This window comes from Misgurnus anguillicaudatus, chromosome 17, assembly GCF_027580225.2.
Source record: "Misgurnus anguillicaudatus chromosome 17, ASM2758022v2, whole genome shotgun sequence".
In the NCBI taxonomy this organism is placed as follows: domain Eukaryota; kingdom Metazoa; phylum Chordata; class Actinopteri; order Cypriniformes; family Cobitidae; genus Misgurnus; species Misgurnus anguillicaudatus.
This window is the reverse complement of record NC_073353.2, coordinates 55,294-199,472: the sequence shown is the minus strand read 5'-3', so window position 1 is coordinate 199,472 and position 144,179 is coordinate 55,294. Positions and strand designations below refer to the sequence as shown.

The window sequence follows — 144,179 nt, the reverse complement described above, 5'->3', positions numbered from 1 at the left end:
TTCGAGATATCAAAAATCCCTTCGCAATTTAGCAAGTCCAATGTCTCAACATCATGTTCACCACTTTTGGTGTCAATCGCATGATTCCTCTAGGAGGAGTATTCAAAAGTTCAACGCATGCATTTTTTAAACGATCCAAAATAGCTGACTTCCTGTTGGGCGGAGCTTAAATGTTAGAGGGCGAAAGTTGTTCGGGTCGATGAGATCTATATGCGTACCAACTCTCGTACATGTGCGTACATGTTTGCACGATCTGTGCATCAATGGTTTTTTTTGCATTACAGGGGGCGCTACAGAGCCCCCGTGCCACGCCCGTGTTCCAGCCTTTGGATTTCTGCGATGACGGACGACTCTGACGTCTGTGCCAAATTTCAAGAGTTTTCGAGTATGTTAAGGCACCCAAAAAGTCCAAAAGTGTTAAAAAAAATAAAAAAAAATAAAAATAAATATAGCTGCAAGCAGCAATGGCGGGCCCTCGCACGTTTTTTTACCGCTACACGGTGCGTCCGAGAAAACGATGCACGGTGGGCAAGGGCATCAAGTGGGTAAATATCAGTGGGCTATTTAATGTTGCTACTGAGCCATTTGGGGACTGTAGGTAAAAGAAACCCCATATTTTAGACAAACGGGGGCGCTAGTGAGCCACTTAAGAGACACGCCTATGTCTGACCTGTTTGTGCACACTTAACAGCCGACAACTCTGATGTGTGTGCCGACTTTTAGGTTAATCTAAGCACGCCAAGAGCCCTAAATATGCCTGAAATAAAAGTCAAGTTTGGGGCGTTGCCATGGGAACAGCGTTCGAGATTTCAAAAATCCCATCGCAATTTAGCGTCTACAATGTCTCTGCATCATGTTGACAACTTCTGGTGTGAATCGCATTATTTCCCTAGAAGGAGTATTTAAAAGAACATTGCATGCAACTGTCAGGCTTAAATAAGCCTTTAAAATGAAAGTAAAAAGTTTGACGCGTTGCCATGGTAACAATGTTCGAGATATCAAAAATCCCTTCGCAATTTATCATCTACAATGTCTTAGCATCATGTTGACCACTTTTGGTGTCAATCGCATGAATATCCTAGAAGGAGTATTTAAAAGAACATCGGATGGAACAGTCAAAAAAATCCACCTTTGTGACTGACACACTTCCTGGCGCCTGGTGGTGGCGCTATACCCGAGACTCACAATAAGCACATCGATGCGATCGGAATCTTCAGGCAAACAAACACCCCGCTTGGCATCACAATAAGAACTTTTTTGCCTTAGATATTAGACACTTCCTGTTTCTCTGATTTTGCCACAACTTTGTCGACTCGCCACGGCGGCACCGTTCGAGATATCAAAAATCCCTTCGCAATTTAGCAAGTACAATGTCTCAACATCATGATCACCACGTTTGGTGTCAATTCCATGAATCCTCTAGGAGGAGTATTTAAAAGTTCACCACATGCATTTTTGAAACAATCCAAAATAGCCGACTTCCTGTTGGGCGGAGCTTAAATGTTAGAGTGCGAAAGTTGTTCGGGTCGATGAGATCTATATGCGTACCAACTCTCGTACATGTGCGTACATTTTTGCCCGATCTGTGCCCCAATGTTTGTTTTTGCATTACAGGGGGCGCTACAGAGCTCCCTTGCCACGCCCGTGGTCCAGCCTTTGCCCAAACCTGATGGCCAACGACTCTGACGTCTGTGCAAAATTTCAAGAGTTTTTGAGTATGTTAAAGCCCCCAAATTGCCCCGAAACGTAAAAAAAAAATAATAAAAAAAAAATAATAAAAATAATAATCCGAGCAAAAACAATAGGGCTTCGCACCTACGGTGCAGGCCATTCTGGCCTGCTCCTCGGTGCTCGGGCCCTAATAATCCGAGCAAAAACAATAGGGCTTCGCACCTTTCGGTGCAGGCCATTCTGGCCTGCTCCTCGGTGCTCGGGCCCGAATAAATATAGCTGCAAGCAGCGATGGCGGGCCCTCGCACGTTTATTTACCGCTACACGGTGCCTCCGAGAAAACGATGCACGGTGGGCATGTGCATCAAGTGGGTAAATATCAGTGGAATATTTCATGTTGCTACTGATCCATTTAGGTACTGTAGGTAAAAGAAACCCCACATTTTAGACAAATGGAGGTGCTAGTGAGACACTAAATAGACACGCCTTTATCTGACGTTTTTGTCAACACTTAACAGCCGACAACTCTGATGTGTTTGCCAAATTTAAATTTAATCTAAGCACGCCAAGAGCCTTAAATATGCCTGAAATAATAGTAAACTTTGATGCATTGCCATGGGAACAGCGTTCGAGATGTCAAAAATTCCTTCGCATTTTAGCATCTACAATGGCTCAGCATCATGTTGACCACTTCTGGTGTCAATAACATTATTTACCTAGAAGGAGTATTTAAAAGAACATCGCATGCAATTGTAATGCTTAAATAAGCCTTTAAAATGAAAGTAAAATTTGTCGCGTTGCCATAGGAACAACATTCGAGATATCAAAAATCCCTTCGCAATTTATCATCTACAATGTCTCAGCATCATGTTGACCACTTTTGGTGTCAATCGCATGAATATCCTAGAAGGAGTATTTAAAAGTTCACTGCATGAAACTGTAAGGTTTAAATATGCCTTTAAAATGAAAGTAAAGTTTGACACGTTGCCATGGGAACAGCGTTCGAGATATCAAAAATCCCTTCGCAATTTATCATCTACAATGTCTCGTCATCATGTTGACCACTTTTGGTGTCAATTGCATGATTTTTCTAGAAGGAGTATTTAAAAGAACATTGCATGGAACTGTCAAAAAAATCCAGCTTTGTAACTGACACACTTCCTGCCGCCTGGTGGTGGCGCTATACCCGGGAGTCACAATAGGCGCATCGATGCGATCGGAATCTTCAGATGAACAAACACCCCGCTTGTCATTACAATAAGACATTTTTTGCCATAGATATTAGACACTTCCTGTTTCTCTGATTTCGCCATGACTTTGCCGCTTCGCCATGGCAACACCGTTCGAGATATCAAAAATCCCTTCGCAATTTAGCAAGTCCAATGTCTTGACATCATGATCACCACTTTTGGTGTCATTTGCATGAATCCCCTAGGAGGAGTATTCAAAAGTTCACCGCATGCATTTTTTAAACAATCCAAAATGGCGCACTTCCTGTTGGGCGGAGCTAAAATGTTAGAGGGCGAAAGTTGTTCGGGTCGATGAGATCTATATGCGTACCAACTTTCGTACATGTGCGTACATGCTTGCCCAATCTGTGCACCAATGTTTGTTTTTGCATTACAGGGGGCGCTACAGAGCCCCTGTGCCACGCCCGTGTTTCAGCCTTTGCATGAGCCTAGTGGTACGGGACTCTGACATGTGTGCCAAATTTCAAGAGTTTTCGAGTATGTTAAGGGACCCAAATTAGGTCAAGTGTTGAAAAAAAAAAAAAATAAATAAATAAAAAATATAGCTGCAAGCAGCAATGGCGGGCCCTCGCACGTTTTTTTACCGCTACACGGTGCGTCCGAGAAAACGATGCACGGTGGGCAAGGGCATCAAGTGGGTAAATATCAGTGGGCTATTTAATGTTGCTACTGAGCCATTTGGGGACTGTAGGTAAAAGAAACCCCATATTTTAGACAAACGGGGGCGCTAGTGAGCCACTTAAGAGACACGCCTATGTGCGACCTGTTTGTGCACACTTAACAGCCGACAACTCTGATGTGTGTGCCGACTTTTAGGTTAATCTAAGCAGGCCAAGAGCCCTAAATATGCCTGAAATAAATGTAAAGTTTGGGGCGTTGCCATGGGAACAGCGTTCGAGATATCAAAAATCCCATCGCAATTTAGCGTCTACAATGTCTCAGCATCATGTTGACAACTTCTGGTGTGAATCGCATTATTTCCCTAGAAGGAGTATTTAAAAGAACATTACATGCAACTGTCAGGCTTAAATAAGCCTTTAAAATGAAAGTAAAAAGTTTGACGCGTTGCCATGGGAACAGCGTTTGAGATATCAAAAATCCCTTCGCAATTTATCATCTACAATGTCTTAGCATCATGTTGACCACTTTTGGTGTCAATCGCATGAATATCCTAGAAGGAGTATTTAAAAGAACATCGGATGGAACAGTCAAAAAAATCCACCTTTGTGACTGACACACTTCCTGGCACCTGGTGGTGGCGCTATACCCGAGACTCACAATAAGCACATCGATGCGATCGGAATCTTCAGGCGAACAAACACCCCGCTTGGCATCACAATAAGAACTTTTTTGCCTTAGATATTAGACACTTCCTGTTTCTCTGATTTTGCCACAACTTTGTTGACTCGCCACGGCGGCACCGTTCGAGATATCAAAAATCCCTTCGCAATTTAGCAAGTACAATGTCTCGACATCATGATCACCACGTTTGGTGTCAATCCCATGAATCCTCTAGGAGGAGTATTTAAAAGTTCACCACATGCATTTTTGAAACAATCCAAAATAGCCGACTTCCTGTTGGGCGGAGCTTAAATGTTAGGGTGCAAAAGTTGTTCGGGTGGATGAGATCTATATGCGTACCAACTCTCGTACATGTGCGTACATTTTTGCCCGATCTGTGCCCCAATGTTTGTTTTTGCATTACAGGGGGCGCTACAGAGCTCCCTTGCCACGCCCGTGGTCCAGCCTTTGCCCAAACCTGATGGCCAACGACTCTGACGTCTGTGCAAAATTTCAAGAGTTTTTGAGTATGTTAAGGCCCCCAAATTGCCCCGAAACGTAAAAAAAAAAAAAAAAAAAAAAAAAAAAAAAATATAGCTGCAAGCAGCGATGGCGGGCCCTCGCACGTTTGTTTACCGCTACACGGTGCCTTCGAGAAAACGATGCACGGTGGGCAAGTGCATCAAGTGGGTAAATATCATGCTGCTACTGACCCATTTAGGTACTGTAGGTAAAAGAAACCCCATATTTTAGACAAACGGGGGCGCTAGTGAGCCACTAAATAGACACGCCTTTATCTGACGTTTTTGTCAACACTTAACAGCCGACAAATCTGATGTGTGTGCCAAATTTAAAGTCAATCTAAGCACACCAAGAGCCTTAAATATGCCTGACATAAAAGTAAAGTTTGACACGTTGCCATGGGAACAGCGTTAGAGATGTCAAAAATTCCTTCGCAATTTAGCGTCTACAATGTCTCAGCATCATGTTGACAACTTCTGGTGTGAATTGCATTATTTCCCTAGAAGGAGTATTAAAAAGAACATTGCATGCGACTGTCAGGCTTAAATAAGCCTTTAAAATGAAAGTAAAAAGTTTGACGCGTTGCCATGGGAACAGCGTTTGAGATATCAAAAATCCCTTCACTATTTATCATCTCCAATGTCTCGGCATCATGTTGACCACGTTTGGTGTCAATCGCATGAATATCCTAGAAGGAGTATTGAAAAGTTCACTGAATGCAACCGAAGGGCTTAAATATGCCTTTAAAATGAAAGTAAAGTTTGACGCGTTGTCATGGGAACAACGTTTGAGATATCAAAAATCCCTTCGCAATTTATCATCTACTATGTCTTGGCATCATGTTGACCACTTTTGGTGTCAATCGCATAAACATTCTAGGAGGAGTATTTAAAAGGACATCACATGGAACTGTCAAAAAAATCAACCTTTGTGACTGCAACACTTCCTGGCGCCTGGTGGTGGCGCTATACCCGAGACTTACAATAGGCACATCGATGCGATCGGAATCTTCAGACGAACAAACACCCCACGTGTCATCACTATAAGACATTTTTTGCCTTAGATATTAGACACTTCCTGTTTCTCTGATTTCGCCATGACTTTGCCGCTTCGCCATGGCAACACCGTTCGAGATATCAAAAATCCCTTCGCAATTTAGCAAGTCCAATGTCTTGACATCATCATCACCACATTTGGTGTCAATCCCATTAATCCACTAGGAGGAGTATTTAAAAGTTCACCGCATGCATTTTTTAAACAATCCAAAATGGCCGACTTCCTGTTGGGCGGAGAGTACGAAAGTTGTTCGGGTCGATGAGATCTATATGCGTACCAACTTTCGTACATGTGCGTACATGTTTGTCCGATCTGTGCACCAATGTTTTTTGTTTCATTACAGGGGGCGCTACAGAGCCCCCCTGCCACGCCCGTGTTCCAGCCTTTGGTTTTCTGCGATGACGGACGACTCTGACGTCTGTGCCAAATTTCAAGAGTTTTCGAGTATGTTAAGGCACTCAAAATTCCCAAAAGTGTTGAAAAAAATAATAATAAAAAAAAAATAATAATAAATATAGCTGCAAGCAGCAATGGCGGGCCCTCGCACGTTTTTTTACCGCTACACGGTGCGTCCGAGAAAACGATGCATGGTGGGCAAGGGCATCAAGTGGGTAAAATATCAGTGGGCTATTTAATGTTGTTTCTGAGCCATTTGGGGACTGTAGGAAAAAGAAACCCCACATTTTAGACAAACAGGTGCACTAGTGAGCCACTTAAGAGACACGCCTATGTCTGACCTTTTTGTCAACACTTAACAGCCGAAAACTCTGATGTGTGCAGAGATGTATAGTAACGAAGTAGAACTACTTCACTACTGTACTTAAGTACTAAAAGGCAGAATCTGTACTCTACTGAAGTATTATTTTTTTCTCCTACTTCCACTTTTACTTCAGTACATATTTTCGATGAGTTTAATACTTTTACTCCAATACATTTTTTATGTGCTGCATAGTTACTCGTTACACTCAAATGTTACGAATCATTCCAAACCTACATTATCACTGCCGGAGCGGTGATACACATTAGAAACACACACAGATTGTGGTCTAAACCAATAGGAGATAGTGAAGAGCGGACCCCTCCCTCCCTCTCACTCACAAATATGAGCCGCTGTTGTGGACAAATGTGAAGTGAAGAGAGAACCAAAGTGCACGAGAGAGACCGATAGAGAGAGAGAATTCGCGAGAAAGGGCGAGTGTGCGCGAAAGAAGGAAACCTAAATGCATTGAAACATCTTGTACCTTTACCTATTACCATTACATCGACTAATATTTTATTAATTCTGAATTTTCTATTGCCATATTAGTTAAATTAATCTGAACATTCCTGTCCTTGTACTCCTGCTACAGCCAAAGCAATTGTGAGTGTCCTTTAGCTTAAACATTTGAAATAATATAAACAATATTATATTCAAACTTTTGACTGTTTTCTTTAATAACTACATTACACAATACTTGTACTTTTACTTTTAGTACTTGAGTAGTATATTTTAAAATAAACTACTTGCAATACTTAAGTACAAAACATGTTTAATACTTCAGTACTTCCACTTAAGTGGTGTGCTCACTTTTTTGATAGAGCACTTGTACTTTTACTCAAGTCTGGGTCCCTAGTACTTTATACATCTCTGGATGTGTGTGCCAAATTTAAAGTTCAACTAAGCACGCCAAGAGCCTTAAACATGCCTGAAATTAAAGTAAAGTTTGACACGTTGCCATGGGAACAGCGTTCGAGATGTCTAAAATTCCTTCGCAATTTATCATCTACAATGTCTCGGCATCATGTTGACCACTTCTGGTGTCAATCGCATGAATCCCATACGAGGAGTATTTAAAGGTTCACAGCATGTAACTGTCAGCCTTAAATATGTGTAAAAATGAAAGTAAAGTTTGATGCATTGCCATGGGAACAGCGTTTGAGATATCAAAAATCCCTTCGCAATTTATCATCTACAATGTCTCGGCATCATGTTGACCACTTCTCGTGTCAATCGCATGGAAATCCTAGAAGGAGTATTTAAAAGTTAACTGTATGAAAGGCTTAAATATGCCTTTAAAATGAAAGTAAAGTTTGACAGGTTGCCATGGGAACAGCGTTTGAGATATCAAAAATCCCTTCGCAATTTATCATCTACAATGTCTCGGCATCATGTTGACCACTTCTCGTGTAAATCGCATGAAAATCCTAGAAGGAGTATTTAAAAGTTAACTGTATGGAACTGAAAGGCTTAAATATGCCTTTAAAATGAAAGTAAAGTTTGACGCGTTGCCATGGGAACAGCGTTTGAGATATCAAAAATCCCTTCGCAATTTATCATCTACAATGTCTCAGCATCATGTTGACCACTTTTGGTGTCAATCGCATGAAAATCCTAGAAGGAGTATTTAAAAGAACATTGCATGGAACTTTCAAAAAAATCCAGCTTTGTGACTGACACACTTCCTGGCGCCTGGTGGTGGCGCTATACCCGAGACTCACAATAGGCACATCGATGCGATCGGAATCTTCAGACGAACAAACACCCCGCGTGTCATTACAATAAGACATTTTTTGCTTTAGATATTAGACACTTCCTGTTTCTCTGATTTCGCCACAACTTTGTCGGGTCGCCATGGCAGAACCGTTCGAGATATCAAAAATCCCTTCGCAATTTAGCAAGTCCAATGTCTCGACATCATGTTCACCACTTTTGGTGTCAATCGCATGCATCCTCTAGGAGGAGTATTCAAAAGTTCAACGCATGCATTTTTTAAACAATCCAAAATAGCTGACTTCCTGTTGGGCGGAGCTTAAATGTTAGAGGGCGAAAGTTGTTCGGGTCGATGAGATCTATATGCGTACCAACTCTCGTACATGTGCGTACATGTTTGCACGATCTGTGCATCAATGTTTAATTTTGCATTACAGGGGGCGCTACAGAGCCCCCGTGCCACGCCCGTGTTCCAGCCTTTGCCCGTTTGCAATGACGGACGACTCTGACGTCTGTGCCAAATTTCAAGAGTTTTCGAGTATGTTAAGGCACCCAAAATGCCCAAAAGTGTTAAAAAAAATAAAAATAAAAAAAAAATAAAAATAATAAATTCGAGCAAAACCAATAGGGCTTCGCACCTTTCGGTGCAGGCCATTCTGGCCTGCTCCTCGGTGCTCGGGCCCTAATAATAAAAAATATAGCTGCAAGCAGCAATGGCGGGCCCTCGCACGTTTTTTTACCGCTACATGGTGCGTCCGAGAAAACGATGCACGGTGGGCAAGAGCATCAAGTGGGTAAAATATCAGTGGGCTATTTAATGTTGTTTCTGAGCCATTTGGGGACTGTAGGTAAAAGAAACCCCACATTTTAGACAAACAGGTGCACTAGTGAGCCACTTAAGAGACACGTCTATGTCTGACCTTTTTGTCAACACTTAACAGCCGAAAACTCTGATGTGTGCAGAGATGTATAGTAACGAAGTAGAACTACTTCACTACTGTACTTAAGTACTAATAGGCAGTATCTGTACTCTACTGAAGTATTATTTTTTTCTCCTACTTCCACTTTTACTTCAGTACATATTTTCGATGAGTTTAATACTTTTACTCCCATACATTTTTTATGTGCTGCATAGTTACTCGTTACACTCAAATGTTACGAATCATTCCAAACCCACATTATCACTGCCGGAGCGGTGATACACATTAGAAACACACACAGATTGTGGTCTAAACCAATAGGAGATAGTGAAGAGCGGACCCCTCCCTCCCTCTCACTCACAAATATGAGCCGCAGTTGTGGACAAATGTGAAGTGAAGAGAGAACCAAAGTGCACGAGAGAGACCGATAGAGAGAGAGAATTCGCGAGAAAGGGCGAGTGTGCGCGAAAGAAGGAAACCTAAATACATTGAAACATCTTGTACCTTTACCTATTACCATCACATCGACTAATATTTTATTAATTCTGAATTCTCTATTGCCATATTAGTTAAATTAATCTGAACATTCCTGTCCTTGTACTCCTGCTACAGCCAAAGCAATTGTGAGTGTCCTTTAGCTTAAACATTTGAAATAATATAAACAATATTATATTCAAACTTTTTACTGTTTTCTTTAATAACTACATTACACAATACTTGTACTTTTACTTTCAGTACTTGAGTAGTATATTTTAAAATAAACTACTTGCAATACTTAAGTACAAAACATGTTTAATACTTCAGTACTTCCACTTAAGTGGTGTGCTCACTTTTTTGATAGAGCACTTGTACTTTTACTCAAGTCTGGGTCCCTAGTACTTTAGTACTTATACATCTCTGGATGTGTGTGCCAAATTTAAAGTTCAACTAAGCACGCCAAGAGCCTTAAACATGCCTGAAATTAAAGTAAAGTTTGACGCATTGCCATGAGAACAGCGTTCGAGATATCAAAAATTCCTTCGCAATTTATCATCTACAATGTCTCGGCATCATGTTGACCACTTCTCGTGTCAATCGCATGAAAATCCTAGAAGGAGTATTTAAAAGTTAACTGTATGAAAGGCTCAAATATGCCTTTAAAATGAAAGTAAAGTTTGACAGGTTGCCATGGGAACAGCGTTTGAGATATCAAAAATCCCTTCGCAATTTATCATCTACAATGTCTCGGCATCATGTTGACCACTTCTTGTGTCAATCGCATGAAAATCCTAGGAGGAGTATTTAAAAGTTAACTGTATGGAACTGAAAAGCTTAAATATGCCTTTAAAATGAAAGTAAAGTTTGACGCGTTGCCATGGGAACAGCGTTTGAGATATCAAAAATCCCTTCGCAAGTTATCATCTACAATGTCTCGGCATCATGGTGACAACTTTTGCTGTCAATCGCATGAAAATCCTAGGAGGAGTATTTAAAAGAACATTGCATGGAACTTTCAAAAAAATCCAGCTTTGTGACTGACACACTTCCTGGCGCCTGGTGGTGGCGCTATACCCGAGACTCACAATAGGCACATCGATGCGATCGGAATCTTCAGATGAACAAACACCCCGCGTGTCATTACAGTAAGACATTTTTTTGCTTTAGATATTAGACACTTCCTGTTTCTCTGATTTCGCCACAACTTTGTCGGCTCGCCATGGCAGAACCGTTCGAGATATCAAAAATCCCTTCGCAATTTAGCAAGTCCAATGTCTCGACATCATGTTCACCACTTTTGGTGTCAATCGCATGCATCCTCTAGGAGGAGTATTCAAAAGTTCAACGCATGCATTTTTTAAACAATCCAAAATAGCCGACTTCCTGTTGGGCGGAGCTTAAATGTTAGAGGGCGAAAGTTGTTCGGGTCGATGAGATCTATATGTGTACCAACTTTCGTACATGTGCGTACATGTTTGCCCGATCTGCGCACTCCTGTTTGTTTTTGCATTACAGGGGGCGCTACAGAGCCCCCGTGCCACGCCCGTGTTCCAGCCTTTGGCTTTCGGCGATCACGGACGACTCTGATGTCTGTGCCAAATTTCAAGAGTTTTCGAGTATGTTAAGGCCCCCAAAATGTCCAAAAGTGTTGAAAAAAAAAAAAAAAAAAAAAAATAATAATAATAATCTGAGCAAAAACAATAGGGCTTCGCACCTTTCGGTGCAGGCCATTCTGGCCTGCTCCTCGGTGCTCGGGCCCTAATAATAATCCGAGCAAAATCAATAGGGCTTCGCACCTTTCGGTGCAGGCCATTCTGGCCTGCTCCTCGGTGCTCGGGCCCTAATAATAATCCGAGCAAAAACAATAGGGCTTCGCACCTACGGTGCAGGCCATTCTGGCCTGCTCCTCGGTGCTCGGGCCCTAATAATAATCCTAAGGAAAACAATAGGGCTTCGCACCTTTCGGTGCAGGCCATTCTGGCCTGCTCCTCGGTGCTCGGGCCCTAATAATAAATTCGAGCAAAACCAATAGGGCTTCGCACCTTTCGGTGCAGGCCATTCTGGCCTGCTCCTCGGTGCTCGGGCCCTAATAAATTCGAGCAAAAACAATAGGGCTTCGCACCTTTCGGTGCAGGCCATTCTGGCCTGCTCCTCGGTGCTCGGGCCCTAATAAATTCGAGCAAAACCAATAGGGCTTCGCACCTTTCGGTGCAGGCCATTCTGGCCTGCTCCTCGGTGCTCGGGCCCTAATAAACTACAATTAGGCTACATTCCCCTAACTTTATTCTGGAGTGAGCATCACTGTGTCTATTATACATTCCATGATATGGGCAACATGGGTTTCATGTGGCCATGGGCTTAACATGGGCAATATATATGGGTCCCATGTGGGTTGACTATGTGGGTCCCATGTGGGTTTCCCTATGTGGGCCCCATATAGGTTTGCCCATGTGGGATAGTAATGTGGGGCCCTCATGGCACCTATGTGGGCAAAAAAAAATTATGCTTGAAATATATCTTTGTACATTTACAATCTTAAAATAATAACTTTTGGTTGATTGTCACTTTTAAACAAATAGCAAATAATATAACAGATATGATTTGATCAGTATAAAACATTTTAAATAAAAATGCATTATTTTTTACATTTAATTAACATTGATATGTGGGCCCCACATGGGTCCCATATGGGCAACATGGGTTTCATGTGGCCATGGGCTTAATATGGGCAATATATATGGGTCCCATGTGGGTTGACTATGTGGGTCCCATGTGGGTTTCCCTATGTGGGCCCCATATAGGTTTGCCCATGTGGGATAATAATGTGGGGCCCTCATGGCACCTATGTGGGCAAAACATTTTATGGTTAAAATACATTTTATATACATTTAAACTCTTAAAATTATTACTTTTGGTTTATAGTCACTTTTATACAAAGAGCAAATAATATCACAGATAGGATATGATCAGTATAAAACATTTTAAATAAAAATGCATTATTGTTAACATTTATTTGTGATATTTGTAATGTTTACCTGCCAATTATTAATTTTAATTTGCACAGCTGAGCATGAGTGAAAATAAGAAATGTCAGAAAGTTCATCAGTTTGATAAGTGTGTTAATTAAAGAAATGTTTCAAACATTCTGAAAGGAGTCTGATTAGTGGAGTCAGGTGTTTCATATAAGGAGACCTCATTACGATCTGCTCACTGCAACGACACATTACGCTTGACAAAGCAGTCCTGCTTCAAATGTTTTTAATTGTGATTTTTATCACATAATAATATAATATCATATTTTAAATAATCTTTGCTAAAATAGGCAGACTTTTAAAATTACAACTATAAAGATGATAAACATTTAAACTACAAGAATTTCCGCTCAGGCGCAAGGATACGGTTTCTATCAGAGCAGCAGGAGTCTCTCACAACTGTTACACTTGTAATTTATCCTGAGTTGTGTTTTTAGAAAATGTAATACTACGGTACAAGTTCACGGAGTGCACAGGGATGAATCAAAGCAAACGTGCAAGGACATTTAATGAGTTTGGCTGTGGATGCTTTGGAAGTTCTTCATAAAATGTTTGAGCAAAGATTAATTGATGATCAGAAGACCATCTCCAGAAGAGTGAGCAATGTTTGTGTTGTTTTTGAGTTCGAAGTATTTTAAGAGTTTGACTTCTTTCAATGCTTATTTTAAGTGTTATGTTAAATTGTTAGTCATTACCTGCCTTAGCAGTTTTGAAATGTTCATGATTATTTTAGCATTGTATTGTTATAAATTGACAATAAAGTATTTTGATATATTGAACCTTTACAGTTTTTTAATTTGATTTCTCATATTGCACCTCCTTCGTGTTTTGTGATGTTACAGATAAATGAACTATTGAATATTTATGCTGAAATCTGATATTTACCGAACTGAAATGATTTGCTTTTATCGGTTTTCAATTTAAAACAAATATATTATTTAAGTAAATTACAATTAAGCATTAAAAGTATAATTATTTCATAATAAGGGACCAGTCCAGTACCCATTAAAAATCCATTCTGGGCCCTGATATGTAACGTGGGCTTCATTACGTGGGTGCAATATGGGCACCATGTGTGTTGCCCAGCTGGGCCCCACATAAGCCCCACTCAGTTTCTATATCAAATTCATGTGGGCAACCCACGTGGGGCCATAGTGGAACCCATGGACAAACCCATATAGGGCCCACATAGGAAGCCCATATGGGGCCCACATGGGCCCAACCTTGCAATGTTAGCTGGGGCGGTTCATGGCTGCGTAGCAACGGGTGACGCGACCCACGCCACGGAGCGCAACTTCCGCTCCCGAGCACTTTGGAAAGTGGAAAATGCTTTGACTCGTTTTAATGCGTTGTTAGACGCGAAATGTGAACGAACATTTTTTAAATCAAAAATCAAATGAATATAAATCAAAGGGAATAAAAATCTTTCTGCGGGCCAGATTATGTTATATTTTTGGAAAGGTGACGCGGGCCGCACAGAGGGGGAGGGCGGGCCGCAAATGGCCCGCGGGCCGGGAGTTTGAGACCACTGCTCTATGAGAATTTTAATATTTTAATTATAAAAATAAGTATAATTATTATTAAAGTATTAAAGAAAATTATCATTGGTTGTTATTATCTTAGCAGATAATTTCCTTTGGTGTTTAATGTTGTTTAATCAAAAACCATAGTACTACACTTACATTTTTATAAAGGTCTGTCCATTTAGAACAAAATGTGCATGCGTGTTTATGTAGAAGTAATTGAACACACCCCTGGATGAAGATCTAAAAAGCTGCTTTAAAAGCACAATATTTCTGTTTCAGTTCAGTTTATTTGCCAAACTCATGTCCAAAAGCTACGCAAGACAGGACAGATAAAAACAAACAAAACATACATACAATTAGAAAAAAGCAAAACAATAATTAAAATACATACAGACATTTCAACCAATGCACTCTCAGTCTGGATGTGTACCTGGAGCAACTTACTAAGGGATTTGCACCATTGTAGGCAACTTGTACCTTATGCATGCTGGATTTTTTATAAGACCACAGATGGGCAGAACAGAGTGATGTACAGTAAGCTTTGAACAGAGCCACTTTAACTTGAGTAGAACAGTAACTAAACTTACGTGCTATGGTATTTGCCTGTGCATATAACTTATAACACTGTCTGTATATGTCATCATTCATATAATCTGCAATACAATGACCAAGGTATTTAATTTTTTTGCAGACCTCATGACAATTATTGGCACAGGACAATTAACATTACCACAGGAAAATTAAGCCATTTATCCTGTTTCGTTCTGCATATTAAGACAGCACTATTTTAATAAAAGAAATATTGATGTTAAATAAGTTCTAATGTTCAGTTCCGTCTGGACGCATGTCCTTCTTTACCATCTTTATTGTTTTTTAACATGTCTTTTGTTATGTGTTAGGCATGTTCGACTTCATGCAAGCGCTGCGAGAACTGACATCATACATTGATGACATCAACGTATTGCGAGAGCGAGTCAAGAAATTACACTTAGAGGTCTAATTTCAAATCGCTCTCACGGTACATTGACATCATCATCCTGTCAGCGCTGCGTGAAGTCAAACACATTATTTGCAGGCGCGCGCCTCCTCGTGAGTTCAAACTGGATTTAACTGATGTTTACCTCAGACAACAGTTTCGTTTCTGTAGTAAATTCTAAGGTAAGTTTTAATTAATTTCCTGGTGACTTCATTAAAATAAGTTCACGGTAAACCAAACTCCAAATGGGCCCCATGACCAATAGGCTTACTTGTGATATTGTCTGACTAGCCTGGGCCCAGGTCAAGAAACAGACAGATCGGCTTACCTGTTGGTCTGTTAGCTGCCTTGACATGTCAAGATCACATACAGTATATCCCAGCACATAGAATTTATTTTACCCAAGTATAAACACATTTTGACTGTGTCTGTTCAAACATACAAATTCAGAGCACCGCTTACCTCGTCTCGTACAAATATTATTAATATAAAATTAGAAAACAATACATTAACAGATGAAACTCAAATATTAAAATTTGGCCTTCTTAATATTAGAGCGCTTGCCAATAAAGAACCTATTATCAATGAAATAATTACAGACAAAAACTTAGATGTGCTCTGCTTAACAGAAACCTGGCTTAAAGCAGACGATTACAGTAGTTTAAATGAATCCACCCCACAAGACTATTATTATAAGCACGAACCTCGCTTAAAGGGGAGACGGGGTGGTGTAGCTTCAATCTGCAATAAATTATTCAAAGTAAACCATTAATCTGAACTTAAATTACATTTATTTAAAAAATGTTATTAAATATGGAAACAAGTGATCGAAACAACAAACAGCTTTCTTTCATGCTAGCTACAATCTACAGACCTCCAGGCCACCACACAGACTTTCTTATTAAAGAAATTGCAGATGTCCTGTCTGAGCTTACAGTCACTGTAGATAAAGCTCTTATCGTTGGTGATTTTAATATCCACGTTGATAACCCAAAAGATGCATTTGGACGAGCGTTTATGGATGTTCTTAATTCTCTCGGTATTAAACAAAATGTGTCAGGGTCCACGCATACCGTAAACACACATTAGACTTAATTCTGTCACTTAATATTAATGACATCAAAATATCACCTCAGAGGGATGCTGTCTCAGACCACAGCCTTGTCTCGTACACCATACTCTTAAATAGGATCACACGGTCCACAACATGCTACCGATTAGCCAGAACAATAATTTCCACCACTAAAGATAGCTTTATTAGCGCTCTTCCGGACCTGTCCCAGATGACACATGTAGAAGAAAACTGTGAAGATCTGAATATTGTAATAGAAAACCTGAACAACACTTGTTCTAGCACGCTGGATGCCGTTGCTCCCTTTCGAAAAAAGAGAATTAAAGAAAAAAACGCCAGCTCCATGGTATGACTATCATACTGCAGCACTAAAAAAGGTAGCTAGAAAAATTGAACGAAACTACCGAAGCACAAAGTTTGAGGTATGGCATGCAGCATGGAAAGAGAGTGTTCATAATCATAATAACCCGCGTTCCTCTTTAGTACAGTTGCAAAACTAACTAGAAACAAAGAACAAACCGAAACCGCTAGCAAACTCCAACACAATAGTAATGACTTCATGAACTTCTTTACTAACAAATTTACGGTTATTAGGGAAAACATCGTAGCTATGCAAACAGCCACCACTCTACCCAATAGTACATTCAACACTAGATTACCATACGAACATCTTGAGTCATTTAAACCTACACCAATAGAGGAGCTCTCTAAATTAGTAACATCATCCAAATCATCGTCCTGTATATTAGACCCCGTTCCCAAATTACTTAAAGAGGTATTCCCTGTATTGTCAGACAAAGTATTAAATATCTTTAACTCATCGCTAGAATTAGGATATGTTCCAACAGCTTTCAAACTAGCAGTTATTAAACTGCTCATTAAAAAACCAAACCTTGACCAGGGAGATCTTAATAACTTTAGACCAATCTGAAATCTACCTTTTCTTCTAAAATATTACAAAAGGTAGTGGCAACTGGCAAGTCAGCTACGCGCATTCTTAGTGAATAATAGTACGTATGAAAAGTTCCAATCAGGATTCAGGCCCCACCATAGCACAGAGACAGCATTGCTTTTATGAACTCTAGAATTGACTATTGTAACTCGTTACTCGGGGGATGCCATGCAAATCAGGTAAACAAGCTTTAGTTCAAAACGCCGCTGCAAGAGTGCTTACTCGTTCTAAGAAGTATGATAACATAAGCCCAATTCTGGCATCTTTACACTGGCTACCAATTAAATATTGCATACAATTTAAAATATTACTAATCACCTACAAAGCCTTAAATGGCATAGCACCTTCGTATCTTAGAGAATTAATATCAGAATACAATCCATCACGTACACTGCGGTCACAAAATTCTGGTCTCTTAATTATCTCTAGAGTATCAAAAGTGTCTAAAGGTGGTAGAAACTTTTTATATATTTTTATATATATATATATATATAGCCCCTAAGCTCTGGAATGCTTGCCAACTGATGTCCGAGAATCAGACACAGTCGATCACTTTAAATCTAAACTTAAGACATTTCTCTTTAACAAAGCATTCACATAATTTTTCTAGTAAATATACTTATCTTGCAAGAGTTAGGCTGTACGGAACAAAGCATTCACATAACTCGTCTGGGTAATACTAATCCTAATGCCGCAGTAGCTAGCCTTTCTGGAACCGAGCATATATTAAAACACAACACTGTGTGACACTTGCATTACATGTGAACGGCCCCTATGCTAATAGGATTTTGTTTATCTCTCCCTGTCTCGTCCTCGAACCCGAGGACATTGAGACCTAGTTCTGGCTACCGTGGAGGTCAACACACCACTGATCGATTGGCCTTCCTTCAACATGATGCCCAGCCGATGCCTGACCAACGACCACCGGCGGAACCCGTTAAATCTCCCTATCCGTATATATACCGTTAACATCCTATATAAACTTAAAAAGTCGGGAGGTTTTTCTCCTAGGGGTTTTTTCCCAGGGGAGTCAGCCGACATTGTTAGCACCCTCTTCTATACATTACATTATTAATATGCTCACTTGTAAAGTTTATTCATAGCCACTGTATTTTGCTACTAATGTTGTCTGTCGATTTTTCTGTGTTTCCCCTGCTTCTATTAATGTATAGCTGCTGTGAAACAATTACCAATTGTGAAAAGTGCTATATAAATACAATTAAATTGAAAGAAATAAATAATAATGTTAATTCGATTATGACTAAAATATTATAAACTTTAATGCTGACTGTTGATGATAGCTGGCAGTTTGACTGAGCTTGTGACGCAGTTATTTGTCTTCACCTTATATAACAATGTGTTGAGCTCGTTCTTACATTTATTTGACATTGAAATAACTTGGGTTATAATTAACTGGACAATGTAGAGTTTGACGCGTAAATGTAAGGTTATATAACTTACAGTACAGGCACACAGTTTGCAGTAGAAGAATTTAAAAGGAAGCCATCAAATCTGCAATTAATAACTATTGTATATTTATGTTCACTTTTCTTTCAGGTTATTTTCTCTGTGTGTTTTATGTTTTCCATTGGCTGAAGAGTAAGTGTTTACTTTGTGTTTATATTTGCACCCAAAATAAATGGGTCAAAATAAGTGCCCAAGAAGTGCATAAGTAAACCAAGATATTTTTAAAGCTTTCTTCAATATATTGGATAAACAAAAATATTAACTAACACTAAAAAGTCAGAGCTCACTTTGACTGCGTTCACACTGCCATCAAAATCCGATTTTCTGCTGTTATGTGACCCATGTCTGTCTCTTTGTATGACCGTGTGAACAGCACAAACCACATGGAATCTGATCTGTTCTATTCTGATTTGAACCACTTTGGGGCTTTTTACACCTGGTCACTTCATGCGTTTTCTGTGATCGGATAGCTATCAGATCGTAAAAAGACCAGGTGTAATCTACTCGATGAAGAGCTGGTGGCCAAAATAGTAAATCCACAATGCAGACAATGTCTGAGATGAAATATAGATAATCCACAATGCTGGCAATGTCTTTGATGAAATACAGATAATCCACAATGCTGGCAAAGTCTTTGGAAAAAAATCGATTACTCCTTTAATGCTGGTGAATGCTTCAGGTTGGAAACTGGAACTTGAAAACAGCAGAGAGCATATAGAAAACTTTCTAACAAAACTAGATAACTAGACAAGACATGATGACGAGGTACGAAGACAAACTCGCAAAGAGCAGAGAACAAAGGGAGTTTAAATAGCAAACCAATTGGGCGATCAACAAGCAACAGCTGTGAGATAAGGTCAGTGAGAATCAATGGCAAAAGGAATCACCTGTGAAGACGCGCAAATGTGACCTGTCAACAAAACACAACAAACACAGGAAAAGCAGAGCACAGAAATCATGACACCTCCGAAACGTTTTTGAGACGGATTTAAATCAGATCGCTCAAACCACTTCAGGAGGTGGTCTGGGACAGATTTCAGATGAAACTGGACAAGTCTAAATGCATCTGGTTGATGAAACCACATCTTTCAGCGCATAACTCCTCCCAAACGTAAGCAGTTAGCTGTCAAAGAGGCAAACAAACAAAGACGACACGCTCGTTGCTTTATGGAGCGACGACAGTGGGTAAAAAAGCTTCCTAGAATCAATAAAAGAGTCTAATGACAAACTCAAATGATATTACACAAAGAAATAAAACTTTAAGTGACAGTTTTGTGAATGCTTTTCCATACCTGTCAAGTTTTGGATTTGAGAATAAGGGAAATTTTCCGGCACCCACCGCGAACAGTCCCACCACCAACCCAAACTAGCTCCAGTATTCCTTACATTTTAATACTGGTGAGGGCCGGTTAATATTTTTTAAACCTTAGTGCTGATAATTGTGTTAAAATTAACTAAACAAACTAGTTAATTAGCAAGAAAACTAGTGAAACACACAGCTCTGTGAAAACTACATTTCATAAGTCACACTCATACTGTACATACTATACACACAAATTTGCATCTGTACAAAACCCAATGGCCTTAGGTTGAAAAAACCTTATTTTAACTTCTTTTGCATTATACCTTAAATGCTAGATGGGGCAGTGGCCCAAACCAAAAAGGGCACTACCGGGGGTGGTATAGTATGGTTTTAATAAAGTATTATAAATAAATGATGTGTTACTATATTACTAGCATCAACTTAGACAAGTGATTACAAGTGATTATAATGGGAAAATATAATAACAAGAATTAAAGTGTGACAATAGATATTCAATATGATTTACCTGCTGGCTTGATGGAGCTTTGAATCAATGTTTGCAATGTTGAACTACCTTTGGCAGCCTCCCTTTCCGTTCTCTGTCTTTATTTTGTGAAGGCATTGGTGGTTTTTTTATTTTTTGTCTACAAAGTGTGCCAACAACAGCAAATTTAGTGTTTAGCTTAGATCTGACTGGGAACATTTAATTCATTAGACAAGCATTGTAACGATAATAATGTGGATATTTTGTTGCTGTTTGCTTGCTAACTTGTTAGCACTTTTAGAACACCGACAGCAAATCATTAACCGAAGAAATACATAAACAAACTTCCAAATTAGTAATTCTGCGGTTTAACAACTGATATAATGTAATAAATCTACCTGTTAATGCAAAAAACTTCAGATATAAACTGTCGTCTTCGCTCTCCAGGCAGAGAGTGCACAGAGATGCTGCGGAGCGGGTGGGAAAACACGAAGTGGATTAGCGGAATCAGTGGACCTTTAGCCATCTGGGATTGGGAATGTTTTTTTATTACTCCGCCCGGGCATTATTATTTTTGTAATAACGCAGGTTAAAATACAGGAGATTTACAGGAAAATACTAATACGGGAGGATGGCGGGAAAGAAGGGTAAAATACGGGACTTTCCCGGCCAAAACGGGATACTTGACAGGTATGCTTTTCCCGTCATGGACCTGCATTAAATTGTCACAGGTAGGGGTGGACCCAGATGTTAATAAGGTCACGCCCCTTTCTCCACCTCGAGGAGGTCCCCAAAGCCACCCCAATGACCAGACACACAAGGTAAGCATAATATTAAAATGCACTTTATTTAATTTACTTAAAATATTAAATAGGGGAGGGAAAAAGGGGAACTTAAAATAACGGCCTCTTCAGGCCCCTGTTCTTCCTCACAGGCTGGGTTTTCACACAGTTCATTCTCCTGGTGCTCACTCTCGTTCTCTTTCTCCACAGGCAGCAGCTGGGACACAAAGCACAGTTACTCTGACTTGGATGGCCCTCACCTCTTCGCTGTTTACAGCTCGTGGTAAGTATAGGTCTCCCACAGTTCGTTCTCTTGGTGCTCACTCTCGTTCTCTTTTTCTGTCAAACAATGGCTCATAAAGGTTAGTCTATAATTTTGTGGGGTGGCGGACTTACGAAAGTTGACGACCACGGTGTATCAGGTGGGCGACAGTTCCGATATGGCGCCGGGGGCGAACCCTCTCAGCGAGCTCGATGGTCTTGCAGAGGGGCGAAACGTCACACCGCCTCACCGGGTCGAGCGCTGCCCTCTCCTCACTGCCCGTTGGGCGATCGAACACTGGACAGGGGCGCCCCTTTGTAGAGACCTCGGGGCGGCGGAACTCTTTCGCCTCGAACTAGCGTATAATAAATAGGTCTCTCTAGGACCGTCAGCCTCTTCGTCTTCCCTTGACGAACTGGGTGAAGGCGGGGGGCATCTGACAAGACACACAGCAATCCACAGTAATATTCAGCACCACTTCAACGTGAAAAGTTTCTAAGCCCAAAGACTCACCCACCACGCTCAGGTGTACACAAAAGACGCCCGTCTTCCTCCACTTTGCTTTGGTCGAAATCGGCGGTGGATAATACGGCCTGTTCGTCCGTTTCGCTGCTGTGGTTGCTTCGATGACGGTTCCTTCGGCTCACCCACCACGCTATTTCAGGGGTAGGGCCGCCCTCCCTCTCCTGGAGGTATTCGGTAAAAAACACAAGTCAATATTAGGTTCGTTCAATAAAGGGATTTGTTACTCACAACTGTCACAGTTTTCTTCGTCCCACAGGTTTCCACTTTAGTGCACGCTGCAGATAAATAATACGTTTCCTTCTCCGATATTCATCTCCATCAATGTCGTACTCTGATCGTCTTTCAACCTATAAGGTTCACTAGATCTTCGCTGCAATCCACTTCCGTTCTAAGCACAACACTTCGTCGGGGTGCTCCTTTAAAAGATCCACAGCTATACCTTTCTTTCGCCTCCTGTGGCTCCGTCTTCTTTCCGAGCGCTTCCCAGTGCAGCCCGGATCAACAGAGCCTTCGGCTCTTCAAAAGGTGCGTGTCTTTTACTCTGCCTTTGGCAGAGGCGCTTCCCCGTGTCAATCGCTCCCTCTTCGTGCCTTTGCAGAGCTCTTTATACTTCTCATCCTTTCATAGCCTCCAATCACGCTTTACTTAGGTAATTCGTTGCACCTGTGTCTCGTAAGGTCCTGATTTTGTTGTCCTGGAAACCAGGAAGTGAGAAAGTGCGTCATCGAATGCGGCCTGGGCGGAAACCATCTTCGGGCGGAACCAATCTCTGTCGCTTTTGGTTCCGCCCTACAATAGTCACCCTGTGACAAAATCACCGCGCTGTCACTCTCCTGCTGCGCTGTACTGCGAGCTTCAGCTCATGCCGAGCAAGGACACTCGCATCCCCTGCCCAACATACAGTACAACATACAGTAAGTGCTGCCAATTGTTGCATAAACGTCATCTTAATTTTTTTAAGGCGGAGTTTAGTGTATTTGCATTTTGGGCGGGGGTAAAAGATCGGATTCATATCCGTTTTGCCAAGACGCATTTATGTGGCCAAATGTAAACTGTTTTAACAAATCAGATAGCTATCCGATCAGAGAAAACACATGAAGTGACCTGGGGCCTCGTTTATAAAGCGTGCGTACGCACAGATTTGATCATAAAGTGTGCGTAGGCAAAAATCCACGGCAAAGTCCATATTTATAAAAACTGTCTTTGACGTGGAAAAGTGCTTAGCGCCACGTCAGGGTCTGAGCAGATGTACGCACTTTTGCTTGTCTGATTGCTGCAGGTTTTTGGAAATATAAGCCATTCTTGCTGTTTGAAATTGGGTTTAAACATTGATAAGCGCACTTTTATATGTCTGACATTAATTACGAATTAAAAGCGGAGATCTGAAACTGCTCGGCTGCATGCACAAGTTCAAGTTCAGTTTCGATTTATAGATTTGAAAGGGGTACGCGCGTTTTCTGCACGTACGTTCAGTTTATGAATCACACGTACGCATTTTTGTTAAATGACCGTAAGATCAAATGTAGGATGGTTTTTACGCAGCATTTTATAAATGAGGCCCCAGGTGTAAAAAGGTCCTTACATATGTGGTTCTAAATCAGATACAGGTCGAATGTTTTGCAATGCGACATCAGTCTGAACAGTCATATCAGAACTCATGCTACTTTCATGTCATTCTAGATTGATATGCATCACAATTGCAGAAATATGCACCAACGGCATGTTTACAAAACCACTTAAAAACATTCAAGAAATTAAATATTAAGCTTCTGTTGCAAATTGCCTTATACATGAAAGCCCAGCCCTAACACGCAAATAAGTGTGGGTGACTTTCCTGGAGCGTCGTCCAGATGATGGACCTGCATGTTACCGCATCATCCGCTCCCACGGAAGCGAGATAAAAGCGCATCGACTGGCCGGTCTGCGCAGCTCCGTATGAAGTCCACAGCTGTGTCTGAAACCGTTCACTCATTCACTATTCCCTGTATGAGGAATGACAATTGAGTCCACTATATGGGGAAGAAGCAAATGAAAATGAGTGAGCGATTTCGGACACTGACATAAATATCATGCGTCAGAGAGCTGTCGCAGAGATTCATCATAACCACCTGTGTGGCTTTATTGATTGTGCTGTGAAATGGTCAAGTTTACTTTCATACTGTTTTTTACATTTGTCATGTTTATTCTATTAGTTGATAATAAAGAGAGCAAAACAACTGCTTATAAAATTTATTTACTGCTGTTTATTTATTGTTTAATAAAATGTGTAGATTTTAAATAAAAGAAAACACAATTATTTTTCATTTGTTTATTTTGAAAAAGTTGAAAATAACTGACAACAAGAAGTAACAAACTGTAAAAAATCCAACTTTAAAATGTTCATTCAACAAAGAACATTAAGTAACTTGAACAAAGATTTCTTGATGAAGGGCGTCAGTTGATTATTTTGTGTTCACTGAATGAAAAGAGCATAATCATTCAGCTAACAAATATTTTTTTGTTGACTGGACTTAGATGAAAAAGTTTTTGTCCAAATCCTTCACCCAACTTGCCAACCCTATTAATATGAAAAAGCAGTTTAAAAAAAAAACAATGGTCGGAATCGTTCCCAGCATGCATTGCGACATGTTCACTTCTTTGGTTAATATTTACTAAAAAAGATGACTGTTTTAATGTTTGCTGGATTTATTTATGTTGTTATGTTGTTAATGTTAGTTATATGTTGTATTTAGAGTAATTTTTAAAGAATTATGTTTGTTAATTGTTACCATGATTGAGAAGTGTGTGTTCAGTGTAGAGGGCAGCACAATGAGTTAGCGCGAATCATTGTTGCCACACAGCAAAAAAAGGTCTCTGTTTCAAAAAAGGACTAAGTCAGACAAAGACTTTGTTAAGGAGACCTTTCTTTGTGGAGTATGCATGTTCTCTCTGTGACATTGTGGGTTCACTCCCACAGTCCAAAACATGCAGATGCTTTTATCCAAAGCGACTTACACTGCAATAAAAGCTAGACATTTTTATCAGTACTTGTGTTCCCTGGGTTTGAACCCATGACCTTTTGCGCTGCAAACACAATGTCCTACCACTGAGCTACACAGGAACACAAGAACTGTCCTTTACCCAACTTGTATGTGTATTAACTTTATGGATAGATGCTGGAATACAGTTGTAATAGTTGAGAGGACTTAAGTCACTAGTTGAGTAAACTTAGAAATTTGCTAATAGCCTTATCAGTTTAAGTTGGTTCAACTTTTGGTGTAAGTTGTCATTGCTCAGTAAATTGAGTTAGGTGAACTACATCATCCAAAAGTTGAGTAAACTCAAAAAAGCTGTGCAGCAAGTTGCCTTGAAAATGTAAGTTAAGTCAACTTTTTATTTTTTACAGTGAGACGGGTTGCCGGTTTACAAACATTACAGGGTGCGCGTGCATATCCAGGAGGCAGAAAGCCCGCTTGGTGAGCTGATTTTTTTAATTATTGAAGCGTTCTTTATTGTTTGTATAAAAATAAAACTTGATTTTAGTTGGATCTGTCTTTATTTTTGCAGTGTTACTGTGATACATGGATGAATTATAATGTTAGGCTAGTAACGTAATAGTCGCATATACTGGTATGTTAATTCAATTCAATTCAATTTTATTTATATAGCGCTTTTCACAAAAGTTAATTGTTTCAAAGCAGCTTTACATTAATAGAAGCAGTGAACAGCACAGAAAAACGACAGATAGCACAACAAAATACACAATAGCATAAGCAGTTAAATTTGCTGCGGCTATGCCTCAACATTATAAGCGAGCGTATTACTAAAGTAACGTCTAGAAGAGGAAGCTAAGTTAAGCCCAAAAAGGCTGCCTCCCCGGGGGTGAAAAACCCCCTAGGAGAAAAAAAACCCGGGCTTTTTAGCCCAGGAAGTAAAAAAAAGTCCTAGGAGGGAAAAACCCTTGAGAGATGTAATATACACGCATATAAACGGATAAGGAGATTAAGCAAAAATTAAGCGGGTTCTGTCGGTGATTGTTGGTCAGGCATCAGCTGGGCATCACGTTGAATGACGGCCAGTAGATCAGAGGTGTGCTGACTTTCACATCTACCGGAACTGGGTCTGTTTGTCTCATTGTCCTCGGGGTCGAGGACGAGACAGGGAGAGAGAAACAAAATCATATTAGCGTAGGGGCCGTTCACATGTAATGAAGTGTCACACAGTGATGTGGTTTAAATCAGCTTAGTTCCAGACAGACTAACTATTGCAGAAATAACGGCAGAAAGAAAAAGACGTGCCTTGTGTTGTAGGCTAGTAGCGGTGTCTGTAAGTCAAAATGCCAAGGAGTTGTTGCGTGGATAATAGTACCACCAGAGCCAGTGCTGGGTGCCTGATGTTAACTTGCCAGTAGATGTGACTATTACGTTACTAGCCTAACATTATAATTCATACATGTATCACAGTAACACTGCAAAAATAAAGACAGAAAAACAGATCCAACTAAAATCAAGTTTTATTTATATACAAACAATAAAGAACGCTTCAATAATTAAGGTTGTCGCAGTAGCGGACCAGCTCACCAATCGGGCTTTCTGCCTCCTGGATGCGTGCGCACCCTTTAATGTTTGTAAACCGGCAACCCGTCTATAGTTTTAATAAAAAAATAAAAAATTCTGTCATCATTTTAGATTTTGTTGTGCTCAAGGTCAGAACACAGCTCATCCACACAAATCAAATAGTGACACGCTGGCTAAAATCCATCAGCTTTCTTATATAAAATCCTACAGATGTACTCTTAAACAAAGACAATTATAAGATCATTCTTTTGGAGCCAGTAAAACATTCAGTTTAAGCAATTAAACATACTTGAAATACTTGGTAAGAAAAACTAGTGCAGTAATACATTGTATAAATTGAAGAAGCACTTATCTTATTATTGCCACCTTAAAGCTCACATAAAACACCACACACTGTTTCTGCTAATCTCATGTTAAAGGAGTACTTCACTCCAAAAATTGTCCCCATTGACTTGACCATAGTAATTTTTCCTACTATGAAAAGTCAATGGGCCCCATTTTAAAGGTGGACTACTCCTTTAATCTTATATACATATAAAGTAGTATTGCATCCTTCAAATATATAAAGACCTTTTAGTTTTGTCAGACTTATAAAAGACAGTTCCCTTTCAGTCGGTCACTACGACGACACATCGTGACCAACGAATTGGGAACCGCTTCGCGGGTGACCTATCTACTTCGAGAAACTATGAAAACGGCAATGAACTTGGCATGCAGGTATTTGCATAATGCCGGCACCGCCCCGCCAGGTGCGTATATAAGCCGCAGGTGCATAATACCAAATCAGCTTTTATTGCTTCGAAGCCGGCAGACATCTGCTTTTGAGAAGCTTACACTGATCTTCGTAGATCCTTTGCTGAAGGGAAGAATTTATCTCAGCTTGCTGAAGTTGGTTGGGCAAAGACACCTCAGCGGAGGCTCGCAGTGTTTTCTCCACCCTTTCTCTCTCTCTCTCTTTCTCTTTAATTTAGGACTTGAGTTCGAGTGAGTGCGTTGCCTCTCCCTGTGTGTTTCACCAGCTTGCACATAGAGTGATTTCCCTAAAAGAGCAGCATGTTTGAGCTTTGTGTCTTTTTAAAGACAGCCACTCATTCGTGTCACGGTCGGGGTCGTCTTTTTAAAGATTGATTTCCGTCCTTGCTACATTGCTGGATGCGGTGTGTTCATCGCCCCCCGGGATGGCCACGAGCATTGTCTTTCGTGTCTGGGGCTCCAGCACGCAGAGGCAGCATTGCGTGATAGTTCATGCTCCGTCTGCGAGGGCATGACTATGGCGGATTTGCGGAGACGGGTGTCGTTCCTCCGGCAACGACCCCCGCCTTCCAAGTCTGGTGCTGCTGAGGGCGCAGCTACCAGACTTGCGAAGAATGACCTCCGTATAACGGTGCTGGGTCAGTCTGCTGGTTCGTCCAGGAGCTACCATCGCCCTGATCCGTTGCCAGCGGAGGTCCCGATGGAGACGAGCGGCCTGTGTTCTACGGTGTCCTCGCGCTCTGTCGAGCCTCCACCGGACACGATGTCCACCGTAACGTCGGAGGGGGGGTTGTCAGCCTCGGACGTCGATCCAGATCCGCTCCCGCCTTCGGGTCGGGTTGTGGGTCCTGCGTTCGACCCCGAGATGGAGCCATGCTTTCTCGGGCGGCGGCGACGGTCGGCTTGGAGTGGACTGAACCTCCCCCACCTGAACCGTCCCGCCTTGATGATTGGTACTTCGGGGGAGCCAGGGCTTCTCTGTCCTTTGCTCCCTGTGCCCTTCTTCCCCAAGGTGCATGAAGAACTGACGCGGTCGTGGAAAACCCTGTTTCCCCCCCGGAACTGGCCGTTTCAGCCTTCACCCCTCACCTCTCTCGAGGGTGAAGATGCCAGGGGGTATACTGGTATCCCGTCAGTGAAGCGGCCGGTCGTGATGCTGTTGTGTCCGGCCGGTGTCGCTTCCTCCTGGCGGGACCAGCCTACTCTCCCCTCACGGGCTTGTAAGCAGTCTTCGGCGCTGACCGGTGCTGCTTACAAAGCCTGTGGAGAGGCAGCTTCAGCCCTGCATGCCATGGCATTGCTGCAGGTTCACCAGGCTAAGGCTCTGAGGGACCTGCACGCGGGAGGTCACAACTCGGCGGAGTTCTCTAAACTGCCTGCGGCCCTGATCTGGTGCTTTGTGCGACCAAGGTCACCGCACGCGCCGTCAGGCGTGCGATGTCTACCCTGGTAGTCCAGGAACGCCATCTCTGGCTGTGTCTGGCGGACATGAAGGATGCTGATAAGACCCGGCTCCTGAATGCTCCGGTTTCCCAGACCGGCCTGTTTGGCAAGACGGTCGAGGAGTTTGCGCAGCAATTCTACGCGGCCAAGAAGCAGACTGAGGCCTTCGCTCAGATCATGCCACGTCGGAAGCGTCCTGCGCCTGCCCGTCCACGTCAGCGCCTCAGCCTGCGGCCGCCTCTGTTCCTCCCCGGGGCTCTTCTAAGAAGCGAGGAACCGGTCGTCAGCAGCCCGCCCTGCCCGCTCAGCCCGCTTTGAAGGGTGGAAAGAGGAGATCGAAGCGGCCCTGAGACGGGCGACCTAGAGATGGAGGGGATCGCTCTTCGGGAGATGGTGAAGGCACCACTCCCCCCACCGGAGGAGGGCCGGTTGGGGAATCTTCTGTTTCATTTTTCTGTTCCGCCGACTTTCAGTCGGCACCCACAAATTCACAGAAAGAGCGAATTCCAGTTCCATCTCTAGGTCTTCAGATGAGCGCCGGAGATATGAGCGGGCTCATAACCCCCCTTCGTTCTCCGACTCATCAGAGGAGTCTTCGGGTCAACTGGGAAAAGAGCAAGCTTTGCCCCATGCAGAGAATCTCTTTTCTCGAGATGGAACTGGACTCGGTCGATTTGACAGCTCGTCTAACAGATGCGCGTGTACAGTCGATTCTGACTTGCCTGAATACATTCAAGAGCAAGAGCGCGGTCCCGCTGAAACAATTTGAGAAGCTCCTGGGGCATATGGCAGCAGCTGCGGCTGTGACAACGCTCGGACTACTTCATATGCGACCGCTTCAGCATTGGCTTCATGACCGAGTCCCGAGGAGAGCGTGGCTGCGCGGCATTCGGCGGGTTATCATAACACCTGCGTGTTGTCTCACTTTCACCCCGTGGTCAGACCGTGCCTTTCTCCGAGCCGGTGTGCCTCTGAGACAGGTCTCCAGGCATGCAATAGTATGCACATATGCTTCGGACACGGGGTGGGGGGCCACGTACGATGGGCTTGCGGCTTCGGGGGTCTGGACGGCACCCCAGCTGCATTGGCACATAAATTGCAGAGAAATGTGGGCTGTATATCTTGCGCTCGTCCTTTTCAGCAACGAGTTACGGGGCAAAGATGTTTTAGTTCGCAAAGACAATACTGCGACCGTTGCGTACATCAATCGTCAAGACATTTTGTATTCATTCTACATGTTTTGCACATAATTTTCTATATTTTACTACCATGTATTTATAGCCAGGGTGCCTATTTATTGCCCAAATTGCCCACAGTTAGCCCACACTTTGCCCAATGTGCCCACAGTGTGATCAGATGTTGTGCAGTTTTATTCAATCTTTACAATGTGATCAGATGTCACGACATTTCACAATGTGATCAGATGTTACCTGTCAGGAATTTCTTAATCCATAAGCTTAAATTCCACTTACAAGGATTTAAGTCTCCTGATTTGAAGGAATAAGTCTTGGCAAGTTTGGAAATGAATTATATCCTGGTATCCTACAAATGAAAATGAATTGGTGAGTTTTTGAACTGGCTGGGGTGCACATTTGCTTAAAAAAAAAAAAAATCACTGTAACAGTACATGACACACTGTGTAAATATTGATAGGCAGAAGTATTTTAATAATTTTTAATGCTGCTCCATCAACTCCTTCTGACAGGACGAGGTAGTTAAATATGTCCTATATGTTACCTGTAGCGGCCACAGCCACTTTATATCGTCTATAAGCAAAGACTGATGGGACATTATGAGACTATCCAAGCGTTGTATGAAGTTTTCTCCGTGCTTCTAACTTAAAGGACGTGTTGGGGGGTTAATTTTTCAACGAATTTGTGCAATTTGCTTGTTGGTTATAAACATTTGAACTGTTATCCATTGTTTTTTATGTTGTTGGATATCATAAAACAGAATATAATACAAAAAAGTACAGCGTTTTGCAACGATTCTCCTTTTCCACACAATGCATTGCATTACATCCTGTTGGGAAGAGAATATACCAAAGCCCGCCTTGAGAGCATTGAGAGTGACTAGAGAGATGAGTAGACTAGTCTACAGTATTCAGATAGCGCAGATTATAGATAAATACATAGATATAGATAGATAGGCTAGTATAGAGAAATAGGCAGACAGCCAGATAGCATAACTTTATCATAACTTTATGTTGAAAGTAAACAAACAATTAAAATACAGTTTTTTTCGATTGCTAAACGACAGTGGGCACAACTGGAGTCGCGTGTGCAGAACTCTAACTACAGTCTACACAGCAGCAGTTCATGTGAACAAAACTCTAGTTCATCTTTCATTGCTTGAACACAGTTTTCAAAACTCTACACACTTTATCCCATGACTTTAAACACAACCTGCACAACACTGTGGATTTACAGCACTTTGTTCAAATGCTAACACACTGCTATCAAAACTGTGAACCCTACATTCAAAACAGAATTCATTTCAGCCTTTCAAACACTGCTGATTGCAATTTCATAAAAATATAAATTCCAATTTCATATATATATTTCATATATATAAAATATTACCTTTCATATAAATATTTTAGAGAGAGCTCAGAAAAACTAATTTTGGAAATGGAACAAGGAAGACGGGTTCGTGGAGGGAGAAGGGTGGCAGGTGCTAGAGAGGGTGGCCTGATGCTAGAGAGAGGCAGGATTAGACCCTCAATTATTTGTTTGAATTACAGAATGTACTTTTAGTTTCCATAAATTACTCCAGACTACTGAAGCAAACTGCTAATTTTCATTTACCTTAAAGAATTATGATGTTCTAAAAAAAATTATAAATCATGTGATAAATCAATAAATAAATCATTCTTTGAAGAAAACATTACTTTGTATGAAGTCACTGAAATTGTTGAAAAGTTAGTATTTTGTGTATTGGTGTTTGATGTTAGTGTTTTTCATCTCAGTGTGTTCTGAGTGACAGTGTGTGCTATCCCAGTGAGGGTTGTGTATAGTGTTTGGCTGCACTGAGCTGTTTTGAGTCATGTGTTAAGAGTTGCGCTCAGGTGACTTTTGGTAATGCAGACTGTAGTTAGAGTTTTGCACATGTAGCTCCAGTTGTGCTCACTGTCGTTTAGCAATCGAAAAAAACTGTAAATGGTGCAGAGATGATAAGGTGTGCCAGGTGATCGTGATTAGTAATTGGGTGATTGTGATCTGGTGAAGTGAGTGAGGGAAAAACCTGGGCTGCGTTCAGCCCGACAAAGCGTTGCACAACGTTTATTAAACAAAAACAGTGATGCGTTGAACACCCTGTTGTGATGACGCAAGAGTTGCAACTACGGTACCTGAGAGGCCATTCTTTGTGTTCTTTTATAAATGTTTCTGAAGTCTGATGAAATCGTTATATATGTGTGTTTAATACTGTAAAATACCGTCGATGTTACAGTCACTGACCTGGCCATCCAGAATGAAAGACAACATTCCAACTTGAACCCATTGAGCGAGCTGTCTCTGTACTACCGCGTGGTTTTATACATCTTGCCGCTGACTGGGCCGACATTTCTGACACCCCCACCAAACAAGAGAAAACAAATCTAAAAGCTGGTGCATTCCGTTGCACACAGTTTCCAGGAAACATGTCGTTCAACCCGGAAACCGTAGCAAAACGTTGCGCAACGGTGTGAGATTGAACGTGCCCCTGGCAAATTCGTTACATCACTCATATAAACAATGTTTTATATATATATATATTTTTAAGAAATAACATTCCTTTCACTTAAATATTCTCAAAGTTTTTGTATGTAAATGTTATTGCAATTATATTTGTCTCTAAAAATACAATATAGAAATTATAAAATGGAAAGCTAAAATATTATTCAGTAGCCTTCCCACCCCACAGTTGAGTCAAGACTGGAACATTGAAATAATCAATTAGATTAAAATAAAATGTGACTGAATCACAAAAAAACAGTCATAAGTACCACAGGTATATTTGTAGCAATAGCCAACAATTCTTTTTTATGTCAAAATTTTAGATTTTTATTTATGCCAAAAAGCATTAGGATATTAATCCAGGACTAGGCATTTTTATTTTTCTCATCCTTAAATTTACTTAAATTTCTTTAAATCTAGGGCTGGGCCGATACAACTTTTTCATGTCTGATGCTGATGTCGATACCATAACCTTGAGTATTTGTTGATACCGATCCAATACCATCTCTATCACCCTTTTAATCAATTAGGCTGCAAATAACACATTTGTTAGCCCTACAAAAAGCATAATGCTTATACAGCTACAGAAGAAATGTTTTACTGTGCAAAAAATTACTCAATGAAACATTGTGCGATACTGCTGCTTAGTTTTTATTTAAATGTTTCAAAAAGTAGCAACCTTTTTTAATTAGTCAGCACAAAAACCATTGTGTATGTAATGTTAGAAAAGCACGTTAGAAAAACGTTCTGAGAACATAAATATAATGGCAAATGGAAAGTTTAAATAATGTTTCTAAAAACATTCTTAGAACATTAATATAACAACAGACTAAACCTTTCTAACAACGTTTTGAATAACGTTCTTATAACTAAACATTAACGTTAATACCACGTCTAAAAAACTGGACGCTTTTAACGTTCTAAGAACATTAAAAAATAAACGTTGTCCAAACTTTCGTTAGATGTTATGGGAATGTTTTTATAACATAAAATTGTTGGCTGGGTTGGTATCGGATTGGATTGTACTCCCTTATACAATATTCGATCTGGCCATTTTTGCCAATATCGGACTAATATCGATACTGCATATTGGATCGGCCCACCCCTATTTAAATCCCCAGAAGATAAATTTTTATGCTAACATTTTTAGAATGTTCCACTATGCAATGGTAATGTTGTAATGGTAACATTTTCAATGTTAATATTTTTAGAACGTTCTGCTTACAATCCAATTATAACGTTTTCAATGCTACCATTTTAAGAAAGTTACATTGCATACACAATGGTAAAGTTTTCATTGCTACAGTTTTATGAACGTTACATTACATACACAATAGTAACATTTTCAATGCTAGGGTGTGTAGAACGTTCTGCTAACTATGCAATTATAACGTTTGCAATGCTACCATTTTAAGAACCTTACATTGCATACACAATGGTAAAGTTTTCAATGCTACAGTTTCAAGAAACGTTACATTACATACACAATGGTAACATTTTCAATGCTACAGTTTTAAAAACTTTACATTACATACACAACAGTAACGTTTTCAATGCTAAGGTATGAAGAACTTTTTGCTAACAATGCAATTATAACGTTTTTAATGTTACTGTTTTAATAATGTTACATTACATACAAAATGGTAACGTTTCAATTCTAGGGTATGAAGAACGTTCTGCTAACAATGCAATTATAATGTTTTTAATGTTACTTTTTTAAGAACGTTACATTACATACACAATGGTAACGTTTTCAATGATACAGTTTTAAAAACGTTACATTACATACACAACAGTAACGTTTTCAATGCTAGGGTGTGTAGAACTTTCTGCTAACAATGCAATTTTAACGTTTTTAATGTTACCGTTTTAAGAACGTTACATTACATACACCACCATAGTAACGTTTTCAATGATAGGGTGTGTAGAACATTCTGCTAACAATGCAATTATAATGTTTTTAATGTTACTGTTTTATGAATGTTACATTACATACACAATGGTTACGTTTTCAATGCTACCGTTTTAAGAACGTTACATTACATACACAACAGTAACGTTTTCAATGCTAGGGTGTGTAGAACGTTCTGCTAACAATGCAATTATAAAGTTTTTAATGTTACCGTTTTTAGAATGTTACATTACATACACAACAGTAACGTTTTCAATGCTAGGGTGTGTAGAACTTTCTGCTAACAATGCAGTTATAACATTTTCAATGCTAGGGTGTGTAGAACGTTCTGCTAACAATGCAATTATAACGTTTTCAATGTTACCGTTTTAAGTATGTTACATTACATACACAACAGTAACGTTTTCAATACTAATGTGTGTAGAACGTTCCACTAACAATGCAATAATAACGTTTCTAATGCTAAAGTTTTAAGGACATTTATTAATTGCAGATAACGTTAGGGAAACGTTCTACTAATGTTAGTGCAAGAACGTTTTTGGATAACTTTAGGAGAACCTTTAGAGAACGTTAGCCAAAGTAACGGGAACGTTCCCTGTTAGCTGGGTAGATGCTTGTAAAATTCAATTCAATTTTTTTTCAATTCAATTTTATTTATATAGCGCTTTTCACAAAAGTAAATTGTTTCAAAGCAGCTTTACATTAATAGAAGCAGTGAAAAGCACAGAAAAACGACAGATAGCACAACAAAATACATGATAGCATAAGCAGTTAAATTCGCTGCGGCTATGATATTATAAGCGAACGTATTACTAAAGTAACGTCTAGAAGAGGAAGTTAAGTAAAGCCCAAAAAGGCTGCCTCCCCGGGGTAAAAAAACCCCTAGGAGAAAAAAAACCCCGGATTTTTTAGCCGAGGAAGTTAAAAAAAATAAGTCCTAGGAGGGAAAAACCCTTGGGAGAATGGATAAGGAGATTTAGCGGAGATTAAGCGGGTTCTGACGGTGATTGTTGGTCAGGCATCAGCTGGGCATCACGTTAAAGGACGGCCAGTAGATCAGAGGTGTGCCGACTTTCACATCTACCGGAACTGCATCTGTTTGTCTCATTGTCCTCGGGGTCGAGGACGAGACAGGGAGAGAAAAACAAAATCATATTAGCCGTTCACATGTAATGAAGTGTCACACAGTGATGTGGTTTAAATCAGCTTAGTTCCAGACAGACTGTCAGGATCATGGGCGTCGGAACCATTATAAGTGGGTGGGACAGGACCCACCCACTTTTTAAGACCAATGATAATGGACCCACCCACTTTTTCTCTAATTTAGCGCATTTGTCTGTTCACTTATCAGGGCGCTGTTAGTCAAAATCCATTCCATTAGAACAGGGATCCTCAACCCTTGCTTTTTTCAAAGTATAACGTTTTAAACCAGGCCCGGATTGGCCATAGGGAGGACCGGTCTGTTTTTTGGCCACGAGGGCCGGAGTTGTCATGCCACCGGGTTGAAGGTTGCTGCTGCACTTATTCAGCCCCACTCGCGTAATTTGCCGACTTTAAATATGTTAGCGCAAGACGCACGGGTTTCTTCTGCTTTTCAAAACGCTCGCCTGTGAACACGAGTTTAGATTTAGATGCGTTTATATGTGAGTGCGCTTACCGCGCGTCTAGATGCACGACCTGATACGAACAGCCACTTAAAGGAAAATTAGATAAATCGTCATTTTTAAAAATCTATGTCATACATGTAATAATGAATGGTCTATGAATAGTCATTATTATTCGATGCAAAACTCATCAGTTTATTAAAAACGTTTCATATGAATATAATGTTTTCTTAAGTAAAACAAGTCCATTAAATATTTGTTCGTTTATGACACAAGGTATTTGGCAATGTACATGATCCAAGTCCTAAAAATTAAGATAAGTATTTTTTTTTCACCCGTAACGAGTTTGCCTGCCCAGTCTTAATAATTAACGGTAAACGAACTTAGCTTGCTGTTCTTAAAAGCAGCTCAAACCTTAGGTCGGACTCGAGCCCCAAGTTCAAGAAACAAGAAAAAACGGAGGAGATGAGGAGGAGATATGAATTGCGTCTGTGCGTGGAGGCACGGAGACGTTTAGCATATGCTTTTAATGATAAATGACACAGGTTCCTTTCAAACCTACGGTAAAAGTGTATGCTACTCGTTAAAATATTATTACTGCAGTAAAATCGTTTATTTTGATTATGGTGCCACGATCACTGAATAATTGTAAAGTTTTTCTTTTACAGAAGCCTGCAATTACTTTTCATGCGATTATACAGAGATGAACGTCTTCACGTATTAACATTATTTGCGAGGTACATCTGCAATTGTTTAATCGATTGTGTTTTAGAAGTACACATGCTCAAACTCTTATGACAGCATTGTTTCCCGACGGATACCATTAAATAAATTCATCTCATTTCCAGAATCTCACATTTATATTTCTCTAAGAGAGAGTAAGAGAGATTGGGTATAAAAAAGGGTATACAAAAATTGTACCAGATTCGTTTTTCTTACCTGTTATTTCCTCAAAATAAAAAATAAACATTGTAGCCTACTGTCAGCAGAGTAGAGAAAAAAATGTCACAGAGAAAAATAAATTAAATATGACATCTGTCATTATTTGCAAAATATTCAAAGGGCTATTAACAGAATTCTGACCGCAAGTCTTTTATTTAGTAAACGCAAATGTTCAGGCTAATTAAAAGGAAACATGAAATTTGCATCTATTGCAGTAAATGTAATTTCGCGGGGGGGGGAGTTGTCGTGGGGACCCACCCACTTTTCATTTGCTTCCGACGCCCATGGTCAGGATTCTGCCGGAATCTTGTTTAATATTAATATCTAATTCATTGTGGCAGGATTCTGACAGTGCTATGTTTTGTGTGGGAAAGCATGGTCTTAGACCACGTTTTTCCCGTGTCTTGTGACTTTTTCCCCGTTTCCTTGTATTTTCTTGTCATTGTGTAGTCGTCATTTTTCCCCGCTCCCTTGCAGCCTCTTGTCTTTGTTTTAGTGTTTGTATCTTTTGTGGTCTTGCTTCTGTTGTTGTTCATGTTTATATGTATTTATGTATTTATATACAACCCCAAAACAGAAAAAGTTGGGACACAGTAGAAATTGTGAGTAAAAAAGGAATGGAATAATTTACAAATCTCATAAACTTATAATTTATTCACAATAGAATATAAATAACATATCAAATGTTGAAAGTGAGATATTTTGAAATGTCATGCAAAATATTGGCTCATTTATGATTTCATTTGAGCTACACATTCCAAAAAAAGTTGGGACAGGTCGCAATAAGAGGCCGGAAAAGTCAAATGCACATACAAGGAACAGCTGGAGGAGGACCAATGTTTAGGAATAGAAATGTTGTCCCATTCTTATCTAAAACAGGCTTCTAGTTGCTCAACTGTCTTTGTCGCATCTTCCTCTTTATGATGCACCAAATTTTTTCTATGGGTGAAAGATCTGGACTGCAGGCTGGCCATTTCAGTACTCAGATCCTTCTTCTATGCAGTCTTGATGTTGTAATTGATGCAGTATGTGGTCTGGCATTGGCATGTTGGAAAATGCAAGCTCTTCCCTGAAAGAGACGACATCTGAATGGGATCATATGGATCTAGAACTTGGATAAACCTTTCAGCATTGATGGTGCCTTTCCAGATGTGTAAGCTGCCCCTGCCACACGTACTCATGCAACCCCAAACCATCAGAGATGGATCATGTTTAGATATGGCTTCTTTTTTGACCTATAGAGTTTTAGCTGGCAACAGCGAATGACACGGTAGATTGTGTTCACTGACAATGTTTTCTGGAAGTATTCCAGAGTCCATGTTGTGATTTCCATTACAGTAGCATTCCTGTATGTGATGCAGTGCAGTCTAAGAGCCCGAAGATCACGGGCATCCGGTATGGTTTTCCGGTCTTGACCCTTACGCACAGAGATTGTTCCAGATTCTCTGAATCTTTGAATGGTATTATTAACATTAACATACTGTAGATGATGATAACTTCAATCTCATTGCAATTTTTCTCTGAGAAACTAAGAAAACTATTTTTCGCTGCAGCATTTGGGGAATTGGTGATTCTCTGCCCATCTTGACCTCTGAGAGACACTGCCACTCTGAGAGGCTCTTTTAATACCCAATCATGTTGCCAATTGACCTAATAAGTTGCAAATTGGTCTTTCAACTGTTCCTTATATGTACATTTAAATTTTCTGGCCTCTTATTGCTACCTGTCCCAACTTTTTTTGGAATGTGTAGCTCTCATGAAATCCAAAATGAGCCAATATTTGGCATGACATTTCAAAATATCTTACTTTCAACATTTGATATGTTATCTATATTCTACTGTGAATAACATATAAGTTTATGAGATTTGTAAATTAGTCCATTCCTTTTTTACTCACAATTTCTACTGTGTCCCAACTTTTTCTGTTTTGGGGCTGTATATATATATATATATATATATATATATATATATATATATATATATATATATATATATATATATATATATATATATATATATATATATATATATGGATCCTCTTGTCTTTGTTTTAGTGTTTGTGTCTTTTGTGACCTAAGGGCTATTTCATAAAACTAGATTTCAAAATAAGCCAGGCTTATTTTGTTGGCTTATTGCCGGTGGATTTTGTTTCATAAAACAAACTTGAACTAGTTCAACCCCGGTTACTATGGAAACTTATGCTTGGAAACTAGCCTGGTCCGGAGCAGGCTAACTGTCAGGCTAAGCCTCATTTGTTGCTTAACTAGACTTCCACTAACATTGAAATGTAAATGCAATTATATTACAGCTGACTTTTTGACATTTTATTTGACTTTATTTACCACTATTAATCTAACAATTAAAGAAAATCAACTTATATATTAAATTTGATAAATTTTGTTACAATAATAATTAATAAAATATAGACATGTGTTTCATAATATGGTATATTATAGGCCTATCAAATGTTGAATATAAATGATAATCTTAACAACCCCAATATAAGGATAATAGTTTATTAACAAATTTAAGAAATTATTTTTTTTTTATTCAGATTGTCTGATACACAAAGAGGACATTTAAATATACAACACACAAAAGTCAAGTACAGTCATTTAATTTTTTTATGCTTGGTGTGCATGAAAATGCACATTATTTTAAAGATCTACAGTATTTGTATCTTTCTCTAGTTGTTACATTTTTCTTGAAATTTAAAAAAAAATATGGTGTCTGCATGGCTGAAGGAATACAATATCATTATGTGATGGTATGCTCTTGGCGTTTTGTTGTAATGAGTTAAAATTCTTTTTTTATCACAGAGAAGATTGTTAGTGTCCTGCATACAATATTTTTTCAGCTCACAAGGCTTGTACTGTAGACTTACAGTATAATGTGCTTATACCTCAGGCTTTTCTTCAACTGATCCTCACCCTGTAACCATTCATAAAACTCTGTTTATCTATCAACACCTAACACTACACTGTTAAAAATTATGTAAAACTTACAGTATTACTGTCAGCTGTTTGCCAGTAACTTACTGTAGATTTATATGTATGTTATTTACTGGCAGCAGTTTGTTCGGAGTTGAATGGACATTGAACATTGACAGGTCTTTTTATTTGCAGAGTAGAACCGTCAAATGGCAGCCTCATGCAAAGCATTCTGGGAACCAAAATATGAAGGAAACAACAGAAAAAGGTTGATGAGGATTTCTGGTTCACAAAATGCTTTGCATGAGGCTGTTATTTTATAGTTTTATGCTGTAAAATCATAGACTTGTTAATGTTTAATGTTGATTTAACTTTGAAGAAACTGTTGCCAGTAAATAATAAACCTTTAAATCTACATAAGTTACTGGCAAACAGCTGCATAACTACAGCTAATTTTTTAACAGTGTGATAATAAACCAGTGGTTTAAAATCTCTCATACTTCCAGGGTTTAACATGATGACTTGTGGCTCTATAACGCACACATAATTTGCCATCAAAAATGTTTTGAGTAACATGTCAAGTAATAATGACTGGTCAAGAATATGTGTAACATATATGATTTTACACAATCATTTCTTGTACTACTGTAAATTCTGAAATGCATATGCTCTTCACCCACCATGCTCAGCTGACATATGAGATTAGACACCTCTAGCATATAATTATGCTTAAATCAACTACAGTTCTTATGAACAATATATTTATGTTTTATTTTCACCTGTTAATTTTTTGTCCACTCAAGTTGCTGCTTTTAAAATGTACCCCCAAATTAAAAAATAAATAAATTTAAGTTACATTTAAAGTTAAATGTATTAAAATCATTCATCTGCTAAATATGTATTATCCCTGCAAGTAAGCCTACGATGGCCCCCCATGGGCCCACTTAGGGCTAGTCTAAGGGCCCCGCGCAGGTCCGCCCACCGGCAAAACACCGGCCCCCCAGCGCTGGCCCCGCGCAGGCAGACCTCACTTAGCCCCCAGGAAGTCCTCATACAGAAAAATTCCCAGGAGTTAAATAAACACTGCAGGATGTATATATTGTCCCATCTTACAGAGTGTTAAAAAGTAACAATGAAGCAGAATTAAAAGCTCTGTTATCCTCTTTCTCAACATCTCTGTCTGAAATATAAAATTGCATTTTACATCTTACTTGTAGAGTCATTTTCTTAACTTATGTTTAGATGTTGGCCGTTTCATTTAAAGTCACCATTATTGTGATCAGTGGTTGTTTTAATTGGACTTTGACTCTCGACCGTTGGCTTGTTAGTGTTTTCTGACTGCTATATTTAAGTGTGTTTAAAACACATGCTATAGCAAAGAAAAGGCAATTGTAGTTGAATATTGATGGTTGATACATAAACATTGACAAACATAATCATTAAATGAACAGATTTATTAATATAGTTTTCCCCCCTCATCAGAAGCATCATTTTCTGTTCATAATGAAATTCTACAGTGTAGGGTCCAGAACTCTCATAGCAGTTTATCATTCTGAAGGATTTTAATAGTGTGCACATAAACATTGCATAATGTAGATGCACAGACATCAAGAATCAGAGTATGAATCTCAACAATGGTGACAAAGAAAATGGTAAAAAAGGTCATTATTTATTCATGCCGCAGTGCATTCTGGGAGTTCTGGATGAGAGTTGTAATTTGTTGATACCCAGCATGCAATGCAGCATGAAGCTTTTCATTTTATTGTCACCATCATTGTGATTCATACTCTGATTCTTGATATTTGTGTGTCTACATTGTAGAGCAGTTAATTTTAAGTGTCAGTGTTTCAAAATTCTTCAGAAAGACAAACTGCTATAAGAAAGCTGGATCTCACACTATAGTATCACATTGTCAGAGAAAGATCCTTCTGATAAGGTTGCAAACAACAAATGAATACATAAGTTTTATATGATGATGTTTAGACTTTATTTACTGAACTGACCACCACCTAAGGATCGCATGCTGCCATAACAAACATATCTTAAACACACAAAGTTATAGCAATCAAAAGACTGAACAAGGCAAGAGTCAAGAGTCAAGTTTAACTAAATCAAACACTGATCACAATAAGGGTGACTTTAAATGAAACAAAATCTCAACCTAAAGTAAGAAAATGACTCTACAAGTAAGATGTAAAATGCAATTTTAGATTTCAGACAGAGATGGTGAGAGAGAGGATAACAGCGGTTTTAATTCTGCTTCATTGTTACTTTTAAACACTCTGTAAGATTGGGACAATATATCCAGCAGTGTTCATTTACCTCTGGGGATTTCTCTATGTGAGGGCTTCCTGGGGGCTAAGTGAGGGCTGCCCATGCAGGGCCAGCGCTAAGGGGCCAACGTTTCGCCAGTGAGCAAACCTGTGCAGGGCCCTTAGGCTATGCCCATACAGGCCCATCGTAAGCTTACTTGCAGGGCTTTGTTTTGCCTCAAAATGCACACAAGTAATGTTTTTAGTAAGGCATGTTTGTTTAAACTAATTATATTTCCTTATTAAACTCAGGTCTAGTCCTGGCTTAAGCTAATCCCTGTCCGAGAAACCGCCCCATAGAATTTAATTAATCACTAAGATTAATCGGTTGTTAGCCTGCTCTGGAGCAGGCTAGCGGGCCAATCCCATTTCTCTGTCTTACCCCTTCCCCTTACCCCTACCCCTTAGTTTTGCACGTTCACGTGAGAGTAAGGGCTATCCCAATTCTCGTTTTGATCAAGTGGTAGGGCTAAGGGCAAGTGGTAGATACCCCTTAAAACCAAGAATTTCCGCGAGCTTACTTGAAACCAAGGGGTACCCAGAATACACTGCGCAACCGGCAAAAATGGCGGAGAGAGTACCATAAATGTAAGTATTTTCGGCTTAATAATTAATTTAAAAACTACTAACGTCTTGTTTTGTGCTCTACACAGTCCTGTTCATATATATTTGAATTATGTTCTTAATTTAAATGTTTTAAAATTTCGCTAGTTTGCTACGCTAACGTTACGTTGCTGATTTGCACAACATTCCCGTATTTGCTGATTTGCACAACATTCCCGTAATTCTCTAACTAGCCATGAATGGACTGCATGCTTGTCTACAGTTTTAACTGGCAGCCAGCAAACGACGATGTATGATGACGTAACCGTAACCAAGTGGTGTCTCATTTCATAGGGGTATGTTTTCACCCCTAGCGCTTAACACTTGGTTTTGAGGGACAAGGGCTAGGGGTAAGACGAAGTGGTAGGGGAAGGGGAAGGGGTAAGACAGAGAAATGGGATTGGCCCTAAATCTCCATAGTAACTTCATCTAGATTAATTTAGCCTCCCTTCATGCAACCGAGTCAGGGCTAAATTCAGCCAGGATAACTGGAAAATCCCAGCTTAATCCCTTATCTGGCTTTTGTGCAATACCTTTCTGCTCTGGCTAAGGCAATGTGGTTCCTAAAAGGAATTACGTTTACTATTACACTGAAATTTTAAAGTTAGCACAAAACGACAAAAGGGAAGATTTTACTGTCACGTGATAGTTTTTCCACTTTTACTTATCTTTTATTGTCATTTGGGTGTCTGCTGTTGTCCAGGTGGCATTTTCACCCCAAAATGGCGGCCGCGCTACCGAAGCGCCACCTAGTGAGAAGCATCCAGCTGCAGCCCCGCAGACTCACTCCTTGCTAGACACCAGTGGCTGGACCATAGCTGGACACCAGTGGCTGGACAACATACGTCATTTCCGTGTCGTCATTTCCGTATCGTATTCAGTTTTCAAAGTTTACGCGCCAAGATGTCAGCGGTAAGAAAAAATAATAAACTGTCGATTATTTATAGATCATATGAGAATTCAAATGCACAAACTAGCTAGTTAAAAAGTCGTTTTGTTTTTAAGGTACTGTGTCGTGTTTTTTAAAGGTTTTAGTGATCTCTGGTGTGCTTTAATTCTAGAGCTAGGATGCTACAATAGATTTTCCAATTAAATCGTTCTTTGAGTGGTATGATTTAATATTGTAAATAAGTTTTTTTAAACTTGGATGTGTGAAGATTGTACCCAGTTAACGAGATATCATAGAACAGTCTTGGCAGAGAATAGTCTAAAATGCTAAGTTAGGTTGTCTATGCACACGAGAGTTTGTTAGTTAGCTATGTTTTTTGATAAAGTAGTACTTTTCCCTATGCACGTGTAAATGCCTACTGTTTCCAGAAAAGCAGTTTTGCTTCTTGTTTTGTTCTCTTTGAGGTACCTCCCACTTCTGCTTTCACGGAGCGTTTTGGAGATCCCCGGTCTGCTGTTATATTTGCTTGAGTGTGTTCGAATTTATGCAGCGCTGCGCAGATCGATCGTTGTATGACATCAAAATAATGCTGCGCCTAAAACTGTAGCACGTGATTTTCAGTAATGTACAGCCCGGAACTCTCTTCAACGTGTTGTAAGTATTTGCTATTATACTACTTTTATTTGTCTTTCTGATAAACGTATAAGGATCATCACGGATCCACCGGTAACGTTACTGAAAATGACATTAAACATGCCGTGTTCAGGTTAACTTGAGTAAACCCTTTTTACTTCCTAATGTTTGTTTCCGGAAAAGTAATTAAGCATTGCATGAAACTTGGTTTAGAAGACAAAAATAGGTTACAGATAATAGTGTTGCTAATTGATCTAAGTTATTGACACTTTAAACTAAATTATTTTGGCTGTTTGGGAAGGTCATACCTATGTCCGTGGTGGGGTGCGATGTTTATATCTCGGAAAATTTCAATTAAATACAGTTATAGTTTAATAATAATGAACATTAAAACTAAATGAAAAGCACAACGCGTTACGTTCAAATCTACTAATTAAAATGTTGTAGGTATGTTAACGGTGACTGTATACCAAAAGTAATTATTTAATATCTTTGTAAGTTAATGTGAGCATCAACAATGAGTAGCATCAAAAACTAGTTCATATGGTATAGGTATACCCATAGGGTTTGAATCAAAATGCTTAATTTGCTAACCTGCCTGTGAAAACCTAGCTAGTGATGCACCAATCATGAGCTGATTCGGATTTTTTACTTGCAAATGGGCTGATTTTTTTATTTAAGCAACATACAAGAAACAGGCTTAAATGTGACCCTGGACCACAAGACCAGTCATATGGGTAATTTTTTAATTGATATTACACATTTTATCGCTGAATAAATAAGCTTTCCATTGAAATGTGGCTTGTTAGGTTAGGACAGTATTATACACATATTTGGAAATCTGGAGTCTGATTTGTACAAAAAAATCTGAATATTGAGAAAATTGCATTATAGTAGGTATGATGACAAAATTTTCAAAAACCCCAAAACTCTAAATTTATCACATGACTAGACAGAGCAGACATTCCCATTTGCAAAGAAACAAGGATTGTAAAAATCTGTCGAGTATTGAGAAAGTTATGACATTTTTAATATTAGAAATCAGAGGAAAAAGTTATATATGGATGTCTATGGAATGTGTGTGACCGAAATGCTGCTTATTCACAAGTTTTTGCTTGTAACTGTCTCATTTTATTAGATATTTGCACGAAATTTTAACAGAAGGTAGAATTTTGTTAGTACTTTCAAAATAAAGTATAAACATTTACTGTTTTAGTTGGAATGGGCATCAAACTTTAGTTGGAATGTGCATCAGACCCAGGGTAACCATGATTTTTAGAACGATACCTGCAGTGGACGTTCTGACAGTAATTTTGACATTGAGACAGACCACTTTAAGACTGTAGGATAATGCAAGGGTTTAATATAAATGACACAACAGATACTTTTCCTTAACAGTTAACCAAACATTCACTTTAGATATAACAGATTATAGGTCATACCTGCGTGAATTCTTGTCAAAACAGATATTTTTACACCTGTAATTTTGTGTTAGATGTCTATATATATCGAGCCCAGTCTCCTGAAGATGCGTATAAATAGCACGAAGTGTCACGCACTCACGCGTTTGTGTGCACGCGCTTCAGACGTCTGCGTCAGACATCGCTTTTGAGCCTTGTCACTCTTAATAACTCTTTTAACATCAATCAGATCCCGAACTTTATCTCTCTTAATAATTATTTTACCATCAAGTAAGTCCTGCGGTCTATTTTCTATAATTTCTGAATGCTTTTTAAAACGAAACTAAAAAGTGAAAGAAGACGCATCTTTGCTTTATATGGATTTGGGACGGTACACCTCACAAAAAACGTGCAGATAAAGAAAACTGCACGTGCAGAAAACGTGCATTTTAGATGTTTAATTACCATTTAGAGCATTGGATTCGCTAGATGAGAGCTTAATGTTCTTATTTTTATGAAAACCTCTGACTCATCTAGACAGCGCTCGCTGGTCACTTGCTGCGTCTCAATTCATCCAGCTGTGGGTCAAACAGAAATTGCGTGTTTCCTTAATCGCGCGTTAATAAAATTAGTGCTGTTAAAATGAATTTGCGTTAACGCGTTATTAACGCGTTTATTTTGACAGCCCTAGTAAAAACATACTACAACCTTGCGGCGAGAAGTGGATATTGCATGACACACATGCAAAAGTACTGCGTGGGCTGAAACAGATTCTTCGACACAGAAATTCGACGCGCGTGCCCGCGATGTCAGCATTGCTAATTATAGTCCTTATGAAGTCTCTAAACTAACACAAATGTTTGTTTTAGCACGCTCTACTGAAGTTGTTGACTGAATGTTGACTGAATGAGCTTTTACATAAAAATCTAACTTAAATGGGAAATGGATAGAAATGAGCGCAAGTTTGTAGGTGTGTTTCTGGCCACTCACAGAAATAAAGTTTTTATATATTTACAGTAGGAAATGTACAAAATATCTTTACATGATATACTAATAGATTTTTGGCATAAAAATATATAAATTTGAACCCATTCAATTTATTTTGGGCTTTTTCTACAAATCATGCGTTCTGTGGTCCAGGGTCACAAATGGAATTGAAAATCTGTAGCTATTTGAAATTAGAAGCAACAACTACATTTTAAACACAAAGAAGCAACATACTTGTGGCATCAGAAGGTGTTTTTGTTTTAAATTAGATTTAATTGTTTTATCATACCACCAGATGGTCTGAATAAAAGTGCAGATACTGAGATAGAAAAGAAAACGGAATTGAGATTTTTTTGAGACAGTTCCATAGTTGTCATCGCTTATAATTTGCGAAAAGTTGCAGGGAAAAAACAAGGTTCATGGGTTTTTGAGCTTATTAATAAAAATTCTGTATGTAGTATGTTAACAGTGACTGTATACCAAGAATAATTATTTAATATCTTTGTAACGTGAGCATCACCAAATAAGCAAAATAATTCATATGGTATAGGTACCCATAGGTCTGGATCAAAATGCTTAATTTGCTACAGTGACTCGCCTGTGAAAACCTAGCCTCAGAAGTCACGCCCACACAATGTTGGCTAAACGTCTGATGTTTATCATACGCTTTCCTGGAAACCCTGTGGGAATGTCAAAGTCGTCTTTTGATTGGTTGAAATAAACCGGATTTTCAGGAGAAAAGAGTGTAGCGATTAGTTTGGGTCCCTCCCTGGAAAACAAAGCTCTGATGTTCCATTGAGGAAAAAAGCAGTCGTGTTCACGTGGATAATAATGACCAGTTATCATGATCAGCTAAACATTGGATTCTCAAAATTATGCAAAGTTCTCACCAAAGACTTTCTAAAATACAACAAAGAGATCAGCTTGAGGAAGTTATAAGAGTCAAAAAGTTTGGTTCTTCTGAATTGCTTGTAGGTGTTTAAAAGTGAAGAGAGATGCTTCAAACAGATGTTTAACAAGAGCGTCTCATTTGTGTGGCTGTTGATGAAGTGCACAATGTTGTTCTATGGTGAGTAATGTTGTTTATTTAGATGCTATTCGGTTGCGGCTGGTTATTTTAATAACTGACTTGTTGCCAGCCGGCTTGTTATTGTGGTGAGTCCAAAACCTGACGCTTGACGAAACAAACTGTGATTGGTTGTTTGACATGTCGGTATATCATCATTGTGAATAGGGCTGAAACAATTCATCGAGTTAATCGATTAACTTGATTAATAAAAATTCCTCGAGTCAAAAATTCTGCCTCGAAGCCTCGTTAAATTCCTATGACGCGCACTACACGCGCCAAGATCTGATTCACACGGACCGTTGTTCAATGTTAAGGAAGCATATAGCGCGTGATACATTTTGAATTTAGTTGGCGCGATGGTGGAGAGTAAATATGTCCATAAACGGCAGAGAGAGAATGTCTAAAGTTTGGGATCATTACATTCTTATCATTACATTACATTCAGCATCTGAATCGAAAACATCCACTGCTGTTTCACCAAGCTTTGATGAAACAAGGTAACGTAGCTTTCACTGATTTTAATCCCATACTATAATTGTAGTGATGTCGTTATGCGGTTTGACTAGATATGATGTTTAGCTTTGATGTTTTAAGTAGTAAACGTATTCACGTTCAATTGCAAGAGAGTATAGCTTAAAAAGAACCCCTTCACACACATACATGTCTCTCTCTCACGCGAGTCAGACCAATCGCGCAATGCATCACATATGCTTAAACTTTTATGTAGCCACGCAACAATAATTTCAGCATGCATTCACTGTATACAGTGGGACATGATGTTGTGATTTTTCGAACGGTGTTGTGTAGGGGTGGAACGGTACACAGAAGTCCCGGTTCGGTTCGTACCTCGGTTCAGGGGCCACGGTTCGATTCACTTTCGGTACAATGGAGGGAAAAGCAAAACAAAAATGAAGAAGGCATTTTTTAGTACTTAAGATAATCTTAAAAACATAGGTGTCCTTATCAGTGTTATTTTGAGATGTCATGAATATGAACTGAAATGCATTTAACATACTATCTCGTATTTCAAAAATGTATACCACTTTAATCTTGTACTCATCTTTCATACAAATATGGGTTCAAATGTATTACAAGTGTTACCTAAATACATTTTAAAATTACATTTTGGCCTTATTTCATATTAATGTACTAAAGAACAAAAAAATAGGCTTGTAGGATGAATTAATAAGTGTGTACGACTTCACGAGGCGCTGCAAGAAACGACGTGTGGATGACGTCAGAGTAACGCGAGAACGATTTGAAATCAGCCTCCTCCGCAAGATTTCTCGCGGTACTCTGACGCTGATGGCGCTGCGTAAAGTTGAGCACTTTAATAAAGCAGCTGAACTCGACAGAACTGCGCCTCGTCCATTAATTGTATATTAGTAGGACAATTTATCTCCTACTTCTCAGCGTGAGAAATACAAAGTGTGGCGTGTGAGCGTGTGAACTGACTGAAATGCGTGTGTGTCAAGGTGAATGCGTGAGACTTGAGAGCCCCGATTAGATTTATTTCCACTCACATACCTAACAACTGCTGAACAACGCCGATGCACAGTCCTCGTCTTTTCCACCACTCTCTCGCCTGTACTATTGTAACTGACTGGAAAACTGAAGTTTTGCCAAACTTGCGATCTTAAAGAGGCTGGCGGAGCATCTAACTCTTGTGGAACACCACTTGCCATCCTTGCTATCGCTGCTCACTAACTGACTGGACCGGCGTCGACCTGACAAAAAACTGCAGAGTGCCAGAATGTAGACGGGCTCTGATAGAGCACATACATAGGCGGAGCTCGGCTGCATCGGCGCCAATCAGAGCTTCAGAGCTAAAGCGGGGCAACAGATTAGCTGTCCATAAAGAACCCGCGTATCTAACAGTAGTTCCGCATTACATTAATTATTTTGCACGCAAGGTTTTTTATTTTCATACCGTGTATTCTCCGTTTAAATTCATGCACCGAACCGTGACCCCCGTACCGATTCGGCTCGAAACGAATACATGTACCGTTCCACCCCTAGTGTTGTGTATTCATAGGTTCGTTCCACGTTGGAACAAGCGATTGGATTGCTAATTCTTGTTTGTTTTCCAGCTCTTTTTTGATAAACTATTTCTATAAGGTAATAAATCATATGCCTTGTTTAGACGCACAATTGTTTACATTCTTCACATAATATTCTAAAATGCTTTGCATGTGCGTTTTGTAAGAACACTTTTTCATGGCTACACAATATGATATCCTTTTTGCTATTTAGCCTACGTTTATAATGCTAAACAGCAAACTAAAGCACGAAACGAGCATTGTATTTCTCCTCATTGTTTTTTGTTTTTGCGATATCTCTTGTTTTGTAGTGTATTTTTCTGCATTATTTATTTGCATGCACTGGAATAAATCTTATATGTAGCAAACTGCATGTTCAAATAAAGATTTTTAGTTTTATTTTATTTATTTTTTATTACATTTTTATAAAATGTTTCCTGGTGATGTTTTGGGTTGCCTCTTGCAAGTTTGACTTTATAAAGCCTTAACAAAAAGAGCCTTGCAGTAATTTCAAATCTTATTTATTCAGATTTGCCAAAACATATTTTCTTACAAGACAAGAAACACACTTATGAAGGCCATATTTATCACATCATGATATATTTAGTTATCTTTATTGACAGACTCGAAGTCCAAATATAAAAACACACACAATATACAAACATCCATAAGATATAAAAGGCACACACAATATACAAACATCCATAAACAACCACAATCAAACATAACATAAATTACACATAGCACAAATGTGTGCTCACAAGTTAAAGCATATACTCATATTTTCTTATAAATTATACACATGTATGTGAAGATTACTACAGGATGTACAGGATTCCTGTAAATAAAAATGGTCTAACATATTTGAAAAGCTATTTACCTAAATAAAGAACCTGCCTAATGCAAAATGTGGTTGTTTCCCTGTGTTCTAAGAGGCTAATTTGGACCATGACAAAAAGGTTATTTTGAATCTAGGCCATAAAAAAGTTGTAGTACCTTAAAACACACAACAAGACTCAACTTTTGTCTTTGTAATTATTGGACAAATACATTCAATTCAATTCAATTTTATATATATAGCGCAGTGGTTTTCAATTCCAGTCCTCGGGCCCCCCCTCCCAGAACATTTTAGATGTCTCCATATATAAAACACCTAATTCAGTTTTTCAGCTCGTTAGTGTGTTAATTAAGGAGCCTGATAAGTGAAATCAGGTGTTTCATATAAGGAGACATCTAAAACATTCTGGGAGGGGGGGCGCAAAGACTGGAATTGAAAACCACTGAATAGCGCTTTTCACAATACTTAATTGTTTCAAAGCAGCTTTACATTAATAGAAGCAGTTAAAGCACAGAAAAACGACAGATAGCACCACATAATACACAATAGCATAAGCAGTCAAATTTGCTGCGGCTATGACTCGACATTATGAGCGAGCGTATTACTAATGTAACGTCTAGAAGAAGAAGCTAAGTTAAGCCCAAGCAGGCTACCTCCCCGGGGTAAAAAACCCCCTAGGAGACAAAAAAACAAAAACCCTGGGGTTGTTTAGCCGAGGAAATAAAAAAAGTCCTAGGAGGGAAAAACCCTTGGGAGATATATATGTATATACACACATATAAACGGATAAGGAGATTAAGCGGGTTCTGCCGGTGATCGTTGGTCAGGCATCAGCTGGGCATCACGTTGAAGGACGACCAGTAGATCAGAGGTGTGCTGACTTTCACATCTACCGGAACTGGGTCTGTTTGTCCCATTGTCCTCGGGGTCGAGGACGAGACAGGGAGAGAAAAACAAAATCATATTAAGGTAGGGACGTTCACATGTAATGCAAGTGTCACACAGTGATGTGGTTAAATCAGCTTAGTTTCAGACAGACTAACTGTTGCGGCATAATCATATTATCCACAGTTGAGGATTTTGCAAATTGGGGGCCCACTGCGACGGTATATATGGTAACTAAGGGTCACTTTCCGATCTTTAAGAGAAAATGAAACCTGTCGACCCGTTTGACTAAGGCCTGTAACCCCACTGTCGTCGTTAATGCAGGTTCAGTGGCAAACGGGTCTATATTGCATACTATTTACAAGATCACGAGAAAACGCCAACATCGCAACCTGACCATACGTGTCAACCCGTTTGACTAAGGCTGGAGGCCCCAATGTCGTCGTTAATGCAGGTTCAGTGGCAAACGGGTCTGTATGGCATACTATTCACAAGACACATGAAAGCGCCAAAATCGCAACCCGACCATACGTGCCAACCCGTTTGACTAAGGCCGGAAGCCCCACTATCGTCGTTAATGCAGGTTCAGTGGCAAACGGGTTTGTATGGCATACTATTCATAAGACACACGAAAGTGCCAAAATCCCAACCCGACCATACGTGCCAACCCGTTTGACTAAGGCTGGAGGCCCCACTGTCGTTGTTAATGCAGGTTCAGTGGCAAACGGGTTTGTATGGCATACTATTCACAAGACACACGAAAATGCCAAAATCCCAACCCGACCATACGTGCCAACTTGTTTGACTAAGGCCGGGAGCCCCACTGTCGTCGTTAATGCAGGTTCAGTGGCAAACGGGTCTGTATGGCATCCTATTCACAAGACACACGAAAGTTCCAAAATCGAAATCCGACCATACGTTAAGATAGGTTTTTATTTATTTATTTGGTTGGTCTGTGTTATGACCGCGAGTGCTTTGTTCCGTACAAATAACTATTTCGAGTTAAGTACCTTATGCGAATGCTTTGTTGAAGAGAAAAGTTTTAAGTCTAGATTTAAAATTATCGACTGTGTCTGATTCTCAGACATCGGTTGGTAAATCATTCCAGAGCTTAGGGGCTAAGTAGGAAAAGGATCTTCCACTTTTAGACACTTTGATAGTCTAGGGATAATCAAGAGACCAGAATTTTGCGACCGTAGTGTGCGTGATGGATTGTATTCTGATAGTAATTCATTAAGATATGAGGGTGCTAGGCCATTTAAAGCTTTGTAGGTGATTAGTGATATTTTAAATTGTATGCGATATTTAACTGGTAGCCAGTGTAAAGATGCCAGAATTGGGCTTATGTGGTCGTACTTTTTAGATCGAGTTAGTACCCTTGCAGAAGCGTTTTGAACTAGCTGAAGCTTGTTTACTTGATTTGCATGGCATCCCCCGAGTAGCGAGTTACAATAGTCTATTCTAGAGGTCATAAAAGCATGGATAAGCTTCTCTGCGTCAGATGTAGACAGTATATGCCGTATTTTCGAGATATTTCTAAGATGGAAGAATGCTGTGCGGCAGACGTTGGCGATATGACTATCGAAGGATAAGTTGCTGTCGAACATCACACTTAAGTTCCTAACCGTGGAAGATGGCACCACAGTGCAGCCATCTATGTGCAACTTGTAATCTGACATATTATGTTTGTAGCGATTCGGTTCAATAATAAGTATCTCTGTCTTATTGGAGTTGAGCTTAAGAAAGTTATGTGCCATCCAGTCACTAACATCGCTAAGGCAGTCTGTTAGCTTGGAAAACGTGTGTGTTCCGCTGGGATGTGAGGAGATGTAAAGCTGGGTATCATCCGCATAGCAGTGAAAACTTATGTTATGTTTCCTGATAATGTCTCCTAGAGGTAACATGTATAACGAGAACAGGATAGGACCTAAAACCGATCCCTGCGGTACACCGTATTTAACCAGGGAGTGATATGACTCTTCCTCGTTTACATAAACAAAGTGATAGCGATTGGTTAGATATGACCTAAACCAGGCTAGCGCCTGACCACTGATACCAACATAGTTTTCTAGTCTATTGAGTAAGATTGTGTGATCTATTGTGTCAAAGGCTGCACTAAGGTCTAATAATATAAGAATTGAGATTTCACCACAATCGGATGTTAATAGGAGGTCATTTGTAACTCTAAGCAACGCTGTCTCTGTGCTATGGTGGGGCCTGAATCCTGATTGGAACTTTTCATATGTACTATTATTTGTCAAGAATGTGCCTAACTGGCTTGCCACTACCTTTTCTAATATTTTTGAAAGAAAAGGGAGATTTGAGATTGGTCTAAAGTTATTAAGCTCTCCCTGATCAAGCTGTGGTTTTTTAATCAGCGGTTTAATAACTGCTAGTTTGAAAGCTGTTGGAACGTATCCTATTTCTAGCGATGAGTTAAAGATATTTAGAACCGGGGTTGACACTACAGGGAATACCTCTTTAAGTAGTTTTGTGGGAACGGGGTCTAATATACAGGACGATGATTTGGATGACGTTACTAGTCTAGAGAGCTCTTCTATTGTAGTAGGTTTAAATGAATCAAGATGTTCGTATGGTAGTCTAGTGTTAAGTGAACTAACGGGTAGAGTGGTGGCTGCCTGTGTAGCTACGATGTTTTCCCTTATAGCCGTAATTTTGTTAGAAAAGAAGTTCATGAAGTCGTTACTATTGTGTTGGAGTTTACTATTGGTTTCTGTTTGTTCTTTGTTTCTAGTCAGTTTTGCAACGGTGCTAAAGAGGAAACGAGGGTTATTATGATTCTCATTTATAAGCTTGCTAAGATAGGTAGATCTGGCGGTTTTAATAGCCTGTCTGTAGTGTTTAACACTCTCTTTCCATGCTGCACGCCATACCTCTAACTTTGTGCTTCAATAATTTCTTTCCATTTTCCTAGTTGCCTTTTTGAGGGCTGCGGTGTGATGGTCATACCGTGGAGCTGACGGTTTTTCTTTGATTCTCTTTTTTCGAATGGGAGCAACGGCATCCAATGTGTTAGAACAGACATTGTTTAGGTTTTCTATTACAATATCTAGATCGTCACAGTTATCTGCTACATGTTTAATTTGGGACAGGTCTGGAAGAGTGCTAATAAATCTTTAGTGGTGGAAATTATTGTTCTGGCTAATCTGTAGCATGTTGTGGATTGAGTGATCCTATCTAGAGGTACAGTGTATGACACAAGGTAATGGTCAGAAACTGCATCACTCTGAGGTGATATTTTGATGTCATTAATATTGAGTCCGAGTGACAGAATTAAGTCTAATGTGTGCTTACGAGTATGCGTTGGCCCTGTCACGTTTTGTCTAATATTGAGAGAATTTAGAACATCCATAAACGCACGTCCTACTGCATCTTTTGGGTTATCTACATGAATATTAAAGTCACCAACGATAAGAACTTTATCTACAGTGACTACAAGCTCAGACAGGAAATCTGCTATTTCTTTAAGGAAATCTGCATGGTGGCCCGGAGGTCTACCTATGAGGGGTTGTAGCTAAGGCAAAAGAGAGCTGTTTCTGGTTACGATCAGTTATTTCCATATTTAGCAACATTAGTTCAAATGATTTAAATTTTAGTTCAGATTTTTGGTTTACTTTAAAAATTTTGTTGTATATTGTAGCTACACCACCCCCTCTCCCCTTTAATCGAGGTTCGTGTTTATAATAATAGTCTTGTGGGGTGGATTCGTTTAAACTAATGTAGTCATCTGCTTTAAGCCAGGTTTCTGTTAAACAGAGTGCATCTAAGTTTTGGTCTGTAATTATTTCATTGACAATAGGTTCTTTATTGGTAAGCGATCTAATGTTAAGAAGGCCGAATTTTAACATTCGAGGTTCATCTGTTAATGTATTTTTTTCTAATTTTATATTAATCAGATTTGTACCAGATGTGGCAAGCGGTGCTCTGTATTTATTTGTTCGAGCAGTGGCAAGCGGTGCTCTGTATTTATTTGTTCGGGGAACAGATACAGTTGAAATGTGTTGATATTCTGGTAAGATTGACTCGAAGTGCTGGGATATAAGTGATCTTGACATATCACGGCAGCTAACAGACGGACGGTTAAGCCGATCCGTCTGTTTCCTGACCTGTACCCTGGATAGTCAGACTGTATTAGAAGTAAGACTATTGGTCAGATTTATAGAGAGAATCGCCCTTCCTTCCTGAGACGGATGGAGGCCATCTCTCTTTAGCAGGTCAGGTCTCCCCCGAAAATGCTTCCAATTGTCTATAAACCCTACGTTATGCTGAGGGCATCATTTTGACATCCAGTCGTGAAGAGACAATAATCTACTGTAAGTTTCATCCCCCCGGTAGGCGGGGAGGGGACCAGAGAATATTACATTGTCTGACATTGTTTTAGCAATTTCACATATCTCTTTAATATTATCTTTGGTGATCTCCGACTGGTGGAGTCTGGTGTTATTCGTGCCGGCGTGAATAACAATTTTAGAAAACTTACGCTTAGCATTAGCCAGCACTAGTTTTGATCTAATGTCTGAAGACCTGGCTCCCGGTATACAATCGACTATGGTGGCTGGTGCCTCAATGTTCGCGTTCCTAAGTATTGAATCTCCAATAACCAAGGCACTTTTAACAGACCTCTCAGTCAGTGTATTGCTCAGAATATCGAACCTGTTAGAAATTACCAGGGGGGTCTTGGGTGGGCACTGGATACGACTGTGCCGCCTGACAGTCACCCAGTTAGTCGGCCGCCTTGACTCAGATGCCGGAACCGAGCTATGTGTATTACGTTTAACACTAGGCGCACCCGAAACAGTGTTTGTAGCATTAGCGGTATTACTGTCATCGACTAGCGTTTGGATGCGCGCTTCTAGTTCTGCAATCTTCTCCGTCAGCCTTACTACTTCAATACACTTAGCACAAGTAAACCCCTCTATGCTGATGGAAGAAGCTAAACTGTACATGTGGCAAGGAATGCAGGTTACAATAACAAGCGGAGTCTTACTGCTTTCATGTTGGGTGATGGCGTCTTCGGTCACCTGGACGCGGTCCGTGAAGCTACATCGCGAGGGAAGCTCGCTCGCAGCACGCCCCGATCGCCTGCGGCTTCTGTAGCCAGGGTGATGTGAGGCACGCTGAATCTGCGAAGGCCGGGCAGCAGCTCCTCCACGGCTTCCAGATCGCTTTCATTCTGGGCGATGGCGTCTCCGTTCCCTCGAGCGCGGTCCGTGAAGCTGCACCGCGTAGGGTGTTCGCTTTTTGCACACCTCGGTCGCTTGTGGACGTCTGGAGCCTGGGTGAAGTGGGCGCTGTACGTCGCGTAGGATCTGCGATAACCGGGTATCAACTGCTCCACAGCTTCCCGCTCAGGTGAGGACAGGTCTGAATAGCATACATCAGATGGTCCACCATTAGATCGGCAAATGGTAACTAAAGCCGGCACCTGTTTGTTGATGCTAGCGGGTTATATGCTAACACTGGGTGTTTATTAGTGATAAATCGTTTCACGTGGTAGAACTGCTCAATAGTCGTCACGGTAAAGTATTCTTGAGATAAACTAATATGTTATATTATATAAATAGGAACAAGGTAGTCAGAAAATAGGATTTGGATGATGAACTCGACGGAGCTCTGATATAAGGTGTGTTCGACTAGAACAAAGAACAAAGCCTAATAATAAGCGAGTGCTCGTATCGCGTTAAAATGGGAAAACAACGTTATATAAATATAGTTTTATTAACTTTTACCTCGCACCAAAACAATAACAACACAAAATATGAATAAGAAAACAAGTAATAGTTTCATGACACCAAATACTGCTGATTTGATCTCAATTTTGACCATCAAACACAGACCGTGGGCCAACACCAGAGCCAGGGAATCCCTGTCACAGATGTAGCCCAGATAGGGCCGTGGTCAGCAGGGCGAGTGAACCCTGACGTCCCCTCATTGCTCTGGATCTCGAGTACCGAATCTTGCTAAGCAGACGTTCAAACTGGCGCTATCTTTACTTATCGACTGCAGATTTGAATATTATACATATATATTCTCGACTTAACTAATGTTATATTTAAAAACGGCGAATCCGTCCATTGAGTTATTATGATATTCAAAACAGCCGAAAGTGTTACCTGTCATTCTGGCCTTCAAATCCGTGGCGAAAGAAAGTAGTTCCCAAACAAAGAGGCTTTTAAAATAACTCAGTTGTTGTTTTCCTGTTTTCGTTTTTCAAACGTGTGCCGTCGAACTGTTGTATAAAAGCAATATCGCTCTCTGAGTCGTGTGATATAGCTCTATATCATCACGGCTGTGATTAGGCCAGAGGCACGAGGCCGTATATAGAGCTATATCACAATCCTACTCGAGCGATATTGCTTAATTATACATGCAGTTAGTCACATCCCTGCTGAAAACCCCAATAGAAACCATTACAGAAATTCTAAGGGTTTCCATTACAAAACCATTACAAACCATCAGCCATTAACCATTAAAACTTTAAAAACCATTACAGATTCCACAATGGTCTCTCTTGTTTTTTTCAACAGGGATTTGAGTTTTATTGCAGTGCATGCAATAAATGCAGCAAAATACACTACAAAACAAGACATTAACTACGGACAATATCAAACAAAAACAATGCGGAGAAATATGTGCTCGATTCGTGCTTCAGTTCTGTGTTTAGCATTATAAATGTAGACTAAATAGCAAAATCGATATTGTTTAGCAATGAAAAGGTGTTCTTACAAAACGCACATACAAAGCATAATGTAAACAATTGTACATATAAACAAGGAATATGATCGTTCGGCGTTATTACCTGATATAATTATCAAAAAAGAGCTGGAAAACATACAAGAATTTGCAATCCAATCGCTTGTTTCAACGCGGAGGGAACCTATGCATGTACCCATTGGGACAGTTTTTCATGGGGACAGAATTTCACACAACACCGGATTCTCAACCTAAAATGCACCGCAATGCAAGTGATGCAAACCAAATGCAGCATTCTATTGAAAATTTATTTATGTATTTCTGCCGAAACCAAACTGCAATGAAGCAACTGAACGTCTGACTGGGGTGTCACTCTTCCTCACGCACAGCACGCGTGCACACACACACACAAACACAGGTGCACGTGTGTGCGCACAGCACACACACAGCTTGTTACCATAGCAAATAGGCTCACCCCAGAATTTATATATTATTTGTAAATATCTGGTTTATGTACATTTCTACACCTGCAGCATTTACCATTAGGCTACTAAAAAACTTTAATGTCAGGGCTAGATTACAGCATGAAACCTGTTGTGCATATTAATAAATCAAAGTGCACTGCTTAATTGTTGGCACTGGCACTAATAAACACTAAATGGGTAAAAATTGAAATAAATAGGGTTATTTTTTGGAGCCAAATGTCAATACCTCGGGTTTTTTTAGAAATAAAAGCCAAATGCTTGAACATTTTACAGCCACTTCATTTTCCTTATGCATTATTTGTTTTGGTTGTTTCAAAACACACACAAAATTTTTACCTCGATTAATTGATCGATTCAGTGCTAGATTACAAAAAGAATCGATAGCTGCAGTGGACGATACCCTACTTGTGGACGGGCTTTGTCTAGAAAAAGCATGAAAAACACCGGACCTTTAGTATTGAAGGTCTGGCTACGCGAGACTAGTGAAAACCTTGCTAAAGTAATAATTTTTTTTTTACCAATATAACATTTGCTTCCATCATTGTCCTGTTAGGGTTGCCAGATCTGGGTAAACAAAACCAGCCCAATGTCCAAATTTTTTAAAACATTCCAATGACTATTGACAGCCCAAATACCAACAACGAATAAACCAAATCCTTCCATCTCTAACCAGCAGAAAAACATCAGCCTGACAAATTCAGAATTTTCCCAAAAGGCTGTGGACCTGGCAGGTTTGATCAAGACCGAGACCAGATAAAGTTGATCTTAGAATCATTAAATCTTCAAGAACGTCCTAAATGTGTAGGTAAAACAATTGTCCCATAATCCATCATCAATCGCTGACAGAACCGCTAATTATTCGGCTACAAATATGTAAAGAACATGCTCTGCTTTATGTTTTAATCTTGATGAAGATTCACTTGCAGTCTAAAGACAAAGGTTTTTATGTGTTTTTATATTATGTGTATTTAAAAATCTGCGTCATGGTGTCATGCCAAAAAATGTATCAAATTATGACTCATCCATTCACCAATTCACATTATATGCGCTGCAGGGACATGGTACGTGCGCAACGTGAAACTGATTGATTTTTTTTCTATTGAATGCCAAATTCTGAAAATTTGACTTAGGTTCATATAAGCAATAAAGCGGCTGACTGGCAGCAGGGCAATTAGTCCAACTTATTTTTCTCTTACTTGCAGAATTTACAGGGGAAGTGTCAAATATTGACCGGTCGATCGACGTGTTGGCGATCACTGCTATATACTGTTGCATATTTACAATATTAGAACTATAAACTTAAAACAATGCTATGGAGAAAGAATCTAATGCTGTTCACACAGCTATTCAACTAGTAAGAAACCGGACAGCCTAATTAACTTGCCCATTGCCTTACTCAGATGTCAGACAAACTCGTTAAACGTTGTTCAAAAACACATTTGATTCATTTCAGGATTTCCGATGTTACAAACAACATTATTTCTTTAATAAATAAAATATTCTATATAATAACTTATGGGCCTCTTCATCATAGTGGATGGGCCTATAGACCGTTTCAGCAGGAACAACATAAACAAGCGGCTGTCGCGATCCGCACGTAACTTTCGGTAAACTCAGCTAAGAATAAATAACAACAAAGTTCTTTAAACGTAGTTTATTTATATAACAAGCAAAAAAACAAAACATAGGGCTCTATCTTACACCCAGCGCAATGCGCGACGCAAGTGTCTTTCGCTAGTTTCCACCCTAATTTTCAGGTTTAGCGCCACGTTGTTTAAATAGCAAATGCATTTGCGCCCCCTTTTGCGCCCATGGGCTTTCTGGTCTGAAAATGAGGTGTGTTCAGGCGCATTGTTGGCGCATTGCTATTTTGAGGCAACTAAAATAGACTACGCCATTGACCAACAAAAACCTAGTCTAATGTCAATGGCGCAATATGTTTTATGTTATTTAAAGAGCGCATTAGTAATATGCGCCTATAAACGGGAGGACAACGCGGGATTTGCTTATCACAAAGTACATGAATGCGCAGCAGCACAAAAATGCTTTTAAATATGAAAGATTAAAGGATTGACTGTAAAAGATTATTATTGAGTCTCTTGGACATAAATGAGGACTAATTATGAGACGTTAGAAGGCGCAAAGAGCTGCTTCACCTGTAACCTGGTAAGTAAATAAATGCTTTGCTTTAAACAAATGCATCTGTTTTTAAATGTTTTTTTTAATGCTACCTCACAGATTTATTGTATATGATGACTCTGTACCTGTGCATATGGTGAGATGAGAAATTTTTTTAAGTAATGCTTAAAAAAACTCTTTGCTTAAAAAAAAAAAACGCTGTCCAAAGTGCTGAAACGTGCGGAGAGCCGTTTGTAAATTATTTATCTCCTGTTTGTTACAAATAAAGTATTTTTAGAGTACAAACCTTATCTTACATACTTGTAAATTATGTTTTGATGATATTGGATAGCCATACATTTAAAGCAATTACAAGCCTGCTTTTTTACTTCCATGACTAAAAGAAAACGTGTTTTAAAGGTTTTAATAAAAAAATAACAATTTCAATACAAGTGAAAAACAACACAATTATTAAACATTAATCTTAAACTGGTGATCTTCTTCCTCCACTTAGGTTTTCAGTTTACAAAGTCCGTCATCTAAATAGGGATTAGACATAGCGCCAGCGCAACTTGCTTTTAAAGGGGATGAGAGCTAAGACTGTCATTGGTTTACTGCACGTTACGCCCAAAATACTCCCATTACAATAGGACCAACCCTTATGACCATGCGCTCGGCGCACAAACCATTTTTCCCGTCGTTAAATTAGCAAAAGTGGATTCGGACACCATTTAGACGCTGCGCTGTGCGCTTTAGACAATGCGCTTAGATCGTTAAAATAGGGCCCATAGATTACATAGGAAACCAAAACATTTGTTATTTTCGACAAGGCATTTGTTCAAGAGATCAGTTTAGCAACTAGTCAGACCATTAAAAAACGAAACCGGAAGTGAGGTTCGGATCCAGACGTGTATCACGTGCGTCCGATGAAACCGTGTATAGCTGTGAGCTGCGTTGATTGGCAAATGACACCAGGCTGCAGATGACCCCCTGACTTCTTGAGTCATGCTCACAAGAAAATGATTGTCTTTTAAATTGCTATAAGTCATAGTGAACATTTACAACATTTTTGATGGCATGTGAAAGTAGGACGAGCCCAGAGCTGTGTCGTTATTTGTGTAACCTTCTGCATAATTCATAAACGCACATTTATTATGCACAGTACAGTCAGATGACCGAGTGAAACTGAATGGAACATATTAGGCTGATCACTGTAAATTTTTTCTGACATTTTTGTTGTATGAAATTCTCTTAAATTTTTCTCATTGGCTCATTTGAACTTGAAGGGACACACACAACATTTTTTGCTCACATGGCAATTTTCATATGCTATAATAAATTATCTGTGGGGTATTTTGAGCTAAAACTGTACAAGCATACTCTGGAGAGTTAATTAACAGCTTGTGAAAAGTGGTGTAATCGGTCACCTTCAACAACTATCAGTCAAACATTGGTTTAGTAACCAAGAAATAGTAAGATAAAAAATGTTCAAAAAGAGCTGATACACACACTGAAAACATTTTAACAAGTTTTATTTTTGAAAATCAGCAAACAACAAATACAAATATAGCTGCAAGCAGCAATGCCGGGGTCAAGCCAAAAAGGGCACAGAAGAAAGTAAAGTTGAATTCGGATGAGCAGTTTAAAGAACCTAGGAAAATATCTTGATTTCAGACTAAATAATATAACAGTTATCAGCAAAAAAGCTGTGTTTTCATTCAGTGTAATCTCTCCCTCTCTTCTCGAGGAGCATTGACAACTAGAACACTGAAGAAAATGTGAGTGGTGCTTGCAGTGGCAATTCTCAGCTCACAAAATGTTACAGTGGTGTTAATGAGTCAAAAGAGACAACCCCCATGTCTCTACGATGTTCTGATGCAGAGATATAGCTCTTGTAAAAAGGGTTGATAAGGTATCCTAATTGGTTGCTAAGGAGTTAATTGGCATGCTAAATGATCTCCAAGCCATGAAAGGAATAATACATGATGACCCAATATTTTAGATGTACTGTTGGAGTAGTTTTAGGCAAAAATACCATATTTCTATCTCAAAACCACTAGGTGGTGCAATGACAAAGTTGTGCATGCAACCTCAGGTCATAACTGTGTTACATCTAGCTAGTTTTATGACTATACACTTTAGTTTAGTGAAGAAACAGTTGTATGACCATAGGGTGGCTTGATTTCAAAGGTTTTGTTCAATTAAAAGGCCAACTAGTGGTGCAAGCATACAATTTTTTTGTGTAGCCTCAGACTGTGGTCGTACATCAGCGTATCAAATATGGTGAAAAAATCTCTTTGCTTTACGAAGTTATAACCATTTATGTGTAAAAAACACAAAATGTAAAGGTAATTTTTTTCGTTTTCTGCAATTTTCGGCCATTTCTGAATAAAATTTTAATATAACGCTAATAGAACTTTTTGTTCAGAAGGTAAGGTTAGTTTCTTCCTATGGTGTTTTCGAGTCGATCAGAATTACGCTCGCGGAGATATTTGCGCGGGTTCTTTAAGTGCTGTTTTGCTGTGCAGGGCTAACCGTAAGGCGAAATCTGGCATGTTTGGTATCGTTGGACTCAGCAACTATTCTGGACTTCAGGGAAAAAACACCGATCAGAGCCAAAGTTATAGGCATGTAAAGCATAAGTATGACCACTAGGTGGCGCTGCGATGAAACGGTGCATGCACACTCAGTTCCTGACTGGCATCACAACTACCAAGTGTCGTGTCAATAGGCATAAGATTGCCGAAGATACAGACTAAAACCTGGTTTTTTGCGCTCAACGTAAAATTTGTTGATGCGCTATACGACAACGGATTGATTTATCAAAATTCTTTTAATAACTTTTTGCCTTGAGTGTCTATAGATGCTGCATACCGATTTTCGTGGCAATCGGGCAAAAGCTCTAGGACAAGTTCGCAAAGGTAGGTTTTACGAATAATTCAAAATGGCGGAACATTTTTCATGACGGAACATAAGTGCAACTTTGGACTGTTGGTGGCGCTAGCGAGTTAGAGATTAAGACTCCAAACTTTTTGGACAATCCTCTATCAGTGTGCAAAATTTCATAACTTTCCTTCGCCCATTCTGGGCTTGACCCCTAAAAAGAAAAAGAAAAAGAAAACTAACAGTTTCAATAGGGGTCTTCACCATTACTCCATTCTTTTTGAGGAGTTAAAAAAAATCATTGAGTACATGCCGAGTACTCCTTATAGCGGAATAGCCGAGATGCGGTTTTGATGAAATAAACTAGAAAATGACAACATTATCAGATGCATCTCTCTCTCTCTCTCTCTCTCTCTCTCTCTCTCTCTCGTTCGTTCATTCAGTCGGTCGCGCGCACATAAAAGAATGTGCATCCAAATTTTGGAAGTTAGACGACTCAGCTGCAGCAGGCAGGCATAAGATTGATAAAAAAAACACTTGAGAAGAAATGCGCAGCAACTCAAAAATACTTGTTTCTAAGACCATAATGCCAATTTGGCGCTTTGTTTTCCGAAGGTTGTGGAGGCGTAGAGCAGCATACACAGTTATTAACTTATGTGCGATCTACCGGCATTGCATTTGCGATCGACTGGTCGTATTGGACACCCCTGCATTAAATGAACATTAACATGGAGCCCTGAGATGTGTGAACCTGTTTTAATGAACTGTACCTTAAATAAGAGCATCAAATGCACACATAAGCAACGCATTAAAACACAGTGCACCTGTTACTGCCTTTCACCACACCTTCTCGTGCAAAACCAATGTTGCACGCGCGCGTGCGTCAAGCTGATTCTGACTGGAAAGGATTTACCGGGAGTTTTCAAAATCACGGTAATCAAACACGGTTGTAATGATAATTACATTTTAAACGATAATACTAACCGTCAGGAAATTTGATCATGGTTAATCCTGAAACCGGTAATCGTCCCATCCCTAAGACTATAGTGACTAAACACGAGTCACGACCCAGTAACACCTCGTGTTTAATCCAACCAGCTGTTCTTTTAACTGCTGCTAAAATCCTGATTTATAAATGCGACATCCTCTGACAAAATCACCATACATTTATTGAAGCCTTACTGCTGTTGCTCTTCTCATCATTGTGTTATTATGAGCCCTATTTTATTTTAAATATGAGAGAAAACACTGTTGTTGTTACACAGACAACTACAGAACACATGCGCGTGCACACCGCAGCATAGGGAGAGAGAAAGCTCTCACACCAAGAAAACGTGTGTGTGTGTGAAACACTACTGCTAACCTTTGTTTAGTCATGATAAACTAGATCAGTCGTCTTCTCTGTCAGTAACATCCGTGACTGATGACGTTTACGCGAAAAAGAAAGTATATGGATTAGGGATGCATAACGATTAATCGCGATTAATCTATAGCAAAATAAAAGTTTTTGTTTACATCATATTTGTGTGTGAACTGTGTATAATAAAATTGTATAGATAAATGCAGACACATGCATGTATATATTTAAGAAATGTTTACATGTGTATATGTATATTTATGTATAATTTATATTATATATAAATATAAATACTTAATAAATAAATAAATAAATTCTTAAAATTATACATGAATGTGTGCATATTTATATATATACATAATTGTTATACAGAGTTCACACACATATATGATGTAAACAAAACTTTTATTCTGCTATAAATTAATCGCAATTAATTGTTGTGCATCCCTAATACGGATGAACGGACATTAAAGCACCGTCATCTTTTCACTGTCATGAGAGAGAGAGACTCCAAAGAGTATAGAAGCACAAGAGGGGAAAGTCAATAGAACGTTCCATTGCAACACCAGCGCCCAGCAGCAGGCCTACAAATCCGCCATTTTGGAATGAAAGCAACTCGGGAGTCAACTAGGGGTGCGTTCCACTCCAGTTTTAGACACACACTCGCAAACTTCCCTAAGCACTTCCCCTCGGGGGAATTCCTGTCGCCATTTTGAAGTGCGTTCCACTTCGTCAAGTGGACGAGGGAAGTTTGCATGGACAGACCCTCGCTCCCTCGATTTTGACCGAGGGAGCGAGTCTGCTTCATATGTACACTCCATGCAGCTTCATATCCAACAATGCAGCACGATTGTGACGTCACTTCAGCAACTCGCGCTTTGCACATGGAGGGGGCGGTCTCCACTTTCCATGTGATCAAGGGCTTAGGGCGATCCATTTCAACCCACTTCAAGTGTTCTAGCAGTAGTGGGCACTCGTACAACGTAAGCAATGACGTACATCCGAGTGAACGAGACTGAGGGAAGTTAGCGAGGGAAGTTCATAAAAAAACGAACTGGAACGCAGGGCCAAAGTGATGGCAATATCAGCTACTTTGTACATTTAAAAGATCAAATTCAAACTGAATGATGATTACACAGAATAACATACAATCAGACCAGTGATAATTAATCCCTTTTACAGCTTATTTTCAGATATTTAGACAAGTCTTCCACTTTTATATAGGCTAATTTTACATACAAATATACCGACATAAACTCATCCACACATAACATTTTGGCTTCATATACATACACATATACATCTGAATTGCTCGAAATGAATTAAGTAAAAAAAAACACAGTTTAAGGATAACAGATATGCATCATGCATAAGATTATCATGTTTGTAGCGGGATATAGGGGATTAATATGTACAAAATATATTTCATACCTAGTGGAGTTGGTAATAATAATAATAATGGTAAATGTGTAAAGTAGCATAAAATAGAATTACATAATAAAGCAAGAAAAAACTACCTCAAATGTTTAATAAAGCAAGAAAAAACTACCTCAAATGTGTATCTATTTAATGATTGGATTCCACAACTGATAACAACAACAACACAACACATACATACAAGACAATACAGCATTTCGTGTAGGTGTAGCAAGTGAACAAAATTTTAATTTAAGAAACTTACTTTTGCGCTTCTGATTTGGCTGTGAGATTCGCTGAGAATGAATTGAGAATGAATTGGCTGTGAGAATTTTCATTCCAAAATGGCGGCTGCGCTGGAGAGAGAGAGATTTTGATTTGTACAACACTTTATTACCAATTTCTAGGGTTACAGCCATAATTCAATTTTAAATCACATGATGTGCATTCTCCAGAAAAGTAAAAAACAATTAATTATCGACAACAGTACATAAAATTTCATTATAACACCAAACACCCTCAAATGTAATCAAATTGTTCACCATCTTATAATAATTCAAATCAGTCTGTATTTTTGATTTTTTGAGACAACTTTTTTTTTCTAACGACATATTTGAAACCTAAAATAAAAACCACTGGAGAAAATACCTCATTACATTTACTTAATATGTTACCAAGCAGTAGAAACAAGGACTGCAATCTGGAACAATTTAAAAAAGCATGAAACACATGCACTGTTAGAAATTACCAGCATTTTACAATCATTAACAGTGTTATTTTACCATAACTTGTTCTAATTAAGTTTCCCTGTAATATCCCAATTAATACCTGTGAAAACTATACTGTAGTATCCTTGGATTTTACAGCATTTAACTATTATTTTACAGTAAAATCTTGCAATATAAAACCTGCTGTTATATCACAAAAAGGTCTGTAATATCACAGAAACACAGTAAAAAAAAAAAAAGGATTTCACAGCATTGAACTGTATTATTACAGTGAAATACTGTATTGAAATATGCCCTGGGAAGTCACATGACATAAACGATGTAAGATAATTTCCTTAATAAATATAGCACCTCCCCAAAGGACACTGCATGGGGGCAAACTGAGTGCCCGGGAAGGCAACTCTCTACGATTCACAGTGGACTTCCGACACATTTGGGTTTCAAGACACACCTTTAGGGTGTCAAACATTTGTATTCTTATTCTCTCATCTACCATTTGTATGGAGATGTGATCTGTCTGCAGATCTGCCATTGGTATGGAGATGTGATGTTTGACAATCAAGGGTAGCTCTTTTCTATTGAAATGGCTCATTGCAAGTGGTCACAATGGTCTCACTCATATAACAACAGAATTCAATGTTAAAGTATATGTGAAACTTCATTCAATGTTGATAGACAACTCCCATTCTAAGCATAAGCCAATCACCCACTGTATGCAAATTAAGGACAGCCCTTAGTTTTACAACAACCAATCAGTACCAAATTCCTATATGCTTTGTTCTCTGGTTATTTAAGGAGATGTGTAGAAGATTTAGGCGGGATTTTCTATACCTAGAAATGCACCCCCATGATGCTGTATCTTTGATATAGCATCATGTATTTCATTTTACTTTGAGGAATCTGTAACCAGATCTCCATCTCTACCAGGTACGCAACGGTTTTTGTTTATTTCGTATTTGAATTGGAATTTGAATTGGCTTCTGAATTATGTTTTACCTACCTGGTTAATAAATTGTGTTTGGATTATTCTGTGTTGCTACGAAAGTTATTGACATGATTAGTAAATTACGATGTATCTTTGTTACCGCAATGTCTGAATATCAGGCTAGTATTACGGACCAAAATCCCAGACTAGATGGCATAGTAGTACATCAGCGGAGGATTTTGGAGATCCGACTAGCACTTGGCGTTAGTTTAAGTTAAATTAGCTGCTTGGAGGCTAATTTCCTGTTTAGAGTAACAAGTAAATGTTGTCTGACCACTCTAAATCAGATGAGCCTCAGCCTCTGGTTATTTCAATATTAATCTATCTAAGTTGCATATTAAGTTATGGCACGAATATACAAAGCTATCATTGGAGAAGACGGTCAGTTTGTTTTATGATAGTGGTCGTGAGCCTCTGGTTAGAAATAAATATTGTAATAATTAAGTTGCACCTCTATGGGGACTAAATAAAGTATGTTCAGAGATGAGCACGCATAAAAGGCGGCTTTCTGAACATATGGTCTAACCTCTAGCAGCGACCAAGCCTGATTCGGTTGTGATCGTGGGCCCGCATGATTATTAAATATTAATAAACGGCCGGTGTGTGAGTCCAAAGCGACATGAGTAGCCGAATGAACGGATGCAATAACAAGTAGGGCTAAACAAGAATAACCAAATATCCACCCAAATTCTGTAACCGTTAAAAGTAAAATCAATCCGATTTATATTAACATTATCTTGGAGTCAGATAATACAAAATTGCATAAATGCCAAAACGTCACCTGCAAGCGCCGGAAAAGACTGAACGCGCTATTACCCTTCGTTTGGATTCCGTCGTTGGGCCAAACGGATGGATGGGGCCACATTTTGTCCCCCTTACACCGAACTGTTTTGAACCATAGACTGTATAAAACATGGACGTAGTCTGACTTATTAAAATAAATATGGAATCAGAAAAATATACATTTATTTAAAAAAATATGGCACGTTGATGTAGATGAACCCAGCTAATAGAAAAAAGTTCTGAGAACGTTCCCTGAAAGTTCCCAAGGTTCCCAAAAACGTTTTGCCAACGTAAAAAGTGTCCAGTTTTCTTGACGTTCTAAGAACATTTTTGTGTTGTCTGAACGTTAGAGGAATGTTACATTTTACCATTTTTAAACGTTATGACAATGTCATGTTTTAATGTTCACACAATGTTTAAAACCACAACTGTTTATTATATTGACTTGATTAATTGTTATGTAAATGATAGAGAAACATTGCATTTTATTATTTTATAAAATATTATTTCTGAAAGTTCAGTAAATATATTGCTGTAGAAAACACAATTCACTTATTAGGTTTAGATGTTGATGTTAAGTCATTTTAAGTCACCCTTATTGTGATTAGTGTTTGTTTTAGTTGGACTCTTGACCCTTGACTCTTTGCTTGCTAGTTTTTTCCCTGGTTGTGTTAACTTTGTGTTAATACACCACATTTGTTATGAACATGTAAAATTAACATTGTAATTCTGAGGTGGTTGGTACATAATGGTAAAGATTATCACCTAATTAATTTACTAATCAAAAGTTTATTTTCTGTCAATAATGTAAATGAGATCCAGCACTTTCACATCATTAAGGAGTTTTAGAAACTTTGGACAAAAAATATCCGCTGTATAACTGGGACGCACAAACATCAAGAATCAGACTATGAATCTCAACCATGGTGACAATAAAATTGTAACATTTGCCTTGTTGTAATGATGTACAGCAAAAGATTGTAATTCCCTAGTAATGTATTGTAATATCACAGTAATTGCTTTCCCATTGAAGCTGTGAAGTTACAGTATACAGTTGTGCTTTTACATCAATGCATTGTAATATCACAGATATAACATTACAGTAAATTGCTGTGAGTATATTTCACAGTATATTGCTGTAATCCTTGCTGTGAAAGTCATGCAAAATTTATCCAATTATTTATTGTGAATTTACAACGAAAAAATTTGCAGTGCAGTTTCCCTCTCATTACAAAAGGGACACTCAACACCAACTTCAGGATTCAGAATAGAAATAAAAGCGTTAACAGCAATGATACCATGCAAAATTCTCCACTGTAAGTCACCTGCTTTTTTAGCCAACGGTGGTTGTAAAGAGCTCTCCACTCAGGCTTTTTGTCTACCTCCAGTTTAAAAAAATCACGCTATGGAGTATCCACTGTCATGTTTAAAGATTTTTTGCAAAAAACAATTATACAATGTTATAATGTTGTAATAATGTTTTGCCTGTACATAAAGAAAAATTAACATCCGAAAAATCAACACCATCCAAAAAATTCAATTCAATTTTATTTATATAGCGCTTTTCACAATGCTTAATTGTTTCAAAGCAGCTTTACATTAATAGAAGCAGTAAAAGCACAGAAAAACGACAGATAGCATAACATAATACACGATAGCATAAGCAGTCAAATTTGCTACGGCTATGACCCGACATTATAAGCGAGCATATTACTAATGTAACGTCTAGAAGAGGAAGCTAAGTTAAGCCCAAGAAGGCTGCTTCCCCGGGGTAAAAAACCCCTAGGATAAAAAAACCCCGGGCTGTTTAGCCGAGGAAATAAAAAAAGTCCTAGGAGGGAAAAACCCTTGAGAGATATATATGTATTTACACATATAAATGGATAAGGAGATTAGGCGGGTTCTGCCGGTGATCGTTGGTCAGGCATCAGCTGGGCATCACGTTGAAGGACGACCAGTAGATCAGAGGTGTGCTGACTTTCACATCTACCGGAACTGGGTTTGTTTGTCCCATTGTCCTCGGGGTCGAGGACGAGACAGGGAGAGAAAAACAAAATCATATTAGCGTAGGGGCCGTTCACATGTAATGCAAGTGTCACACAGTGATGTGGTTTAATCAGCTTAGTTTCAGACAGACTAACTATTGCGGCATAATTATATTATCCACAGTTGAGGATTTTGCAATATCTTATCACCGGAAACATCTTCTAGATTAATTGAAATTTACACATCAGGGAAGGGATCTTTGACATTGGCTTCAGTGAGTCCTTCACAGTATTCTGTCGGTAGAGTCCTCTCAGCCGGACTGAGTACTGATTGCCATTTCAATAGCATTTGTGTAATTAGGCGAACTGATGTTATTTTCAATTGCTGTGCCAGCGCTTCCACATTCATAAAATCAGGACCAGATAAATCCAGTAACTGTTCCATAGTAATGATTCTTTTCACAATCAGCATCCTATTGAATACTGGATCACTTGTAGCTAAGTTAATCCGTGATCCATGGATTAGGGGCTCCTTTAATAACCAATAAAAAGAATGTGATGTGTCACTAAGAGGATCCTCAACATTGAAACAGTCCTTTGACAAATGTCCATGACAGTGCATCCTCGAAATTCTGGCTTCCGAGGATCCTTCCTTGACATTGAGAAACACCTATCACACATTATACATGACTGTTTGGCTTTTTACTTTGTTTAAGATTAGGCATCTCTTGGTTTAAATTGTGCTTTATCTGTTGCTCACATGTGAATTGAACACTATATATGTTTTTTTTAGAGATCGACCGATACTCATTTTTTTAAACCGATGCCAATAACAAATATTTGGATGCTTATGTGCCCGATAACCGATATGCTAAACCGATTTTTATTTACTGTTATACTTCTGTTTTTGACATAATAATTACTACAACACTACTGAACTGAACAAACCCTTATAATAATAATCATCATCACAATCACTCCCTCTTTGCATACAAAGTAATAAATAGAGGGGTCTGAAAGAGTGAAGAATAATATTAATTTAATGAATAATGTAGAAACTATATTCCCAATACATGGACCATTCCAAACACCCCTATCATTTCGTCAGAAATGGACTGATCCAAAGTTCGCGCTGCGGTTGGCAGCGGGAGAGAGAAAAAACTATAGCGGAGTTGGCTGCTTGTTATAAATAGTTTATAGAGTAAAACAGGTGGATTAAGTGCCTTTTTTTGAATAATAGTTTTGACCAGCAACATGTAGCCTTCAGCAGTCCAACAAGTAGTTGGCAAAGAGGTTTTACAAATAATATCACTGACTGAAATACTACATTCAGGAAAGTAACAAACAAAACGGCTTGTATATCACTGAATTTCTTAACTGGTAATGTTATTTGATGTCAGAATAATTAATATTTTGTTGTTATAGCTTATGAAATGGCTGTTGACAGCGCTGTTATCTATGCATTTACTCACGTAAACTGTGACCGCTTGCGGAGGTAATAAATAATTAATTAATATCCACAGACATTTATATAGATATTTTAGCAAAATAATGTTTATCTGGTAAATTTTAATATAACTAAGGGTAAATCTTGTTAAAAGCTTCAGCCTTCAACCCCGGTAAGTGAACAGCACGTGATTTTGTGAGTTCGTCTCTATTCTTGGACAAACTGCATACATTTCTTTTAATATATCAACTTATTTAACATAACATACATTAATGCACAAATAAGATGTGTTATAAATGCCTCAGATGCAAAGTAAGTATACTCAAAGTCCTTTTAATGAAGTCGCTTCACTCCGCCGTCATATCTGATGTGCACGCTGCTGCTGCTGTGAGCTCTTCTCCTCAGATGCGTCCCGCGCGCAATTCTCAATTCTCTCGTTTATCGGTCAATCCGATATTACAAACCCGATATCCGATCATCGGAAAATGCTCAAATATCGGGGAAAATATCGGAAAACAGATATATCGGTCGATCTCTAGTTTTTTTGGTGTATATCAGGGGTGGCAATCATCGGTCCTGGAGAGCCGCAGTCCTGCAGAAATGAGTAAACAATGCAATTCTATAGACTTGAAAGAGGTTTACTTGAGATTTCTCCTCCTGATTTACACCGCACGAGTTTGTGGCGCGTTACGGCTCCGAGGTGGCTTTGTTTTGTCTTCTACGCGGTGCCAACTCACACAAGAAGTGGATCAGAAGAGCAGCAGTAGAACGTCACGTGATTTTCTTGTCAGACGTTTTTCTTGATTTTCTGAGTTATAACATGGATAAGTTGGCTAAATGTTAATGTTTTGTTAGAATTCATTCTGTATATTGTTTAGTTTTTTGCATTGTCCTATTTTGTTGTTCTGTAGTAAAAGAGTGAATAAACATAAAAATTCAGTTAGGATGGACAAATATTATATGCATATTCATCTAAAACACATCCTCAATTATGTTTATTTCACATACAGTGCCTGTGAGCAAGATGATGTGAAATACGGGAGTCTGCACGAGGTGTTTATTTTGAAATTGACAGGATTTTTGACTTTTATTTTATATTTACGGTGCGGCTTCAATGCGGCGTATGTCAAAAATAGACTACTCACCTATCTTTAGCGAAGCGGCGCGTAGAGCAGCTTCTGGGACGCTCTTGAAACGTGCTGCGGCGCATCTGATGTAAACACAAGCATTGACTAGAATGACCGCGACCAGTTCCGGTTGGCTCTTCGGAGCCGTAGCGCACCGCAGACTCGTGCGGTGTAAATCCGGGGTAAGATTAAAAGAACGTCATTTATAAATATCCCCATCATGCACAATGCAACCTTGTGGCATTTTTGTATCGCAAAGTATCGTACGGCGAAGTATCGTTACATCCCTATAATTAAAAGCATACTGTAAAATTATTGCTTTATATGTATTTATACTAAACCTCATTTTGCTTTGATTTTGTGGTGCACTATAATGGTTTTTATTATGTCTCTTACTTTAATTTCAGTGTGAGGTTGTTGCCAGTTGTGAATGATGATTTTCAGCCAGTATGAGGACTACATTTACAGGACTTCTTTTGCACACGTTTCTCTACTTTACAGGTATGTTTATAAACAGTACATGATTTGTCAAAAGAGCATACATCTATATGAAATGTATACTCATTCTTCATTACATAACAGCTCAAAAGTGATAGCCCGATGACACAGTCACAAAAGTTTATCTTTTTTTTAAGGCCTTGTTAATTTAAAGGAGAACAATTTTGGCCGGATTACAAGATGTAAAATCTTTGGTGTACCCAGTGTGTGTGTGTGTGTGTGTGTGTGTGTACCTGGTAATTATCACGTAGTGGGGACCGATGAGCAAACAAGCTTATAAATCAAACAGAATTATGTTTCTTGAAAATCTAAGGTATCAGAAAGTTTTCTGTGATGGTTGGGGTTAGGGTTTGGGGAAGGGAATAGAATAGAATATACAGTTTGAACAGTATAAAATGCATTACGTCTATGGAAACCTGTGTGTGTGTGTGTGTGTGTGTGTGTGTGTGTGTGTGTGTGTTAGGGCTGTCACTTTTGTGAAAAAATCATTTTCGATTTTTAATATATAAGTGTTCATTGAATCGATTGTAAAATCGATTTTCCATGTCTAAAAAAGACGTTTCCATTTAACGCCAAATAACAGACAAATGTAAAGAGAGCGCCTGAAACGCACAAGTCAGCAATATTTCTTATTCATTGTCATTAAGTTTCATGCAGAATAAAAAACAGCAACAGTAGTGCAACATTCTCTTAAAAAATATGCAGAGTGGACTGCTGCCATAAATGAAAAACATTACTGCAGGTTCAACCGGCTGCTTTTATGATTTAGGCAATTCACAAATAATTTTAAATAATGATTCGATGCATTTTCAAAAATGAAACTTTAAATAGACTTACTTGAAGTTGAGAACATGCTGTGTATTTTTTTATTAAACGTAACCGACACTTAGGCGGCACTAGGCAGGCATAATGAAATGCGCAAAAAGACTAGGGCCATTACAAATTATTGGTCAGCAGGGGTGCAAACTTGTCACCTTTCGGCGAAATTCGCCGTTTTTGATCCAAAATAGGTCATTCTTGTGATTTGTCTAGATCCGATGAGTTTTTGAAAATGAGGGGTAAGGGGGGTCTGCGACAGGGTAGCAGTAAATGAAATTATGAAAATCATGTCCAGCTATTGTGGTAACGATGTCAAATTACTAGCCACTTTGGCGGGTTATGTTTTACAATTTATAGCCCCCTCATTTGCTGCCGAAGTTTAAGCAGTCTGCAGATTGAGTGCACACACTTAACTCATAGTATTTTCTCATTCGAGGTTACGCGCCCACGTCACGTTGCTGTGCGTGTGGTCATAAAAGCTTAACATTTGTACACCGCAGTTTTAAATTAAGTGATTTTAAGACATTGAAACACAAACAACAGTGCTATATGCGCTATATACCTGTTTCTGTTTGAGAGGAGCGTGAAAGCCGCGTATCCGCTTCTCATTAAGCTTGTGAGTATTTTTGCCGCTGTATTAGCCTTTAATACAAAAATGCGTCAAAAGTCCCGGTTTTTGCAACTGTCCTCATATTCAGGGCTTAAGAGAAAGTAAACAGCTAAAAGAGAAAACACATGTGTAACAGTATTTTAGATCCGGAGTCAGAATTCGGTCTTAAAGGGGAAGTTACCTAATTTTGCTCCTGTCTGTCACTCGTGTTAATCAAACAGTATTGAGAGAAAATCTCTCACTGCTCTTAACTAAATCACTTTTCTACCTTTAATAACATTTGTATGTCGAATTGTACACGAGTTTGATTCAAGTTGCTCGTTCAGGGTTCATATTCATAGAGCTATGACTGTGGAACAGAAAAAACACTAAATTATTTGTTTATGTGTACTACTAAATAATAATAAAAACGCACATTTCTGTAACACTTTACAAAAAGGTTGTATTTGTTCACATTAGTAAATGCATTATGAACGAAAAATGAACATTATATTGTATATAAGCATTTATTAATTCTTGTTTATGTCATTACAGTAATTGGTATTAGTAATTGATGTTGCTTTAACTAATGCTAACAGTTTCAAATTTGATTTAAATTAAAATGCTAAAATGAACAAGATTTACAATAAATAAATGACAAATTATAATATGTATGTATGTATGTATGTCATGTATGTATGTCATACATGTAGGGTCACCTTTTTCACCCCTAATGAGTTTGCACCCCTGGTCAGGAAATCAAGTCGATCAACATTTTAGGGGTCAAGAGCAGAGCGCTTTTCATTCACTATGTCCATCTGTTGAGAAGACGCACTCCGACCGCTCTGATGTCCCAGGGAAACTCGGGTACTTCGTTGCCAGCTGCGTATTTCGTACTGCCAATCTTCCATCACAAAAGCGGGTCGCTGTCAGCTCGCAAGGGTGGTTCCTAGTCATAACTCATCATCTCCTGTAAGGTCACAATTTCGACGCTGTCTCGTGTTGCACAGGTTTATTGACGTTGTCCTCCATTTTCTTTGCAAAACACTAGATGCAGCGATTGAAAGCGTGAAACTATAGGTAAAATTGCTGGGTATTTTCTGTCTAGCTTTCGCTTAATTACTGCACTTTCGGAATTCTTTATTTTCTTTTTCTGCTTGTTTGTGAGTTTTGTTACATCTATATTTTTAACTGTTTAATTCTTTTAAAATTAATACTGTACATATTTGGTTAAAATCGATTGCCTATTTTCGTTTTCGAAACGTTTTTTGGTTGGTCCGATCGATTGTGCAATCGATTTCCGAACGAAAAGTGACAGCCCTAGTGTGTGTGTGTGTGTGTGTGTGTGAAGCTTTAGCTCAAAAAACCCCACAGCTAATTTATTATAACACGTTTACCCTTGTGGGTCGTTGGGGCCATTTTGGGCCATTTTTATTTATTATTTGGTCTGTCTTTGGCCACTTTTTCTGTGTTTCAGCAAATGGAATGATATTTTGTGACATATCTTATATTGACACATATTTCAAGTTCTACTCTATTTGTCATTATACAAATGCCTGTAAAACGAAATTTGCCTGCAAGCCCACAGAGGTGCAAGAATTGAAAGTGCAAAACATAGTTACCAAAAAAAAGTTAACAATGTCATAAATAGTATATAGTAGTAATAATAATAACAACTAGAATTGTAAATGCATCATAAGTGTGCCACTTATTTATGCAGAGGGGGGGGGGCATGTTTGGTCCTGTGAAAGTCCATGACCACCTCCTTGGTCTTTTTGGTGTTGAGGGTAAGGTTATTTGTGTCACACTCACACCACTCTGTCAGTCGCCCGGACCTCGTCTCTGTAGGCTGTATCATCATCTTTTGTAATGAGTCCTATGAGAGTTGTGTCATCTGCAAATTAAATAATAGTGTTGCAGGGGTGCGTGGAAGTACAGTCAGAGGTGTAGATGGTGTACAGGAGGGGGCTCAGCACACAGCCCTGTGGGGAGCCAGTGCTGAGTGTCAGGGTGGATGAACTGGCTGTGACCAATCCTGACAGATTATGGGCAATCGGTGAGGAAGTTTTTAATCCAAGCGCACATGGCGGGGGAAAAGTTCAAATCGGCAGGCTTGGATATGAGGATGTCCGAAATTAGGGTATTAAAACAGAGCTAAAATCGATGAAGAGCATCCTTGCTGATGTCCCAGGATTTTCCAGGTTGTGCAAGGTGGTGTGAAGGGCAGTAGAGACGGCGTCCTCAGTAGACCTGTTTGCCTTGTAGGCAAACTTGTGGGGGTCGAAGCTCACTGGGAGGCAGGCCTTGATGTGTTTTAGGACCAGCCTCTCAAAGCATTTTTCCACCACAGGTGTAAGTGCAATAGGTCTGTAGTCATTAAGACTACTGATGGTGGTGGACTTCGGGATAGGTACTATTATTGCAGATTTTATGCAGTGTGGGATAGTGGCTTGAGACAAGGAATGATTAAAGAAATTCAGTGAACACAGTAGTCAGCTAGTCAGCGCAAGCCTGTGAACTGCTTTTCTCTGGTTCACTTTCTAGCTGATGTTCCTGGAGGTTGAGTGTGTGAGAGCTGAGTTCTAGGGGAGAGTGGTCAGGGGTCTGTGTATAGTGGTAATATTAGTTGTTTTCTCAAAGCGAGCAAAGAAGTAATTAAGCTCTTCTGCAAGATTAAAGGATATATCTACAGGGAGTGCAGAATTATTAGGCAAGTTGTATTTTTGAGGATTACTTTTGTTATTGTACAACTACAGAGCTCTCTGTCAATTCAAAATGTTAACAAACCCTCAAACCTGAACATTTAAGTAGTAAAAGTGAAATTTTGGCTTTCTTAAGATAATATTTCTATGTACATCATTATTAGGCAACTATAAGTGTGCAGAATAATTAGGCAACTAAATGAAAAACAAAGATTTTACCTTTGGCTGATTTCAGTCGACTATGCTCATTAGCAACACGCTAACGTTTTGCAGTATACCCGGTTCGAAGACATGTCTCATTGACAACAAAAATGTCAGAGCTAACGTCTAATCTAGTCACACTTCAAATATGACAACAAGGACAACAAGACTGCCTGTAAAGACAACTCATCTAGAAATACATGCGAAGGTAAACATACACGCTAAGGCAGACGTGGACCTTGACCGTGAGGCAGACGTGGACCTGGACCGTGAGGCAGACGTGGACCTTGACAGTGAGGCAGACGTGGACCTTGACCGTGAGGCAGACGTGGGCCAGGACCGTGAGGCAGACGTAAGCCAGGACCGTGAGGCAGACGTGGGCCAGGACCGTGAGGCAGACGTGGGCCAGGACCGTGAGGCAGACGTAAGCCAGGACCGTGAGGCAGACGTGGGCCAGGACCGTGAGGCAGACGTGGGCCAGGATCGTGAGGCAGACGTGGGCCAGGATCGTGAGGCAGACGTGGGCCAGGATCGTGAGGCAGACGTGGGCCAGGATCGTGAGGCAGACGTGGGCCAGGATCGTGAGGCAGACGTGGGCCAGGATCGTGGGGCAGACGTGGGCCAGGATTGTGGGGCAGACGTGGGTGTCCTCTGTCTCCTCCATGCATCCAGGTACTACCCCCCCCCAAAAAAAGGGGGAGCTTCAACCAACATGGGAACAGGCACAGGAGGCATAAGAAACCAGGGTGGCGTTGGTAATGCTCTGAACCTGGAGACAGAGACAGACGAGAAAGAGGCTGGCATAGCCAGGTTAGCAAAAAACAGGTCTGTAAAAGCAGATATTTCAAAGAGTTCAATAATGTCCATCTTGAGCCAGGCAAAGAATTCATAGTGTTTGTAAGTGAGGCAATGTGCAGCATGTTACCTTGAAAGTTACCAAGAGGTGTGTGTGCGTGCATGTGCGCGTGCATGTGTTAAATTATATGTTAAAAACCCGTGTTCTGTCCTTTCGGCCGATGCTACTGTACTCAAAAAAAATTTCCAAGGTTGGCAGGTCTGACAAAGGGTGGATGAATTGGAACAGCATTCCAGAGCTGATGACCTGGTAATCACCGGCCTGGAAACTAGGCATCAAAGTTACGCCCGGGCTACAGGCCTATCTGGTGACCAATAAGGTGAGGATGCACCATCTGAGGAGCTTGAAACCCTGGAGCAACAAGTGGTGCACTTCATGAAGAGTAAAACCATTCTTCTGGATAGTCAGCAAATTTCAGCATGTTATATTCTTCCAAATAAGGACAAAAAAACTAAACCTAAAATTATTGTCAAGTTTGCAAGTAGAAGGCATAAGGTGGAAATCCTGAAGGAAGCTAAGAAACGGAGTGTATTTAAATGAGCACAAGTTTTCATCCGGACGAATGGATCTCTGGAACAAGTAAAGGTGATTATGGTGAGAAAAATGAAGGACCTGGATTTGTACAAATGACACTGAAGCCTTTGTAACTGTAAGAAGATCTCTTATAAGGAACTCAGGACTTTTTAATTTAAGATTGAAGCCTTTGTAACTCTAAGTGGATCTTTTACAAGGAACTCATGAATTTTTCATTTAAGACTGAAGCTTTTGCAAGTGTTGATTATACAGTATATAACATGATACGTATGATTTTGAAAATAATGTAGATCCAGAAGTTAATTTGTTTAATTGTATTAGAAATTCTTCCCAGTATTACACTGAGGAACAATTTAATGAGGTACAAATTGAACAGGCATTTTCTTTTATTCATTTCAATTGCAGAAGTTTAATTAAAACATTTTTCCGAAATTAAATATTTTTTGGAGAAACTTAAAGGAAGATTTAAGTTAATTGCTTTATCTGAAACATGGATAAAGAAAGGCAAGGAGGTTGATTTGAAATTAAAGGGCTATGATTTATATGTCACAAACAGAGCTAAAAGAACCGGAGGGGGAGAAGCCCTCTATATTGAAAATGAATTGAAATGTAGACTAGTTAAATGCATGACAACAGCCATTGATGATTTAATGGAAAGTGTAGCTGTAGAAATAGAATTGGAGCAAAATAGGAATATGGTTGTTGCATGTGTATATAGTAGAAAACCAGGATCAAAAGTGGAAACCTTTATAGATAAATTGGATGAAATGATTCATGGTTTAAATAACAAACGAAATATCGTAATTTGTGGAGATTATAATATTGATCTTCTAAAGGTAGATTCACATATACAAAACTCAGATTTTTTAGAGATATTATATAAAAACGGGTTGTACCCATTAATAACGAAGCCTAGTAGGATAACCACAAATAGTGCAACTTTAATAGATAATATCTTTACAAATGTCTTACATATTACTAGTGGGTTGGTGATAAATGATATAAGCGACCATTTGCCTATATTTGCCATACTTGACTATAAGTTGCCTCAAAAACAAAAAAAATAGTATACCATCAAATATATAAAAGAAAAAGGAGTGCTGATCATATTAACATGTTTAGGAATGATTTAATTCAACAAGAGTGGAAAGAGGTGTACACAGACGATGTAAATAACGCTTATAATTCTTTTCTTACATGTTATCTTACTCTATATAATAAGCATTGTCCAGAGATCCTATGTAGATTGAAACAAAGGCAAAATAGTAAACTTTGGAAAACAAACGTATTAAAAAAATGCCTCTAAGAAGAAAAATAGACTTTATAAGGAGTTTATTAAATCAAGGACAGAGAATGCAGAAAAACGCTATAGGAAATACAAAAATAAGTTGACTTGCATATTGAGACAAGCAAAAAAGGACTATTATAATAGAATGTTGCATGAAAATAAAAATAATATAAAGGCTACATGGAATATTCTGAACAATGTAATTGGGAATAAGACTGGACGAACGGAATTACCTAAATATTTTAAAAACGACAATAGGGTGATTGAAAATAAAGAAAAAATGGTCCATGAATTAAATCAATTCTTTGTAAATGTAGGACCTAGCTTAGCAAAAGAAATACCAATATCTAGTGATCAGCTAGGGGGAGTCCAGAAAAGAGAAAAAAATATTATGCAGTCAATGTATTTAGGTGAGGTGACTAAAAAAAGAAATATTATCTGTGGTTTATAAGTTAAAAAATTAGACCTCAACGGATAGTGATGGTATTGACATGAAAATAATAAAAAAGACAATTGACTGCATTATTAAACCATTACATTATATAATGAATTGTTCTTTTGCAGAAGGAGTTTTTCCAGATAGTATGAAAATAGCTAAGGTAATACCCTTTTTTAAAACTGGAGATAAACATATTTTCAATAACTATAGACCAGTATCTCTCCTACCTCAATTTTCCAAAGTGTTTGAAAAACTCTTTGTTAATAAATTAGACAACTTTATTGAAAAACATGAGTTGTTAAACGAAAATCAATATGGATTTAGGTCAAATCTACAAGCTTGGCTATTATGAAAATTATTGAAGACATTACAACTGCAATAGACAGAAATAAATATACAATATGAGTGTTCATTGATTTAAAGAAGGCATTTGACACTATAGATCATCAAATTCTTATTTTTTTTTTAATTATATACTTATGGAATTAGAGGAGTTGTACTGAACTGGTTAACTAGCTATTTACAACAACGACAACAATATGTTGAGTTTGAAGGTTATAGGTCAGAATGTTTGAATATTGAATGTGAAGGTTCAATTTTAGGACCCAAACTTTTTATTTTATATATAAATGAGATCTGTGAGGTTTCAAAAAAATTACACTATGTATTATTTGCAGAGTACACAAATTTATATAGCTCAGGAAATGATTTGAAAACCTTAGCTAATAATATTGAAGATGAAATGGTTAAACTAAAATTGTGGTTTGATGTAAATAAATTCTTTAAATTTGAATAAGACAAAGTTTATGATATTTAGCAATAAAAGAAAGGAGGAAGTCAGCTTATCTATAAACAATGTAAATATTGAGAAGGTGTCTGAAATTAGATTTTTTAGGAGTTACCTTAGATGAGAAATTGACGTGGAAAAGTCATATAATCCATGTAAAAAATAAGATGGCAAAAAGCCTATTTATTTTGAATAAGCTTAAATACAGTTTACCGTATAATACAATGAAAATGTTATATTGTTCAATGATTTTGCCTTATTTAAACTATTGTGTAGAAATATGGGGAAGTAAATATCATATTAACACTAGCCTTTATTTATTTTACAGAAAAGAGCTATTCGTAGTAGGATATAGAGATCATATATTTTCAAGTAGGATATAGAGATCATACAAATCCACTCTTTATTAGATCAGGATCATTAAAAATTAAAGACATTGTAGAATTACACATTTTATTAGTGATGTTTAAAGCTAGAAGCAAATTTCTTCCATATGATTTACAAAAGTTATTTGTTCTCACTTCTGAAGATGGAAATCATAGACGGCCGTATGACTTTAAACATCTAACAGCACGAACAACCCTGAAACAAATGTGTTTGTCTGTTGCTGGAGTAAAAGCATGGAATTTTCTAAGGAAAGATTTAAAAAGTTTTAGAATTTAAAAGGAGTTACAGAAAGAAACAACTTGAATTATATCAAATTGAATTTTGAATTGGACTGTATGTGATTATTGAAAACATTTAAATAAATATTAGATATGTTGCAGTTTGGGTGATGGTGGATGGAATAATGCTGTGACATCTACTATTTATGTTAATAAATTATGGGTGATGGTGGAGGGAACAATGTTAAGGCCATCTACTATTTATATTTATAAAGGGGGCAGAAAAATATAAGAATATTATTCTTCCATCTGCTCCTTTCTGATCATGGAAATGTAAAGGAAAATTCAAATGAATTGTATGTGCCTTGTATAAATAATGCATTTTCATGAAAAGAATAAAAGAGAAATGAAATGACTTACAGGACACAGGGAATTCAGGGGTAACGATCTCTGCCTCTACATGAAACTCAGGAAACTTGGACACAGGCCTCATGGTCATAACAGAAAATTCAGGAGACTTAGGCTTAGCAGACGTGGTTGGAACAATAAGCTTAGGGGACTCAGATTGGGACTTTCCAACCGAAACATGAAGTGCAGGTGACTCCGGTGAACCAGACGACTCGGGTGACTCAGACGATTCACTTTTGACAGAATGTGCAGGAGGCTCAGGTTTGAACCTTTTAGCCGTGATAGGAGGTGTATCAGATTACTTGGATGATTCAGTTTCAGGGGCTTGAGAAACATCAAAGGAAACAGAAGAGCAGAAAGCAGACCACACACACCACAGAGCCATGGCAAATACAGGAAGCACAGAATTCAAAGGACATACCAACAATTTAAATCAACAATTACAATATTATCGCAAACGATATATCTTGCACACCTACCTAGTGTGACCACCCAACAAACCAAATATGAGACAAGTAGCACATTTGTGTGGGACGATGTGAAGCGTAACTTTAAAACATTAATGATAACCTAAAACTATGATATAATGTATGATAATATATGGAATAAAAACATTTGTATTCTGCCTTTTAGCTCATAACATGTACTTCCAGAGCACACCAGCAAACAGATTTTGAGGACCAAGGACTGTTTCTTAATAACAGTGTTCTCTGCTTTCATCTCAACCATTGGACAAAAGCCAGGCTTAATTTCTTTGTTTTATTTGCGTGAGTTCGGCTTCATGCATCGTCACCGCAGGAACCATCAAAGTACAGCGAGAGCAATGTGAGGAATCATACAAAGGAGTCTGCTTTTAAATGGCTCTCGTGGCACTTAGCGCTATAAAATAGTGGAGAAACTATGCCACATTATTAAAACGGTTTAAATGGCACCTATTATGGCCTTTTTACAAGATGTAATATAAGAGGCTCTTTACACTTGGCATTAACATGCGTTTTCATCGATTGGATCACAAGTCGAGGACGTAATGCCAGGTGTAAACAGTGTTCAAAAAGTTTTGACCTCATCCACTTTCGACCACTTTCAACCATATTCAGAGGTAGTCGAAACCCCTTTCGATTGGATTGCTTTTGTAGTGTAAACGCACATGTGGTGGAATGTGTTGGAACAGCCACACGCGACCGCCTTCTCTCCCCCCATTATCTAATCTGAGGTACTGGAAAACAATGCTTTACGTCTTTTCTGACTTCTGGCGCGAACACACAGTGAACAGGGCAATTTTTAGCTTTTTATTGATAAAACTAAATCGGCTGATCTCCGCAGTTTCATTTTACAAGTGTGTGAAAGTTGCGCGATCCTATTTCATCAATTGCGCTGAAAATTCAGAGAAACCTAATTAACATATACATGTACAAAACACTGTGCAGGATGTTTACTCACTACACAAGCAGCGAACTCCGACATAATATTAGTTTGCGTCCATATGAACTCTTCCTTACTCCCGCTCGCATTCAAATGACAGGAGAGGGACTCGCCCACAGTCTCAACAGACCACCCCATCAAAGTATTCAGGACAGAAGCGGTCGAAAGTGGACAAAAGACACGGATTGAAATACCAGTTGTAAACGTGATGTGTCTCTCTCATCCACTTGTCCTCCGATCGATGAAAACACATCTTAATACCAAGTGTAAACAGCCCCTAAGTCTCAGGTGTGCCCAGAATGTGTCTGTGAAGTTTCAGCTTAAAATACGCTACAGATAATTTATTATAGCATGTCCAAAATGCCCCTATTTAGGTGTAAGCAAAAACTCTTTGTTTTAATGTTTGTAACTTTAAATGCAAATGAGCTACAGCTCCTTACTTCCTTACAAACAGACCGTGAGTACAACTTGCTGAAAGTGGAAACTATAATAATGCAGGACTGTTAGTGGGCGTGGCTTTATCAATGTGACCTCACGTTGATAAGAGAATCAAACGGCATGTCTAATGAGACTGCTTTGGTGTAATGGGGAATAAAAACAAGATGGGTGGATTTTTTTTCATTGTAGGGTGGTTGTGTTCAACAATTATAAAAATGCGGCACATTTCACGAATACACAATGTGCAGGACAAAGGTTCAAAATGCTGTGCCGTACAATGCAAAGCGGGGCAGGTGGTCAGCCTGTGCACACCCCTATCTGCAAAAGGCAGTGTGCACAATACTGAGTAGTGGTCAGTGACTTCCTTACTTTGGGGCAGAATTTCTATATCGGTGAGATCGATTTCTGTCTTATATCTGAAAGAATAACCTTAAGCACAGTCACTTCAATAGATTTATACTTGTATTTTGTTTTCTGAGTAACGGTAAAAACATTTCTGTAGATTGTTGCAACGCCGCCACCCTGTCCAACCAAATGGGGCTCATGCTTATTACAGTGAATTTAAACAAACTTAATAAAACCAATGTAGTCATTCTGTTCAAGACAGGTTTCATATAGGCATAATACATCAAAAACATTATCTGTGATCATTTCATTTACAATTACTGCCTAAAACTATGCCAGCAGCCATATCACCCTGTAGCCCAAGACAGCTTGCCCACTGAAGCTAAGCAGGGCTGAGCCTGGTCAGTACTTAGATGGGAGACCACCTGGGAAAACCAGGTTGCTGCTGGTAGAGGTGTTAGTGAGACCAGCAGGGGGTGCTCACCCTGTGGTCTGTGTGGGTCCTAACACCCCAGTATAGTGACGGGGACACTATACTGTCAAAAAAGCACCGTCCTTCGGATGAGACGTTAAACCGAGGTCCTGACTCTCTGTGGTCATTAAAAATCCCAGGATGTCCTTCGAAAAAGAGTAGGGATGTGCCCCGGCATCCTGGCCAAACTTGCCCATTGGCCTACTAATCATCCCTCATACTAATTGGCTATATCACTCTGTCTCCTCACCACTAATAAGCTGGTGTGTGGTGGGCGTTCTGGCGCAATATGGCTGCCGTCGCATCATCCAGGTGGATGCTGCACATTGGTGGTGGTTGAGGAGATTCCCCCATTCATATGTAAAGCGCTTTGAGCACTGAGAAAAGTGCTATATAAATGTAACGATTTAATAATAATTAATTAATTAATTAATAAGGTCTAAGTGATCTAATATTTAGGTGCCCTAACTTTAAAAAAATTTTGTTCAATTTGTTTGCTATTTTGCTGTTTGATGATCAGATTTTTTCTAGATTTTACAGACAACTTACTGTTTGATCTCACTATCCGGAGAACGGTCACAGTCTCTATTGTGTAACTAGACATGTGCTTTTATCAATATGGTCTGTATTATTGGGGGTTGGACTTCCTAGTCAGATAGTGCGCACTTGCTTAAAGTAAAACAAACTTCATAACTATTAATAGCTATTGGACCACTATTAAATAGTGAGTAAATGTCAGATAATGCTGTTGCAGTTTCATCTCCATAAAGTCTGTGTAAGAATAATAAAAATAATGCTGAAAATGGGTTTAATAATTTAATCTGCATTCATGGAAATTAAAATAAGGACAAATCCAGTGGAGATGATCAGGAACACTTTGCTTGCATGGAGGTCCAGATTTCTTTGTTTGTTCTTTAATATTCAACAAGGCAAAGTTTAATTTTCTGTTTCTGAATACAAATATTATCTAGACCAGTGGTTCTCAAACTGGGGGCCGCGAGATTTTTGCCAGGTGGCTTTTATGACATTTTTATAAAATACATTAATTTATCATAAATTATGTGTAATTAAAGTTCAGAAAAATAAGGCTACTACCAACATCACTACATTGTATAATTAAATATGTTTAGTTTAAATTAAAATTTTAGAATATTTTATATCTTAAATTCTCTTTGGTGGCCATTAAGAGATTTTTTTGCCCTATTCAGCTGTTATACCCAGGGCTAATCCCTGTTAAACAAAGCGGAGCATGAAACACATAACAAATGATTCCATTTACCCTGGGTGTCGAATGACCCGAGGTTACGTTAAGAAGTTTATCCAAAGGTTCTTCAGGGCAGAGTGGGGTGACCAGATGAGATTGGCTGAAATTCGGGAGGGGGGGCGGGGCAAACGTAACCGGGGGGGGGGGGGGGGGGTAATTCAATAAGTTTTATTTATTAATTTTATTTAATAATAAAAGACAATGAATTTCAAACAGAATCAATCACATCACTTTATACAATAATAGTTACTGAACTAATCATATTTTTATTAATATAAGTACATATGCATATAAATTTATATAATACATATAGAAGTATTTTTTTAACAAAGTGCCTTGCCTGCCCTCGACCAATCTGACTCCTTCACGCGACTGACTGTCACTGCCTGCACTTTCAACTGTCCTCGCGGTTGCTGCAACTTTCGCTCTCTTAATCAACTTTATAAAACAAAAAGGTCCTATTGTCTTTGTGCATATAGATGAATAAGATACATTAATAGAAACAATACGACGTCACCATAACTGCTGCAGCACAATGAGAGCCTACAGTATAAAAACAAGATGCTACAGCCAATGAGAAGCCAGCGGCGGCTGGCTGCAGCCAATGGGCAGCCGGCGGGGACTGGCTGCAGGATGCCTTAACCTCCTCGCTCATGTTTTATCAGACAACTACTACACAAGATTTTGCTTTAGTATAATTTTCGGGGAAATTAAAGCGGGATTCGGATTAAGATTTAGCTTCAGTATGATTTTCGGGACAATTAGAGCAGGATTCGGGATTCGGGACAGCAGCTTAGATTTCGGGACTGTCCCGAATTTTTCGGGACGTCTGGTCACCCTAGGGCAGAGAGTATAGGCTAAGTACAGTTCTTTATTATTGTTATGTTTAACTGTTGTTAACGTGTATTTAATGTATAAATATGTAAAATGTATTTATTTTAATTATGTGATTATGTTAATGATGGATATATAGATGTATTATAGTTTTTGACCATTCTAAACACATAAAAAGTATTTTATCTAAAGTTAATTTTAATTTTGGTTGTCTCCATTTAGTGATCTCTGCAATCCCTGCTCCAGATAACTTCACAATATTGTCGGTCAACTTCAAACACATTCTAAAATGGACCCCTGGAATTAATTCTTCTCCACAGACTGTTTTCAATATAGAGCAGAGGTAAGGGTTCAAAACAATCTATGAAAACAATGTGTTTGGTACTGTATGTATAAACAAAATCTACAAGCAGACATGGCTAAAATCTGTCCATCAACATTCTTTTTGCATTAAAAAGCAGACAGTTGTTTTATACAAGGCAAATATGTTTAACACCATGCGTTATCGTCAAACTCTGTGATGGCATTTAGGAATGTGCACGAGTGGTCGAATATTTGATCAGCATAATAGAATAAATTATTAGAATAAATTACTCTAAATTGACAAAACAATACAATTTCAATGTAAATTTTACACGTAAGTCTGTAAAAGAGTGCAGGTGAAGTGAAAAAAACATTAAATGAGCATTAGCCTTAAACCTGCGGTGGCGCATTAAAAACAAACATAGTCTTTTTCCTATTTGAATTATTGCAGATCGAATTAGAGATCGACCAATATATCTGTTTCCCGATATTTCCCCGATATTTAAGCATTATCAGATGTCAGTTTTGTAATATCGGATTGACAGATAAATGCTGCCATCTTGTGGCCGTTTTGATAATTGCGTGCTGGACGCCACAGCATCTGAGGAGAAGAGCTAACAACAACAGCAGCTTGCACAGCAAATATGAAGGCGGAGCCTTCATTAAAAGGACTTTGAGTATACTAACTTTGCTTTAATTAATCAACTTAGTTAATATAACAGCCATTAATGCACATACAGTGAGGAAAATAAGTATTTGAACACCCTGCTATTTTGCAAATTCTCCCACTTAGAAATCATGGAGGGGTCTGAAATTGTCATCGTAGGTGCATGTCCACTGTGAGAGACATCTAAAATCACAATGTATGATTGTTTAAGTATTTATTTGTATGATACAGCTGCACATAAGTATTTGAACACCTGTCTATCAGCTAGAATTCTGACCCTCAAATACCCGTTTGCCTTTAAAATGTCCACCTTCACTCCATTTATTATCCAAAATTAGATGCATCTGTTTGAGGTCGTTAGCTGCATAAAGACACCTGTCCACCCCATACAATCAGTAAGAATCCAACTACTAACATGGCCAAGACCAAATAGCTGTCCAAAGACATTAGAGACAAAATTGTACACCTCCACAAGGTTGGCATGGGCTACTGGGAAATTGCCAAGCAGCTTGGGGAAAAAGGTCCACTGTTGGAGCAATCATTAGAAAATGGAAGAAGCTAAACATGACTGTCAATTTCCCTCGGACTGGGGCTCCATGCAAGATCTTACCTCGTGGGGTCTCAATGATCCTAAGGAAGGTGAGAAATCAGCCCAGAATTACACGGGAGGAGCTGGTCAATGGCCTGAAAAGAGCTGGGACCACTGTTTCCAAGGTTACTGTTGGTAATACACTAAAACGTCATGGTTTGAAATCTTGCATGGCACGGAAGGTTCCCCTGCTTTAACCAGCACATGTCCAGACCCGTCTTAAGTTTGCCAAAGACCATTTGGATGATCCAGAGGAGTCATGGGAGAAAGTCATGCGGTCAGATGAGACCAAAATAGAACTTTTTGGTCATAATTCCACTAAACGTGTTTGGAGGAAGAAGAATGATGAGTACCATCCCAAGAATACCATCCCTACTGTGAAGCATGGGGTTGGTAGCATCATGCTTTGGGGGTGTTTTTCTGCACATGGGACAGGGCGACTGCACTGTATTAAGGAGAGGATGACCGGGGCCATGTATTGCGAGATTTTGGGGAACAACCCAGGATGTCCGCGGGGTCACAGAAATGCCGGCATATTTGTTAAACTCATATGTGTGGCGCCACAAGAACCAAGAGGCAGATAACATCCAAATCCCGTCATAAGAATCATAAGAGGAGACTGCTTCCGAAATGCACTTGCTGGACTTGTCATCCACCTGTCGGTTCTTGCAGTTGCATTTGAGCGTGTTCACAAAAACGTAACATTTGTACATATATTTAAGCACCTGAGTTTAAAAACAAGTGATTTTAAGCCATTCACGAACAACATTGCTAAATGCGCCAGCTGTTTCTGTGTCAGAGGAGCACGCAAGCCGCGCATTCACTTCTCATTGAGCTTGTGTTGTGAGTATTTTTGCCGCTTTATTAACACATATGCCTCAAAAATCCCGTCTTTGCAAGTATCCTCATATAAACACGACCATTTAGGTCTTGGGAGAAAGTAAACAGCAGAAACATTGCCCATAAAATAGCACATCAGCGCTGCCTCTATTTGTTGATAAAGGTACCGTCTTTCAAGTTTTAACTGTCACTATGGTTACAGACATCCTGTGCGACTTGTACATGAGTTTGAATCGAGTTACTCGTTCAGGGTTTATATTCATACATAACGTTACTGTATTAGAGCTGTGACTGTAAGCTGTTGTGTGAACAGAACAGACCCTGGATTATTCGTTTATGTGTACTGAATAATATGATATGAAAAAGTTGTATTTGTTCACATTAGTAAATGCATTATATAACATGAACAAACAATGAAAAATGTAGAGTATATTTAAGCCTAAATTAAATCTTGTTTATGTCATTACAGTAATTGACGGTAGTTCATGCTGCATTCACTAATGTTTCAACTTTGATTAAAACATTTTTAGTACATGCTAAAATAAATAAATTCACAATTAATAAATAATTAATTAAAGATTCATTAAAGGAGACTTCAATATGGAATATATGGCAAAAAAAATCTCCCCTTAAAATGCTATTGGTCTCGCCTACATAAAGTGTTATGTAAAGGAATGTGACTTTGCCTGAAAAACTTTTCAGTCAGAAGATTTTTTTTCATTTTAATCCATGTCTGTTTTTTTTGTATGTTATATATGTCAAAGTCTGTGTAAATAATAGAAAGGTCGCTGATTAACACTTGCAATTCAGTGTCGTGATGGTTTTAAAAAATATTCTGAAGGTAGTTAAAAAGGTATTAAAAAGTAGTAAATTTAACTTAAGGATTGCTGTATATACCCTGCAACCTCCTTCCCTCAGTTAGAGCATTGAATATGGCTTGAGGGTGGGTCATCCAACATGACAATGACCAGAAGCACACAGCCAGGATAACCAAGGAGTGGCTCTGTAGGAATCACATAAAGGTTCTGGTGTGGCCCAGCCAGTCTACAGTCCTAAACTCAGTAGAGAATCTTTGGAGGGAGCTCAAACTCTGTGTTTCTCAGTGACAGGCCAGAAACCTAACTGATCTAGAGAAGATCTGTGTGGAGGAGTGGACCAAAATCCCTCCTGTGTTTCCCACAGATCTGAAATTTACTTGTGGTGGTAGCTCGTGAAAAGGGCAATCATTATATCCACCGACAAAAAATGGTCTACTATACATGTGACAAAGAACTAATAATGTGTGACACAACACAATACTTTGATTTATTAAACATTCATATTAATTTCACATTATAGTTCATTAATCTAACCACCCCAAACGTTCTTTGCCATAAACAAAGCTGACACTGTTTGTTAAAGCACCACGAAAACACTTTTTATGTTTTTGCACTGATATATGAAGCAATTTGATGACCCCTTTTATCAAACTCAATTATATACAATACTATGTACAGTATATTTATAGACAGTGCAGGTCTATAGATTATAAATGTTACTGATGTTATGTTAATAATTTCTATTAGTTAGGCACTTTTACTGCTTCTGCTTTCTATTTCTCTTTTGCCGATTAAAAAAGCTTAATCCACTCATTATTTCAGATTTAAAAGTCTACTTGCTGTCTCGATGACAGACTTTACATTACAGCTTTGCGTTTTTTGTATCCTGAGTCAGCTAGAGCTTTGCTCATTCAGTATTAGCACTGCTTTTTGCTAGATTTTAGTAAAGATATGGTCTATTAATTGTAAGATTATAAAAAAATGGGATAAAGAAAAAATGAAGCGGCGCGTGTTCGTGACAAGAGCCAGCTGTTATCGCCAAAGAAACCGGAGGCACGCTGAAACAGCACTCGAGCTTTGCGCTAGCGGCCGTTCTCCGATCGACTCGGGTTTTACACACAATATTAATCAGACTTGGGACCCGAAGTAATGAACTAGGACCGACCCGGACCCGACTGACCATTTAAAATATAAACCCGGAACCGTACGGGTCCCGCGTCCTCAGTGAAGAAAGACCTCTAATGGAAAAACTTTGCTCAAGTTCAGAAACATGAAAGGATACAATGTGACACTGAGGTTTGCGTCGCACCCAATTCATTGAGAAACAGAGAGCACGTGAACGGACACTCAACGGGAGAGACACAACGTGCTTGCACGCAAAATGAAGCCAACTTGGATGCTATAAACACATATGCACATAAGCATATGCAACCATTTTGGTCGCAGTGTAGTTCCCTGGCTGCTCAGTTACCTCAGTATGTGCTGCAGTTGATCCAGTTGGATGATGAGTTTATGACGCGTGCATCATCTTCACGGTCACCCGGCCCCCACCTTTCTATCTCTCGCGCGCGCTCTCTCTCTCTCTCGCTCTCTCCAAAACACGGGTCATCCAGTCGAGTTCAGAAAATACGGAAATTCGTAAAGTGATTTTTTTTACCTGGGCGGGTCGCAATTTACCTGGGCGCACCGCCCAAGTAGAGCCTATGTATGGGAAACACTGAAAACTACAGGAAATGTTTGACCTCTGTAATTGCAAACAAAGGCTACTGTACCCAATATTAACATTGACTTTCTCAGGCTTTCAAATACTTATTAGCAGCTGTATCATACAAATAAATAGTAAAAAATCATACATTGTGATTTTTTTTAGATTATGTCTCTCAATTGATGACAATTTCAGACCCCTCCATTATTTCTAAGTTGCAGAACTTGCAAAATAGCAGGGTGTTCAAATACTTATTTTCCTCACTGTATGAGATATGTTATAAATGCCTGATATGCAATGTATGCAGCTTGGCTAAGAAATAGAGACAAACTCACAGTCACGCAAAAATCACGTTCATATTGATGTTCAATGACTGCGTTGAAAGCTGAAGCACAGCCACCACATGCAGCTAACCATTAACAAGATTTACCATAAGTTATATTAATATTTACCAGATAAACATTATTTTGCTAAAACATCTAAATAAATGTCTGTGGATATTAATTAATTATTTATTACCTCCGTGAGTTGTCACAGTTTGATACAGTTAATGCATAAGCATAGATAAACAGCGCTTTGTTAACAGCCATACTATAACAACAAAATATTAATTATGAAATACCAGTTAAGAAATTCAGTAACATATAAGCTGTTTTATTTGTTACTTTCCTTACAATGTATTATTCCAGTTATAATATTTATTAAATTAAAACATCTTCAGACCCTTATTTATTACATTTATTTATTACAAAATCAGCTCACCCACTAGAGTATGGAGTATTTGTTATGATCGCTGAATGTATTTTATTGAGTTTCAACATTAAACATTATTACGTCTTCCTTTGCACTTTTTTTTCTTAAATTCTTACAAAAAATTAACAAATAAACACACATTTATTTGGGATTGCATAAGCGACCGATCACACAGAACATGATTTTAACAGCTAGTCTTCAGAAAAGAGCAGTGCGCTGGGTTTTTTATGTTGCTAGGCAACCACCGAGTCAGCTGCCCTATCAGTCAAGTATTAGGGGCTGGACACACCAAAACTTTTAAATGCGGCTGAAAACGCCTTGAGGACGCCGAATACCAGCTGTTTTTCAGCTGAGTGCCAGCTCTCTTCAGCTGAGCGCTTTGGTAGCTGTGATACTTCAGCTGTGAGCCGGTTGGTTGCTGTGGTAATGTCCCGCCCCTCCTCCACTGTGATTGGGCGGCCGTGTGAGAACTGACATTAACGAGCGCAGCTTTTCTCCCAAAGTTGAATCTCTTTCAACTCTGGACGCTCAGCGCCGAGCGCGGAAAAAACCCGCTAGCTGCTGGCTTATTTGAAAAACGCCGAGCTTCCATTGGAAACAATTGAAAACATGCGCCGGCCGCGGGCGTAAAAGCGTTGGTGTGCACGCCCCCTTATAGTAAGTGCTCTTTGGTTTGCTGTTAACTGTAGAAACTTTAGAAAGAGGATGCTTGCTTTGACCTTGATTAAGGGTGAGAGGTGCACAAACACACAGGAGACAGTGAGTGACCGCAGTCTCATGTGGGATGCTCTGATCAGGATTTTTGCAGCCGATACCGATCACCGATTTGTAATCTTCATCATCGGCCGATACCGATTCCAATACCGATTTTTTTAAAGCTGATATGCAAGCTCTTTGATGACTGTAACTGTTACAATCTTTCTAAATAAAATAATACCACAGATGTTGCCTTTGTTATATTACTTGCAGTAATTAGGTATATTATTGTTTTAATAGAGACTCAAATAAATAAGCACAACAAATATTTATTCTGCAAAGAGAAATTTAATATGGCTTTAAAAAGGGTTATGTCTCCTAAAAGTACTGAAAATAAAACACTTCACAGACTTTACTGTATTAATTAAATATACACGCATTCGTATGAAGTATAAAAATTCTTTAGTCAAGAGCAGAGAGTGATTTTATTGAGAGATGAATTAGGTTACTGCAGCTTTAAGACGTGAGAGAGAGATCGCTCTGTTCACGTGCACTGATGACAGGCTGCTGTGTGTGTGGGCGGCGGCTGAACGCAGACAAGCAGCTGTGAGGAAAATAAAAGTTTAAACGCTCAAAACTTTAAGACGCATGCAAATAAGAAACTTTTGGAGCATTCCTAAGCCACTGTAAACTTCTGTCACCACAACGGAAGGTCTGCCTGTCCCTTCATTTGATTAGACAATGTAAAAAAATGTGAATGAAGTTGGGCAATTTTCTGCTCAGAGTTGACATTTTTCAACTTCAGGCACTCAGAGTGCTCTTGCAAAATCAGCAAAATGCTCCCTGCCCATAGAAAACAATTCTAAAAAGGTGCCTCTCACTGCCATAAAAGCATTCTGTGTGATCCTGCTCTGAGAGTGCGTAAATGTTGAGAGAGGTTTTAATTTTGGGTAAACTCTTTATTTGCATGAGCAGTTTAGTATGCTGGATAGTCCAGTTGTTATTTTTTTGCAAAGTTAAAGCAAAAATTCCACATTTGTGGAAAGCTCATACAGATACCCCCAAGATTCCCAAGAGTCTTCAGAAGTAAATATTTTTCTGTGAAGTTTAATTTAAAAAATGTATGCCTTTTTATATTCAACAAATACTGTAAATTGTAAAAATCACAATTTGTCTTCAACATTTTCTATTTTGATTATATTTAACCAACCTTTTATTTAATATTTTCACAGGTGCAGTTCTAAAAAACAGCAAATAGTCCTGCTATCAAAAATAAGAAATACAACAGTAGATGTCTCAAAATCATTAGAAGACATCTACGAATCATGTATTTTCATTATCTGGGCATCACTTGACAACATGAATTCATCAAGAGTTAAAAAATGGATTACACCATATGAAGACAGTAAGTCATGCTTAAAAATCTGGAGGTTGTTAGTGAAATGAAGCTAGTTGACAGTAGGGCTGTCACTTTTTATTCGATATTCGAATATGCATTTGAACATGACGTGACATATCCGTATTCGAACTATAAATAAACCATCCGGTTTTTAAAATGCCATGTTTAGCGCATTTTTTACAGTAACACCTCGTAATAGGAAGAAGGCTGAGAGTGAGACCGACGGCAACTGTGCGCAAGAGAGGGAATCAAATTGGACCAACATGAACCTAATGTGCATGTCAAGATAGAATTATAGTTCTATATAAAATGACATTATTATTTATATTGTTAAATATTATAGCAGAATAAAAAGCTGTTGTTAATACGTTCACAATCCATTATGAAATTATTAGCATGTATGAAGATAATTTCATCATGTTTACAATGCAATGTAAACTTTATATTAAACTACAACAGCATTTGTCTTGTAAACGGATTTTAAATGATCATGTGCTGACTGTCGCGCGTCACATAGAGGGTTTTCACCGACGTCACGTTCTGGGCGGTAACCCGGATGCGTGGCCATTGTGGAGGCACTCGGTGTAAAGAACTGAGCGGAGTACAATGGATTATTGTGCGCTTTGGATACTTTAAGTGAATGAAGACATATCTAAACAGCAGAAAATGTGTCCAAGATGCACTTGGACCACAAGAAAAGGCACGATATGTCGAGAAATTACAATTTATAGGGGGTGCAGATCCCTACGAGGTAGCTCCCTCTTCTTGGATTCGTGACGACCCGGCGATTCTTCCTTATCCCGATATAGTCAAATACCTGGTTTTCATGCCGAGCCCATGTGTCAATGTCTGCTTTATTTATATAGCAAATTTAAAATAGCCAGTGTACTGCTTTTCCGTAAAATAAGCACACAGTAAAACAATAAAAGCAATAATTGTTTTTACTATTTACTATTAAAAAATATTATTAGGCTATTACAATAGAAAAGTTGTTATGAGCAATTAAGCACACTGGCATTGCAGCACAAATTTTTGTTGTGTTAAAGTACATTTTGTGCATACACTAAAAGTATACTTTTAAAAAAGTACATATTAAATAGTCTTTAAAAAAAGCACTTGTTTTATACTTTATGTACTTTAATTATATTTCTACAAATTTTCCTGAGCTTTGCCAACCACAAGCGCCTCCTTTGATAATTTCTTGCATTCCTTTCCCTGGTTTTTAATAACTTTTGGAAGTAGATAAAATTCCAAATGTTTTTCTCGATCTGTCCTGTTGGTACAACCTAAAACACGGCAATAATTAACCATTTTCCTTGACGACGTTCGGGATATACAGTCGTGGCCAAAAATATTAGCACCCTTGGTAAATATGATCAAATAAGGCTGTGAAGATTCGTCTGCATTGTTGGTCCTTTTGATTTTTCATTAAAAAGGTTCACGGGAATGTGTTGTTTTATTGGATAGTAGGAATTTGGAATGGGGGGAAATATGATTATGAAATGGATGTTTTTCTCTAATGCACATTGTCCAAAATTATTAGCACCCTTTTATTCAATACTTTTTAAAACCTCCATTTGCCAGTTTAACAGGTCTAAATTTTCTCCTATAATGCCTGATGAGGTAAGAAATCACCTAAAAAGAGATCAGAGACCATTCCTTCATCCAGAATCACTCCAGACCTTTTAGATTCCCAGCTACATGTTGGTGCTTCTCCTCTTCAGTTCACTCCTCTCATTTTCTGTGGGGTTCAGGTCAGAAGAGTGGAATGGCTTTAGCAGAAGCTTGGTTTTGAGCTCAGTGACCCATTTTTGTGTTGTTTTTTAGGTTTGTGTTTTGGTTATTGTACAGTTAGAGGATCCAAACATGACCCATTATAAGAATTCTAACAGAGCCAGTCACTTACAGATTTTTTATCTGTTGGTATTTGATAGAATCCATGATGCCATGTATTTTACCAAGATGTCCAGAACCTCCAGCAGAAATATAGGCCCACAACATAAAAAACACAGCAGTATATTTCATTGTACACATGGGGTACTTTTTTTCTCTCTGTGTTTACCAAACCCATCTTGAGTGTTTGCTGCTAAAAGCTCATTTTTTAGTTTCATCTGACCATAGAAGCCATTCCCATTTAAAGTTCCAGTCATGACTGATAACTGAATATGCTTTAGTTTGTTTTTGAATGAGCTAGGATAATTTTTCTTGTAACCCTCCCAAACAACATGTGTTGATGTAGGTTCTGTTTGACAATTTTTTTAAAAGGTTTTCTGAACCAGAGGCTCAACAATTTTCTGCAATTCTTCAGCTGGGCCCTAGGAGAGTCTTTAGCTACTCAAACTCTCCTTCTCACCGCACATTAGGACCATATAGGCATAGGTCCTCTTTCAGGCAGTTTTGTAACATTTTCTGATGGTTGGAAATTCTTCATTATTGCCCTGATGAAGGAAATGGTCATTTTCACTGCTCTAGCTCTTTTCTTAAAGCCACTTCACCAATTTGTGAAGATCAATTATCACATCAGAAATATATTCTTTGGTTTTTCTCATTGTGATGGATGATTAAGGGAATTTAGGATTCATTTCCCCCTCCTCTTTATATTTTTGTAAAACAGAAGCCAGAGCTGAATGATTTTGTGTTTACAATTATTTTGGAGTTCTGAAAATTGTGAAAATGAATGGGAATATACTTCAGAGATATTTTACCAATAAGAATTTCTAGGGGTGCTAATAATTGTGTCCAACGAGTATTTGAGAAAAACATTAATTTCATAATGATATTTCCCCTCCATTTTAAATTCCTATTATCCAATGAAAGGATACATTTTTGTGAATTTTTTAAATAAAAAATAACAATGCAGATGAATTTTTTACAGCCTTATTTGATCATATTTACCAAGGGTGCTAATATTTTTGGCCATGACTGTACATCAGTGCCTGTGCTCTATTGTGATGCGGAGTGCCTCCAATATGGCGACTTCCGCTCTGATGACGTGTCATGAAAACCCTCTATAGATGACAGAGTCAAGTGAGCTCTGCTTAACTCATCGGTAAGTTTTATTTCATCTCAACTATCAAATGGCTTGTGCTCTCTATCATTAAAAACGGTCAAGCAAACAGCACGCGCAGAGATAATGCACTTGTCAATGACGGCTCACAAATGCGCAAGATAGTCTATGTATATGTGCTTGTTGTCAATGAGATTTCTTCTCACAAACAGGCTCAAGTGCGGGCTATGTGTGCTTGTCAAAGAAGGGCATTATATCCGCGGAATTCAGCTGAGTTTTCCGCCGAAATCTGCGGGCGTGGATTTCGTTTGGGCTTGGCTATATGCCTTACTCCTGCTGCTGTTTAAATTGTCACCTGTTCTGAGTCGTTTTTATTCAGAAGTTGATAACCTGCTGTTTCAAACATGAGTAATGCAGACAGCCCTGTTTATGACTGTCACTGTTATTAAATTGAATCACCATTACGTTTTACAGGAGGCACCTAGATATTCAAATATATTCGGATTCATTGCATGATATTCGATATCCGTTCGAATGTGATTTTTCTCAAAAGTGACAGCCCTAGTTTACAGTTTGCACTAGGGCTGTCAAAATAAAAGTGTACATTTCAAACATTAAGCGAATTTAGCAAAAAATAGGTGTTTCTGGATGCAAACGCGCCATGATGATGACATAGCTGAAGCGGTTTCTTTTTCTTAAAGTTGCCCTTCCTCTGTCGTTTTTATTGTTTTATACTGTTGTCTGAGGTCTACTCATGATGTTTGCATGGTTTTTTACATCCAAAAACATCAAAAGCAATAAGTAATAGGCCATTTTGTACCCTGGTTTTGAGGCTGGTTAGAGAAATTATCCGTTTTAATGGGCGGGCTGCATTGACGACTTGGAAGTAAATGCCCACTGCTATGATTGGATAACAGTTTTTTGTTCAAACTAACTTTCAATTTAATCTCATGTGTAATCAGTTTAATTTAAGTGAGTGTCTTAAGACACAGTGTCTTTCTCACACACACATATTTTATCATAAACCCTTTTGACACACACACACACACGCGTGTCTTTTATCGTAAACCCACACACACGTGTCTTTTATCGTAAACCCTTTCGATGCGCGTGTAGCAGCGCACGCACGCACAAACGTCTTTTACATAAACCCTTTCGACGCGCGTGTAACGAATGCACAAACACACACATGTGTCTTTTATCACATTCAATGCGTGTGCATCATGAATTTGCGTGAATCGTGTCCCTCTGAAGAGAAGTCCCGGCCGCAACTGATGGTGACACATAATAGTACTAAAGTGTTTTACTCACACACATGCATGTCTTTTATCATAAACCCTTTCAACGTGTGTGCAGCATGAATTCGCGTCCCTCGGAAGAGAAAACACCGGCCGCCACAGTGACACATTGGACTAAAGTGTTTTACTCACATAAGCTGCGCAATTCTGCCAGGATCCAATATTGATGAGGAGCATTGCTTTTTAATCGCAGTCTCTCTTCAAATCCAGCATTCTTCTGAACATCCAAACATGTAGCAACTGTTATGTTTAGCCATCCTTGATGTAAGTTGTTATGAAAACTAACTCAACTACACGTATTATGTGGGCGCGGTCTCAAGTTGAAGAGCTCATGAATAGTAATGACCTTGATCAGTTCCACGTCACACTGAGCTTTTCTAACTGACCTGATTTCTCAGCTTATTTCTTTTCAGTGGTTAGAGCTGACAGAGGAGGTGGAAGTTAATTTTCACATTCACGACACAACACAAACACATATGGACCTAACACATATCAAAAAATACAAGTAAAAACGGTTTTATGTAAAAAGGGCCTCTTTAACCTTTTTTTGGCTTGGCTTATGAAGCGATCAGGTTTTTGGAGTTATTAAAGTGTGCAAGCACAGGTTGTGATATTTTGGTCTTATTTTCAATGTAAAGCAGTTGGATTTGTTTCTGTTTACTATGGGCTTGTTCTTGTTTCCTCTGTTTTTCATGCAAGATCTGTTAACATGGGTTAAGTGAAATCGTTGTACTTACTTTCCCTGTGATTTTATGTCCCTGATGCATGTTTTAAACAGTTATTTCAATGAAAATGCGGTGCTTTTGGTGGGCTTAGAAGACATCTGAAAGTAATATAACTTAACACTGAATGGTAAAACAAAACAAAAAACCAAACCTGGGTCCGTTTCAGAAAGGTGGTTAAGTGAAAACTCTGAGTATGTTAACCCTGAAATGAGGGAAGCTCTGAGTTTTCAGTTTCAAAAAGTACCGCAAGAGCGAGTTGAGGAATCACACGTATAGGTCTAATTTCGAATCGCTCTCGCGGTACTTTGACATCATCCGTCTGTCGATTCTTGCAGCGCCGCATAAAGTCACATAATGTAATCTTGGAAGCGTTCAGAGTAGCAGTCACATGTAAACATAGGTCACACTTTTGACGTAGGTGCGAGCTCTGGCACATACTCTGTGATGTTGCCTGCTTAAACATCCGTTTGTCTCAGTTTACATGCAACTGTGCAACCGAAGATTCTCAAGATCTCCACTCTGGCCGGAGTTTTTAGAAACAATCGATTTCAGAGGTGAGTTCTCCGTTTGCGTGTAAACGAGGGGCACAAAAGAAGGTAAATCTCTCAGTTTTTAAAAATAACCATGTACGTGTAAACAGGGCCTTATACTCAGAGTCTGTTTCTGGGGTAACTTACTCTGTGAACCTAACCTGGTCGGGAGCAGGTTTTATCCTGTAAACTCTGAGTTTCTTGTGGTCTCCTCCCCTTTTTTAAAGGAGTAGCGGTGTTTAATCTTGTTAATTGCTTTAATACATTCATTCATTGCGCATATTTTTATTATGTACACTGTAAAATATTTTTAGCTGTCTTTAAGTTATAATTAAATTGCCAGTGCAAACCATTTTAACTTACTACTGAGCGGAATTATTATTTTTTGCAGTCATTTTAGATATATAAATATCCTTACATGGCTAATATCAGTCTTTGTGGCCGTACTCTTACATCTGAACAGTTGCATTTACATTTCTTATGAATCTATGAATCATCATCATCGCTGGCCTAGTGGATAGTGCTGTGCGCAGTGGTTTGGGCTGACGTACTCTCGGCGATCTGAGTTTGAATACCGCCTTGGGGTGTTTCTGTTTTATTCATGACAAGTTTGTAGCCTTTTATGCCCAAGTATTATGTCTAATTTCATTTTTAGCTGAGCTGCTGTCATCTTTTTGTCCATGAGATTACATCTGCATGAAAAATAATATAATAACGTACAATCCTCAGTTTATTTATCTCTGATATTTTAACCGTGATGAAAAATTAAAATGTATGCATTTTCTAGAGTAGCAATTTACAACAACTTTTTTCTTTAAATTATATGCTTGTAGTAACACTTTCAGTTTTAGTAGTAAAAACGATTAAGATCTTTTTGTCACGTGATGTTGCCATGGTAAATCGTAATATCGGAGCTCCATTGATGACGGATTTTCATAATGGTTGTGCACGCGCTTAACTCTTAGTCAACCTAGAGTCGATTGAACTAACTCAGATCAGCTATTCTGTAACAGAAAACTCAGAGTTTCCTATCTCAGAGTAAGTAAACTCAGAGTTCAAGTTTTAACTCCGAGTTGGTTGAACCTACTTATTGAAACGGGCCCCTGGTAATCCACATACAAACAACGACTGATACAGGACAACTGAAACACTGGGCTTATATACACTGAAGGGATAACAAGACACACTTGGGAACAATCAGCACACAGACCAATGAATAACAGAACTACACAGAACTACAAACATGGCAAACAGAGACATAACTACAAAATAAGAGCACGGGACAGGGATAAACAGAATACAACAATACAATACTTTTTTATATGATTTCAAAATTTGAATACAATTATTTAAAAACGAAATTCGAATAATTTTTTTCTGCCATTTTGACAGCCTTAGTTTGTTTTGTTCTCTTTTTTGATTAATATGTGAAGAGCTCAGATGCAAAAGCCACTAAATGCCACTTCTGGATTGTAATTTAACTAGGGCTGTCAATCGATTAAAGTATTTTATCAAGATTAATCTCATGATTGTCATGTGTTAAAGGAAAACATCACCATTTTTTTTATATTTTCTTTCTTCAACAGACAAATTAATACATCCCTTTCTTTTCTCAATGCGTGCACTTATTTGCTTCCATTTAGCCTAGCCTACCACTATTCATTCATTAGGATCCAAACAGGGATGAATTTAAAAGCCGTCAGTAAAAGTCAGTAAATGGATACAAATGATAACTATAATGTATGGCGGAAAGCACTTAGTTTGTAGCACTTCAACCTCCGGTGCAGTAACATCATCTGCTTAAATCCTGCAGCACCACAGAGCAGCAGTCACATACACTCACCTAAACTAATACTGTGTTTGACCCCCCTTCCGCCTTTAGAACTGCCTTAATTCTACGTGGCATTGATTCAACAAGGTGCTGAAAGCATTCTTTAGAAATGTTGGCCCATATTCAAGCTTTGTGACATGGTGCAATATCCTGCTGGAAGTAGCCATCAGAGGATGGCAGTGAAGCTTCCCCTCTGTAGATCTGCTTTTACTTTTCAGGCATACTTTGGCAAAGTGATTGTCAGTTCCACAGAGTCTACATGTTTTGCCATATGCTGGACAGTAATCCAGACCTCTTGAATGCACATTACCACAGTATCAGCACCACAGTATCAGCATGTCTTGCTTGTGTCGAAGAGTCTTGGTGAATTACTCTGCATCCGGTGGTTAGGCCTGAATGGTTTCCTAGCAACAGTGTGAAACCGTTTCGGCTGCAGTTGGCATGCATGCTGCGTCCATCGCTCTCATATGCTTAGCGGTCTGTTCAGCTGTGCGACACATCTCAATGGCTGTGAGCAGCGTTCATTTTTTTTTCACTTAACAACCTGCGTCTGGTTCCTTCATTTATAATGCCCAGTACAATTTTGTCAAGAATCATTTCATCCTTTAATGCACCATAATCACAAGTCATTGCTTTTCTCTCAATCTTGTCACAAAATTGTCTATGGACTCCCCTTCCTCCTGTTTACAACAGCCGAACACGTACCTCTCATAAATGACATTTCTGGCAGGTTTGAGTATGCTTCCAATGCATCTAGGATGATTTTAATGTCTCTCTGTTGTTCAGCTGTGAGATTCAGATTGTGTCTGTAAACATGTCTGCATTCAGATCCCATCACACTTCTCAATGTAGCAGCTTGTACTTCCCTGGGATTTTCATCCAGGCCAGTGACCAGCGCATAATCCTCGAACTTGGCTCTGAATAAGTGCCAGTTAGCGCTCCAGTCTCCGTTCATGTTCATCGGTAATGGCGAAGGTATATTAGCCGGTACGCCGCTGGACTGGCGAAGCGTGGCCGCAGCATTATCAGCGTCCATAATCGCTAAACTCCTTAGGTCGAAATCAGCAAACACAACGTACTAGGCATCTTCTGACACCATGTTTATGCAGCAGTATGAGCATAAAATAAAAGGCAGACACGAGAGTGTAACTCAGCAAACTGTATTGCCAAGAGAGCAGCCAAACTAGCCACAAGTCAGCAACCAGGAATGAGCAATCAACTGTCGATCGCATGATCCATTACATACTGTAACAATCTTTGCCCGTCGGGTTCGTGCTTCATTTTTAACATTTTACACGGGCTCGGGCTTGAGCTCCGGCTTTGCGAGGTAAATGAGCAGTCAATGCTGTTGGATGCACTAACTTATCAAGCGCAGGACCGCGCTAAAGCCATACAGTGGATTTAATAATTTTCCTCAACAAAAACATGTAGCCTAATCTTGGTGAGTAAAGGTTTTTCAATGTATAACAAAATATTAATTGAGTCATAATTAATACATAATTAAGACAGAGGATATAGACTTATGTTGGCATTGATGGAGAGAAGTGCCGAAGCAAATCCCGCGGAGCCTTTATCTTAATTTTGTTATTGCCAAATACCCATCTTAATTCAGAATGTATTATCTTAATTTAATTTGTTAAGAAATAATTGTTTTTATTGGCATGTTGGCCTATTTATAGTGTATTGCATAGGGCTATATAGAATGAGATGTTATGATGTTACAGATTTCATTTCATTTATTGGTTTATTTAACAGGGACAATGCAGTAAACATTGCTACACTTCCAAGCAGCCGATGCTCTACATATAGGCTTCTAGCCAAAGGCTAATTTGCAGCCCCAGTCCCCAGATGACTTTTTTTATTTCTTTGTTTCAACTTTCAATTGGCGTGTAGCCTAGTTAGTCATAAATAAATAACACATTCTTGACAAAAGCTGTGTGCGTGCGCACATTTAAATAATGTCGGGCTGTAAACAGGTTCGGGCTTTTAAAAAGCTGTCAATGCAAATGTACTTTCGGGTTCAGGCTGTATTCTGTCGGGCTCCGGTCATTTCGGGCCTAACTTTTAAGGCCCGATTACAGCTCTAAGACCAAGGATCAAGCAGAAATTGCATGTTGCGTTAAACACACGCATGTTTTGATCATCACACTTGAATCTGATCAAAATCCTTCAGAAAAATGTAATTCTCCCAGCTTTTTGCTCAAAATTTTGTATTTTTAAAGGGGTCATAGCGTGAAAATCTGACTTTTTCCATGTTTAAGTGCTATAAATGGGTCCCCAGTGCTTCTATCAACCTAGAAAATGTAAGAAAGACAACCGAGTAACTTTGTTTGGATATGTCATTTTCTGCAAGCATGTGAAAAATTAGGTCGTTCAGATTTTGCCTGTTTTGTGAGGTAGGTAGCAAGGCGAATTAAAATAATACCGCCCCCTTTTTCTGCACTATCCAACCACAGCACCGCCATCCAGCGCAGAGAGAAAGAGAGAAAGAAAAAATACTTGATAGCATAATTGAGTTTCAGTTACAACAAACCACCATCATTGTGATCAGTGTTTGCATTTCATTTGCTCATTTGCATTTTAAACTACACATCCAAAACGGCACACTTTTGCTCAGGCCTACAAATTAGCCTTTTTAACATGCTGTAATTAATTATCTGTGGAGTATTTTGAGCTAAAACTTCACATACGCACTCTGGGGACACCAAAGATTTATTTTACATCTTAAAAAAATCTCATAATATGACCCCTTTAAAGAAACCTATATATTTGAGAGGTTAGGGTTAGAAATGAAGGTAGGATGAAACTTTGTTTTTTGAAAGCAGATGTTCTTTTCTTTTATTTGATTACTGTATGTTTATATATTTAAAGAACATTTTCTGCAAGGCAAACTTTTGAGAAAGTCATAATAATTGCTGGTGCTGGCTGGCAACTTTTTTAAAATGCTTGTGTGGAAAGAGTTAATAATATTGGTGGGGTTATTAACGCAGCCGTAAAATTAACAACCCTAAATTTAACCCATGCTTGGTTGTTTCAACCCAAAATGCTGGGTCGTTTTAACCCATTGTTGGGTCAAATATAAACATTTTCTGGGTTAATTTCAACCCAGCTGCTGTGCTTGTCCCTTTTTGACCCAACCCATACTTTCGCGTTAAATCCATTTAATCACAGCCTCAGGCCACTCAGAAAGGTATAATCTGTTAAATGCCAGCAAACCTTTTCAGCGAAGATATGATCCAGTAAGTATTGGCCCTTTAAAACTGGTTTTTGTTTTGTTTTGTTTTTTTAGCGGTTATAGGTCCACCCTTGGTAGTTCTGTCTAGTTGTGGAGACTGTCTGAAAATCAACATCTCACTACCCAGAGGAGCAGGAAAAGAAAATCAGCTTGATCAGTTTTATAATTCTGTGTCATTCAATATAAGTTGGAAGAAGGCAGAAGAGAAGAAGGTAAAAATGACTGGGAAATAAGTGTTCTGACTAGTGGCTTAAAGAGAATAATGATCAAATGTATAGAGGTAATGTGTTGCTATTTTAATATTTAATTAGTTTACACAAAACATATTTTTGTGATGTGTGAACAGGATTCACTGGCTCTGTGACAGTCTTAAATAAACACACAGTTTAGTAACTGTTGTGCTTTGAAACATACATTTTGTATAATTTTAACAACCCATCCATTGTGAACAAATTCTGTGCTGATATGATCAGGTATGGCAATTAAATAATCTTAAAACCTGCGCCAATTTACCATCCCTACCTCACTATAAGAAATAAATGGACAAATGTATTATATACCATACCAGCTGGTAACAAAATGTACTTTACTTAAAGAGCATTTAAATAAAATAAAAAATTTTCACGGGGTCCAGAGATTTGTTGAAAATAAATAAGTAAATATTTAATCAATTCAGACTTTTGGATATGCATATTAAAGATATTAAATTATTTTTAGATAAAAAAAAATCTATAGGGCTTTTCACACTGAACTTAACCCTGGGTTGTCTTCGTTCTAAACGCCGCTTTTAACCCTAGGTTAAGGATCGTTTCACCCTTGTAATTTAGAAGTGTGGTTATCCCCGAAATTAACCCAGGTTTATGAAACCCTGCTCAGACACAGGGTTAGCCCTGCTTTTGTGGGGGATTAACCCCACATTGCAGTGCCAAACGCAAGGAGTGTGAAATAAAGCAGGGTTATTCAATTCAATTCAATTTTATTTATATAGCGCTTTTCACAAGTGTTAATTGTTGCAAAGCAGCTTTACATGAGAAGATGTAGAGGAGAACACAGAAATTCAATAGATAATATAAGAAGTAGAGAAAGCGGTTAAACCGTACAAGCGAGCATATTAATAATGTAACGTATACTGTAAAGTGCTAAGTTAAGCCAAAGTTGGCTGACTCTCCCTGGGATTAAAAACCCTCTAGGAAAAAAAACCCAATGGGAAAAAGTCCTAGAAGGACAAAAACCCTTGGGAGGAATTAATATATATTTTTATATATATAGAAACGGTAGGGATAGGAGGCGGGTAAGCGAATTAAACTGGTTTAGCCGGTGGTCGTTGGTCGGGCATCGGCTGGTCATCACGTTGAAGGACAGCCAGTGGATCAGTGATGCAATGATCTTCACAGCAACCGGAACTGGGTCTGTTTGTCTCATGGTCCTCGTGGTTGAGGACGAGACAGGGAGAGAAAAACAGAATTCTATTAGCGTAGGGGCCGTTCGCATGCAATGCAAGTGTCAAACATTATAGTGGTTCAAGTCGGCTCGGTTCCAGACAGGCTAACTATTGCGGCATAAGTATATTACCCATATGAGGTATGTGAGTGCTTTGTTCTGGACAAACTAACTACTGCGGGAAATGTACATTTACTGGACATTTTATGTGAATGCTTTGTTAAAGAAGAATGTCTTAAGTTTAGATTTAAATTGATCGACTGTGTCTGATACTCGAACAGTATTTGGTAAATCATTCCAGAGCTCAGGGGCTAAGTAGGAAAAGGATCTATCTATAATCTTGTGACCCCAATTAAATACAGCTGAAGCAGCTAATCAATGTTTTCAGGGTTGCTTGATAATTACAGACAGGTGTGTAGGAGCAAAGTTGGAGACACCTGACCTAGAGTTTTATGGAAACAGATTTCTGCCTAAACCCTTTCAATTTAAAGAGCCAGTAAGATGCCAATTTTAAGCATCCTATCACTGTTTATGGGGTAGTTTCCCGGACAGGGATTAGCTTAAGCCAGGACTAGATCTTAGTTGAATTAGGAAATATAACTAGTTTTAACAAACATGCCTTACTAAAAGCATTACATGTGTGCATTTTTAAGGCAAAACAAAGGCCACTGATGTATTTTAAGATATGTCAGAGCAAGTTGTTGTCAGTTTGGACAGCTCTTACATTTATTTTAGTCTAGGACTAGTCCTATAAGTCCCGGACAACAGGTTTAAATGCATGCAAGGTCAAAAAATGTCATTTTATCAAAATATACATTTAAAATTTAAATTAATTTTTCAGATATCCCCAAACGATTCGTGTGAAGTCATTCACCAACTCAGTCTTCCTAAACCCCACCTTTCAGTAGCCTACTCTGCTCTGATTGGTCAACTGACACAGTCTCCGCACAGATCAGTGGCACAGACCAACAATAGTGCAACATGTATTGACCTAGTGCTAACATGATTTACTGAGAAGACATTATCCACATCAATACATATCATTCATCATTAATCCAAGCAATAAAAACGATGATAGAAACTAACAATTTTACACTCATTTAAATATTTATGTAAGCTAACTGAACCATAGCAAATCTTTAAGTGAGCATGCATTAACCGCATGCTAACGTGCCTCTTTGACAGTAAATTTAGAGTTTAAACAACAACATCAATACACATCATCCAGGTTATAAAAACGACGACAGACATTAACATTTTTACACTTATTTGAGCAAGTATGAAACTGAAAACACAGCGTGATATGATGAGGCAGGAGATTCAATCCATATGACGACTTGTTTCAGCGATTCAGAGTCGACTCCCTACTTTAGAAGCCAATAACTTAATCGAGCACTTTTGGATTCAACTACTTTGCACATTGTTTACATTGATGGACAGCTACATGACACACTGCAATACAGATCAGTTTCGATTTTGGATCTGTGTGGCTCTTTAAATTGCATAAATTATAGACAAGTTTCATTTAACATAATTGAATTATTTTTATGGCATATTTTTAAAAATATATATTTTCAAAGAGCGAATTTTTGGTTCTGAATGTTGAGACTGTTAATAGTCAGTTTAAAAAAATACAACTTCATTTTTATAAGATAAAGAGGAAATTCAGAACACCAAATTCAATTTTCTGAAATTCAAAACGCAGAAATTCAGATGGTAAAGAAAGTGGCTCAGAGGTCATGCTTCCGGGTTGCAAAGGGAAGAGTAGTAAATTTTGGGAAAGTCGAATGGACAGCTCCATACAGACAAATGCTAATATGCTTTGACTTTGTTCTGTTATCACTCCAGGAAATTAAATTAAGTTTGAAACTTGCATTTGTGCAAATGTATCTTTCAGTTATCTTGTCCATTAAGAGAAAACGTTCCCTGTCAATGGAGAAATCTGTCTTCATAGGGATTAGGCATGCACTGTGTAAAACGTCAGATTATGAATACACAGGGTTACCTCTTAACCCCTGGTTAAATATGAACAGTGTGAAATGTGAAACATACTGTAGCCCAGGATGGTTTAGAATAACCTGGGGTTAACTATTTGCAGTGTGAAAAGCCCTTATGTGGGGACCATAGGTTGGACCATTTTAAATACAATAATCTACTAACAACAAACAACATACATACAACAACAATCACAATTTTAAGTGTTAGAAAACAAAGTTACTTTGCTTAATTGATTTTATTTACTGCATATGTAATGTCTCATTAACTGAAATTCTGACATTTATATTGTTGTCCTGTACATTTAGGCAAAACATGTCACATCAGATGGAGATTATGTTCTACAGAATCTACAGTCTGGTGAAAAGTACTGTGTTAGAGTAGTTCCTATAATAAATTCCAATCGCAACACTCAGTCCTCAGATTGGCAGTGTGAATACACTAGCAGAGAAGCACAAAGAGAAGGTAAGAAATATTACATTGATTTGCATTGATAAAATGTCTTCGTTAGCAAGATGATGAATATTGCCTTAAAGGTTTTTTGTTGTTTATATGTCTATGTGGTGTTTTATCACAAACTATGTGGAAATTTATCATTCAACACCATTGCTGAGTTTTTTCCCATAAAATTAGAGTTTATCAAAAACTCATTACCCATTCCCGTGGTTTGAAATCGTCTTGGTTTTCTATGTCACAAATGTAACCAATTACATCAACACAGTTGAACGAGTGGATCAGTAAAGGAAGCAAGCAAAGGAAACGAGGATGCACAAATAAGAATGGAGTGTCAGTTACGTTAGACTTGAAGGAGTGTAGTAAGATGAGGCAAGTTATTCATGTATACGCCTCTATGATTTCCACAATGCGGAAAACGCGAACAGAATCACAGAATCCAAATGCACGAAAATTTTTCCTTTTGTGTAATGTTGGACGCGCATGCAGGTTTCGTCAAAGCCTGGAACACAGCAGACAAAATAGGTACAGTATACTGTACTTTCTTCCAGTGTCCGCACAGCTTTTAAAGTATATTTACAGGACATTCACAAATTCAGGAAAGCTGAGAAAAACAGCAGATCCACCACTGAAGTTACTGTATTAGTGTGTGACTGTGCATTCCCGCAGCAACGCAAAGCTCTTGAAATCTATTTATCAGCGTATATAGCTCGCATAAGAAAAACAACGCGTGATCACTGAACTGAAATTATTTCTTGTGTAATGCTCGGGATACATTGCACAATTTTTTGCTGTCCCAGACGAAAGATTTTCATTGTAAAACCATGGTGACAGTGCGCTAACGTGTGACGCAGCTGGCAAAGCTTCCGTGTCATCATCGTACAGTCTACATGCTTGTCGTATCAGAGTTTAAACGATCCATGTCACACAGTGTGATAAGGTAATGATCTTATAGGAGTGCAAAAATCCTGCAGTGTATTCCGGGCTTTAGTGAACATAAACAGCTGGACGTTTTGAAATTTAAGGCAGTCTGTATTGGGTCTTAAGGTGACAGTAGCCTGCTGCTTTCTATGTCAGAAATGCTCATTACACACCAAAAATGAAAATCACTCACTACTATTACCTGAACAAATTTTGCAGTTGTACATTTAACTCATACAGTGAGTGCCTTTAAATTTGAGAGGAATAAAGGTTTGTCATTTATCATGATAATTATCAATAGCGACTGATCTGGAAAAAAATCATGATATTTTTTGCCCATTTCGCCCAGCCCTACCTGTAATGCTTCAATAGGTATTTGCATTTCACTGTTACAGTGACTCCACGTTATCGAGTTCGCTTTAGTTTAAAATATAACACTGTCACAGTACGTCGGACACACCACACTGGTTCAGTACTTCAGGCTTTACAACAGTTGTCAAGTTTAAAACACTGCTACACTATGCCGAACGATCACAAGTAGATTTGGAGAACTTTATATGTAAAAATGTTTGAAGATGTATGTGAATTTGTATTTTCTCTCTCTGCAGTGTTATACTTGGTGAGTTGGTCATTGGGAGCTGTTTCGTTTGGATTAGGTGTGCTGGTGCTAGCAGGCATTCTGTTTTACATTGGATGTCTGTATAAGCTCAAGACACTTCCTGAAGCACTGGTAAATCCTCATTAGATTTTGGTCATACTGCCCACCCCTAATAGATATCACGAACGATAGGATTAATTTTATATCATGATAATGATTTGCATCACTGTAAAGTTTTAATAAGGTTTATAAGGTTTATTAAAATCTTTAATACCGTTGAATTTTTATAATTCTTGTTACCAATATCAATCAAAAAAATGTATACAAGCATAAAAAGAAGACTAAAAACAAACAAAACTAAAGCTCACTGAAACAGTCTGTGAACACTCTAGAAAAGTGATTTTAGTCAAGAGCAGTAAAATTTTCTCTCAACGCTGTTTGATTATGATGAATGACAGATCAGGCCGTGTTTATGAGGATACTTGCAAAGACGGGCATTTTGATGCATATATATGTGTATTTAATGCCAATAAAGTGGCAAAAATCTTAACGAGCTTAATGAGCAGCGGATGCGTGGCTTGAACGTATGGGGAGCCAATTCTGCCATATTCATAAATAAATAAATACATAAATAAATATACAAGGAAATGTAAAAAAACAAAAATACAGAAATAAATAAAGAAATATATATACATGGAAATGTAAAAAAACAAAAATAAATGAGTATTTATATCTGTATTTCTTTATTTATGTATAATTGTATTTTTTCACACTATTATTTATTTATTTATTCATTTATTTATACATTTATTTATTTTTACTTTTATTTATTTTCACATTTATTTATGTATAAATGTATTTATGTCTACACGTATTTATTTATACATTTATATATTTCTATATATATTTATTTCCACATTTATTTATTTATACATTTATTTATTTATTCTTTTCTTCGTCTGTATGCTAATGAGGGGGGCGTGTTTTACCTCAGACTTAACAATCGATCTCTGAGTGCCAGTGCTGAAGCTTTGAGGCCACAGTGACACCTGGTGGTGTGAAAAGCGAACAAAGTTGCACATGGAGTGAATGACTTGGAGATGTGTAATATCCAAAACCTTATTTCAAGTTTTAAATCATTTTGTGTCACCATAACTGTGTATATATAGGGTCACTATTAGAGCCCGACCGATTTATCGTTTTGCCGATTTTATCGGCCGATATGAGCATGTCGCAGATATATCTGTATCGGCGTATAAGCCGCAGATATGAAGCCGATATGAACATTAAAACATTAAATGCTTTTGAAAGATGTAAGTACTTGTTTGGCCAGCAGAGCGCACCCTATTGGTTGCTAATGGCGACCCAGGTCACTCACTGGAGTGACACCAGCCAATCCCCCACCCCTTTCACTTCAGTCAGTTCAGGTGGTGGCAGTCACGCAGTTTCTTTACAACATTATACACCTGGTATTAAGATGCACTTTGGTCGATTGGATTATGAGTGTGCGAGAGAGACACATTCCTGTTTACATTTGGTGTTTTTAATCCGTCGCTTTTGTCCACTTGTGAGTTGTTTAAAACGCAAGCGGAAGAAATGACGCGAGGCGGAGAAAGGACGCGCTTAAACTGACGCGCAGTCTGTGGGAGTACAGCTGCTTGTGTTGTTAATTTAGCGAGGGTGTAGACGCTTTAGTTTTATAAAAGTTTAAAGTCCCGACAGAACACTGTGGGTTTGTGTTATAAAAACGTTGTGCAGTACATTAAACATAAGCCTACATCATTATATTGTCAGTAAGTCAAGCATTGTCGTCTGAACGGTAAGTTTCTATTTAATTTGTGAAGTATAACTTACTGTAAAGCTAATAAACAATGACTTTATAAGTTTCTATTTTTTAAAATAAGCCCAATATAACATTATTCTCGTCAAAACTGACAATTATTTAAGTTATATGTATTTTGTTTTGTTTGTGTTTTAAAGTTATTTATAATAAGTCAAATTTACTGTTTTGTGCACTTATATCAGAATCATTTTGGATAATAAAGTTTATTGTTAACTTGTAAAACACACCTGCCTATATTACATATCTTTATCACGTCATTTTAAGTGTTTGTTCACCACATTTGTGAGTGATGTGATCATTACAAAAAAGTATTTATATATAGTATATTCTGTTAATGTATAGTGTATTCTATGTACAATACTGTAGTAGTATAATATACTGTAGTATATGTGTACTGTACTATAATATGCACATAAAGAATATCGGCCGATATATCGTTATCGGTCTTTTTTTACTCCCTAATATCTGTATCGGCATCGGCCCCAAAAAATGCATATCGGTCGGGCTCTAGTCACTATACATAGCATACATACTGTACTCAGTACATGGCCGTAAATCGCCATCCGGTTGTGATTTCTAAAATGTCTTGGCACACATAAATATCAAAATGCACGTTATCAACATATCTGATGACAGACCCTTGTAAATGGACAGTATGCTCCAGGGCATTTACATTAAATGTTATTAATAGTGCAAAATGATTTAAAACTTGAAATAAGGTTTTGGATATTGCACATCTCCAAGTCATTCACTCCATGTGCAACTTTGTTCGCTTTTCACACCACCAGGTGTCAATGTGGCCTCAAAGCTTCAGCACTGGCACTCAGAGATCGATTGCTAAGTCTGAGGTAAAACACGCCCCCCTCATTAGCATACAGACGAAGAAAAGAATAAATAAATAAATGTGGAAATAAATATATATAGAAATATATAAATGTATAAATAAATACGTGTAGACATAAATACATTTATACATAAATAAATGTGAAAATAAATAAAAGTAAAAATAAATAAATGTATAAATAAATGAATAAATAAATAAATAATAGTGTGAAAAATACAATTATACATAAATAAAGAAATACAGATATAAATACTCATTTATTTTTGTTTTTTTACATTTCCATGTATATATATTTCTTTATTTATTTCTGTATTTTTGTTTTTTTACATTTCCTTGTATATTTATTTATGTATTTATTTATTTATGAATATGGCAGAATTGGCTCCCCATATGAACGCTCCTCTCACACAGAAACAGCATGTGTTTTTAGCACAGTTTTTTGTATTCAAATCAATGGCTTCAAATCACCTGATGTAAAACTCCGGTGCTTAAAAGGTGTACAAACGTTATATTTTTGTGACCACTCACACAGCAAGGTGACATGGGCGTGTAAACTCAATAGAGGTTATCATACCTACCGGTTTATCATACCTACCCCTAATCATATGTGATTTGCTATTTAAATTAGATTTTTTTCAGACCATTTCATTTGCATCATTACTTTTGTGACTCATTTATGAAGTACATTAGAAAATCTTTTTTTTTTAAGTTTGTTAATTAAATAAGGTTGCTGAGTCTTAAGTTGTTAAAGTTAACTTTAAACATTAACTTTAAAAATTAACAGAATGCCTTTTGATTCTATGTATAATGTTAATTTCTCTCTCTCTCTCTCTCTCCTTAAATTCAGAGTAATATAGTTCAAACATACTACTTGACCCCTGAAAAGACAATGACTGAGAGTGTATTACTGACTGATGCTCAGCTGAAAATTTTAAAATGTTATCCTACCAAAAACAGTCCTTTACTGAATCTTGATCATGGGCCACCTAAAGAGCAACATGAAGATGATGATAACGTTGGTCAAAAGGTCAGTCTGATTACTCTATGGTAAAAACATTCACAATTGTCATGTAAAAAGTTTATAAAATAGTTTTCTTACATTTGCACTCAAGGAAAGGATGTGTTAACTTTACCACATTGTTTTGTGTTATCCACATTATGTGTCATTTCGTGTTGATTTTGAGTTCAAATAAATAAAAGGGACAACACGAGATGTGTTAAAACAACACAAAGTGTGTTGTTTCAAAAATAACACAAGAGGTGTGTTAAGTTAAGGACAACACATTAGATTTGTTGTGTTTAACTAGACACAATGGGCCCTATCTTGCACCCAGCGCAATTGACTTATGCCTAGCGTACACCAAAGGATTTTCACAGTCCCAGACTAAAGACCGGCAGTCTTTAGGAATCTAACTGGAGTCTCGGCGTGCTCCCGTCGTCTCGATCGTTAACTGTGAGGTGATAATCTGCAGTCGGCGACCGGATTTATGCCAGTCTTTCTTTAGTCTTTCATATCAAACATGTTTGATATTATCCCAAGTCCCAGCGTAGTCTCATGACGTAAAACAATCAACAACCAATAAACTCGTTCTCCGGAAACAGGAAGCCATCAGTCACAACAAAGAAACATGTCGACGGACGTGGAAACACAACAAGCGCGAAGTAGGCGAAAATGGACCGTGGATAAAGAGGAGCGCATTTATGAGCGGTGGGCAGAGCAGCCGTGTCTTTTTGATGTAAACTGCCATTCATACAGAGTGGAAAAAGAAAAGAAGTGGAGCGATATTGCCTGTATGTGTTAACATGCTAAATCTACCACTCTATTGAATGGCATAACGTGCTAATGTTTTCTGGTATGTGCTTACATTCTTCACACCGCAAGCGTGAGCAACGCGTAAGCGGCGCGTGTTTTTTTTCGGCGCCCATGTTAACAAGTTAAAGCACAAGCACGTACACCGCACGCGTGCGGTCATACATGTGACGCCATAAATGTGTGTTTCAAACAGTCATGACTTTGAGCAATGTAAAAGAAAGCAATGAAATATTTAAAAACATCAGAAGACTGCGCTTTCATTCATTCTCTGCCCAGCAAATGAGTCCTCATATAGCTTAATACTGTTCAGAGAAACAGATAACGTACATCAATACATCTAAATCTTATGCTTAAAATGTTGACGGGAAACACGATCGACTGCTTCATGCTGTCAATCACTGAGTGATTTTTTTTTATTTTATCTTAAAACGTAAGAACAACAGATTTAATAAAGTGCCAAGGGCTTTTTATGTCTATAATTGTGTATTGTATCTATATCTGTCATTACACGAACCAGAACAGCACGAAAACAGTGTGGGTTAAACAAATCACAGCTATATAAATTACACTGACCGTCAAAAACCGTCTTGAAGAGGTTTTGCTCATTAATGCATATAAAATAATGTGAACTTGAGATTTTTATACTGTTATTACAGTTTTTCTCAGTCGCTTGGTACATTTCTCGAATCATACTCACAATTTGCAAAACAGTAAGTGCATTTCTCAAAACAATTCGGACAAGTAGCAAAACACCATGGATAACCTGCAAAAGCCACTCTCTTACTCAAAATTCATCTCTCAAATATCTGTGTCAATGAACATGTCATTGCCATCAGAATGACAAGTCAATGTGTCATTGTGTATGGATAAGACAGTCAAATTGTTTAGTCACGTTGTCAATATAACAGTTTACTCTGAAGTGATTTCCTGATGTAAACTATCGCTAAAGTTTTGACGACAAGTATTGTAAATTGTAATTTACACCTTAGTGTAAGTTATGTGGGAGTTTGATTGCAAGAGACTAAACAGAATTTACATTTACGCTTTTACTGTTTGTACTGTAACTCATTGACAAACCATGTCATTGCCATACAGAAAGGAAAAGACAGCATTGCATAGCCCAAAGAAAAAAAGTAGAAATGTGAACATTGAACAATATCTTTAGGGAAAACTGTACATGCAGTGCTGTCTTACACTGAAGTCCTTCCTATACCTCCTGACCCAGCAAGCATGTTTGGCTAACAAGGCTAAATTTGGGCTGCCAGTGAAAGTCTAATAGACATCTAACCATAGCCAAAAAATAGACAATGCAAATACTTTTAGATCATGTAAAAGAAATGAAAGCAAACAACACCTGTTGGAATATCATACATCTTCAAGTTATTTTGGCAAAAATGGCATGTAACCAAATTCAAGGTTATTTAGGGTAGAAGTGGGTTACTCATAGCTGGACTATATTGGGTCTATAATTAGCCGTCATTTCAACATCTCAGTTTTTGCTTGCTGGGGACGTTTCTGTCTGTTAGAGAAAGTCAAGATTCACCTGGGAGCAATTTACCAAGTCAGGACAGATTTAGAAAAAACTTCTAATAGAAATTTATAAAAAAATATGTTGGACCGGCACAATTATGAGAACTGTATTATGAGAACTTGTTCAATAATTTTGCATGTAAAGACTTGTACTATGAACTGGTGCCTAAATGTTGTGGGGGGTAAGACTATTCAACAGAGACCCATTATAATACATTTTGATCAACATGACATAAGCAATCGATAATGTAGGAAAAAGCAGAGAACATAATCATTTGCATGGATGTACCAAAGCATTTGCAACTTGTTCAAAGAAATAAGAAACTGCTTTTTTGATGTGCGCAAGTGACACAATGATGTGAGAAATGAACAAGTACTTTTGAGAATTTCAATTCTGATCTGAGAATTGTACCAAAGCGACTGAGAAAAACTGTAAACTGCACAGTATGGGCTGCAAACGCAGCTGGTGTGAAAGCACAATAGACACGTGCATACATTTTTGTTAAATCACTGCTGAGCATGATGATAAAAAGCTAAAATAATCTTGTTGTAGTCTTGTAAATAGTGTCACTACAAGATTCAGTGTTTGTAAAATCTTTAGTCTGAGACTTAAAACTGTGAACCCAAGTCTTTAGATGTGAGCTGATAATCTTATAAAGTCTTTTCTAAATCTTTTCAAAGTCTTTAGGTGTACACAAAGCATTAGTCAGTGACGCATGTATCATTTCGTATTTTACACCGGCGCAGAGCGGGTTTTTCCCTCCACAGACGCACCTCGGCAAACTAGGGAATGAACTTGCGCTCCCTGGGCGGTTCAGCGCAAAAAAGGAGGCGTGTTCCGGCGCAAACCATCTCTTATGCTATTTTGCAGTTTCAAAAAACAATTGCGCTACTAACCAAAAAAAAAAATAGTCTAAAGTCAGTGGCACGTTGCGCGTGGTTCATTATGCTATTTTAAGGGCGCATGCTTGACCATAATGTATAGCGTGCACAACGCACACACACTTTGCTTATCTAATCTACACAGATGCAACAGTTATTTTTGCAAATCATAAATTGTTACAATAAAAAATATTAACACATGAGATAAGGAAAATCATAGTGGTGAGCATTGTGGTGATAGTTTTTATTTATTGTGTGGCTGCTAGTTTTTATTTATTGTGTGGCTGCGTTAAAATACTCATGCAAATAACGATTAAAATATTTTCATAAGTTGTGTGGCTGTATTACGTTTATTTTATGTAAATAAATAATAATTAAAATGTTTTCATAAGAAACCTTAATGTATATGAACTTGATTTGTAAGTTGTAACGGGGCGTGCTTTGAAGAAAGCAAGTGAGAGGGTGAATCCATTTGCAAAAGGTGTTTATTTGAAAAATCCCAAAAAGGGCCAGCAAACATATCCATAAAGGGTGATCGAAAAACGTAATCCAAATCAGGCACAAGGTCAAGGCAGGCAGAGTTCCATCAAAAATCCAAGTAAACAGGCACGGGTCAAACACAGGCAGATATACAGGCAGAATACAGATAACAAATAACAGATACAGAGTACAGCGAAACAGGTTGGTTGGGCTAAGCATTAATCAGCAGGGAACAGGTGTACAGGAAGTGACTTAAATACAAAAACAAACAGGAAGTGTGAAGCGTAACATGGCATGATGAGTTTCAAAATAAAAGTCCAAACAGAGCAGAGAATCAAAATACAAGAATAAATAACAAAAATACACAAAATACAAGAATATACAAGACAAAACCTTACAGAATCCCCCCTCTAAAGGGCGACTCCCGAAGCCCAACATTCAAAAAACAAAGTCCAAACAGAGGGTGGGCGGGCGGGCCAGGACCTCTTGGCAAGGCAGGGCAGTTCGTAAGAGGTCCTGGGTCATGAGGCCAGGATGGTCCAGGGTCGTGGGGCCAGCATGGTCCCGGATCATGAGGCAGATGTAGGCCTGGGTCAGGGGGCAGGTGTGGGCCTGGGCCATGGGGCAGGTGTGGGCCTGGGCCATGGGGCAGGAGAGGGCCTGGGCCATGGGGCAGGTGTGGGCCTGGGCCATGGGGCAGGTGTGGGCCTGGGTCATGGGGCAGGCTAGGACCTGGGTCATGGGGCAGGCTGGGACCTGGGTCATGGGGCAGGCTGGGACCTGGGTCATGGGGCAGGCTAGGAGCAGGATCATGGGGCAGGCTGGGACCTGGGTCATGGGGCAGGCTAGGAGCAGGATCATGGGGCAGGCTTGGACCTGGGTCATGGGGCAGGCTTGGACCTGGGTCATGGGGCAGGCTTGGACCTGGGTCATGGGGCAGGCTTGGACCTATATTATGGAGCAGGAATAGGCCTGGAACACAAGGAGAGGAAGGGTACGAGCACACTTCGGCCTCCGCCTTGGTGTCCTCTGCCTCCTTCCTGTGTCCGGGTACTACCCCCCCCCCCAAAAAAAAAAACTTGGGAAAGCTTCCACTGTCCAAGGTGGCGATATTTCAGATGGTGCACCAGACGAATCAGGTGAGCCAGGTGAATCAGATGAGCCAGGTGAGTCAGATAAGACAGGTGAGCCAGGTGAATCATGTGAATCAGGTGAGACAGACGAATCAGATGGGACAGGTGAATCAGGCAGGACAGACGAATCAGATGAATCAGATGGATTAGATGAATCAGAAGAATCAGAGGAGTCGGGCGGATCAGGTGGATCGGGTGAATCAGGCAGATCAGGTGAATCAAGCAGGTCAGGTGAATCAGGCAGATCAGGTGAATCAGATGAGTCGGGCAGATCAGATGAGTCGGGCAGATCAGATGAGTCGGGCAGATCAGATGAGTCGGGCAGATCAGATGAGTCGGGCAGATCAGATGAGTCGGGCAGATCAGATGAGTCGGATGGTTCAGATGCAGGGCCTTGAGAAACCTCGGGAATAACAGAGCAGAAGGCAGACCAGACGCACCACATGGCTATGGCAAATTCAGGCAATATTGATTCAATGAAACATACCTCTGTGGCCGTTGGTTCAGGCAGGGTGGCCATCTGGACGTCAGGTGCTGGGTGAGTAGTAGCCCTCATGAGTGCAGGTGTGGTGGTGATGATGGCTCTCTGTAATTCAGGTGCAGGGATAACGGTAGCTCTCTCAACAACAGGTGCGAGTGCAAAGACAGGCAGGATGGCGGCCATTTTGGGAACAGGCAGGATGGCGGCCATTTTAGGGACAGGCAGGATGGCGGCCATTTTGGGAGCAAGCATGGTGGCGGCCGTTTTGTGATCAGGCATGACTTTAACAGGTTTGGGCAGAACGGGTATATCATGGCTTGGTGTGTTATGAATGCTCACCGGAGGTGTATCCACAACACCCACAGTGAAAGGTGAGCCACATAACAACAGGGCGTGATCGATATACTGTTCTAATGTCCAGTGTGGTGTATGGAGTGGCATGGAACGGGCAATGTCGCGATTTAATCCACAGTAAAAAATGTCCTTCAAAAATGAATCTTTAAAGTTCACCAGACCAGATAGTTCACAGAACTTTTCAACAAAATCCTCAATAGGTTTGTTACCTTGGCGAAGACCAACAAGACGATCCGCTGGAGTCATGCTGCTGGTGGGAAATTTCCAACCTCCGCTGGATTCCGGTTTAGGCTGATTAATCTGTAACGGGGCGTGCTTTGAAGAAAGCAAGTGAGAGGGTGAATCCATTTGCAAAAGGTGTTTATTTGAAAAATCCCAAAAAGGGCCAGCAAACATATCCATAAAGGGTGATCCAAAAACGTAATCCAAATCAGGCACAAGGTCAAGGCAGGCAGAGTTCCGTCAAAAATCCAAGTAAACAGGCACGGGTCAAACACAGGCAGATATACAGGCAGAATACAGATAACAAATAACAGATACAGAGTACAGCGAAACAGGTTGGTTGGGCTAAGCATTAATCAGCAGCTAACAGGTGAACAGGAAGTGACTTATATACAGAAACAAACAGGAAGTGTGAAGCGTGACATGGCATGATGAGTTTCAAAATAAAAGTCCAAACAGAGCAGAGAATCAAAATACAAGAATAAATAACAAAAATACACAAAATACAAGAAAATACAAGACAAAACCTTACATAAGTGTACTTTGGGGTTGGACCTTGCTTGCGTTTCTTGGCTTTCAGCGGTGAGGGTGGACGCAGCGATGTCCTCTGTTGGCGCAGGTCATGTGTAGAGGCAGATCCACCTCCCGTTACATGGCGTGCCCAATTTATGCTGGCAAGCTTGGGATTCCCCCATCTCCTGACATCATTGTAGCGCTTCGCGAAACAATGGGGATGTCAGCTGATGAGACAATTCTGGCTATTTCCTCTCACGCCTGTTTAACCGACGCTGATTTGGGCGGGTATCTCCTATCCCCATACAAAACAACTTCTCTGTCTTTGACTGCTCTTACAAGTACGTGGGTCTCCTCGGCTGCAAACCGCTCCTGGCGTGCGCCTGGTAAATCCGTCGTAATAATAGCAACCCGCCATGGAACTTGCGCACTTGCGTTTAAAGGGAATGTTGGTTAGCGTTCTGATTGGTTTATTTGACGTTACGCCCAAACCACACCTATGAATAATGAACCTACTTCAGACCAACCCCTTATTGATTTGCGCCTGACGCAAGAGTTATTTCTCCCGCCGGGAAAATAGCAACAGGGCCCAAGATCCGCCCACAAAGTCACTTGCGCTTTGCACTTTCGTTTCAGATCGTTAAAATAGGGCCCAATATGTGTTATTTTAACACATTCGTTTTAAGAGTGTGGTTATGTGAATTTTACAGCACTGAGGGTGGTGAACCAACAAGGAGTAGTCTAGATTAAATTAGACTACTCCTAATCTAAATCTAGATTAAGTTAAGGTGTATTTAATAATTCTGTTTTACTAAACTTCCAACCTTGTTTGCGGTTAGGTGCAAGGTTACATAGCAGTGGCAGTCTAATCGTAAATTCATTCAAAATATGTGTTAGGAGTGTCATGTTTGTTGCTTGTCTTGTCAAAATAAGTGCCTGCTGCACACGTGTTGAAGGGTTTGTTCACAAAATACTCGCAAGACACTTACTTAACACTAAACTCTGATTACACGAGACTAAGCGAGTATCTGGCAAATGCGAGCATAGAAAATCATACTTTATTATTTCATCTCATTCATTCATATCATACAAGAACGAAAAGAAAAGAAACAGGAAGAAGAAGAAAATCTTATAATACCTGTCACTTATGTATGCAGTCAAAACAAAAAAACAACAACAATAAAAAAGAAAAAAAAGAAACTACATAAATGAGTCAACCCCACTCCTTACCACAACCACCAAAAATGATCAATACCACCTATCTTTACATTTAATTATCATCCTCTTAATCATATTAGTCATAATTTTTTTTATAACCTTCCAAAATATTTTTCTTATACAGGTTCTTAAATTTACAAATACTTTTGCAGCATTTCAGTTCATAGTCCAAGGTATTCCACAATTTAACTCCATAAATGGACAAACACCTCTGCTTTTGCGTGGTACGTGCAAAATGAATTTTAAAATAATACTGCCTTCTGTTGCCATAATCTTCTGATACCAAAAAAAAAATTAATTTTGTATATCCATAGGCAAAACTCTTTGCTTAGCTTTCCACATAAAAGTCAAAATCTTCAAATCAACCAGATCTTTAAATTTTAGAAGTCCAGATTTTATATTATAACTATTATTGTGTTCTCTATAGCCTAACTTATTAATAATCCTTAAAGCTTTTTTTGTAACAAATAAAGAGGTTTTGTATTAGTCAGGTATGTATTACCCCAGACTTCTATGCAATAACTAAAGTATGGAAAAATTAGGGAATTGTACAACATCAGCAATGTAGAATAATCTAAAACATCTTTAACTTTATACAAGACCACAATACTTTTACAAATTTTATTCTTAATATATAATATGTGATCTTTCTAATTCAATTTTTCATCCAAAATAACACCTAAAAATTTTATCTCATTAACTCGTTCTATATCATTTCCTTGAATTGATATTCTTACCTTTTCCTTTTTTTTACAATTACCAAAAATCATGTATTTAGTTTTTTCCCAATTTAAACATAGTTTATTTTTATCAAACCACAGCATCCCTTTTATCATAAACCATTTAGACACTTGTGCAGCAGACATGTATTTTGACAAGACACATGATGCACATGGTTACCTGACGTGCCAAACACATATTTTGAGATGATGAGCCACACACATGATGGGCTAAATACATGTTGTGACGAGCTTCGCATCGTGTGCCCTCAAAAAAGAAGTAATTGGCCGCCACTGGTGGCAACCCACCCACTTTTGGGATAACAAACAGTTTTGCCTACTCCATACAGTAAAATAAGAAACATTACATTGCAAACAAAAAAGTATAGATGAACACTTCAAAAAAACGTTACTTAAATTAATAAACATCACTGCCTTTTTGTTTTTGTATAGCTGGGAATGAACAGGCTTTCCCTTCTATTGAACCTATATACACTATACACTTTTATCTATACTTTAGGCTATTATGTATTGCAATAGCTTAAATATGCAGTATATACACAAATGAGCTGCTACTTAAAGTAAAACAGACAAAATGCTAAGCGGAAAGAATATATCCTTTTTCATGAAAATTTAGGTAAAAAAATCAATCCCAAGTGTCATACCCTTAAATGTAAATGCATTTAGGAAATCTTACATTTAAAATATAATTTTGCTACAGATTTTGCATAACTATACAACAACACTGTATTTAAATGGCATTCAAACTGGTGGGAAATGGTAGCCTGACGTTGTCATACTCAATTCTAGTCAGAATTTGAGTCTGATACCGCTCCATTGGACAGTTTGTGCCTAACAAGAGAGGAAGAACAGCTTGTGCAGCTGCTATCCTCTCCTAGACGGCGACCCCTGTTTCGATCTGAGACCTACGTGCGCTACTAGGTGCACTACAGCGGTGCTTATGTTGGGGTTTGTTTAGACCCGTACACATTCACAGGGTGCAACGCTGTTCCCTCTTATGAAATGCGCATCCTGCTATCTTGGTTGCCCATTTGGGGATGTACCTGTAGTTTTTGCACCATTCTGAAAGTCCACTTTTCATCATTACCATTCAAATCTAGCTCAATCCAACTTTTATTCCTTGTTAAACTGGGTAACTGACTTCCTGAATATTCCATGTAAATGTCAATATTATAATTATTTTTACAGGAAGACACAGATGATGATGAAGAAGAAAACAAAGAAGATGAGGAAGACAATTGCACGTACATGGATCGCATAATTAACCACAGTAGTCTTAGAACTACTGAAATTGGAGAGAACTGTATAGTTTCATCTCTGCCCCTGCTATACAGTTCTGGTATCTGCTATACAGGGAATAAAATACCATTGCATTTCAGTGTAACTAGACTGTCCCAACATATCCAAAGTGATGAAGATGAGTATAAGGAGGAAGTGGTGGCAGGAGTGTCCAGGGAAAATCAGAACCTTCCTAAATTAAGACTTGAGCCAGAGGGAAGTGCAGATGCTACAGGGGACATCAACTTATTATCTGTCACTTTGAGATCTTTTGGACCAGAGGAAGATGGGAAAGATTGGCATAAGAAAGAGCTATGCAAACTTCAAGAAGAATTCTACACAATCCCACCATCTGTACAGACAGAAGAGAAAACAGAAGATCCAATAACAAAGGAAAGCCAAATGCATTTTTCTTTGTGTTCCTATGATTCAGACATAATATCAGGATATATAGCAACCTACACAGGAGGTATGCATAAACAAAATAGTTGCACAACTGAGGAGACTGATTATTGTGATACAGGCTATATAACACGGTAAAGACTCTTTTATTTGTTTATTTAAAGGATAAATAATGTGGTTGAACAAGTTGGAATGAATCATTAGTCTAGGGCAGGGCTATTCAAATCTTACCCTGGAGGGTAATCAAACACACCTGAGCAAGCTAATTAAGGGCTGTTTCTCAATATGCGTTCTTCAGCGATCTTGCGTCCTCGTGTCCTCGCTCTACGTCATCATTAACGGTCGAAGTTCATTCCAATTCTCAAGAACGCAAGGACAGAGGACGCATGAAAATACCCGGATGTGTTCTTGATATCGAGGATGCATCGAGTGCAGCCTTGCTGAAATCGCTTTACGCCCCAGAAGTCATTGCGGCTAAACTTCCGAGTTCGTTCTTCCCAGGTCGCCTGGCAAGACCGATCTCCACGAGGACGCAAGTCCGTTCTTTGCGTTCTTGGAATTGAGAAACAGCCATTGTCTTCATGATCACTAGACAATCACAGGTGGTTAGGTTTGATTAGGGTTGGACCTAAACAATGCAGTGCTCCTCCAGGGTAAGATTTGAATAGCCCTTTGTCCTCTGACTGAATTGTCACTGACCTCAATTTAAATCAATCAATGGCGCTATTTCCCACTCGCTGAATGTAAGAGATAGGGTACGATAAACAACATGTGAAAACGATTTGTTGGTTCAACTTTATAAGTTACCTGGTTGCCTTAAAATGTTAAGTTATTCGACTTAAAATATTAATTAACGCGAAAAAGACAAGTGTGTCTCTTTGTGTAAACTAATATTTTTAAGTCAAATTAACTCATTTTAAGGCAACCATGTAACCTACTTTTTCATGTGAACTTATAAATGTTTATTTACAGTGTAGGTAAGTTTTTTTGTTTTTTTTTAATTGTCCTGGGGTGTGACACACATTATACAAATATTACATTCAATATTAATATTGCAAATTAAAATGTATCAACCAAATATATAAATGAGAAAAGTGCATTGGGCATCATTTTATAACTGGATGCACATGATTATCTATTTGTAACATATCTGGATAAAAATGATATCATTGTAGATCGTGAATAATGCTGGTCTTACAGTTACCCATGGCATAAAATTTTAGATGCAATGTCGTATGCTGTATTTTTGTTTTCTGTTCAAAAATGTGTGCCAACAAAACCAAAACTATGAATTGTGTTCAGAGACGATTCACAGTGACTGCATGTGCAAATCACATCTTTATGGAAGGATTTTCAACAAAAGTGTATGACTTCCATGCTGAAAAATCCAGCATTGTGGGTTCAGCATAAGGTATGATTTGCATGCTGGGACCACCATGGGATGCTGGTTTACTGTTCCCCTGCATGGAAAGAAGGTTAGCTGGTCATTAGCATGAGATGCTGGATTGCTGGTCCTCATTCCCAGCATAGGAAGACTTTTGCCCTGTGTGTGTGTTTTTTTTTAGCTTGCTGGTGTTTTTGGGTCAGGTTGACTGGGGGTTTGGGGCGGCCAGGTAGCTTACTTTGTTAGGTTGAGCCAACAAATCTTTTACATTGCATGGTCTCCATTTTAATCTATATTCAAAAATTGTCATGCTTTCGTTGTTTCTTGATTTTTATTTACTTTTCTTTGTTTCTATTTCATGTTAAGCTGCTTTGTAACTGTGAACAATTGTGAAAAGCGCTATATAAATATATTTGAATTGAATTAAATTAGCTTGTACCAACCATATGTTGTCTTCTGCATGATGGTATAATCTCAGCACGAAAATAACTCACATCTGTAACGTACATTTCTAGTGTGCATTTATAGTTAAATAACAACCCCCACAATTACAGATTAATTTTAATAAGACTTCTTACTTCTATTTTAATAAATTAAAGTGAAGCATACAGTCTGCTTTACACACACAGGCAAGCGAAACAGCACACACACACACACACATACATGCAAAATTGTTAAAGATTTAAAACTTAATAAAAGATTATTATTGTGCATATAAAGATAAAAATGCCTACATAATGGATGGTCATTGCATGTGTCAGAATTAGATATTTTCATTAATGACAAATTAAATTGGTTTCCTTCAAATTGTGTATCTTTGTTGAACACTGATGTAGAATGTCTGAGTTTTACACTAAGCATTTCAATTTAGTCACTGACATAACTAAGCATGACAAATAAAACTTGAAACTTATTCTTAAAGGAACAGTATGTAGGATTGTGGCCAAAAATACTGCAATCACAAAACTGGTGGTTAAAAGTGGTTCTGCAATCACACAACTGGGGTGTATTCCAGAAAGCTGGTTATGTGACTTACCCGGGTAAGTTTAGGAGTAAGCAAGCGGATAACTTCTGCTTTCGGTTCCAAAAACGGAGGTAACTTTCGGGTTATGTAAGTAACCATAGCAACTGACTCTCTGAAGATAACCTGCTCTGGAGCAGGTTATGTTGCAGGGTAAGTTCATTTTAGTTAATGAAACGAGGCTCCGGAGGATGTCTGCGCATGCGTGCACTTATGATGAGCGTGCAGCGGGCGTGGAAGCATATATTTTGCATAATATTACAATGTTAAAGCATTTATTTTAATACATTTAGAGTCGCGAATATTTATTGCTGACTTAGACAATGTATGATATTTTCTTTCAAGAATTGGTTTTTTTAATAACATGGATTGATATTTGTGATTGGATTAATTACTATACATTTAGTTATGCCTATTATTAATAAAAATTGATTCATTTTTGTGTTCAGACTAAATACTATACATTTAATTATGTCCATTATTAATTTATCCAAATATCAGTGGATGTATGAAACACAATTCCATCAGTTAATTAATGTTAACAATAAAGTACATTTCCATATCAATTTTGTCAAATCATAAATAACCTCATCTTTCACTTACTAGATAATTTGAGATGAATCTAAAGTTCTAAAAAATATGTGTGCAAATACATTATCATTATTGAGCTAGAAATCTTAACATATGTTACTTAAGTGACAATGTGGCAAAGTTACAGTAAATGGGTATAACAAATAGAAACAAATGATGCCCATCATAATAATAATTACTGAGGAACAGAAGTTACCCCTGCCTGCAGTCTCTGGTCTGTGGCATGTGCATTTAACACTGACCCATAGAATGACACCCATGAAGCACAGGCACGATTTAACACTGACCCACAGAATGACACAGGTGAAGCACAGACTTTATTAGGTGAAACACCATTGAATCACAGACATGGCATAGTGGTCAGACATTTACTATTATCAGTAGATCACAATGAAATTAAATTATAAATATATATTTCATAGTATCATATATTTATTTCTTAAACATGCACTTCAGATCCTTAGAACTCTCTCTACATTTGATCTATAGTTGGTCTTTTTCTAAATCACCCTTTTTTCTTTAAAATGGGCCTTTTGCAGCTGCTCTCCTGAGCTATCATTTTTAAGCCAAAAGGGAAATTGAGATATTTTGTTATATTAGATGATACAAGACATATTAGAACATGTTACTATGGGCACTAATGTAACATTTTTATTCTCCACTCCACTTCTATCATCTATCACAGCAGATCCTAATCGTCCAATGCAAATTAATGATGCTTTTTAGTGTAGTGTACTTAAAAGCATTACATAAAATTATTGAAAATCTGTAAGGACTGTAAGGAAGCTTTACAATTAAAAGAGGGTTCATTTATCAGCTAAGTAAATGTTAAAAAAGATGGTGACACAGTGTCATACAATGAAAAGTCCAAAAACTAAACAGGGAGCAAAGGAGCAGAAGTAAATACAATATAGTACAATATAGTGAATATAACCATAGTGCATTTTATGCATACACAATCATATCTACAAAAAAAACTATAAATAAGCCATATGGCAGATTTATGCACTTTATGTGCCACAACCCTTACAAAAATTAACCATGATTTTATAAAGTTGTGGTAACCATGTTTTTGGTGCATTGATTACTATCAGCAAAACCATGGTTTTACACTTACCATGGTTTAACTATGGTTTTTGAAAAGTATGGTTGTCAAAACCATCGTTATTTTGTTGTAACCATGTTTTTTTTAACTGTAGTAAAACCATTGGAAATTTTCGTAAGAGAAAAGATAATCTTAATTATACCTAATTAGATATAATTAATATATTTAAATCATATATAAAATCTATGATTATTTTTACAGGCTTTTAAATAATATTTAAATAATATTATGTGTATTTTCGTTGAGACACATATAATATTTGAATTAAATGGGGTAAAATAGGTTCGTATTAATTATGTAATTAATTAATTTTATCTGTTTTGTAATCACGCACTTCTAAGCCGATTATAAAACGCTGATTTTTGACAGAAAGTATTGGTTTATAATGTTATTTCTCATTTAAAAACGTTTAAGTTATCTGACGTTTCCATGGTGACTCGTGAAATCTGTGATCCATTGACAATGCCTTTATGTTGTTACTGTGAGCGCACGTTAACTCTGGGTTACTTTCAGAGGGTTGATGAAACTAACTCTTAAACTGTGTTTTGGAACCGACATACCCAGAGTAAGCGGGTTTGGGGTTGATCAACCCAAAGTTCAGGGTTAATCTAATGGTAAGTTAACCCTGCTTTCTGGAATACACCTCTGGTGGCCAATACACAAAATGACAACATAAACATCAGTTGAGGGCTGCAACTCCACTTTTTGAATGAGAATATCCTGGCCGGACCACTGTTGTCAGTGATATAAGTATTTGAAATGAAAATGATTTCTTAATGTCTAGTGACATATCAGGGCCATTTTATGATTTATTGTTATAAATTTCTTACATACTGTTCCTTTAAGTCATTTTGCTTTTTAAGGAAATGTATCTTGATTTAGAAAGGTTTAAGATATTTGTACTGGATTAAAAGGAAAAGTACAAAAAATTAATTTGTTTATTAATTAAGTTCTTAATTAAAATATGCTATTTATCAAGACATGGGGCACTATTTTAATGATTTTACCCTGTAAGACCGAAATATAGAAAATAACTGTTGTTCTCCTTTTATATGTTGTTGTAGGAGTCCTTTAATGCAGAAATAAATTGGTTTTTATATTTTTTACATTTTAGGAAGTTTTTACGGGAATGTTGTAATATTACAACACTGGGCCTTTGGGGTAGCAGAATTTCTGTGATTTCACTCACTGTCTAAAAAAAATAGTGAACGTCTAAGACAAGGGGTCTCAAAGTCCGGGCTCCGGTCCAGATCCGAGGGAACTTGATCAGGATCCACGTCCACTTCATATTGCAAGTGCATTAATTTCTATGTGATTTATTAAATGTGTGCATTTGCTACTTTAACAATGCATATTAAACTTGTAAACCATTCATTTAGTTTTTTTTCTTTTTAGATTTAAGAGTATTCCTGGTCCGAAAATAAAACAAGTTATTTCAAAATTTTCTGTGTGACGCTGTAGCAATTACATCCAGATATTATTCACAGCTATTTCATGTACTACGACTTTTGATCAGTAAGTCCTTATCAATCTGAAATCACCGTTGGTTTGAGTTGTTAAAAACATGCATTTGAAAAAGCAACACTTGTCAAACATAATAATTTCACATTCTTTATTATCATGAAAATACTTGAAAAGGTTTAAAGAACAGTAATATAAATATATCCTTAAAGCTACACTGTGTAGGATCTACTCCCATCTAGCTGTGAAATTCTACATGACAACCAACTGAATATTACTTTCTAGCTCCTCCCCCCATTCGGAGCGTGTGTTAACTCATACGGTGGCCATGTCATGTCAAGGTTAACATGGCTTCCAGTACAAAGCAAAAGCAATGAAAAATAATGAACAATTTACAGTGTCCTTTGTCTGTGATCCGTCATAGCACACGGATTTATGTTAAACATGGAAAAAGTCAGATTTTCATGATATGTCCGCTTTAAATCACATACAAAAAGCAACCATAAACGTAGCTTAGAGACTCCTTTTTCATCGACGCGAGGAAAAATATCACACATTCAACCACATGCGCGTTTACACTTAGACGTAGTGTTATTATACATAACCATGCTATAGTTAGCCAAGGAACTATAAAAGTTCGAGTTTACACCATAAACTGTACAGTTTTTAACAAATATGAATTACCTGTGGAGAAGATAGAAGGCAACTTCGGCGTCCCTTGAGCCTCATGATCTTGGAAAACTAACGTTACTCCAATATTGACTTTAGTCTTGTTGTTTTTCCTGTAGCGTTGTCATTTTAAATCTCTTTTTTGCTTCCTTGGCGACTTGCTTTAATATCCTCGAGAATAGGTCTTCAACAGGTTTTCAAATCTGCCTCAAATCAAAGCATTAGATCGCGGATCATCACGATGTGCGGCTGTTGTTTATCCCAAAGGATTCAGCCTACACAGGTCGCATATGCAGGCTGCATACGTCATCAAGCCTGGTTTATTTAAGTTAACTGAGCATTACAGGAGTATAACAGGAATTTGCAGTCCTTCGTCTGCAAATTAATTTCAATGGTCGAGGCACAACATGGATTCAGCCAGTCGAGCGACTCGCCCGTATGTATTCTAAATAGCAGATTCTACTCTTACACTTAGTAGGTGGAAGTAATTACACATGAATGAGCACATAATTTTGAAAGAACACATGGGTTTTTGCTAAGAATTAACTAAAAAAAACTACACAGTGTAGCTTTAAGACATTTCCTGGAGCTGCATGTCAGATTTGCATGTCATAGCTGCATGTGTTTGGCTCTTAGTCTGCAGCGCATATTCAGTTTCTGCATGAGAGTGCCCTCTGGCTTTTGGATGTAGGGGCATTTTATCGTAATTCATTGAGAAGCATAGCAAGCATCATCAGGCAATTTCTAGGTGCATCTTGCACCCCTAATGTAGGTCAGTGTCTCCATCTACCAACCACACCTTTTTTGCCACAGCTTATGCATCTAATGAAAAAAAACTGCCATTTCCCTAATTAAGTTGCTCTGTATTTTGCACTTGGTTACTTTTGGCATACTTCTTGGTGTTTCATGATTTTATTTTTTTACTTTAAAAGTAAAATATACTTGTTATGAATACTTTAATAGAAAATACTTTTTTCCAAACAATTTGTGTTGATTTGTTATATAAACAAATGATTTACATAAAGTTATTCAATTTTTCAATTCAATTTTATTTATATAGCGCTTTTCACAATTTGGTAACTGTATCAAAGCATTACCATGCTTGACAATATTTGTATTTTCCAGACCTATGAAAATTATGAAAATTCAGATTTGGACCTTTGAACTTTGAGAACCCCTGTTATAGCCTGTCTTCTTCCAGTATGTTCTAAAATTACTATGTTAACATACTTAATAAATATATACATATAACACACACACACACACACACACACACACACACACACACACACACACACACACACACACACACACATGGTGTGAAGTGTTATTAATATAGAAAGTATGTATATAATTAATTTGTAAGTATGTAAACATAGTAGTTGTATAATAGTAGAACAAACACATAGGCTATAAATGAAGAGTTCCAAAAAAGTTTTTTTTTAATTCTATAAATCTGTTGAATCAATATATAATTATGCATTCATCTTTGCCATGTTATATTCATTTAGTTGACTAGTGGTATACACTGATTAACAAAAAATAAACATTAATGCCATTAATCAAAACACTTATTAAGTATTAAGAACACTCTCATTGCAGTTATCATCCTTGTTTTGGTCCTGCTTGATTTTTGTTTGACTTTTTTTCATAAGATCCGCTGGGGTCAATGTGTTAGCATGACAGAAGCTTGCTGTCATGTCAGAACAGCAACAGCCGGCATTTTTCCTTCTCCCGAGTGCCTCTCGCGAAAATTATTCGATTTTGATGGCTTACATTTCTTCCCCGCCACAGAAAACCACCACAGGTTTATTAATGTGATCAAAGTATTAACTTGTTTTGTTTGTTTGTTGATCACGAAGTACAAAGTAGATGAGGAAAACTACCTGTAGGATTATACAATAAATGTACAATAATAGTCACTTAAGAAAAGAATCTCAAGCTTACTGATGACGAGTCACAAATAACCAGTGGTGTAGTGGTGTCTGGAGAAGTGGGTATGCTCTTAATTTATGCCCCCAGTAGAAGTGGGTATACCCCATGCCATCAAATAAAGAGGTGGGTATACTCCGTATACCTGCGTATACCTTGCACTACACCACTGCAAATAACAATAGAACAAAGGCACACACGAAATCGACCTACTTGAAAAACTTAAAGCACTAAATAATATTATATTGTGTAAAGTAATCAAATATACAGTACACATCTTTCAATATAAATTCAACATTCATTCTTTGATGTTTGTTTGATTTATTTATTTATTTATATTTATTTAATGTTTATTTGACAGGGACAAATCCATAAAACATTGCTTTATAAAAAATACAAAGTAGATGCCATGCATACAGGTTTATAGCCAAGACTAATTTGCAACCCCTGTCCCTGGTTAGGCTTGTAAGGTTAAAACAGAGATTACAGAGTATTGAAGCACAAATTTATAGCTATTAAAATATATACAATAAATACATCAAATACATAAAATAAGATGTGGGCTTAAATAGATGTAGTAGTCACTATAAAACAGAATCTAAACAAATGTAACATACAAATACATTGAGTTGTAGCCTGTATAATCAGTGTTCACAAAGTTGTTTCAGTTTTAGCCATTGCTTTAAATGTGTATTAAAAACCTTGAGTCCTTTCAGTGTTTTAATTTCTAATGGTAAAGCATTCCACCATTTTATGCCTCTTACTAAAAGTGATGTCTGACCAAATGTTGTTCTACGTTTTGCGACTATACAGTTTCCACTTATTGTGCCTCTAGTTCTTATTCTGCCCTTTTGTTTCACTACTAGTTGAGCGAATATTTCTGGTACAAGGTTATTTATACACTTAAAAAATGAATAATCTAAAAAACTGTCAAAACTCAATATATTATAGAATAGAATAGAATAGAATAGAATAGAATAGAACTTTATTGTCCAACCAAGGCTGGAAAATTGTCTTTGGTCTCACCAGACCTATAACACATCATGATAGATAGATTAACATACAGTATAACAACATACCATCATCATATCACATCAGTGCCATACATACATCTCTCCGCACATCTTATCCCATTAATGCAGTTGTATACCTACACTTAGTGTACAATATACTTCCTCTCCTGTAACAAATATTCCATTTAATGTGGTTTATTCATTAAATGAATTGCACTTGGTATAAAAGATCGCTTACACATGTTCCTGTTTGCCAAAGGCACCCTGTAACGTCGTCCTGAAGGAAGGAGACCGAACTCATTATGGAGGGGGGGGTGTTTATTGTCTCCAATAATGCTCATGGCCTTTCTATTTAAAGGTATAGCGGAAGATTTTCCCGAATTATTTAAAAGAACCGCCCCTCCCGAGAGGGAACGCCTGTTAAACGCGTGCACGAGACAGAGAGAGAGAGAGAGAGAGAGAGAGAGAGAGCAAGAAGGAGCCAAGTTCTTCTATTCTCTCTGTTTAAAAGTTTCTGTCGGGATGTTTAACGTGTCTGTGCGGTTCGAGACTCGAGCCAGGGCTAGCATCGCTAATCATAGCTTACATCAACTTTTACTAGCAGTGATTTTAAATGGATTTCTCCAAATAGCATGACAAAATGTACCTTTCCTGTAGAAATTTCGTGTGGGAAACCCAACCTGTCCTATTAGCTCACGCCAGCGTGTGAAATAGTCTCCCATAAACACTCTGGTCTTGTTTCTTTCTTTATAGTCCTTTCTCTTCTTGTCATACAATTCGTAGACACTTTTTCTCTTGCGACCCTCAGACATTTTGAAAAAAAAAAACACAGCGAGAACGCGAGCTTCAATGAATGGTTGAAACCGTAGCACAACACACATACACGTGAAAGTGCGCATGTGCAGCAAGCAAACCTAGAGGCGAGCATGTACGACGGTTATACGTCAACATATAATCAGAATGATTGACATCTGGGATGACCAATAGTCTTGATGATCCACCCGGAAAACGGAAATCTTCCGCTATACCTTTAAGGCTGTACTATAAAGAACATCAAGTGACTTTTGTTGCCGGCCTATTATCTTTCCTGCTGTTTTGACTATCCTACCTAACTTATTTTTATTTGTAAGTGTTAAGTAACCAAACCAGACTGAGATATTAAACACAAGCATACTCTCTATTAGGCTGACATACACTTTCTCTAAAATGTTTTGACTAACACCGAACTCCTTCAGTTCCCTTTCAGTCGGTCACTACGACGTCGCGTCGTGGCCGACGAGTTGGGAGCCGCTTCGCGGGTGGCCTGTCTACTTCGAGAACTATCAGAAACGCCAATGAACTTGGCATGCAGGTATTTGCATAATGCCGGCGCCGCCCCGGCAGGTGCGTGTGTGGGGCGCGGGTGCATAATACCAAATCGGCTTTGTTGCTTCGAAGCCGGCAGACATCTGCTCTCGAGAAGCTGTTTAAACTGATCTTTGTAGATCCCTGTTCTTTTGGAGGAAAAGGAAAAAATCTCAGATTGCTGAAGTTGGTTGGGCAAAGACACCTCAGCGGAGGCTCGCAGTGTTTTCTCCACCCTTTCTCTCTCTCTCTGTCTCTTTAATTTAGGACTTAAGTTCGAGTGAGTGCGTTGCCTCTCCCTGTGTGTTTCACCAGCTCGCACAAAAGAGTGATTTCCCTAAAAGAGCAGCACGTTTGAGCTTTGTGTCTTTTTAAAGACAGCCACTCATTCGTGTCACGGTCGGGTTCGTCTTTTTAAAGATGGAATTCCGTCCGTGCTCCGTTGCTGGATGCGGTGTGTTCATCGCTCCCCGGGATGGCCATGAGCGTTGTCTTTCTTGTCTGGGGCTCCAGCACGCAGAGGCAGCGTTGCGTGATAGTTCATGCTCCGTCTGCGAGGGTATGACTATGACGGATTTGCGGAGACGGGTGTCGTTCCTTCGGCAATGGCCCCCGCCTTCCAAGTCTGGTGCTGCTAGGGGTGCAGTTACCAGACTTGCGAAGGATGATCTCCGTATAACGGTGCTGGGTCGGTCTGCTGGTTCGTCCAGTAGCTCCCAGCGCCCTGATCCGTTGCCAGCGGAGGTGCCGATGGAGATGAGCGGCCCGTGTTCTACGGTGTCCTCCCGCTCTGTCGAGCCTCCACCTGACGCGATGTCCACCGTAACGTCGGAGGGGGGGTTGTCACCCTCGGACGTCGAGTTGTGTCCGGCCGGTGATGCTTCTTCCTGGCGGGACCAGCCTACTCTCCCCTCACACGCTTGTGGGCATTCGTCCGCTCTAACCGGCGCTGCTTACAAAGCCTGTGGGGAGGCAGCTTCAGCCCTGCATGCCATGGCATTGCTGCAGGTTCACCAGGCTAAGGCTCTGAGGGATCTGCACGGGAGTTTTCCGAGCTCCGTGCGGTTACTGATCTGGCGCTTCGTGCGACCAAGGTCACCGCACGTGCCGTTGGTCGTGCGATGTCTATCTCTGGCTGTGCCTGACGGACATGAAGGACGCTGATAAAAACCGGCTCTTGAATGCTCCGGTTTCCCAGGCCGGCCTCTTTGGCGAGACGGTCGATGAGTTTGCCCAGCAATTCTCCGCGGCCAAGAAGCAGATCATGCCACGTCGGAAGCGTCCTGCGCCTGCCCCATCCACGTCGGCGTCTCAGCCTGCTCCTCGCCGAGGGCGTCCTGCGGCGGCCGCCTCCGTTCCTCCCCGGGGCTCTTCTAAGAAGCGAGGAACCGGTCGTCAGCAGTCCGCCCCGCCCGCTCAGCCCGCTTCAAAGGGTGGAAAAGGAAGTCGAAGCGGCCCTGAGAGGGGCGACCTAGAGATGGAGAGGATCGCTCTTCGGGAGATGGTGAAGGCACCACTCCCCCCACCGGAGGAGGGCTGGTTGGGGAATCCTTTGTTCCATTTTTCTGTTCCGCCGATTTTTCAGTCGGCACCCACACAGACACAGAAAGAGCGAATTCCACTTTCATCTCTAGGTCTTCAGATGAGCGCCGGAGACACGAGCGGGCTCATAACCCCCCCTTCATTCTCCGACTCATCAGAGGAGTACGAGAGCGACGCACGGGCTCATAACCCCACCGCGCTCTCCAACTTCTCAGGCGGTAGGAGACAGCTACGGGCTCATAACCCATCGTCTTCCTCCTCCTTCGCCAGAGGGTGCATCGAGTGGTGTGAGGTGTCTTCAGCAGAGCCTCCCTTACTCAACCACCCAGCAACGGACTCAGGTGAGTGTTATCACACACAACACTGCTGTCGGTGCGGCCATTACGCACACACCGGCGATCACCTCCGTTGCGCCCGCCGCGGGTACACCGATCATGCCTGTAGTCCCCCTCGCACGGTATCTGGGGGCGTGGGAACAGCTTCCCAGCCCGTCGCGTTGGCTCTTACGCACGATTCGTCTCGGCTATGCGATGCAATTTGCCCGGCGTCCCCCCAAATTCTCCGGCGTTCGTTTCACTACGGTGAGAGCTGCCGATGCGCACGTCCTCCGTGCGGAGATCGCTGTCTTATTGGCGAAAGACGCGATCCAGCCGGTCCCTCCAGCCGAGATGAGGTCGGGGTTTTACAGCCCTTACTTTATTGTACCCAAGAAAAGCGGCGGCTTACGACCGATCCTGGACCTGCGTTCGCTGAACCGTGCACTTCACAGAATGCCGTTCAAAATGCTGACGCCCAAACGCATATTTCCATGCATTCGTCCAAACGATTGGTTCGCATCTATCGACCTGAAGGACGCGTACTTTCACATATCGATTCTCCCCCGGCACAGGCCGTTTCTCCGCTTTGCGTTCGAGGGGCGAGCATACCAGTACAAAGTCCTCCCATTCGGGCTCTCTCTGTCGCCCCGTGTATTCACCAAAGTAGTGGAGGGGGCTTTAAAACCCCTGAGAGAGAGAGGTGTGCGCATTCTCGCGTATTTGGACGATTGGCTAATAATAGCTCAAACACATCAGACGCTGTGCGATCACAGAGATTTAACTTTAAAACACCTCGCTCATTTGGGTCTTCGGGTCAACTGGGAAAAGAGCAAGCTTTGCCCCGTGCAGAGAATCTCTTTTCTCGGTATGGAACTGGACTCGATCGATTTGACAGCTCGTCTAACAGAAGCGCGTGTACAGTCGATTCTGACTTGCCTGAATACATTCAAGAGCAAGAGCGCGGTCCCGCTGAAACAATTTCAGAAGCTTTTGGGGCATATGGCAGCAGCCGCAGCTGTAACTCCGCTCGGACTGCTTCATATGCGACCGCTTTAGCATTGGCTTCACGATCGAGTCCCGAGGAGACAGGGCTGCGCGGCATATCATTACACCTGCGTGTCGTCGCACTTTCACTCCGTGGTTAGACCGTGCGTTTTTCCGAGCCGGTGTGCCTCTGAGACAGGTCTCCAGGCATGCGATAGTATGCACAGATGCTTCAGACACGGGGTGGGGGGCCACGTACGATGGGCTTGCGGCTTCGGGGGTCTGGACGACACCCCAGCTGCATTGGCACATAAACTGCCGGGAAATGTGGGCTGTATATCTTGCGCTCGTCCGTTTCAGCAACGAGTTACGGGGCAAAGATGTATTAGTTTGAACAGACAACACTGCGACCGTGGCGTACATCAATCGTCAAGGCGGTTTACGCTCGCGTCACCTGTCGCATCTCGCCCGTCACTTCCTCACTTGGAGTCAGAAGAATTTGAGGTCTCTTCGTGCCATTTACATCCCGGGCACGCTCAATGTAGAGGCGGATGCGCTCTCTCGGGCTGTGCGTCCCGGCGAATGGCGGCTCCACCCCATTGCGGTTCAGCAAATTTGGAGACGTTTCGGCAAAGCGCAGATAGATCTGCTTGCCTCCCCAGAGACGACCCATTGTCGCCTGTTTTATTCACTTACCGACGGTTCACTCGCCATGGATGCACTGGCACACAGCTGGCCGCGAAACATGCGCAAATACGCGTTCCCTCCGGTGAGCCTCATTGCGCGTGCTGTTGGTGGCACCGTATTGGACAACCAGGAGTTGGTTTCCAGAACTCTCTCTCCTCGCGACAGCCCCTCCGTGGAAGATTCCCCTGAGGAAGGACCTTCTTTCTCAACAAGAGGGCACATTATGGCACCCGCGCCCCGACCTGTGGAACCTCCATGTGTGGTCTCTGAACGGGGCACGGACGATATGAGTGATTTACCGCAAGAGGTATCTAACACTATTGCTGCTGCGCGAGCGCCGTCTACGAGACAGGCTTTTGCGCTTAAATGGATCCTGTTTGTCGACTGGTGTTCTTCCCAAAGTGAAAACCCCCGAGAATGCTCGATTAGTGTTGTGCTTTTATATCTCCAGCGTCGTTTGGAGAATAGGCTGTCACCATCCACTATTAAGGTCGATATCACTGCAATATCAGCTCACCATTCACCCGTAAACGGTAGAACAGTGGGTCAGCACAACCTGGTCATTAGATTTCTCAGAGGCGCTCGAAGACTGAATCCTTTGCGTCCTCCCTCTATTCCTCCTTGGGACCTGTCCTTGGTGCTGAAATCACTCCAGGAAGCCCCATTTGAGCCTCTGCATAGTGTGAGTGTTAAATTTCTTACTATGAAAACATTAACTCTCCTTGCTTTGGCTTCTGTTAAGAGGATAGGGGATATTCATGCATTTTCGGTCGATGAATCGTGCCTTCAGTTCGGGCCGGCTGCATCCAGCGTAACACTGAGACCCCGGCCCGGCTTTGTGCCCAAAGTTCCCACCACTCCTTTCAGAGATCAAGTGGTGAATCTCCAAGCACTGCCTTTGGAGGAGGCAGACCCAGCCATGGCTTTGTTATGCCCTGTTCGTGCACTACGTGTGTATATAGACAGGACGCAAAGTTTTAGGACCTCAGATCAGCTCTTTGTTTGTTACGGTGGTCAGCAGAAAGGAAAAGCTGTCACCAAGCAGAGGATGTCCCATTGGATTGTGGATACTATAGCCCTTGCATATCAAACGCAGAATGTGCCTTGTCCATTTAATTTACGTGCCCACTCTACACGCAGTGTGGCATCATCTTGGGACTGGCTCGCGGTTCCTCGCTAACAGATATTTGTAGAGCTGCAGGCTGGGGGACACCTAATACGTTCACAAGATTCTATAGTGTTCGTGTCGAACCGGTTTCCACTCGGGTTCTTTCTACTAACTAGTTAAGAATGCCGAGGGTCGGCTCGTGTGTCGGCTTGGAGCCTCTATTTTGGTGCTGTACAGTTGCACCAATATGGAAGGCCATCGGGGCAAAAACTTCACAAAAACTGTTTTTGCCTCTCCTCCACCACCCTGATAGCTGGTGTTGCGGAGCATCCGCTGTCAACCTATCACTGATGTATTCTCTGTAAACCTGTGTAGGCTAGGCGTCCACATTTGTCCCCTACTTGGGGTTCATTTGTGTGTATAGTCCGTGGGGTTCTAATCCTCCACGTTTTTCCTTAGCAGAGCCTGCTCTGCATCTCGCAACATACCATGTATTGTTCAGAGACTTTTTTGAGCAACCTGTCGGTTGTTTCATATATTTTATGTCATCCATTTAACCTTCTTAGGGGATGGCTTCCGTAGTGTTCTAGCTCCGCTCAGTTTAGACGCTTCCCCAGTTCGCTGCTTCACTATCGTGGGTTAAGGAACAGGTAGTGACCGGCCTTCTGCATTTTGCCTTAGGTTCCGCCCCTTTATGTGGAGGGCGGAGGGCTTTTGCAGGCACTGGAAGGGTTCAGCTGCAGTGGCGTTTTGGTAGGAATTCCCAATTCGTCGGTCACGACGTGACGTCGTAGTGACTGACTGAAAGGGAACGTCTCGGTTACGTATGTAACCCTCGTTCCCTGAAGGAAGGGAACGGAGACGTCACGTCCCGTCGCCACAGTTTGCTGTTTCATTGCTGTTTCAGGCCGGGCACTGTTGCTCGGCTTCTCAGCAATAATATAGCTGATTTGGTATTATGCACCTGCGCCTTATATACGCACCTGGCGGGGCAGCGCCGGCATTATGCAAATACCTGCATGCCAAGTTCATTGGTGTTTCTGATAGTTCTCGAAGTAGATAGGTCACCCGCGAAGCGGTTCCCAATTCGTCGGTCACGACGTGACGTCTCCGTTCCCTTCCTTCAGGGAACGAGGGTTACATACGTAACCGAGACGTTTCCTAATTAAAAACATTCTCTGTCCGTCTTTTTTACAAATGCAATCAGTGTTTTCTGTGAAACTCAATTTGTCATCCACGTGTGTACCTAGATATTTAAAACTATTTACTATCTCTACTGTTTGATCACATAGGGTAAGCGACAGGGATGGTTCAGAATGATATAAAATCAGTTCCTTTGTTTTCACAACATTGATTGACAGAAAACTGGACCTAGACCATTGCTCCAGCAATGAGACATGAGCAAAATAATCAGACACAGCATCATTCTTATTAAAAAGACCAACTAAGGCCATATCATCCGCGTATTTAAATAATTTAAAATTATTATCTTGCAGTGTCAACTCATTAGTGTACACAGAAAATAATAAAGGTGATAAAACACAACCCTGAGGTGCTCCTGTGTTTAGGACAATTTCCTCCGATACTGTTCCTCTGACACAAACTCTTTGTGGGCGGTCAGTTAAAAAATCCTTAACCCAATGCACCAGACCCCCATTAACACCTAAGTCCACAAGCCGTTGCAGCAGGATATGGATCTGCATTGTATTAAAAGCAGAATTAAAATCTATGAATAAAATCTGTGCATACGTGTTATTCTGCTGTAAATGACCAGAAACCATATTAACCATGGTAAGAGTAGCATCCTCGGTTCCCCTATTTGTCCTATAGGCAAATTGTAATGGATCAAGTTGTTCTTTTATGCCTGAAGTAAGATGTTTACTAACAACCCTCTCCGTGCACTTAGACAGTGTGGGGGTTAAAGCCACAGGGCGGAAGTCATTCAGGGACTTAGACCTTGGTTTTTCAGGTACTGGTCTTATGATAGATTGTTTCCATGTCTTTGGTACAGTGCAGGTGTTTAATAAAAACTGAAATAGTCTAGTTAAGACTGTCTTTAGCTGGCTGGCGCACACCTTCAGAGCACGCCCTCCTAAACCATCAGGTCCTGGTGCTTTGTGGGGCTTAATCTGTGAGAGACAAATACCAACCTCCTGTTCTGAAAGCTGAATGATATTATTTCTGTGTACGCCTAGACAGATGTCGTTGCTCTTCTCTTTAAAATCTGCAATGTCAAATCTTCCATAAAACTGATTTAGATCATTCACAAAGGAGGGTGTGTCCAGTAAGACGTCATCATCTCTTCCTTTGGCACCTCTTCCCATCATTGTGTTCAGTCCCTTCCATGCTTGTCTGGGGTTCCCTGTACAAAACTGGTCCTCCACCTTATTCTTATAGTCTATTTTGGCTCTTTGTATTTTAGCTCTGAGCTCCTTCCTTTTACTTTTAACACCTTCAGTATCTCCCCTCAAAAAAGCCATCTTTTTGTCGTTAAGACACCTCTTCATATCTTTTGTCAGCCAGGGCTTGTTATTAGGAAATAATCTTACTTCCTTGGTATGAATTACGGATGTTTCAGAGAACTGTATATACGAAGTGATACAATCTGTCAGTTCGTGTGGGTCTCTACCCTGGCTCCACTTCCCCTGTGCTGGACCCTGCCTCTGCTTACTGATTGTACAGCTACATATGCATGAGAAGAACATCAGTAATAAATATGAATAAGAATAATTCCTTTTTTTAATTCAATCTGTGCTTTAGTCAGGTTATAATCTAGTAAGTGGAACTATTGCATTTTATCCTATATGTAAATATGTAATATTGTGCTGTATTTTTCTATTTGTGTGTCCTTAATAAAGCTTTGATTGATTGATTGATTCAATCCCTGCTGAAAAAACAGCATCAAACCAGCATGGGAATTATGCTGGTGTAACGGGGTGATATGAGTTCGAGACTGCATTTCCCATAAGGCTATGCAGTAGCGTAATGTTTACGTCAGCACACACTATAAATAGACGCACGGTAGCATAGCGTGTCCTCCTCTTTCATTCATTGATTCTGCCAACAAGCAAACATTATTATAAGGTAATTTGTGCTTGATTGTGTTTGTTTGTGTAATTATATGGGATGTGCAGTAGCATAACACGCTTTCGTTTCATTTATGCATTGATGTATACAAGTATTTGCTACTAAGTGATTTGCGCTTCACGCTGTCTGTACTATAAATAGACTCATAGTAGTGTGGATTGCTTTCACCTCATTTGTCGGGTCTTCAAACAAGCTTGTCGATGTTCAGGTAATGTGGTCTCTATGACTATGGAGGGGTATATTTTAAGTAAGCCAGCTAATTAATGCCAAGTAGTTGATCGCTTATGTTTAGAATTGTTGGTAACACTTTACAATAACAGTACATGAATA

At 39.0% G+C, this 144,179-nt stretch overlaps 1 protein-coding gene and 1 pseudogene across 2 annotated transcripts; both read left to right on the top strand.

Annotated features, from left to right (window-relative positions):
* Nucleotides 1-44,185: 44,185 nt before the first annotated feature.
* Nucleotides 44,186-127,431, top strand: crfb1 (cytokine receptor family member b1). Of its 2 annotated transcripts, XM_055214426.2 has the most exons (9): nt 44,186-44,342; nt 73,975-74,068; nt 88,291-88,411; nt 95,672-95,844; nt 106,519-106,676; nt 110,208-110,364; nt 111,882-112,003; nt 115,406-115,585; nt 125,113-127,431. In XM_055214426.2, exons 2-9 carry the CDS (start codon nt 74,017-74,019, stop codon nt 125,740-125,742), a joined length of 1,593 nt encoding a protein of 530 aa, XP_055070401.1. In that variant the 5' UTR covers nt 44,186-44,342; nt 73,975-74,016; the 3' UTR covers nt 125,743-127,431. The 2 variants fall into 2 exon arrangements, with proteins under 2 accessions (XP_055070401.1, XP_055070403.1); XM_055214428.2 differs by lacking the exons at nt 88,291-88,411; nt 95,672-95,844.
* Nucleotides 85,833-85,949, top strand: LOC129452595 (5S ribosomal RNA; annotated as a pseudogene).
* Nucleotides 127,432-144,179: the final 16,748 nt, after the last annotated feature.

Excerpts from the sequence above, each read along its gene's own strand:
- crfb1 (XM_055214426.2), top strand. The coding sequence starts at position 74,017 with ATGAGGACTACATTTACAGGACTTCTTTTGCACACGTTTCTCTACTTT. Across the intron at positions 74,069-88,290 it reads CACGTTTCTCTACTTTACAG|TGATCTCTGCAATCCCTGCT; the intron begins GTATGTTTATAA and ends GTCTCCATTTAG. Across the intron at positions 112,004-115,405 it reads AGACACTTCCTGAAGCACTG|AGTAATATAGTTCAAACATA; the intron begins GTAAATCCTCAT and ends CCTTAAATTCAG.